The sequence below is a fragment of the Melopsittacus undulatus genome, chromosome Z, assembly GCF_012275295.1.
Source record: "Melopsittacus undulatus isolate bMelUnd1 chromosome Z, bMelUnd1.mat.Z, whole genome shotgun sequence".
Taxonomy (NCBI): Eukaryota; Metazoa; Chordata; class Aves; order Psittaciformes; family Psittaculidae; genus Melopsittacus; species Melopsittacus undulatus.
The window spans coordinates 62823669-62956389 of record NC_047557.1 but is presented as its reverse complement, the minus strand read 5'-3'; the positions used below and the strand labels follow the sequence as shown (position 1 = coordinate 62956389).

The following is a 132721-nucleotide window of genomic DNA, read 5'->3' as shown; positions in this document are numbered from 1 at the left end:
ATACCCATATATCCCCCTGCATCTTGTGTTCTTATGCTATATTTAGTGATTTTCTTGGCTTGGCATCTACAGTGCTATATAAAACAGACTTTCCCTCATTTTCTGTCTTCCCCATTCCTCCTGCAGCCTCACAACTAAAATCATCTACGCAGCACACCTGAAGAAACTTATCTGGTGCTTGCACAGAGGCAGCCGTTTAGGTGTGGAAACACACTCCATCACTTCATTTAACCTCTGCATAGTTAGCTTTCCTTGCAGAGACAATGTCAGGGATAAACAGACCCAGCATCCTTTAAAGAAAATCCTGTCATGACTTGTTACAATGCCAGAGGAGTTTTATAGACTGCCAGAATTCAGGCTTTGGTTGTAAAGATAATGCAGATGCCATGTCTTTGTCTGATGACTGCCCTAGGAAATGTACTGCAGTGCCATTATGTCTACACTACATCAAGGTTTCTACTAATATAATAATTTTAGGCATTGATCTTATCTACTTCATTACTGTCATGGGTTGAGCAGTAGCAGTCATTTTTTTCTCCTTCTTGTAGCTGGTGCAGTGCTGTGTTTTGACTTCTGGGCTGGGAACAGTTGCTTGATAGTGAGCATGTTTTGAGGGTGTTTTTGTTCAAGGCCTTTTCTGAGCACGTGCTCTGCCAGGGGGGAGGGGAGTCCGGGAGGAAGGAGAGACAGGACACCTGACCCAGGCTAGCCAATGAGGTATTCCATACCATAGCACGTGATGCCCAGGATGCAACTGGGAGAGGGAGCTGGAAGGGAGGGTAGTGGAGAAGGGAGCACGCGGTGTTTGGCCGGGCAGGGTGGAGTGAGTTATGGGTCGGTGGCTGGTGAGGTGTTGTATTCTCTTCACTTGTTGTTTGCTGTATCATTATAATTTGTAGTAGTAATGGCAGTAGTGATTTATGTTATACCTTAGCTATTAAACCATTCTTATCTCAACCCGTGGGGGCTACATTCTTTGGATTCTCCTTCCTAACTCTCCAGGAGTTGGGGGAGCAAGAGGGGGAGTGAATGAGCGAACTGTGTGGATTTTGGTTTAAACCATGACAATTACCTATCAAGTAGATGTTAGAGCTGCACTAACACAAAATTATCTGCACTACCACAACTATTTACTGCGCAAGGAACATATATATACGTGCAAGGATCTACATATTTAGATTATTTAGCTTTGTTCATCTTCCCTTGAAGTTAAAACTTTTTGGGAAAAGAGATGTAGTCCCATCTGTGGAAAAGAAGGCTATTGGGGTGGGGACAAAGTGTTCAAATAAGGCTATTAAAAAGGAAACTGACTGCTCATCTGAACAGAAAGACTTCTAAAATAAAGCAGTTTATGTTTACTCACTCTGATTTACTGACTACTAGAAGAAAAAGTATGTTTTGCCTGACAGTGCTTTTTACTATGTAAACAACTCTTTGTAGGGGAAACGAATCTATGAACTTCAACTAAACTTCCTTAAATGCCTGATATCGTTAATGACATTGTTGGGGTGATGAAGGATTAGTAAGTATATGATCAGAAGCAAAGCAAAAACAGAATCACAAGACCCAAGATGTTTCAGCAGAGGTAACTGCTGAAACATTATTACATCACGCATGACTGATAACATTTTGTCTAAAAATGATTTTATGTTCATATGCATCCAGTTAACAATTTGAGCTTAACCATAAGAATAAATACAAGCTAAATATGGCTGTGATAGATGTATTGTATCTCAAAAGGGAAGAGAGGACAAGAAACTGTACCTAAATAAGTACCAGCAGACATGTACACTGGTAGATAGAATGAGAGGACTGAGCTGCCCTGTGACAATGAGCAGGAAGCATCCAAGAAAGGTCCTGTATGGGACCAGCTGGCACCCTGAATCATCCCTCATAGCCAAAACTTGCTAGAACAGACAAGAAAATTATCTGCTATGTTGTATGCTTTGCTGTCTAAGTTATACCTTTGTTCAAAGTTCCTTCTGCTAGAAATAGTCTCTCTGTAAATAGACCTTTCTTTCCATGCCACATCCTATTTCATCCTATTTTACTATCCAGGATGAAAATCTGGTTTAATTATTGCCCCTCTCACACTTAGCTATGGTCTGTATTCAAACTACACTCTAGTCCTAAAGCAGAGTGTCAGATATCCACAAATATTATTTAATATTAGTTTAGGGTCTCGTCTGTGCTGCATGAATACCACTTTGTAAGAAAAGTTTTTCTGGCTTGCTTTATGCTTTCACATCTATCAATAATTTTCTTAAGCAGTCTAGAGATGAAACTGGGATTCTCCCATATCACAGACCTATAGTATTATTATTTTCTTCTTCTTTAAAGGAAATTTCGGTTGAAACTCCTGTGCTATTGCTTTAACATGAGGCTTTTACTCCATTTGATGTGGAGTTGTCTAGGAGACTGTTTACAGAGCCAGAAAAATTACAGAATCACAGAATCCCAAGGGTTGGAAGGGACCTCGAAAGATCATCTAGTCCAAACCCCCTGCAAGAGCAGGGTAACCTAGAGTACTTCACACAGGAACTTGTCCAGGAGGGCCTTGAATATCTCCAATGTAGGAGACTCCACAACCCCCCTGGGCAACCTGTTCCAGTGCTCTGACACTCTTACAGTAAAGAAGTTCTTCCTGATGTTCACGTGGAACCTCCTATGCTCCAGTTTACACCCATTGCCCCTTCTCCTATCACTGGATATCACTGAAAAAAGCCTAGCTCCATCATCCTGACATCCACCCTTTACATATTTGTAAACACTGATGAGGTCATCCCTCAGTCTCCTCTTCTCCAAGCTAAAGAGACCCAGCTCCCTCAGCCTCTCCTCATAAGGGAGGTGTTCCACTCCCTTCATCATCTTTGTGGCTCTGTGCTGGATTCTTTCAAGCAATTCCCTGTCCTTCTTGAACTGAGGGGCCCAGAACTGGATGCAATATTCCAGATGCGGCCTCACCAAGGCAGAGTAGAGGGGGAGGAGAACCTCTCTTGCCCTACTAACCACACCCTTTCTAATGCACCCATTTGCCTTCTTGGCCACAAGGGCACATTGCTGGCTCATGGTCATCCTCCTGTCCACCAGCACCCCCAGGTCCCTTTCCCCTTCACTCCTTTCCAGCAGGTCAACCCCCAACCTGTACTGGTACATGGGGTTGTTCTTCCCCAGATGCAAGACTCTACACTTGCCCAAATTGATCTTACAGAATGTATCATGCATTTGTTCTGTGAAACTGCCCCAACTAAGTGATAGCAAGATATTGCTAAGCATGTGGGCATTAGTAAAATTTGCCATGACACTTCCCCTCTGCATTGTCACATTTTCCAAATCACCAAATCCTCTTGGGTTAAAAGAGAGAGGTACTTCTCCTTTTTGGAGGTGCATTCTTGTAGCTAAGAATAAATCACACTGGTCATCTCTGTTAGTTGCATATACTATTCTGATAGAAGGACAAGTGAACAAGATGCATGTTATATTGCAAGACAGGTACAGATTACAATTCTTTCATTCCTAAAGCTTTTTGCTTGTTCGTTTGTTAAGACCAAAAGTAATGCAGCTACACTTATTGTGTGTGAGGCGAATTAAAGAATTGGGAGTAGTTTCCACATCTGTGGAACCTACCTCCTTTGACCAGCTAGGGTAGGGCATACCATTACTGACACTGGAACAGGAAACACTGAAGGAATAGTGTAATCATGATGTTTGACCAGATTGCAAAGACAGGTTCGTGAAACATACTCAGGGGATATTTTTGTTGCAACTTTGAACTGACCTGCTGAATGCAAAGCTTCTAAAGTGACTGGAAAAACTTTGACATCCCAGAGTGCCCTGTGAAAGTACAACTGAACAAAACACTGGTTTTCAGAGGCCTTTAATGAAAGCTCCCAGTTAAAGATTTCAGTCAGTATTCCTTAACCAGTGTAGTCACAAACTTCCTCTCCTATGACACACCACCTCTGCACCAGCAGTGAAAGCTGACGCAAGTCAATTCCCTGTACGTGCTTGTCAGCTTCCCAGAGATACGAAATGTACAGGAGTCTCCACTGGGTAGTCCTAAAACAGAAAGTGGTATAGTGTAGCTCTAAAACCACAAAGCCATGGAGGACACATTGACCTTACCTACAGTACTGTAGCACATACTGCTTCAAAGGCTTTCTGTCTGCTGTTTGGTTTAACCTCCCCATCACCGGATTTAACCCATTTTGTTTTGCACCTGCTTTTTCTATTTTTAACTGTGTTTTACAGACAGCAAATGACATACAAAGCATACAGAGATTATGTGACCAACTATACTTGTATCTATATAATGCAGAGATATTTATGTTTTTATGAATCTGATTTTAGGCAAGGATTTTCTTATTAGCAGGAGTTCTCAGTTACATATTACTGTAATGTGCTCCAGGCCGTCAGAGATGCAATCACAGGCTGTAATTACAGGTTCAGTGATTAGAGTTACCTCTGTTATTAGCCCAGTATCGTTAGGCCATGATGCAATCAGAAGTCTTGTTATCAGACTTTCAGATCACTGCTGAAATGACTGAGTTTGAAAATGTGTTTACATTTTACAAATATTCACTTTTTTTTTTTCATGAAGGAAGTGAATGGAAGTGAATGATCTGTCACATGATGCATTCAATTTACCACAGAGGTTCAGTGTAAACTGTTTGAAGAAGAGAGATGGCACTTGCATGTAAGTATTTTATGAAATTCCATGTGAATTTCTCACACAAAACACGAGATCTGCTTACAAGAGATAAAACTAAAAGTAACTGAGAAGGCCATTAATTTTTACAAATGTAATAAACAACCAGACTCAAGAGCCAACTTTAGCAACTGAAACAGTACTTTAATGCATTTTCCAGATTATGATCTCTTCCACATCTTTTGCAACTAACCACTAACAGCAAAATGAGGAATTGAGCACACAGAGATTTTCCAAATCACGGAAACACAGCACTGTGTGATCTGGCAAGCTGGCAGGGAGTGCAGCAGGGTGGCATATTGCTTCACAGCTCTAGTGCCTGGCTACCCACAGGGTAAACTAAGCTGATCTATCTGAGAATAAACAAGAGAAAAAAACTTGCAGGCTGGTTGTGTGGCACATGATGAGTTGCACTAGCGACAGTGGAGATGTGGAGGGTGGGAAGAAGAGCAAAATCATCACCTTCAGCAGCAGTAACAATTTGTGTACACCTTCATATTATTTATCACATTTAGAAATATGCTGCGACTTTCAGAGTTTGCTAAATATATGTATGCTTACACAACATTCTTATTTGACCTTGATGGAAACTGGCTGAAGGCAGCCTGCAGCCACATTGTCTAACACCTGCTACACTACCAGCCCTAACCAGTGTCTGAGCTAGAACAAAAAAAAAGTTATTTTATGAGAACTCTATAAGCTCCTATTTGTTGACAGTTCTCATTAGAAGGGATCACTAATCCACCATTAAAAGTGACTCTTTATGAGGCACAAATGTCTGCATATTGCCATTGCTATTGCATTGCAATATTGCATTGCAATGGCATACAATGCCATTGGCATCTTCTGCTCATCATATGCAGAATACTGAACTTCAAGTTCAGATAGACTGGGAACAGCTACGAAAGCACTCCAGTATTAATTAAATTCACTTGGTGTAACAAACTTACGGTCTAATTAGTAACATTTTATAGCAACAAATATCACCCAAATGATCGAATGCTGCCTCTCAGTATCAGCTGCCATAATTATATCTATGCCAGGGGCTTTGGATTCTGCTAATAGACCTGTTTGGTAAAATGTTTTTGCAAGTGATGAATGATGCCTGCAGAAGTATGTAGTTCATAAAATCATATACTTATAGAATAGCTAGGGTTGGAAAGGAACTTAAGATCATCTAGTTTCAGCATCCCCATCATGGGCAGGGACACCTCACACTAGACCCTATTACCCCACCTGGCCTTGGACACTGCCAGGGATGAATGCCCGCCTTCTTTGGGCAACCTGTTCAGTGCCTCACCACCTTCATAGTAAAGAACTTCTTCCTTATACCTAACCTGAACTTCCCCTGATTTAGGTTGAACACATTACTCCTTGTCCTATCACTACAGTCCTCAATGAAGAGTCCCTCTCCAGCATCCTTGTAGGCCCCTTTCAGGTCTCCACGCAGCCTTCTCTTCTCCAGGCTGAACAGCTCAAACTTTCTCAGCCTGTCTTCATATGGGAGGTGCTCCAGTCCCCTGATCATCCTCGTGGCCCTCCTCTGGACTTGTTCCAACAGTTCCATGTCCTTTTTATGTTGAGGACACCAGAACTGCACACAATACTCCAAGTGAGGTCTCACGAGAGCAGAGTAGAGGGGCAGAATCACCTGCTTTGACCTGCTGGTCACGCTCCTTTTGATGCAGCCCAGGATGCAGTTGGCTTTCTGGGCTGCAAGCGCACACTGAAGCCTGCTCATGTTCAGTTTCTCATCCACCAAAACCTGCTTCTCCTGAGGGCTGCTCTGAATCTCTTCTCTGCCCAGCCTGTAGCTGTGCCTGGGATTGCCCCTACCCAAGTGCAGGACCTTGCACATGGCATCAGCCCACCTCATAAGCATGTCAAGGTCCCTCTGGATGGCATTCCTTCCCTCCACTGTATCAACTGAACCACACAGCTTGGTGCCATCGGGAAACTTGCAGAGGGTGCATCAATCCCACTGTCCATGTGGCTGACAAAAAGGTTGAACAGGATCGGTCCCAACACTGATCTCTGAGGGACACCACTCATTACTGGTCTCCAATTGGACATTGAGCCATTGACCACAACTCTGCATGCAGCCATCCAGCCCATTCTTTATCCACCAAGTAGTCCATCCACCAAATCCATGTCTCTCCTGTTTATAGACAAGGATGTCATGCAGAACATGTCAAACACTTTGCAAAAGTCCATGCAGATGACATAAACTGCTTTGCCCCATCCATCAGTTCTGTAGCCCCATCACAGAAAGCCACCAAATTGGTCAGGCAGGATTTCCCCCTAGTGAAGCCATGCTGGCTGTCACCAAGCACCTTGTTATTTTTCATGTGCCTTAGTACAGTTTCCAGGAGAACCTGCTCCATGATCCTGCCAGGCACAGAGGTGAGACTGACTGGTCTGCAGTTTCCCAGGTCTTCCATTTTCTCATTCTTATTAATGGGGGTTGTATTTCCCTTTTTCCAGTTGTTGGGAACTTTACCTGACCACCATGATTTTTCAGATATGATGGACATTGGCTTAGCAACTTCATTTGCCAGCTCCTTCAGGACCTGCAGATGTATTTCATTGGGTCACATGGATTTGTACACTTTCAGGTCCTTAAGATTATCTCCAATTTGATCCTCTCCTACAGTGGGCCTAAGGTCTCTGTTCTCACAGTTCCTGCATCTGCCTTCCAAGACTTGGGTGGTGTGGTCAGAGCATTTGCCAGTGAAAACTGAGGCAACGAGTCATGGAGAACCTCAGCCTTCTCCAAATCCAGGGTAGTCAGTTCTCCTGATAGCTTCCAGAGAGGGCCCACGTTGTCCCTAGTCTGTGTTGGTGACATACCTTTGAAGAAGTCCTTCCTGTTGTCCTTGACATCCCCACTTGCAGATCATTCTTCAGCCTCCTAAGCGATTATCGGTTCAAAACTGGACTGAATTATCTAAACCACTTAGCCTAACATGGGTGATACTTTGAAAGTAAAGCTGCAGTCTGTATCCTGTGTTTGTCCTGCCTCAGTACTTTCCACCTTCTTGGAAGAAAAATACTACAATGTAAGCACCTTTATCTGACTCACTGGAAATTCATTCCAATGCAGATTCCCAGAAAGGTTTCAGTGTTGCAAGACTGAGCAAAGAAATACAATTTTACTTATGATATGCATTGTCTACACTATCACATTTGAAAATGACATGTAATTATCCTGAAGTGAAAGGGAGAAAGAAGTACACTTCCTGGTATGAAGAGCATGTGAAAACATGAACACTGGCAGTTTTGTGATGTAGTAGTTACCTTGAAAGTCAGATGCTCATTATTTCACAGTAACTCATCTGTGTAGTTTTAACCTAAAATAAAGGTGTATATATGGGAGCTAGCACTAGACAGCTGGGATGGGAACAGTTACTTTGAGCTATTTCCTGACATAGAAATAGTTCTCAACGGTGCTTCCTTAAAGGGTATCTGAAGGGTGTGGCAAAAAAAAGTTTTAAAGGATGAACATTATTAACCCCCAATAAAAATCCTGTGATTCTCAGAAGAAAATGATGTCTTGGAAAGTGTCTCTCTTTCAGTGAACACTGTAAACAAGAGGTACTAAAGAACAACAGTGCTGCTGAAGAATTTTCACCAGACAAGAATCACTTCAAACATTTTGGACAGGATTGCACAAATGTTAGCTCTTATGTCAACATATAAAATGCAGATGAAGATTAAGCAACATGTAGAATGTTTCTGTCACTCCTGCTGTTTCACCTGTAGTGAATAAAATGTCTGAAATTGTTTTTCAAGTAATCTGCTGTCAGTTCTTACAAAGCAGGAAATCTAATGGATAGGAACCTAGCTGAGAGTTGACTCCCTCTCATGACTGAAAGACGTAACAAAGCATGTTTTTGCAAAAGTGTATTTGGTAGGGTATATATGTTTATGTTCACTGTGACTGTCAGAAAGAGGCAGGAAAACATAGGTGTGCAGCTGTTCCATGACCTTCAGACTTGGCCACACTGTGGCCCCTGGCCAACACTCTCAGAGTGGACAACAAAGATCATGAGAAACTGCACATCCCCATGAGTAAGCAATTACAGAGCTGGCATAAAGATGGTTGTTTTTAAGGGTACAAAAGCAAGACCCTTTTGTAGCCAAACCTGAAGCCTCACCTGTGCCTGCATGCACCACAAAGTTTTCCCAATTACCTTAGACTCCTCCAAATCGTCACACTTGTGAAAGTGTGGGCCTGGATCATAATTCAGTTGTAATTGGTGATCTTCTTAATCTCTGTCTCTCTATGCAGTAATCATTTGATGAATTGCTAATTTTTTTCTGTACTTTACTTATATACATATATCTGATTTGCTTTATTGTATTTATTTACTACTAACAGAGAGATATATACCTGATTTGTGTTTGTTTGCTTGTTTAATAAACTGGGCATGTTATACAGCTAGTGATAGTAATGATAGCGCAAGGGGTAATGGATTCAAACTGAAACTGAAAATGGTAAGTTCAAGACAGAGATAAGGAAGAAGCTCTTGACTATCAGGGTGGTGAGTCACTGGAACATGTTGCTCAAAGAAATGGTAAATGCTCTGGCCCTGGCAGTGTTCAAGGCCAGGCTGGACAGAGCCTTGGGTGACATGGTTTAGTGTGAGGTGTTCCTGCCCATGGCAAGAGGGATAGAACTGGATGATCTTAAGGTCCTTTCCATCCTATTCTAGGATACTAGTGTGTGGTTGTTTTGTTGTGTACCCTGTTTGTCAGCAGAATAGTAAGTTACCATAAATGATGGACAAATTCAAAGATTTTAAATACAATGTCTCAAGTAGTGTCTGAAGCCAACAGGTTCAACAGGTCAGAAGACAACATTATGCACTGTGCATCACTGCTACAGTGTTAATACCACACAATCTATTTTTCAGTATTGGATGTCTAAAACCTTATTTTTGGGTTTTATTTTTGGGAGGTGTTTTTCATTTTGTTTGGTTTTGCTTTTTTGTTTGTTTAGTTGTTTTTGTTGGAGGTTTTTTTTTTGCTTGTTTTTTCGGGGGAGGAAGTTTAGTTTGGCTTGGGTTTTTTTTCATTTTTTTTCCTCTTGTCTATAATCCTTAGCAAGCTTTTGTGTTGTAAAACAATTAGAGCATGGCATCTTCTAGAACAGAGACAAAGACAGCTTTTTCCTTTACAACATCAATGTGCATGTGGAAAAATACAGCACCTCTACCAGGGTCTTGGCGGGAGGTTGGAGTTGTGTTTTTGGCCAGCTTCCCCAAACACAGCAGCTCCTGGTTTTGAGTTCAGACACACCCAAACTTGGCCTGCACAGAGCTCTATTTCCACCCATAGTGGTATTTACCAACATTGCCCATGAACCCCCTTATCTAATATACTGGCTACCATATGTGCACAGAGGTTTCTGCTGACACACATGGCCAGCTTAGGTGCTTTGTTAATACCATTATTCCGTACAAATAGCAAGTTGTCTGTCTTCTGTTTTGAAGAACTGAGGCAGAAATACAGGGAAACAAATCAACCCATCATCTCTTCTATTTTCACTGCAGTCTTCATACAAACATCTCCTAGCACACCTGCCAGCAACCCTGTTTCCCCTCAGCTCACAATCCTCAGTGCTAGTCAGCAATCCAAGCTCCCTTGGAGTGGGCTGAGACACCAGCTCAGCCTCTCATGACTTCCAAGCTTCCAGCTCTGACTCCACTTTCACAGCCTACACCTTATGATGATACCAGTGACTGTGCAGTGAGCATGTTCAGGCAGTTCATCCAGCTTAACCGCTGGCTTTTGAATCAACCCCCTGAGTGTATGGCCAAGTATGGAGGTAGACAGGAAAGAATCACAACTGCCCTGAATTCAACATTTGTGAGCTCCCATGAAAGCACACTCTGTATGAGGATATCACGTTTATAAAAACAAGACAGAACAAAAACATCACAAATCCAGCAGGATTTTTAATTACTTTGTTGGTATTTTAAATCATTAATCAAGCCAGAGTCTAGAAACATGGCATTTTGAATTAAACTGGCTAAAGCTGCTGGGGAACTACAGCTGCCATTTGAATATGCTTGTTTGAGAACTGCCATTCTGACAGCTTCCCTCTATCTCTTAAACATAAAATTTGAAGTGAACACACATGACTTTTCTGGATATACCACTTTTAACAGTAAGAAATGAAACTTGTTCTTAACATGGGCTCACCCTAGAATGAAGGGGAAATAGTTTATGTGAAGATACTGAAAAGACTTGACTTCCAGAGGCATGGTACTTCCCATAAAATTTAACGGACTTTCCATACTATAGTGAGTCTACAGCTAGTCACTAAACATGTGATCATCCATCATACCAAAAAAGGGAAGTCCAGTATGTCAAAAGATATTAAATGCAAGTAAGAAGCTCCCAGTCACACCATCATTTAGGTCTGTAAATTTACAAATTCAAAACACTGGTCCAAAGAGATGCTGCGAGTGCCTCAGGGACCTATTAGCCTGCAAAAGATTACCAAGATCTGCCACAAAACTATTTTATTTTTTTGCTTCAATCTTCAATATTCAGGCATTTCTTCTCTTAATCTTGTTCTGTTGTTTAAGACTTCTTGGTCTAGATATCAGGCTTCCAAATTTTTTTAAAGAATACTTAGTGTCAGATTTATACTTTACTGGCCTGTAGTAAAAGAAGTTGTTGGTCTGTTAAGCTCTGCATCAACATGCATACAGCAAATACTAGCTCTGTTCCAAGAAACTCTAGGGTTGAGCTGTCTTTTAATCCCTTTCTGCTTGTTAGCAATGTTCTGATAACAAGAACCCTTATTTTCAAGCCTGCATTTTAGTCATGGGCAGTTTATCCTAACCTGATGTCATATTAATGTTATCCTTCAGTTTAACTGACACGTTTAGAGAAGGGCTATAGCTATGCTCTCTCTCGGTAGCCTCTAGCTATTCCCTGCTACATTTGCCTATCCCCTAACAACCAAATTACTTCATGTCATTACTACATTTATTTTAGCCATCTATCTGCAGATCAGTCTTCTTCTGTGTAGCCAGGCCACAATGGTTTGCAAGTTTACTTTTAAACTTATGGCTGAAGCCAATTATTCTTACCAGGCGAGATAAAAAACTCACTCTTTGAAGACTTTCATGGGAAGCTGTGAAGGCACACATCTGTTCCTGTAAGTAGCGCTTCCTGGGGATTCCTTTCAGTAAGGTGGAAGCAGGAAGGTGACCCTGGATTAAGTCATCAATACTGCTCCTGTCCACTACAACTGTGTTACTTCTAATAATCAGCCTAAATGAGCTTTTTTTTTTTCATTTATACCAATTTATCTCATGAAGGGATTTTTGGCTTAATAGAAAAGTCTTGCCACTCACTGCACCCCCCATCCTAAGTTAGGTGACATACAATACCAGTAATAAATAACTTTGTAATTTAAAATTTGCATACCAGTATTTTCCTATTGGTTTTTTTTTTTTTTGCATTTACATTGTGTAATTTTACAGCCAGATTCAGAATAATTGGTCTAATATTTTTAATCTTGTGACTAAAATGCATTCTAGTGGCTATACAAGAGAACAAATTAATTTGTAGCTTGTGCTACAAATACTAAACTACAGTAGAAAAACACAAAACGTAAAAGCAAAACAATCTTAATACTGCGCATGTTGCTAGTGCTGTTAGGAATAAACATCAAATGGCTCAGAAGATTTTAAGTATGTGAACACAATACATTTGGGATACAGAACAAAAACCAAGAGACATCACAACTGGCCAATTCATCTGCAGTTGCTAATTTCGGAGAGCATCTCCTGTGCAGATTCCCTAGTTACTGTATTTCAGTATGTTTCTAACGTAAACTGAAGCCTGGTGCTGAATTTCATTTTGCTGTATAACAGACTCCAGTACATTGTTTATTACTGTATCTGGCCTAATGCAGCTAAATCCTAGTCTGTATCTACACTTCATTTCTTAAAAGCAGACACTATTGAGGTTGGAAAAGACGGTCAGCGACGATGTGATTTTACCGCCCCCCTGCCAGCATGGGCTTGCGCTGCAGCCTCTCTCCTCTAGTTGTCTGGACTCCATTTTAAACGATACCTACGGGCATGTAAGTTCCAAACGTCTACTGAAAACCAAATAAAACAGCAACTAAAATAGTTAGATATGTACGAAACGACCTGCAGTGGGTATTTTTGGGGGATCCTTTCTCTCCTGCACACACACACACAGCCATCCAGCGTCCCCAGTCCTCTGCTGGGTTTTCTCGCACGCCGTCGTTGACCAAGCGGCTGATACCCACAAACCCGAGCAAGGCTCCGGCTAGGCCCGCAGCCTCTATCTCGCTTCTGTGGGGCCAGGCCGAGCAGCCTGGGCTGCGTCGTGGCTCCCAAGCAGGCGAAGCCGAAGCCTACCGTGAGGCGTGTGAAGCCAGGCCCCACCGTTGTGACAGGCGAGGTGCTAGCGCAGCTCCAGCCGCTTACAGCAACCAGTACCTCTTCAGGTAAGGGCGGAGGAGTCCCCGACCTCCCGGAGACCGAGCCTGGACCCCGGACGGATCCCCAGCCAGGCAGATGGAAGGACCTGAGAACGGAAGCCCCAAACGCAAGGAGCGATACGCGCCAACAGCACCCCCTACTGAGCACACTGCTCCCCAACGGGCCGGATGTCCGGCTCCCCGTGCCCCGATTGGACGAACCCCCAGCAAAGGGGCAGGGCTGCCTCACCGTGGCCGGGGCGGTGGGCTTTGTTGCTTGCCGGCGCCCCCTGCTGGAGACGGGCTGCTCCTGCCCCCAGCATGGAGGGGGGCAGCGTGGCGGCCCCGGCCACAGCCCCAGTCCTGGGCGAGGAGGCAGAGGGCTGCGCGGGTCTGTGGGAGCTGCCGGTGGAGCGCTGCGAGCGGCGGCCGGAGTGCGGGCGCTGCAGGTAACGCGGGGAGATGGGCCGCAGGGCTGCCGGGCCCGACAGCTCTCGCTCCGCCCCGGTGTGCTGGAGGCTGCGCTGAGGGCCCGGGGCGGTGCGTCGTGACGGTGGCGGGGCGGGGGGCGAACGGGGCTTGTTACTTAGCAACTGGCCAGGCAGGGGCAGGCGGCTTGGCTGGGATGAAGTGGTCCTCGTAGGCTGAGGTAGAGGTTTGAGTTTAGCCTGCATCTTGCTTGCCTGTGTGTAAGGCAGGCTGTGCCAGTCTGTGCCGTACATATGTCGACGTATACACACACATCGGGATATGCTCCCGTACTTGGGCTGCGGAGTTGGTGGTTGGTCAGAGTTTCGGGCCCTCTTTCCTTCAGGAAGCCTCCGTCCCTGCTGCTGGGCGGGGAAACCGCTTCGGCCGGGCTCTGCCGCGAAGGTGTTGGGCGTCAGGAGAGTGGGGAAGGCTTGTGGGGGGCTTACAGAGGCTGGCAGTGAGCTGTGAAGTGTGTGAGATTTTTTATTTTGTTCTGGGTTTTGTGGTTTTGTTTTCTGAAGTCTGTGCTTGTCACCAGGCATGTGGATGTGACTCCAGGCCTCCCTTTTCCAAGCACAGCCTGCCTCTGTCACTCCTGCAGGTGGAAAATGTGACCTCGTGTCTGTGGGAGTGAGGTGGGGAGAGTGCGGTGATAGCGACTTTTGATCATACAGGAATATCTTATAACCTTATTCTATGCTCTATCCTGAATGATAAAACCTGATTGTATGCCTCATTCCTGCCAGTGTTCAAGGCCAGGCTGGGCTTTGAGCAACCTGGTCTAGTGAAAGGTGCCTTTATCAATGGCAGGGCGCTGAAACTAGGCGATCTTTAAGGCTCTTTCCAACCCAAACCATTCTGTGATTCTATGATATGCCTGCATATCTATGTCCTTTTAATGGAGTGAGTTGGTAGTAAGTCAGTTGTTCCTAAACTGAAAAGTTTGTACAAAACCAACCAAAGATAATATTCCAGTATCTATATTGAATTTATCAATTTCTGTTGATTGTTAAGTAAAAGGCATGTAATTTTACTAATAGTGTAGTTGTGGTCTCCATAAAGGGTCAGAGTTCAGGGGCTTATGTTTGGTGAGATCATCAAACTCCACATGTATTGTGGAAGTCATAATGTCTGTGAATGTTACCTGTTAAAAACAGATAGTTGCGGGCAGTAGTTAATACTCAAAGATGAAAACCAATGCAGATGCATGACACCTCCCTTCACTGCTCTCTTTTTCTCCAGTAAGTCTTTAGCTCAGGGGACTTCTTGAGCCAGGTGTCGTTTTATTTACTATTTACTTTTATTTACTATTTACTATTTTATTTACTATATTTATTTATTAGCAGATTTTTCTTTTTCCTACTGGCAATTTGGCCAGGCCCCCTTGAACCTATATAAAGTTTTCATATTTTGAACAAATGGCTGGCAAGATGGCACCTCAAGCTTGCAAACCCTGGGTAGGAAGCACTACCTTTTATTTTACTTTGGTGTCGTGGTTTAAGCTCAGCTGGTAGCTCAGCACCACACAGCTGCTTGCTCACTTCTCTCTTCCCCCTGCTGCCAGTGGACTGGGGAGGAGCATTGACAGAATAAACCCCACAGGTTGAGATAAAAACAGTTAATTCAAGTGCAATATAGTGATAATAGTAAGAATATCATCAGTAATGATAATAATAGGAAACAACAAAACAAGGAATGAAAGCTCAGAAAACCAATACCAAGCCCGACCTGAGCAGTGTTGAGTCCCTTCTGGGTTACTCCCCTCTGTTTATGTACTAGGCATAATGTCCTGGGGTATGGAATACCCCTTTGGCTAGTTTGGGTCAGGAGTCGTATCTGTGCTCCCTCCTGGCTTCTTCATGTCCCTGGCAGAGCATAAGAGACTGAAAAGCCTTTGATCAGGGTAAGTGCTTCTCAGCAACAACTAAAACATCAGTGTGTTATCAGCACTGTTCTTAGACTAAAGCCAAACACAGCCCTGTGCCAGCTACTAGGAAGAAAAATAGCTGTTACAGCTGAAACCAGGACATTTAATTATGGCTTCCACCTTCCTCTTTCGCATGTAGTATTCAAGTGAGCAAGCCTTGGCTAGTGTGTTTCTACTTATTCTCATAAGGACCCTTCCTAATGCCAAGGCTGTTTACTTTCTTAGTAATCTTTTGGTAAGGAATTTTCTTAAGTCTTTTTGGAAAACCCAAGTGGATTTCTGACAGCTAAAGCACCTTCACTTGCATGTTTGTTGAATCTTTCAGAGATCGTAAATAGTATTGAAAAAGCAGGGTTTCCTCTTGCAAAAGCCATGCCAATTCTTCTTGCGTAATTATATATTTTGTAAGTGTTCACTAACCATATTTTAATCGTAGTTTCTGTTTACATTAACAGTTTTGTTCCAGATTTTGATTTTTAAGACTTGTTTCACATTTGCCATTTGTAGTCCTGAACTACAAAGTTCCTGAAGAAAAGGAACTGCTGAATGAGAGATAATCCACAGTTGTTCCTTATTCGGCTATTTAACCTTGAGTTCTTTTAAAATGCCCATAGGTTATTGCTGATTACTGTTGCTTGTTTTGTCAGTGTGTTTTGTAACCTTTGCTCTAAAATCTTCAATTCTAGACAGATTCTCTGAGGAGTTACTTTCAAAAATTATTTCCAGATTAAGAAATCTGGAAATTTTTTCTTTCATATTAAAACACAGTGAAAAGTATTTACTCAGCTTCTCATCACCATGTAGTATTGAAACACCAGCTTCCTAAATGAGTTACATGTGCTGTGAAGAGCACAGGTTCAATGAGCTCAGACATGGGAATAAATGTAGGGACAGAGAAACGAAGGAGGATAAAGAAGCCACAGACCCTCTTGCTTTTTAATAAACAAGGAAAGTGGCTTTTTGGTTGTTTTGTTTTTAACATTTTGATGGAGATTTTGATCAGGGATGGACTATTCATTAGGGGCTGTACTGACAGGAGAAGGGGTAATGGGTTCAAACTTAAACAAGGGAAGTTTAGATTGGATATAAGGAAGAAACTCTTTACTGTTAGGGTGGTGAGGTGCTGGAATGGGTTGCCCAGGGAGGTTGTGAATGCTCCATCCCTGGCGGTGTTCAAGGCCAGGCTGGACAGAGCCTTGTGTGGCATGGCTTAGTGGGAGGTTTCTCTGCCCATGGCAGGGGGGTTGGAACTAGATGATCTTAAGGTCCTTTCCAACCCTAACTATTCTTTGATTCTATGATTCTATGATTATGATGCAAGACTGAATTGTGCACTTGGTCTGTTTCTGTGGGGTATCCTCTCTAACGTCTTCCTCAGGAATATAACTAAATTATGCTTGTCATTAAGCACAGCATTCTGTGGCATGACTTGAAATAAAAATGAGTAAGTCAGTGGGACTTAGGGGACCCCATGGGCAGGAATATTATGAAACTTGATTATTACTCTGAACATTATTGTAATGGTGATGGTTTGGGGCAGGTATCTTTAACTTAATCCTTTGGTTTTCTAAATTATGGAATAGGTTTTTGTAGTAAGGCACCTCAGTGCATGTGGAATCAATGTTTATAATGGTGATGGCCTGAATGCAGTACAAAAGCACAGAAAAATGCATACTTTTTAGCATCATATGACACCAAGCTATGTGGTTCTGTTGATACGCTTGAGGGAAGGAATGCCATTCAGAAGGACATTGACACACCTGTGAGGTGGGCTGATGCCAACCTCATGAAGTTTAACCATGACAAGTGCAAGGTACTACACCTGGGTGGGAGCAATCCCAGGCACAGCTACAGGTTGGGCAAAAAGGAAATTCAGTGCAGCCCTGTGGAGAAGGACTTGGCAGTGTTGGTTAATGAGAAAATGAACATGAGCCAGCTTCAGTGTGCACTCACAGCCCAGAAAGCCAACCTTATCCTGGGCTGCATCAAGAGGAGCGTGACCAGCAGGTCGAAGGAGGTGATCCTGCCCCTCTACTCTGCTCTCGTGAGACCTCACTTGGAGCATTGTGTGCAGTTCTGGTGTCCTCAACATAAAAAGGACATGGAACTGTTGGAACAAGTCCAGAGGAGGGCCACGAAGATGATCAGGGGACTGGAGCACCTACCATATGAAGACAGGCTGAGAAAGTTGGGGCTGTTCAGCCTGGAGAAGAGAAGGCTGCGTGGAGACCTCATAGCAGCCTTCCAGTATCTGAAGGGGGCCTACAGGGATGCTGGAGAGGGACTGTTCATTAGGGACTGTAGTGATAGGACAAGGGGTAATGGGTTGAAACTTAAACAGCAGAGGTTTAGACTGGATCTAAGGAAGAAATTCTTTACTGTTAGGGTGGTGAGGCACTGGAATGGGTTGCCCAGGGAGGTAGTGAATGCTCCATCCCTGGCAGTGTTCAAGACCAAGTTGGATGAAGCCTTGGGTGATATGGTTTAGTGTGGGGTGTCCCTGCCCATGACAGGGGGGTTGGAACTAGACGATCTTTCCAATCCTAACTATTTTATAATTCTGTTCTATGATTCTTTGGTTCTGTGATCATATATGGTGATTCCTCATAAGGACCAACTTCACGTTTTGGTGCTTTTTTTTTTTTTTTTTAAACAAGGCAGGGCAGCTGAATTACAGCATTCTGACAAGTACTTAATCAGTCAAGATGTAGAACGGAAATATAGCAGCAAGGTAGGTAAGTTTATGTTGGATAATGTGAATGACTTGAGTGTCCTGAAGGAACAGAATGTTTCTGAGTATTATCTAAGACTTTCTTTTGCCTATGGTGGTCATGGAGAAAATGCTACCATTTGCAATAGCTTATGGTGAAGTTTTTGAATGAAACAATGTAATTACAGTTTTACATTTTTAAGGTTTGTGTGTGTGCATGTGTGTGTTTGTATGGTTTAGTTTAAAGAGAAAGATTGTGGAAAACGATCCTTGTCATAGTTGGTGTTTGAGATGGCAAATGGCTGATGCGAATGAAGTATATGCAGTTGACTTTATGCTGTTTTATTCTTGAGACTACATTTTAACACATATTCTGCTTGTCTGCCAAAACCAAAAGTTCAGTGATTATAAGCTTTGAGTCACCAATGGTTGTTTGATCACTTATTAAGTCTTTCTCAGCTGACTTTGATTATGAACTTGCTTTCAGAAGTTAAAACACCACCCAAACATTTAAATTGGAGAGTAACATCAATACAGTTTCCAAGATGATGTTAGCATGGAAAATATAATAGGCAGGCCTCACAACTGAAACTATGTAAGACAACAATTTGATTTTGTAGTGTGGCACTCTGAAAGAAATGCAATATTTTTAAATTGTGTCCTTGTCTGAGAGTTCACTGTTTTCTGGATACTTGGTGTGTTGTTAGGGTAGAAGCTTTTTGGTACCACAGAAGCAATAAATGCACAGTGACTTGTAGGCACAGATCTTAACTGTGCATGTGCAGAGTTTTACTATAGTAGAAGAATTTCTGAGGAGTGTTTAAGAAGGAATAATTTTAATCCCTTAATACAATGCCTCCATTGCCTGTATTTAAAACATTACAGATATTAAATCTGAGTACTGTCTGAGTGCTCTTGATAACACTGATAGATTGATAGTGACATGGTGGCATAGTGCTGCTTCATATTTTGAGGAGAAACACAGTGTTTCTACACAAATAAGACCCATATTTGTTAATAATACTGTTAAGTCATATAAAGTCTGAGTCTGAAGAAGCAGTGTGGACTGTCTTCAATGCGGTAAGTATATGTAGTTGCTTTATAGCACATTGATATGGTATTTAATTATAAATGCAAATTTTAAAGGTTACTTCACTATCAAAGTGAAATAAACATTTATGGGGGGATGTTAGGAGGCAGAGACACTGTCAGAAGCCTTCCTAAAGTTGAGGTAAACAACATGCACTACTTTTCCCTCATCCACCAAGCTAGTGGCCTGTAGAAGGCCATCAAGCTGATCAAGCATGATTTCCCTTTTGTAGATCCATACAACTATTCCAGATCACCTTCTTATCCCTCATGTGTTTGGAAATAGTTTTCATGAGTATTTTATCAGCTACCTTACCAGGGATTGAGGTGAAGTTGCCTGACATTCAGTTCCTGGATCTTGCTCTTCAGACAGGAGTAACATTTGCTTTCTTTTAGTCTTCAGCAACCTCTCTCACTATGCAAAGATAATAAAAATTGGCCTCACAAAGGCATCACCCAGCAGATACCAGGATGGGTAAAGCTGTCCATGAGGACCAAGGCCAGTATAGGCTTAAAAGCCTTCCCCATTAGATTGTTCTGCAGGTACCTCCTTCTTCACATGCCTGTCCTCACTTCATCTCTGTTTTTTTGGTTACTATATCCTTTTTGTTTCCATCACGGTGAGGCTTGCCTACACAATTTCCTTGTTTGTTGAGGAATCACTACCTTCCCTATAATTTGTACTTTAAAATTCTCCTTAACAATACTTTAGCCAGCCTGTTTGCGAAGTTAGTTTTACCCCATTTGGGAAATGCATCCCATTTCTTTCAAGTAGCTTTTCAAGTCTCTGAGGGTCAACTCAGAGAGGATCCCTTGGTTGTAAAAACCAAAACCTGCAGCTGACACCAGCTGTGCAACCAGTTGTTAACCTACATCAGGTCCTTCTGAGACCCTTGCCCTCACCAGCAGGATTGAGAACATGACCTGTTTCCCAGACTGCCACCCCCAGAGCTCTGTAGTCATACTTGATACTTCTCAGGTAACCCCAACAGAATCCTTACTGCCTGCATGGAAGAGCAGCAGAGGGTAATAGTGAGAGGGCTAGATGTACCTTAGTAGCTTTTCCACAATAACACAAATATGAACCCCAACATGCAGCAAACTTCTCTAAAAGACATCATGGATATCTTCATCCCCTGCAGTGGGGAGTCTTTTACCACTATCACTTCCTGCTTCCTTCTATTGGTCCTGAATGGGTCATGCCAAGCCATCAGAGATACTCCATGTGACAAGTGGGACAGCACTTCGAACTTCTCTTCAGATATGAAGACAGTGAACATACTGTGTAACTGCAAGTCATTGGTTACTTGCAAGGGGCAGGATCCTGCCTCCTGCTTTGAGTGCTCACCACCTTCCAGCCTTCATTATAATAGGGGTTTTGACTGATCAACTTCATTGGCATAGGTTGTTTGTGCCCCTTTGCTGCAGCTTGAATGTTTGGGGTCTCAGAAGAGATCCAGCTTATCTCTTACGCTTTTTGATGCTGTACAGGGTGACCCCCTCCCACAGCTCTATCACAGTGTAGCAAAGGTAGTGGACCACTACACGGCTCCTGCAGGCCAGAAGACTAAATGCCCCAGTGATAGACCCTGAGCACTTCCTGCAGCCTGGGACTTGCATAGGTGGACTCCTTCTAAAGCTCCATGTGGGTCTTGGAGTCTAATAGCAAAGGGATGGTTACTTCAGTGGTGGCTAAGAACTGGACCCTGTGGCCACCATTAGTGAGAGCAATGTTCTAATTCACTGTAGATTAATTACCATAGAATATCTTAAGTTGGAAGGGACCCATGAGGATCACTTAGTCCAACTCCCTGCTCCTCTCAGGACTACCTAAAACTAAACTATATGGCCAAGAACATCTTCCAGACACTCCTTGAACTGTCACAGGCTTGGTGCCATGATCACTTCCCTAGGAAGCCTGTTTCAGTGACCAAGCCCCCTCTCAGTGAAGAAGCTTTTTCTGATATCCAATCTGAACTTCCCCTGATGCAGCTCATTCCATTTCCTATCACTGGTCACCAGAGAGAGGAGATCAGTACCCGCCCCCTCCCCCCCCATGCCACCTGTGAGAAAGTTGCAGACTGCCGTGAAGTTACCTCTCAGCCTTCTCTTCTCCAAGCTGAACAAATAAATTGGCTGTTCTGCTGCGTGAGTTTTCTGCTGGACAGGCTTTTAGCAGCTTTCTACCTGCTGTGGGTGTATCTTGGGAGATACAGAAAATAATAATGTAACCACTGATAATGAGTTTATACTAATACTGTCATTCCTGGCCATTTGACACAAAGTTGTCGGAAAGAAGTAGTGGACAGAAGGAGAGAGGAGTTGGTCTTGGTGAAGTAATAAGATGGTAATGAGACATTGGCAAATTGGAGATGAGCCAGAAGAGCACAAGTAGCTGGTCAAGAAATTTAATTCTGAGATGGTGTGAAAGCTTCAAAAAAGAACTGGAAAGTTCTTAGTTGCAGTCAAGGTTGCGTTAGAAGATGCCACATATTGTAGTTTACATGACAATATCTCAAGACTCTCTGCATCATCAGCATTTGCAATTTGCTGGTTGGTAGTATTCAGTATTTTGCAGATATGTCTAACAGAGCATGTATGAAGAGTGATTATGTTGAAGAAATCAAATCTTAGGTCTGCCACTGGATTTGTGTGGAAGGGCTTTGTCAGCTGCAAACCCACAAAGCCTCAAAGCCAGTTTGAGGCTGGGAAAGAAGGGAGTGCCTAGCAGGGAAACACTGGGGAGAGGACTTAATTTTTTTAGGAGAGTTGTGTTCAGCTGTTGCTGTTAATAGCAAAGTGGCTAAATTGTTCTGTGTTGTACTATAGCTGAAGGAATCAGAAATGGTATCTCAATGGATTTTTGCCTGTGGAACTGAATTTTATGTCTTATAACTTTTAAAATTTATTTATTTTCCAAAAACTTGGTTCATTTGCAATTCTGTCAGAACTCTTGTGTTGGCACAGTAATGGCATGCCTAGGTTTTTCAGATGCAGGTGCAGAATTCCCTGAACTGGTGAATTGATGAGATTTCTATAAGCTAGTTTCAACACACATGAACGTGATAAAATAGTTACAGGCCTTGTCACCTGTAAGTTTTATTTCTTTTAAAAAATAAATGGAAGTATTGACAAAGTTGTCTCATCTCCTTATTGTGAATGTAAAATAAGTGTTAATTCCTGATATTTAGTGCTTTTTATATAAATTATTTCAAATATCTATGTAATTTGTTACAGAAGGATAGAGATGTAAATGTATTTCAGTCCATAAACACAGGAATACAGACAACTGAGAAGGTAAGAGAGACCTTGGTGTTAATCAGATATCTGACCGTCCTGTGGGACATTGTCAACTGCTAAACTAAAATCTATGGTTTCTATTGCTTAGAATTATAAATATTAAGCTAAGCACTTGTCAGTGGGTTTCAGTTTATTTTTGCTCTGCGTTTAGTGGTTGCTATATCTGGAGTAGTTTCTCATGCTGTTGTTTCCTTGGCCTTTGTTGGCAGTAATGAGTGGTGCTGGAACTGTTGATGTATTAAAATTGTTAGTGACTTGAATGTTACTTTTTTCTGCTGGGCTAATTTTCAAAAGTATTTGTTCATTTTCTGTTATATTATGATCAGATTAATGAGTAGTGACCTTTTTAGGCCACTTATTTTGTGCTTGGTTGACCTGGTTAGCATTCGTTTTGATCTGCTGGCATTAAAATGAAAAAAAAAAAAAGGGTGTTTGTATGTGTATGTCAGGCTGGCTACTTAACTGTGGACAACTATGGGCTAATAGGAGCATGACCAGAGAGAAGTGAGATAATCTTTTTAATTAAAGCAGCTCTAGTATCTTTGATCTGCTTGTTTTCTCTAATCACATGAACTGGGACTTTGCATTGGGGGTAGTAGTGTATTGTAAGACAAGGCAAAAGATGTTTCTACATTGTTCAAGCCTTCCCAACTTAATCATAAGGAATACTAAAAATACCAATGTGATTCCTTTAGAAGAATTGCTGTGGATTTTTATAAACAAAACACAAAGCAAAACCCTAAAAAAAAGAGAAAAAGATAAAAAAAATTATATTTTGTGCTGTGCAAAAATAGGTGAGAACTGAAGACTGTTGTCCATATACCCAAAGAAGCACAGCCAATTCCATGATTTTTCTTACAATTTCTGAAGCTTGCATCTGAGGTTGGCATAAGCGAATTTCACCTGGAATGTGGTGCTATGGAACAGGATAGTATTTGCTTTTGAGGAAAGACAGCCCTGACATATCCCAGAGTTATTTTTGACAGAAGTACTATAGAGTTTGCCGGAGCATCCTGTGACTGATATGTTCTTATGTCACTCAGATTCTTCTTTAGTTACCTCATCTTCTCTCCTTCTTTTCTTTTGTTTTCCACACAGCCTAATTTTTATGAAACCAAGCTTTCCACTCTTGTCCACTTCCTATCAGATGCACCACTCAAACCTCTTTCCCGTACAAAATCTGTGTGCTTAGAATTTCTTTGTGGTTTCTGTTTGTTTGGTTTTTTAAAATAATTTTCCTAAAAAAGAATTATCAGAGTAAGCTGACTTCTTCCATCCCTAGTTTTCTGGCTGACTTTCATTTATGATTTTTTTTTTTGCTGTTTTTTCTTTTTTGTCTTCCCTTTAAGTTGTGGAAGCTGGTTGCTGAAGTCTTCTCTCCTCCTTTTAGTGACTGTATTTCATTCCACCATCTGATCTCCCATCCAGATTTATCCCTTGCAATGCACATGTGTGTCACTTTCTTATATAAGTCAAATCTGTCTTCTTAGTACTGGATTCAATTTTCTCTTGGCTATTTTATAGCTTTATGAAGATCATACTTTTGCTCTACAAAGTCTGCTGAAATGCTTTTTTGTCAGTCTGTAATGCTTTCTTCTGCTTGGAACAAATAACCCCACTTCAAGCTCCTGGATGTATCAGTCTAGTAGTTAGTTGCCTGGAAGCATAGCTGTCCTTTGGCTTCTAGGACATAGTCCTCAGCATTTTTTTTTTTTTTCTACACACCATTTCTGAGTTACATCAATGATGCCTATCATTTTTGGTAAGAGTTTTGTTTTAAATTCTTGTCTCAGTTCCTAAAGCTATTAAACATCTATGTCAAATATTAAGACCTACAAACTGTTGGTTAACAGGTGTTTCTTGTTTAATCTCAAGTTTATCTTCTTTTGAATCTCCAAGATGTATCAGCTTAGTTGTGTAAAGGAGAATATGGCCTTGGTATGCTTAATTTTTGTCTTGCTGGGCACTGTGTAAAGAAAACGTACAAAATGAGTCCTGGAGGCCTGGCACAACAGTAATAGATGATACATGGTTTATGTTGTAAAGTTAACTGGAATTTTTCTTACCTAATGAGTTTCTAAATAGATATTGTGGCTGATCTTTGTACATGTTCTTCTTAATTGTTTTTATATTAATGAGTTTTCTGAGTTGTTTTGTTTTGTTTGTTTTTCCCCTTTTTAAGTGTTCAATCAACTGTTACCCAAAAAAGCTAGAGATCATAAATAAAATTGAGAGTGCATGCTCATTAGGTTTTGGAAGGAACGTCTTAAAACACATGTGAGTGTTGTGTTTCTTTCTTGGGTTTTCATTTATTTATTTATTTATTTATTATTAATTGATAATATCTGCTTATACAGCCTCACAGTGTTTATTACAAATTATTTTAATTTTCTTATGGTGCCACAGAGTAGGCGTTTTCCCTATACTTTTGTTTAGTACCACCACTTCTATTTATTTCAAAAGTCTAGTTAAATGAAACTGAAAATAGATGAATCATGCACTAGGGAGTCAATAAATGGAGGAAATTGGAAGGAATGTAAAATGTTCAGGAATTATGTATTTTGATGCTCACATCAGATAGTGAAAAGAAAATGCTCCTTACTTTAAATAAATCACCTACAGTTTGTGGGTTTATTAAGGAAGCCAATTTGGAGAAATCCGTTGCCAGAAAAGCTAACCAGAGATAAGGTCAGACTGTTATGAGGAGATAGTGACTGTGTCTAGTTTTGTTAATTCTAGTTTATATTCTTAACTGCTAGAAAACAGTAAACCAAGAGAGTTGTATTTTGTAAAGAAATATGCTTGAAAAGGGTGATTTGAAGGTTCCTATGGTTTGCTACGTGTGTGAGACAACAATAGTGTTTCAATCCAGTTTTATAATATATGGAACTTGTTTTCCAGTAGCTCTGAATTCAATATTACACTTATGGGAATAATTCCTTTAATTTTTCCTCAGTACCTATTTAGATTTGATTTAGAAACTTGATAATTTCTCTCTCTTTGTTAGAGTTTTCATCAAATGGGAGTTGTGAGCCTGTAAAATCATTAGAGTTTAAATGTGTTTTGGTATTTTTAATAGAAGGGCTTGGTAATTGTACCCTCTAATAGGGATTTTCTTAAATTCCCTATCAAATTAATATATCAAAGAGATCAGCAATTAACTCCAGATGTACTGTTTCTCCTGGAGACCTACATTGAATTCTCCATGAACGTTGAAGTTTGTTAAAAATACCCTAATGTATGAAAAAGCAGGCAGCTAATGCAGTGCATTGTTGATTTTAAATGCCTTTTAGAATATATCATCTCTAAGTAGATTAGAAACATTAAAAAATTCCACAACAAGCGTGTATAGCCCTTTCATGACTTAGGAAACTGAAGCAGAAATTCTAATGGATATGTTTGTGTTTTAAACTCAGATATTTTGAAAGGGATCCAAACACCTGAATATCTTAGAGCTTCAGTCTCTAAAATTATTTCATAATGTCTTTGACATTTGTAACAGTACAGTGGATATAATCTGTCAAACCCTATTAAGTTAGTTATCCTGTAATATCATTTGGTTATGAGCCATTGCTTTCATTTTGTATTCTGTTAATGTTTGCAAATACAGATAATGTACCTGTTTGGAGAAGGGTCAGGGAAGAAATTTAATAAAAATGCTATCAGAGGACTAATGGAGTGATGTAAAAACAAGTGGGAGTAGGGGCAGAAAGAGCAGCATGGCCATCTTCTTTGCCAGACTGGTTAATGGATCTAATAGTGTCTAACCGTAGTGACAGGGTCTGTAATAGTAGTGAATGCGTTTGTCTGAGTGGATAAGAATACTAGGGAGGCATTTGATAATGTTGCACTGTATCCTGATAATCAAGTTGAGAAGATAAAGACTAAATGAGTGGGGCTACAAAATGAACAAAGAGCTGGCTGGATTGATGAGCTCAAATGATTGACTTGAGAGAGTCTCATGAGAGAGCATTTTAGGAGAAATTTCCATCCAGGTTTATGCTGTGTGCAAAGCTGATGAATGTGTTCCTAGTGACCAGTTGGTATGGTGACCAGGTTGGTATGGTGGAAGGCATGCATGGCAAGCTGGCAGATGGCACCAATGTGAAGGGAGCAGTTGCTGTACTGCAGGATAGAGCTGCCATTCAGAGACACAAGGACAGATTGTCATGAGGAATATCACAAAATTCAGCATATGCAAAGCCCTGCACCCAGGATGCAGAAGAAGCCCTGGCAATATTACAAGCCTGTGTACTGACTGGCAAGGGAACCACTCTACAGCAAAGAACTAGGGGGCAGGGGGCTGAGTGGGGACTGGAAGCAAGCTCTGGAGCAGAAGAGGTCCAGTCTATCCTGGCTGTTTCAAAGTCTATTCTAGCTGTTCAGTCCTAGCTGTGTTTCAACTTAAATGCAGACAGGTTATTTTCTGTGAGAGTGGTTAAATGCTACAGTTGGTTGCCTGGTGAGACTGTGGAGTCAGTCTTGGAAGGGCTCAGACCAGGTTGCTCAAAGGTTTCGAAATTATTCCTGTGAAGCTGGCCTAGGTGACCTCCAGAGGTCTTTCCCAATCTCAGTTATTTCCCGAGTATGTTTTTAGCTTTGTACTGTTGTGCTCTGAACGGTCTCTCTGTGCAACAGACTTCTAGCATCCCTTTTTAATATGGAAGTATTATTGTGAGATATTTTTCTTAAGAAATGCTGCCTGCAGAGCATCTGGAGTGGTTGTTAGATTACAAATCAGTATGATTCTGGGGTTTGATGTGGTGACTAAGATACTGAGCATTTAAAAGCACTCGTGCTTAATTGGTTGTATACTTTAAAGGCAGCATCTTACAGTATCCCCAAAAAACTTTAGAGTAACTTCATGAACTTGATGCCTGGTTAAATAAATAAAATATTCGTGTTCAGTAAAAATCAACACGCCTTAATTAAATAATAACTGTTTCATAACAGGTATACTGTTTAAAAATACCCTATTTCTTTGTATTAAACCATGAAACTGGTTGACCTCTTTTAATAAGATTGATACTAGATCAAAATGAAAGGGTGTTCGACAGAAGTGACTGCTATTCAGAAAAGGGACGCTAGAGTGTAGTGTTGCACTTACAGTACTCTTGCAGTTAAGCGGTATCCGGAAGTCTGATCAGAAGATAGCTTGCATACAGCCTTTTTTCATATGGTGTTATAATGTGAAGTTACACTGAAGTTCCCTGAATGCATAAACACAACTCCATTCTTCTGCCATCTAGAGCAGAAGAAGTGAGTAGTAAACTAAAATACTTTAAGAGTCTATTAAATATTCAGGCATTTTCCTAACATTGGTTATTCAGCATATGAAGCTCTGTTAACTGTATTTTTTGCTTACAGTTAGTTGAAGATAAATAGCATAGAATGGTAGATTCTTCTTTTAACAGGACTATGTACTTTTTTAAAAGAGGTTTTGCCTGGTAGAAAGCATCCATTTTCATGTTAATGCTAAATACAGATTAGAATGAGCTTTGTATTATGTATTTATCTGTTTTACCAAAATATAGCATATCTTAATTTCATTACATATTTCTTATTTTTGTTTTGTTTATTTTTTTATCTGTGAAAGGAAGAAAGTTTAAATTCTTAGCTCTAAGTAACAGGATATGTGGCATTGTTGCATGGATACAAAAACCTAGCTCTGCTTTTAACTTCTGAGAGATGTGTGGGTACTGAGCTTGCTTTCATTAAAAATCAGTGGCTGAATTTGGTTCTGACTTCATTTGATGCAGAACTGAGCCTTTAATTTAAGTCCCCTTTCTCATCTGCTTGCTTCAAAGTACCATTCAGACTTGTTTTGCTCTTAGCAAATAAAGTGTACATGCCAATAGACTCTGTCTTTAAAATACCGTATTAAATAAGGTAAAGTTTCATAGGTAGACCTAAATTTCAAATATTAAAAGAACTCTTTGCTTTTGTGTAGATAGAAAAGTCAGCTTTATTGATACTTGGTCTGGTTCTGGAACAAGAGAATGCTGTGGGTGTAATTTTAACCTCAAAGCAAAACTGAAAAATATCATAAATATTTCACACAGAAAGTTAATGTTAGAAGTCTTTATTCTTGCAAAGATTCTTGCAAGGTTACCCTTATTGACAGGTTGTAGTTACCCTTTTTAATCAAGAAATCAACAACAAAACAACCGTGGAGGAAGCTAGGTAATTTAACTTCAGATTTGTAGACTGCATTTACATGGGTTCAGTTGAACTAATGGGTGCAGCTGAAATCTACTGTTCCTAGCTCCAGCTATCAGTCTTTATCCCTAGGCTTCTCAAGCTGCTTTTCCACTGAGTCACTGCAAAATTCACTGTGGCCTTTTATTCGCATGGGGTGCAAAAGAGCCTCTGTCAAGCCAAGATACCAACCTGAGAAGGAGAGGGGGAGAAGGGCTAGTTAGCCCGCAATTTATGAGAGCCCTCTGCGGGGAGGCTCTTCGAGCAGGTATGCGGGGGCTAGCAAGGCTACAGGACCTTAGGCTAAAGAGAGGACCATTACAGGTCAGAAGAGGTCATCTGCTGTAATGAAGTCCAGGTTCCATGTGTTAACAGGTTTTTGGTCCTGTTCTGGATTATAATGAAAGCTTGGTGCCAGCAGAGAATCAGCACTGAGCTCTGTGTGTGGTGGCTTTTATTGCTCTGAAAGAACCCTGAAGTTCTGAAAACAGGCTTAGTAGGAGGCAGAAGCAAACTGCCCTTAGGCTGTGCTAATGCACTCTAAATTATCTGTTATGTATTTTCTTGTGCATGGGGATAGAGATGTTACTAGTGCACTGGACTGATTTGACTTGCAAATACATATAAAAATGTAATAAGATTTGTGAGTAATGTGTACAGACACAGTTAAGACTTACATAATTTGTCGATAAACTAAACAGATGATGGAATACTGCTAAAAATGGTAATTGCTGGTGAGCATATTAAAGCTTGCTAAAATGCCATTCCACAATATTAAATAAAACATAACATTGAATGGAATTTTTTATTTCTAAGCTAGCTGAAATCAGAGTGGCTGAGAAGCAGGTGCAGTGGTGGTGGGTGGCTGGGTGCTGCCTGATGAGGGTCCCCAGTGCCTGCAGGGAGCAGCCCTGCTCCTGTTTTGGCTTTAAGGCCCTTGCTAACTCTCCAGGTACCTTCTATCTTATGATCATTTTTGTTTCTCTAGGCTGTTACACTCTGCTGGTCTCTGCCCTATTCCAGTCCACGCCTTAAGATAATTTTCAGCTTTTTATTTTTCATTCTAGTCAAGAAAATAAGATAATTGAAATATTTGAGGCCAAGCTAGGACAGACCTTTCTAATACATTATATTGTTACAGGTACATAAACAACAGCTCTAATTCTGGTCAAGTAACTGCACACATCTTTTCTCCTACTTCATGTATAATCCTTTAGAAATGAGAATAGGTCAGATTGTATAACTGGGGTTCATATAACTTCCTACACAAAGTTCAGATTTTTTGTCTCTTCAGTTAAAATTGAAGGAGAGACATAAATCAAGGAAGGGTTAGAAATTAAAACTTTATGAGAGTATCTTTGACAAGATTTATTTTTATGATGGAATTATTTGGTGCAGCGTTTTCAGATGTAGGCACTTCTTAACCCTCTTTTAAACAAACTGCATGTCAACTTAAACCATAGCTGGATTGAACTCTGTCACATGGAGCCAATGGCACAGTTTCTCATCCTGTAATTATTATTTCAAAGGCTAAGATAGTAACAAGCATTTTGACAAACACAGCTTTTCAGTTTGAAGCAAACATTCAAACAAACATACTTCTGTAGCATTGAAAAAAAATTATCTTCTGCCAATAATGTCCACAGACCTCATTAAGTTAAAAAGTATTAATTTTAATATGCTGCTTAAAAATATACTTCTGGTTTTACTTTATGCTGTTAACTGGAGTGTTTTCTGCATATGTTCAAATGGATGAAAAATCAAAATGCTGAGTCTGTATTAGTGGATTTCTTTTTTTAATTTTATTTTTCTTTCCTGGATTGGGGGTGGGAGAGGAGGTGGGAGTCTTCTTCTGAAAAATTCTGAGCTTTTCCACAATACCTTTTTGTTAAAGACTTTTTCTGGTTAGTCTTTTCTTGTGACAGCCTCAAAACTTCTGAAACACTTGGGGAATTATAAAGCTGGCAATGTAAAACTTCATTCTAACTTCTTAATCTTAATGTCTTGATGGCCTGCTTTTTAAATGCCATTACCACTTCACCTATTTCAACAAATTTAAAGCTCTGCTAACTGTCTGGCATCAAGCTTGTCAGAGTGCCAGCTACTTAGCCAGACTGTAGAGCCAAGATGCATGAAAATGTCAACAATTTCAGGCTCATTAGTTTTTGGCTTTCCTGGCCTTTCTGTAATGACTGCAGTGCTGCATAAGCTAAATGATATGTATTTTTTTGTTTACTTCTATTAGTTACAGTGGAAACCACAGCCAACTTTAATGTAAACAGTTGAAAGAGTGTTCTCCTATTGATTTGTTAATTTAGGTTATTTTCAAGGAAAGTTGCTTGCCAAGGTCTGTTTCCATATCAAGAGCTAAGAAAGTATACAGTGTGGATATTTTATTATTCTTTGTATCTTTTCTATAGCATTGGAAGATATTTGTTGTTTTTAGTATGTCCAGGTTAGCCATGTAAAGCTGCCATGAATATTCCAGGCAAAAAAAATCTCCTTACCTGTTTGTCTTTTATTTGTTATGTAATTGGTAAGGCAAAAAGGTTATTTGCCTTGGAAAATGGTCACATGAGAACACTGCACAACTCAGAGCCTGTAATAAAGGCAGCATGGACCTTGTCTACATTTCTGAAATATATTAATTTTTGTCTGTATACCTTCAATGTGACAATATGGGGAAGAAAACTCCTTGAGGACGTATGCATTTAACATATAGCGTTCATACAGATTCTGTACTAATTATCTAATTTTGTTGGGCAACCTGTTACCATCTATTTAAAGTCAAAGTTTAAAGGAAATGTCAAAATTAAATTAAAATACTTCTAATGTAATAGCCTGTTACTGTAGCATTAGAAACTTCTCTGTTAAAAGCCACCTCATCCTTAAGTGGTACTTCTCTAAATACAACTATGTCTTCAATAAATAATAATATCTCTTGTACTATTTTAGTGTTCAACACCATTGTGAAAAACATGGCAATGAATAGAAAGAAAGTTTGGAATGACACATAAACTCCAAAATACTTGAAAGAAAAGGTTTTTTTCTTTACTAATTTTTGATATTTTTACAGATACATGTTTTCTGGAGGGGGAAAAAAAAGTAGGTTTACTTATTTGCCTGATTTTTCGAGAAACACATGGGCTGATGTAGTTTTCAGAATGACAAGAATGTTGTCGTCAATGGAATGAAATAAATGACTGAGCTTGTCATGAAATAAATGACTGCTTCCATCCCTTACCTGTGGAGAATTGCATTTTGTCCAGTTTTAGTCTTAAATCTAGGAAGAATGACATCTTGTAATCTCTGTAAGTAAGGCTTTTCAAATGTTTTGCTGCAGTTGTTGAAATCCAGACCAGCTGAGCTTAGACTGAAAATCGTTGCTAACTGTTAGGTCTTTGGTGCTGTAAAAAAAATTAGTTGGTGATGAAAATCCCGTTTCCAGTGGCTGGGTCTCAACAATAAAAAACTCCAGGCTTAAAATCGGGACTGGCATAACAGCTTCTTAAGACTTGTGCTGAGGATAGATTTGATGCTTTTTTGAGTTACATTTTGCTACTTTTTTCCAGTAAGAGCTCAAGACATAGTTCCTGAAATGTTTTGGGTTATTCTGAAAGTAAATGTTAAAATAGGGCCACATGTAGTCTGTGTTTGTTCCAAACACTTATTTTGCTGAAGTTTATTTTCTTGTGGTTTTTTTGAGATGTGTACCTCAACCTTTTTTTTTTTTTTATTGTTCAGTAACAGTAAACCATGCACTCATGCTTAATGTGCTGATGAAGACTGAAAGACCTGAGAGCTGCTTGTGCATGGCCTTACAGCTGTATTCTTTTAGGTAGTGATTTGTGCCAGTAAACTGTGCTCAGAACAAATGGGTCAGACACAAGGTTTATATTGTAGAGATTGAACAGTGGTGAACAATAGGTGCCTTGGGATCAGCATAAATACAGAGTAACTCTTGAGTGATATTTTGTATTTCTAGGATTTTCTGAACCAAAAAGCATACCTTTATTCTTTACTAGTTCTTGAAAATGGATACTTTTTTCCTGCTGTTTTTTTCCCCATAATAATAAGATGTACAATGTAGCTGTTCATGAAAAAGATGCAAATATGTGTTTCCTTTTGAACTTAACTCTGCTGATATTGCTTGATACCTTTATCAATTAACAGCCTTATTCTTTGTTTGGATTTTCTGAAGTCTGTTGCTCTGGACAGTGGTACAGTATTGTTTCACATTTGTAGGAGAGCAGTAATTTTCAAATTGATGGAGAATTCTTGATTACAGATGATGGAAAATGTGATTAGGATGTTGATCAGGAGGGTTGTAAGCCATATTGTTGAGAGTTGAGTGGAAAATGGAATGAAGTGCAAGGGATATATCTTCTCACCAAAGCACACAGAAGCAGGAGAACTGCTGAGTGTCATGTGAATCTGAATGCTAGGAAATAGTGCTGTTATTTCTTAGCTGCTCACTAGTAGTGCATGCCTTGTTGAGAGGCTGGAAGATGGATCTGTCTAGTTGTTCTCCTTTCTGAACCTCTTTCTGTACCTCTTTACACCTAAAGGCAGTTTGCAAAGTAGTTCATGCATGTTGATGAATAAGATAGAAATAAGATTTGCCTGTTGTGTGTGATCTTTTCTTTGGGCAGAATATCTTTTCTCTCTATGTTTTTACAGAGGAGGTTAGCAGAGTAATTGGTCTTGTGCTCTCTAAATGCTTCTAGGACTGATGAAGAGGTTGAGGGGCCTGGGATGAGAAGGAGTGTTTGTGTGATTTGTCCAGAAATGCAGGTTCACTAATCAGTAGCTATCATCATCAGTTTTGGAAGTTGGGTTTTAATTAATATACATATATAATTAATCACCCTTTAAGTTATATATTTCAAATTCAAAATGCACTAATATTTTTCATTATGATTTGTATTAGATACTTCTCTATTCAAATGTGTAGTTATACTCTGGGCATAAAGATATATTCCAGTAAGTCAATGGCTGCACCATTAAAAACAAAACAAACCAAAATCATAAAATCATACACCTGTTTTATTTATTTTTAACTTCTCGTGGGAAGTAAAACCTCAGCAATATGACTTTTTTCTTTCTTTCTTTTTTTTCATGGCAGGAAGCTGGTGCTATACAGGTTATTGAGTGGAAAAGGAAGTGCTTTGTTGATTTTTCTCAATACCTGTCCACCTGTGTTTCTGGTACTTGTTTTTAATTTATGTGGCTCTTTACTCTTAATGAAGTTTGTAAGAATTCTACTTTAAATTTTTATGCCTTGTGGACAATGAGTTCCAAAGTCTTTTGGAAGAGACTGGAGGAAAGAATGGAAGCTGGAACACAGTGCAGTCAGAATAATCTTCTATGCTTGATTTTTTCAAGGAAACACGATTGAACTAAGGCTTGGAAATTTTGTTTGAGTAAAGAATGTTCAAAATAAGCCTAAAAGAAACTAGTTCTGATGGCTTCTTGAGTTCCTCTGCATTTCATGAGAGTTGTAGCACTTTTCCTGAAATACAGCTTTCCAAAACTTTCTTTAAAGATAAATTTAAGAGTTTGTGGGCATGTAATTAGAGAACTTAGGCTAAAAATAAACTGCTGAGCTTCTATCACATTTTCTTCCTGGAAAGTTCTTATTTCTGGATTTTGTTAGTGGGAGTCAGTCTTCCGTAGGCTAGTTGATTTCAGTGGTTCTGAGGATAGTAGTATACATCTTAAAAGTACAGTAATGCAAGCATGAGAGTTAAAACAACAAAAGACTATGACCATAAATTTCATAATTAAATCTGAAGTATGGCAAAGATAATATTTTGGTTTTTTCTGTGTTCCCGGGTAACTAAGCATGAGACTAAAGGACTTCTAGCACTACAATGGTGACAAATTACTTACATACCCATCTTGTTGTGCCTTAAAATTGCCCAGCAATATGGCTAACAAACTGCCTGCTACTGAGAAAATAATTCCAGCTTATAATAATTGAAGCAGTGGTAAGGGTTGAATTGGCTCATCCTCTCCAATTTTAAAATGAGAGGGAGAACTCCAAGTAATTTCTTCAGTTATTATTTCAGTATTATAGCTCACAGTTTTCCTCCCAGTAGTTTAAAAGAATGTGTGAGTTTCAGTTAACAAAACAGATCAGCAGAGGTTGTATATGTGAGGCAGCAGTGATGGTGTTCTAGTTTAAATCTGACTCATTAGGAATGGCACATGGATAAGTTTTCAGAAATCTCAAGTCTTCTTAGTAGATTTATCTAGAGTGAACTTTAAGGCTGTCTTTAATGTACAGTTCTGCTGGTGACCATGGCAGTTTGGCTCTTCTTGCAGGATCTATGCTTATCATCAGCATTACAGTGAATACAAAATCCTCCTCATGGCTGCACTGTACCTGGGTTTGTAGTGGATGAGGTAATCCATTATTTCACTTCTGTTCAGTGCAAGAGAGAGTGATTTTCACTTAACAGGGCTGGCTTCTTATCGTCCTTGAAAGTTGTGGCAATGGCGTCAGGTCACATTATGTGTAGACGTAAAGTGAGGGAAAGCTGAAATGTAATAGTCTCAGCAAATTCTTTTTAAGATGACAGTAAGGCCTGTCAATGACAGAAGACTGCCCCAAAGGAGCTGTGATTTTGCCCAGGGAAATGCAAAAGTACATACAGACAAATTTCAGAGCTAAAATACAGAAAGTAAAAAAAATACAGCTAGGTAATCTCAAGGCACTGCAACTGGCATTATACACATTCATTTTAAATTGTGGAGCATGACTGAGAATAGAAAAATGGCCATACTAGAGCATATCAAAAGTTTCACAGAAAAGGGTAAGCATACACTGATATTTCTCTGCCTTTAGCTCAGGGGACTTCACGTGTTGGCTTTGGCTTTGTACCTTCAGTAGTGGTCATTCCCTGTATGATGGATTCTTATTTCACAAATTTTCCCATTTTCCCTTGAACCTATGTGAAGTTCTTTTATCCACAACACAGTCATCAAGGAGATCTGTGGGGCTTGACATGAGGAATTACTCCTTGTGGTTTATTTCTTGATCTGGGTTCTCCAACCTCTTTGCACTCAAAGTGCAAACCAAAGGTTTGTTTAGTGGCATAGTAGTGTTCCCTTTTTAATTCTTTTGTCCTTTCTCAGTGACACTTAATATCTGATCTGCATTTTTGAGAACTGCCAGGCATTAAACTGCCATTTTCACAGAACTGCTATCATAAGGTCTTACTCCTGAATGTTATGCCACATTAACCTCAGACTGTGGGATTTTCTTGAGTCAGGATTGTTCCTCCTAAGTGCATCACTTGATGTGTATCTGTGTTAATCCACTCATTCTTTTAAGGACCTTCTGCAGCTGTAGTGCCCAAGGTGGAGGCTGCAAAATTTAATCTTAAAGCCATTTTTAATTTTTGTTTGTCCTCTAACATAAAGCTAGCAAAAATAAGATTCGTTCTTAAATTTTATAAAATATATGGGCTTATGCCTCTGAACTTCCAACACAGCTTTGTAGAACTCCTGAATGTTTTAATGCATGTGTGCAATGGACTTGTGTTAGTATAAAACCTATATTCAACCATCAGTATAAACCAAACATATGCTAACTTTGTGGCTTTACTCCAGACTTCTTAGGTGGGTTTTGACCTTGAAACCCTGGGTGTTTTGACCTAAACAATAGAGGAACCTAATTTATTTGAAGCAGCCATTTCTCTTTGGGCAGGCATGTTTCTTTGAATATACAGTGTCTGGGGCCTGACCTTGGCAATATGTGTTGTAACATAAAAATGTTGCCACAAGTGGTAGTAGTTTAAAAACATCAACTTCCTTTTTATTTTAATATTCCAAGCATTGTTCTAGAACATCTGCTTAGCACAGTTAACATGTTTATACCCTTCCCTAGAAACCTCTACAACTGCTGAACATAAAATTGTGACATGCTTATTCTTTGCTTACTCTGGGTTTAAATCCTCAAATTACTTGCCTTTAGTTCTCTGAATATGGGTGAAAGACTACCCCTCATTTGCATTCCCCATATGGTTCCTGTTTTTGGAAACTGTTTGGACAGGTAACAAGGTAAAAGTCCTGAAACAAATGAGGTACTTATATTTTCAGGAAAATCATACAGAGGCTTAGAAAGAGTTTCAGAATTAGCTCACTACTTTCCAGGCTGCTGCATATTCACTTTTAGAGTATCTTTGCCCAGAAACTAGTAAAGACACTAAACTTTGACACCACAGTACAGCACAGTCCACTGTCTGGTTCTGCTAGGAGCATAGACTAAATGTTATTCTGAATCTGAGCATCATTAATTTAAATGTGAATAATGGAGAGAAAACTATGAGAAGTCTGTGCATGACTGTCTTTTGCATATGGAGCATTTTTTCATAACCTTTTAAACTAGAAGTGCTGTATTGAGAAACAGCTAAGAACCCACTGGATACCTTTGAGTCTTAGAGAAATAGCATACAGGTGAAAAGTACTGCAAAAATTATCCTACTTCAAACCCTAATCCCCACCCACAAACCTTTTCCTTGATATTCTGGACAATACTGTTCCTGCCTGGAGTGGATTGCTACTTTCATTCTAGAAACGGGAGAAAATGATGTTCATCATTAAATCAGTTTTCTGGTGCTGCCCCTACTCTTCCGTTACATCAGACGTGTATGTAGGGCAAGACTGTAGCAGAATCTTAAAACAAAAGAAAAAGACAAAAAATCCTTTTGGGCCTATGTAATCTTTCTCAGAGCAAAGGTGGCTTTTGTGGTGGTGAAACAGAACTTGTGTTGTTCTGCAGTGCTTCCTAAAACTGATGTTTGGTAATGTCAAATTCATGTAGGAATGTTTTTCTTGTTGTGGCACAGTAAGCCCAAGGTGGAAGTACAGAAATAAGTTTTGTGGCCCCCAGCATGGGGTTGTAAAAGTACACATTCAACATAATTAGGTACCTAATTGGGTGCTTAAAGTTAAGCAATATATGTGCACATGTAAGTAATTAAGTTATATTGGAAAGTATTTTATTTGCCATGGTTTGTGCTCTACTCCTTACAAATTGAATTATAGGTAGATTTTATTCTGTAACTATTTGAAAATGCTAGCCTTCTGGGTAATTTCCTTTTTTGGTTTGGGCTCTGTGTTTTTTTTGTTTTTTTTTTTTTTTTTTGTGAGTTTAACAAAGCTTAAAAAACTACCCATGAAAAATCCAAGCCGGTGTGGAAAAGACAAAAAGCATTTGCAAAAGGGAGACTTGAAAATAAGTAAGTTATGTCTAGCCAGCTTTGTTAAACACCCTGAAGTCAGAAATCACCAGAAACTATTTCCATCTGCTTATAAAAGCTAGTGAACAATGCAGCTCTTTGGATTTCAGTCACCAGCTAACTGTTTTGGAACAGCTTTGTGTAGTAGATTTTCATGCCTTAATCTCTTGTCAGTAGAAAATACAGTAATGGGGAAAACTTTATCAACTTCTCTTGTTAGTGAAACCAGCCATCTTATAACAGGGAGAACTTAAGGAATCACATTAAGGACAAAACTGTGTTTTGACTAAGTCTGATGATCAAAAAGAGGATGAGCTTCTACTTAACAGTTGGGGCCTGGGCAACAAACAGTCACCGGGGGGATTTGCTGCCTTCAGGTTGTTAACAAAACTGTTACCGGAAACTTCTGTTTAAATTGATTGCATGTGAGAAAATTTTGGAAAAAAGGCAGTGGTAGTGCACTGGAAAAGAACCCACCAGACCTGGAAGCGAGGTTGGTTTCAGTCTATTCACAGTGCAGGTCCCCAGAATAGCCCACCAGATAGCGAAATTAATGAATACTTAATTTTAGGCTAAAGCCTGGCCATTAGTAAAGCAGAATGTGCTAGATTTCTGCGGGATTAACAACAGGAAAATGCCAGCACTAGAAGGGCAAAGGAAAGACAGACGGCAGGCTACTGAAACAGGCTAGCAGAAGAGTTTAAGAGAAAAATTTCCATTTTATCATTAAGCTAATTTCTTGGCCATAAGCCTTTTATTCTAAATATTTTAAAATACTTTTTTTTCAGTCCTTATTTTTAATCAGTACCAATTCCTGCTCTTGCATCAATACTGCTTTGAATTTAGAATGTTGCTGAGTAGCCTTCAACTGTATATGCTACGGAGAAGGGAAATAGCCTCAGTGTCTCAGTAGCTGGGGCTAGAAGCAGGGGGTTCAAATGAACATAACCTGTCAGCTGTTAAAGAGGAACTTATCTATTATTGTCTTCTTATAATGCTGCCATTTACTGGTAAGTACTAATGTTTGATGAGGTAACAGTTGTGCTGGCCTGGATTACTGTAACATTATTTAATGCATTTGGATGAGCAAGCACAGTGTCAGTCAGGCTCATCATGGACTTGATCTGAGCCTGTGTTCAGAATTCACTTCTGTAAATCATAGTGATTGCTTACTGTCTGTTATATGTGACCAACCTATAAACTGTTGCCAATAAAGATTATAGGGAGAATGCAGGTGAAGTTGTGCTCTGAATCCCTAGCATTCTGCTGAAAATTCTAACTATTTTTTTTTTCAAGCTCAGAAAACTTTGTTTGCAGGAACGAAATGATTTTAGGTGGTAATAGATTCATGTTAACGAAATCCTTAGTTTTTCTGAGTTACTGAATAAAATACATGAGTAGCTGTAGTGACTGAAATATGCCAAGCAATATTTGAGTTAATTTCTCTAGATACAGTTCTTCTGCTAGTAATTTGAACAGCTACATGCACTACAGCAAAAAATTTTAAATATTTTTTTTTTCAGATTTAAGTTAGAAGTTTTTTATAATTTTTGGTTTTGTTTTTTTTTGTTTTCATGCTATATGTCTACTGCATACTTCAGAATAGATAGTATTATAAAAAGTGAACACAATCATAGACTCATAGAATATTTAAGGTTGGAAAGGACCTTAAGATCATCAAGTTCCAACCCCCTTGCCATGGGCAGGGAGACCTCACACTAAACCATATCATCCAAGGTTCTGTCCAGCCTGGCCTTGAACACTGACAGAGATGGAGCATTCACAACTTCCTTGGGCAGCCCATTCTAGTGCCCTACCACCCTTACAGTAAAGAACTTCCTTCTTATATCCAGTCTAAACTTCCCTTGCTAAAGTTTTAATCTGTTACCTGTTGTCCTATCACTATGGTCCGTAATGAAGAGTCTCTCCCCAGTATCCTTAGCCTTTCCTCACACGGGAGGTGCTGCAGCCCCCTGATCATCCTCATGGCACTCCTCTGGACTTGTTCCAACAGTTCCATGTAATTTTTATGTTGAGGACACCAGAACTGCACACAGTACTCCAAGTGAGGTCTCACAAGAGCAGAGTAGAGGGGCATAAATTAAATACATAAATAAAGCATGATGGGGTTTCATATGTGTATACTGCTAAAATTATTGTCATTAATCTCTTATAAATATATCAATTATAAATGTTATATATTCTATTTTTATCAAATAGTTGAAACACTAACTCGATATGAAAAGCACTAGCAGACTTCTCTGGGTGGGGTATGGATACTAGGAAGTTGCTCCTCTTGAAGGTGATGAAAGGATTTTTGGAGTGTTTCAATCCTAAGCAGATCACAGGAGGGATCTGGACACTTTTCTCAAAACTCCATTTCAATGAAAATCTTGCTTCTTTATTTTTAGAAATAGAGGAGTTTCAAACAGAAAATTACATTGGTTTTAATACACTGTGTCATAAGGGGAAGTTCTTAGTGTGTCTGCTGGGATGCAGTGTGTATTTGTGCAATGTATTTATCCCATCTTTCATAAATTGCTGATTGCTTTTATTGTTCTCTCATTCCCCTCTATCATCTAGCCGTCCTCAGAAGGTGTGTTTATGTCCATTCCTGCCAATGCATCCGCTGAAGATCTCCGCCTGCTTGTATATAATTCAGCATCCAGCAGAGGTGAGTAAGGCAGTGGTAATTGTTGAAGTTCAGCTAGAATCTCAGTGCAGCAAAAGGTAGGCAAGAGGAAGCAGCTGTGCTGTTAGCATCATGTGATGAATTTTCTTTTTCAACTTAATGACTGAAATGCCAGCTTACCTATTGTATCTTTTATTTAGTTCATCTGAATTATTCTACCTTCTGAAATCATAACTTATTTCTGCAACTTCATGCATGCAAGACATCTTTTCTTATCTGAATAGTCCTGCTAGCATCTGAAGTCTTCCTGCCTTGGTACAAGTTGTAAGAATTAATCTTGATATGGTGTCTTATTCAGGTGCTTAGAGTTGATCCATGGATGAATGTGTTTTGATTATAGCAGTGGTCTTTTATTGATATTACTGGTTTTCATAGTTTAAGCCCAGTCAGCCACGCAGCTGCTTGCTCGCTCCCCTCCCTTTCTTCCCCCTGCTTCTGGAGGGATGGGGAGGAGAATCGAAAGAATGTAACACCCACAGGTTGAGATACGAACAGTCCAGTAACTAAGGTATAACACATACCACTACTGCTACCACCAATAATAATAATGATAAGGGAAATAACAAGAGAAGAGAATACAACTGCTCACCACTCGCTGACTGATACCCAGCTCAACCCTAGCTGTGATCTAACCCTTCTGGGTAACTGCCCCCAGTTTATATACTGGGCATGACGTGCTGTGGTATGGAATGCCTCTTTGGCTAGTTTGGGTCAGGTGTCCTGTCTCTATTTCCTCTCGGCTTCCCCTCCTCATTGGCAGAGCATGAGACTCAGAAAGTCCTTGGTCAGAGTAAACATTACTGAACAACCACTAAAAACACTGGTGTTATCAGTGTTGTTCTCAGGCTTGAGAGTCAAAACCATAGCACTGCACCAGCTACTAAGAAAGAGAACAATGACTGCTACTACTGATCCCAGGACACTGGTTTGTTAAAAATATGAATTAAGCAGTGCATCTTAGTTATGGCCATACCTGTTTAGCCATTGAAAAATTATAGTTAAGCTTCAAAACTGTATGTTTTGGTTTCCCTAATACAAGAATTTATGTTGATGTTTTCTTGTTAATAATGGAGTATGGTGGTGGATGAAAAGGGTTTTAGAAGTTGGACTGCATTTACACAGTTCTGGATAGATGGCTGGTCTACAAATTAGACTGTGAAGTTCAGAAACCCCTGTTCTTCTGATCCAGCTGTTTACTTAGAGTAGCTCAGTCAGCATGCAGAAGGTCTTTGCCTGAAGGAACTTAGGTAAAATTTAAAAGAGCAAGTTAGAGAAAAATGTTCTTTTGCAGAGAAGCAGAACGGAAGCCATGATGTATGTGGCCTGTGAATGTGAAAGCTGTGATTTTTAGTTGGCTATTTTTAATAAGAAAACTGTTTTGTGTTACTTTATAATTCAAAAATACTTAAATATATGCCTAAATCACTTGCTAGAAAAGAGGTTTAAGAGTGTGCCAGGAAACTGGTATTTAAACTGTCATTTGAGTTGTGTTGAATTTCTTATTCATGGTGGAAGATACTAGAAAAAGTTTCCAGATTCTTTTTAGGTTTCATACACCATTCCTGTGTTCATCTGAAAGGATATCTACACTTTTTATTAATCAGCAATCAAAAAACCTGTCTGTTATAGCAGAATGCCACTTTTCCGCAGGTGTTTGTCTTAGGTGATTATAGGTGATGTTTTTGACTCCAGAGTTGTACATGGCAAAAGATGGGTTCCCTTTGCTGTAGCTGCTCATACTCAAAGTGCAATCAGTCTTGAAGGCAGATAAGCCTTCTAGACTGTATCTCATCCTTCAGTCTGCCATTTCATTACAGATAGACTCTAAGAGTCCATTTCAAAGGTGTATCATTAAACTAATCAGATAGAAAATGTCTTTCCCCTACTGCATATCAGTGTTGACTGCTGTTCTCCATGTGTTTTGTTATTTATTCTTGGAAGTCCACAGTGCAGTGAAGTAAGCCACCAACTGTGGTCAAATGGTGCTACTGAGACCTGTATTCAGCTGAGATAGTAATATAGGAAGTCAGGAGCAATATTCTCTGTGCTATGATCAATGTGACAGTCTCTCCACATTCTTACTATCCAGAGGCCTGTGCAGGTATCAGATACTGTGAAAGAGAGCAATCACTCATTGAAGAGCAGTGGATCCCACGTGAGGAATCCTGCCATCTAGCTTCCATTTTACATCTGTCCTGGTTTGAGCAGTAGCAGTCATTTTTCTCCTTCTTGGTAGCTGGTGCAGTGCTGTGTTTTGACTTTCAGGCTGAGAATGGTTGCTGATAGCAAGTATGTTTTGAGTTACTGCTCTGGTGTTTGGTTTGTCCAAGGCCTTTTCTGAGCTCATGCTCTGCGAGGGAGGAGGGGAGGCCGGGAGGAAGGAGAGACAGGACACCTGACCCAGGCTAGCCAAAGAGGTATTCCATACCATAGCACGTCATACCCAGGAGGTAACCGGGAGAGACCCGGAAGGGCTGGAGCTCTGGGGGGATGGAGGAAGTATCGGTCAGTGCTCGGTCGGGCAGGGTGGAGTGAGTTATGGGTCAGTGGCTGGTGAGGTGTTGTATTCTCTTCACTTGTTGTTTGCTTTATCATTATTATTTGTAGTAGTAGTATCAGTAGTGATTTATGTTATACCTTAGCTATTAAACTGTTCTTATCTCAATTCGTGGGGGCTACATTCTTTGGATTCTCCTTCCTAACTCTCTGGGAGTTGGGGGAGCAAGGTGGGGAGTAAGTGAACGAGCTGTGTGTGGACTTGGTTTAAACCACAACAACTTCCCAAACCCAATATCAGGAATAATGGAAGAGTGAAGAAGTTATTTGCTCAGCCTAATATCTGTTTCTTCTTTGCATATAGTTATACATGATACATATATATGTATAAATTTACAAGATTATTTTACTTTTCTCCTTCTTGTATGTACTGTTATGAACCTCATGTCAGGTCAGTGATATAACTAGGTGTACAAACCCTTTACACGTTTGTCTTACCTTTGCCTTTTATTGTCCTTGGAGTTATTGCCAGCAGAGTGTACATCATTATGTGCTTTTCAAAACCTGAGTGATAGCTATATCTGAGGACTGAACCCTTAAAGCATAGCAGAGTATCTTCTTAGGTTGTTCTGCTTCCCTGCCTTTTTTCTATAAATGTAAGATTTTTCTCTGTTAAGCATCTGAGAAGAAAACTTAGATTGTGTGTATTTAATGAATTTATATATTGATCTAACGCAAGTAATTAGCTTTGTGTTGCTCATTATAGAATTTGTTCTGTATAGTATTCCTTATTGAATAGTAAGATTCAAATATAAGGGGAAAAGTTTTGCTAATTGTCTTAACAATTCATAAATAAAAATGGAGGGAGTATATCTGCTGGATTTAATAAATATTGATATTAGTTAGAATTGTCTGGTTTGTTGCAGGTGGATAATGCTATGGTAACAAAAGTACCACTAATTTCTAGAAAAGAAAAAAATAAAAAAAGCAAAAGTTGTATTGTGTCTGGCTGGGATGGAGTTAACTTTCCCCACAGCCGACCTCATAGTGCTGTGCTTTGTATCTGTGTCTGGAACAATGTGAATAACACACCAGTATTGTGGCTATTGCTGAGTGGCGCTATCAGAGCTTTCCCTCCAAACCCTTCCTCCAAATCCGGTGAGTTGAGGATGGGAAGAGCTAGGAAGGGACATTGCCAAAACAGCCAACCCAAGCTGCCCAAAAGGATATTCTGTACCATATGATACAATAAAAGCTGTGGGGAAGAAGAAGGAAGGGAGGGCAGCATTAATTATTATGGCATAAGTTTTCTGGAGCAACTGCTGTGTGTGTTGAGTCCTTACTTCCAAGAAAGTGGCTGGACATTGCCTGCTGATGGAAAGTGGAGAATAAGTTCTTTTTGTTTTCCTTTGCTTCACATATGGCCTTTGCTTTTCTTTATTAAAATGCCTTTATCTTGACTCGTGAGTTCATTTGCGTGTTATTTCCCCATCCTTCACTATCATGCTTAAGAGGGGCAATGATAATGTGGCTTGGTGGGCACCTGGAGGCCAACCAAGGTCAGCCCACAACATAAATCCTCTAGTGATATTTTTATTTATGTACTTCAATGGCCAAATAATGAATAAACAAAGAATTGCCAATCACTATTAGAACACTCAGAATAACAAAGGAGAAAGTGCTCCAGTAAATGTAAATAGTTGATATGGTAACAAACAGGTTATATATAGTCTAGTTAAATGCAAATGATGTTAAATGAAGAAAATTATAAAGACATGAAACCCCTTTTTTAATGTTAGTTTGACTTAGCTGTTCTTCAGCTTCTGTTCTCAAGCAGTTCCTTTTAGCTTTGAATTTTATGTTTATCTTTCTGTAAACATGGCTTGTGTTTTAAGTTGGGAAATTCAGTTTTTCCTGTTGGAAGAGAGTGTATTTATTTGATACGAAAGGTAATTCTGAAGTAAAAATATGACATTGGAGGGAACAGTTGAATGACTTTCCTTGACTGATGATAGCTCTTTTGGTTTTGCTTATCAGAGACAATTGATTTTCTTCCAGTTCCCTTATTGCGACTTCATATGAAGAAGAGAGTCTTCTGACTAGTTAATTGAAGATTTATTTAAATAGAATAAAATAAAGACAAATAATACTGTACCACTGTTGATGGCTTATTCCGCTTTGCTGAGACAGAAGAAATCAATGGTAGTTTGAAGGATATTTTTCCCTCCTCTTGCTAGTGCTTGACTCCCCAGGTACTTTGTTCTTCTTCTGTACCTAGGAGACATCACGATGCTTCCGCTGTGCAAAGTGGTGGTGAATGTAGCAGGACAACTTATTCCTTCAACTCCATGATGTTTCATTTGTAGAGGAGCAGTACTTGTATCAGTATATTTGTGGATCAGAAAAAGCAATATTAATAAAGGTTTCAGGCAACAGTGATAAAAGTCTTTGCAGAACTAATTTAACAGCAGTTTGTTAGCAAGACAATGTGAGAACCCCAGGCAGCTACACATTGTACTTGTGGAAGTTGACAGCCACCCAGGGAGAACTGTGAGAGCTAATAAAGGCCTTACGTATTCACAAATACTGATTTGTTTATATCTATTTCTCATCAATCAAAAGATGGACCTCCTCTCCCCACCTCTCCCTGCCTTGCTTTTCATTAATTAGTCCTGTGGTTTAAGGACTGATCTTTGGATTTTCATTCTCTGAATCATGAGACATTCATGTTGAGAATATTGGAAGAACTCATTTCTGACTGAGTTTAGGGCTTTCATAATCCTCACCTGACCTCTAGTGTCTTTTCTTCTGCTAGATTCAGCTAATAATTTTCCTTTATTCCTCTTTTGATAAGTAAATAAATAAAAACTTTCATTCAGTTTTCTGTGTTGGCTTGATGTCTTCATCAAATGCAAGATAAAAGTATCATCCCACTTCACTGATGAAAAACCAGAAACTGACATCCTAAATATTCAAGCTCAGTTTGCAGTATTTCTTGTCTGGACAAAAATTTGTGTGTTCCCAGCTCTGTTAAATGAAGAACAGAAACAAATTTCTGTTTGATAAGTAGGGGGTTTTCTTCAGCTGGCAGTACTTCCCTTTTCCTCCACTTTCTGAAGCTCTGCTCCAATACAGCTCTCTTTAATACTCCTTGAGATCTCAAGAGCCCCTGCTCCTTACCCAGTCCTGGTAGTCATATTCCTTATCAGTGGCGTAAAGATATTGGCAGATGCCTGATGAATGGAGCCTATATAGCACAACGTGGAGTATGTTGCAGTGTTGGTGTTATTGTCCTGGTTACTGTGAAGTGACAGTGGAACAGATATGTTTATATTTCAAACTGCCTTTTCTGATGCACCCAGAGCTTTTATTTTATCACCTGTTTGTGGAAATTAAGCTCTCCACTCATTTTCCCATATAGAGACATTAGGTCCCCAACCTATTACATTAATAGGTTAAGGTAATAATTAATGTTAATGCTCATTTTTGCCCACTGTTTATTATTCTGTGAAATTTCATAGTACTTTTTGATACTGACAGCCCAGCTGAAATTTATGTTGGTCATAGGCTACTTAAAACCAAGTTTAATACTGTCAATCAAAATAATAGGATGTAAATGCATCAAAATTGGGTATTTTTGTTGTAGATTTCTTTTGTGTTATAAGTTTTTTTTTTTTCTGTGTCCACTTGAAAGTTTCCATTTGAAAGTAAATGGAAACATTAATAATTCATAGAAGCTCTCCTTGAATTTATTCAAAAGTAGCTTTTCTGTTTTACAGGAAAGTCGAGTGTTAAGGACGGTGCCTTTGCTAGCAGCTTGTCTCCCTCCAGACAAGTGTAAAATTGTGGTTGGTCGACGTTTTAGTGAAGACAGGTGAGTGAGATTGGTTATGCAGTATCATGTCTTCTGTAACTTATGGAGATATTTTTCTAAGTTTTTTTAGTAAGAACACAACAGTGTTGTTAATTTTTATGTTAAGTGTACACATTCACTCAATACAAACATTTGGTTTCCAGCAAAGATAAATTACATATAATAGTCAGAAACACTTCATATGTCTTCCTCTAAGTTATAGATTTTACTGTCTCAATTTTGTGCTCTTGAGAATTTTAGGTGGTTACTATGCCTCTCTAGCTTTTTGCAGTTCTGTTCTAACCTGGTATTAGGTTTGTGGTGTCCTCTTGGTTCCTTTTGTATTAGCCTTGTCTGACAAACCATTTGGTATTACTGAAATATAAGTAATAGTTTTCACTTGAGTGTGGGAGATTGTACTTGAGAAGGGAGTCCTTTGGTGAAAAACTCTTAGAGAATGTATAATTTTAAAATCTTTTCTTCTTAAAATTGATTATGAGAAAGCACAGCTTTCAGAATTTCTTTTATTATTTGGAGGCCTTTTATAAAAAATTCACAGGAAAAAAGAGGCTTATAAAAGGTGGAAGCAAGGACAGGTGGCCTGGGATGAATACAGGGATGTTGTCTGCGTAGTTAGGGACCAAGTTAGGAAAACTAAGGCCCAATTAGAGCTAAACTTGGCAAGGGATGTTAAAGATAATAGGAAGGGATTTTATAGGTATGTAGCGGCTAAAAAACAGACTAGGGAGAACATAGGCCCTCTCTGGAAGCTTTCGAGAGAGCTGGCTACACAGGATTTGGAGAAGGCTGAGGTTCTGAATGACTTCTTTGCCTCGGTCTTCACTGACAAAGGCTCTGACCGCACCACCAAGTCTTGAAAGGCAGACACAGGGACTGTGAAAACCTAGACCTTGGGCCCACTGTAGGAGAGGATCTGGTTCGTGACCATCTTAAGAACCTGAATGTACGCAAGTCCATGGGACCTGATGAAATCCATCCGCGGGTCCTGAAAGAGCTCGTGAATGAAGTTGCAAAGCCACTGGCCATTGTATTTGAAAAATCATGGCAGACAGGTGAAGTTCCTGATGACTGGAAAAAGGGAAATATACCCCCATTTTCAAGAAGGGGAAAATGGATGACCCAAGGAATTGCAGACCAGTCAGTCTCACCTCTGTGCCTGACAAAATCATGGAGCAGGTTCTCTTGGAAGGCATGCTAATGCACATGAAAAACAACAAGGTGCTCGGTGACAGCCAGCATGGCTTCACTAGGGGGTATCCTGCCTGACCAATTTGGTGGCCTTCTATGACAGGGCTACAAAAATGATGGACAGGGGTGGAGCAGTTGACGTCATCTACCTGGACTTGTGCAAAGCATTCGACACTGTCCCACATGATATCCTTGTCTCTAAATTGGAGTGTCATCAATTTGATAGGTGGACCACTCGGTGGATAAAGAACTGGCTGGATGGTCGCACTCAAAGAGTTGTGGTCAACGGTTCAATGTCCAGCTGGAGATCAGTAACGAGTGGTGTCCCTCAGGGATCGGTGTTGCGACCGGTCTTGTTTAATATTTTTGTTGCTAACATGGACAATAGGATTGAGTGTGCCCTCAGCAAGTTTGCCAATGACACCAAGCTGTGTGGTTCTGTTGATACACTAGAGGGAAGGAATGCCATCCAGAGGGACTTTGACATGCTTGTGAGGTGGGCTGATGCCAACCTCATGAAGTTCAACCAAGCCAAGTGTAAGGTCCTACACCTGGGTTGGTGCAATTCCAGGCACAGCTACAGGTTGGGCAAAAAGGTAATTCAGTGCATCCTTGCGGAGAAGGACTTGGGGATGTTGTTTGATGAGAAAATGAACATGAGCCATCTGCAGTGTGCACTTGCAGCCCAGAAAGCCAACCGTATCCTGGGCTGCATCAAAAGGAGCGTGACCAGCAGGCCAAAAGAGGTGATCCTGCCCCTCTACTCTGCTCTCGTGAGACCTCACTTGGAGTATTGTGTTCAGTTCTGGTGTCCTCAACATAAAAAGGACATGGTGCTGTTAGAACAAGTCCAGAGAAGGGCCACGAGGATGATCAGGGGACTGGAGCACCTCCCGTATGAAGACAGGCTGAGAAAGTTGTTTCTGTTCAGCCTGGAGAAGAGAAGGCTGCATGGAGACCTCATAGCAGCCTTCCAGTATCTGGAGGGGGCCTACAGGGATGCTGGAGAGGGACTATTCATCAGGGACTGTAGTGATAGGACAAGGGGTAACGGGTTGAAACTTAAACAGGGGAAATTTAGACTAGATATAAGAAAGAAATTCTTTCCTGTTAGGGCGGTGAGGTACTGGAATGGGTTCCCCAAGGAAGCTGTGAAAGCTCCATTGCTGGTGGTGTTCAAGGCCAGGTTGGATGAAGCCTTGGGTGATATGGTTTAGTGTGAGGTGTCCCTGCCCATGGCAGGGGGGGTTGGAACTTAATGATCTTGAGGTCCTTTCCAACCCTTACTATTCTATGATTCTATTCTATGATTCTATAATATTTTTCTCCCATATAATATCTTTAGTCCTCATTGGATGAAGCTAAATCTTAGAAAACAGTTCTTGGTAGAAATGCTAATGACATTACTACACAGACTTTCAACAAAAGCAAATAAAAATCATGAATACTGATGAAAGAAATTAATTCTAAAATTGAGTTTAATCTTTGGAGAAAACGTTTTGTAGAGCTCAGTGAACAAAAATGTCATAAAGTGATTCAGAATAGTGCTCCCACACCTTTGTGTTGCATGTAGTAGTAGCTAGAGCACGTTAGAAATATATTGGTTTTCTATTAGTATTCTATGCTAATAACTGTAGTAATTAAGAAGTTCCAAGGTAAAGGGAAATTGTACTATCTTCCCATTAAACCTGAAAATGAAGCAACTTTTCATACTGATGTGCACAGGATGGAACACTATCAATACAAGAAATAGTATACTATTCTGCTTCCAGTAAATGTCCTTAGTTTTTTTTTTTTTAGACGTGATGATTACAGTATTAAAGCTTTCTCAAGTTTGAATCCAGAGGCATTTCTCTAATGTAAAGGGAGTAATTTCTCTAACCTAAAGCATACTGTTTAGGTCAAAACCAGTTGTGGAATATCTCAGCCTCAAAATAGTTTAAATAAATTCATAATTACCTAATTGCTGTGAGGTTTGGTTTTTTTTTGCCATAAAATGTATTGGAGATGGTGAAAGAAATTGAAGTTTTCCTTAGGTTAATATGAATATTGGTGATCTGACTCATCCAGATGCAGGGCCAAAAGTAATTAGGTGGTAATCATACATTATGGGGTAACTGGAATGATTGCAAAGCCTAGCATTTAAACCTCTGATGTTTATGACAGAAAGATGGAAAATAAGGATAATTTTTTTTTCTAAACTTGTGCTTGGACGAAAGAGGGAACATAAAGCACACTTTTTTTTTTTTTTTGTTAGCATTTCCTCCACCCAGTTCTACCTTCTTGGGTCACCATTTCTTATGATTGAAATCTGATCGAGAAATTATGTAGATAACCTTACTCTTAATTGGCCTATATTGCAGAATGGCTAAAGAACCAACTTCTGTAAGTCTTTCCAGAAGCAGCCAGCTAATCAAAGCTTTTTGAAGTTGGTATCTTCAACATATAATTGGCACAGTAATGGTAAAGATGAGAAGTGATTAATCCAATTGTTTTGAAGTGCTAACTTGAGATTTTTCCCCAGTCATGTATATTCTTCCTATGATCTGTCATTTTAATTCTACTGAAAGTATGTAGTCTTTCCAAAGTGCCTTAGCTCAACAGATGGCATTTCTGAATTAAAAGACCAGGTCTGGACTTTGGTTTTTGTGCGTTTTTTTAATATTTTTTATTGATTAAATTATTGTCAGATATTAGGGTTACTCTTTGGTGTGCTAAAATGATTAAAAATTAACAACTTGGCATGAGTACTTACTGAATATCGGTATTGTAAAAACAGCACTTTTGTGAGTTGTTGATATTTTCTGTTCAGTTCTTTTTGTAGATTTACAATGAGCCTAGTATCACAGTAGTATGGCAGGCAGGGGTGTGGGAGGGGTGGGGTTAGCATCACTGCCAGATTAGAGATTGAATTTTTATGTGAAAGTGTAAAATACTTTGTGTGTCTGACATACCTTACTCATAGAGATGCTGAGCCTGTTAGATATAGGTACGTTTTATACTTTGGCTAAGAGAGCAGCATAAACAAGCAAAGGACTCAAATAATTTGTACTAAAATTTTAAAAACTTTTCTGTGAAACAAGTTTTCTGCACAAGCTCAGGCTGATTCCATGGTAACTGGAGTTTTCACTTCTGACTTCGTGTAATGACCACGTATCACAGAATCACAGAATCCCAAGGGTTGGAAGGGACCTCAAAAGATCATCTAGTCCAAAACCCCTGCAAGAGCAGGGTAACCTAGAGTACATCACACAGGAACTTGTCCAGGTGGGCCTTGAATATCTCCAATGTAGGAGACTCCACAACCCCCCCAGGCAACCTGTTCCAGCGCTCTGTCACTCTTACTTACAGAAAAGAAGTTCTTCCTGATGTTATCGTGGAACCTCCTATGCTCCAGTTTACAACCATTGCCCCTTTTCCTATAGCTGATTATCACTGAAAAAAGCCTAGCTCCATCATCCTGACACCCACCCTTTACATATTTGTAAACACTGATGAGGTCACCCCTCAGTCTCCTCTTCTCCAAGCTAAAGAGACCCAGCTCCCTCAGCCTCTCCTCATAAGGGAGGTGTTCCACTCCCTTCATCATCTTTGTGGCTCTGCGCTGGACTCTTTCAAGCAATTCCCTGTCCTTCTTGAACTGAGGGGCCCAGAACTGGATGCAATATTCCAGATGCGGCCTCACCAAGGCAGAGTAGAGGGGGAGGAGAACCTCTCTTGACCTACTAACCACACCCCTTGACCTCTTGACCTACTAACTCGCACACTGTGTGAGTCTTCCAGCAGATACTGGAGTAGTTAAAATCCCCCATGAGGACCAAGGCATGTAGTCGTGAGGCTGCTTTCAGTTGCTTGTAGAAAGCCCCATCAACTCCTTCGTCCTGATCAGGAGGTCTATAATAGACCCCCACAACTGTATCACCCGTACCAGCCTGTCCCTTAATTCGTACCCACTTGCTCCTCATCTGCCCCCGGACAGAACTCAATACATTCTAGTCACTCTCTCACATAAAGAGTGACTCCACCACCTCGCTTTGCTGACCTATCTTTCCTAAAAAGGACATAGCCATCCATGACCAATGAACACTGAAAAATTTATAGTGAGGATTAGACAGACCTATCTAAACAGTGATAGGATCTGGTTAATTTCTAAATTGACAGTAGTTTCAGTTATTTCTATTAATTTATTTATAAAACTATTGGTTTTGTGGTGTTGATGCCGCAAAACACAGGAATATATAGAGTGATTACAACCTTGACAAAATATGTTCTACCAATAAATTTGACCAGAGATTTTTCTAACAGCTTGTACTGTAGTTTTTTGAACCTTCTAGGATAGAAGATATGAAAGATGTAAAAGTTATTTTCTCTTGATATCTCAAAATATTTTTATCCTGTATTCATGAAATAGATGGATTTTGTAACTGGTTGTAATGATTGTAATGTGTGTAACTTAGTCACCTTCATTAGGAATGGTAGGAAAGTGTTTATATGCATTTTTTTAACAGTGTATTAATTTTATTTCTTTCTCTCTGACTTAGAAACATTACTTTCCTCATGGCTACAGTTGCTGTTTGCTTCATGTCTTCTTTTTTTTTAATTCTATTTTTTTTGTACTGACATCCCATGCTATTCGTTTTGGTCCTTTTCTGTCAGCATTCAGATGTGCATAATTTTCTTTCCCTTTTCCTCTGCCTTCCTTGGTACATTCACATGTTGGAAATTACAGATGTCTTCTGTCTTTTTTCCATTCTTTAAGTCTTCAGAAGCACAAATCCTGGTAGTATTTCCTAATTTTTTGCCCTTTATGCTATTACTTAATATGATTATTTTACAAATCCCTTACTGTTTTCATTGGCTACCACCTAACCAAGCCTTTTGTGTTTGACATAAGACTTCTAAGTCTTCCTTAGTTGATGGTATCTCAAATTCTTTAGGATTAGTTAGGATGACTTCTGCTTCATAGTTCTTGATCAAGACTTATTTTTATTAAATCAGTATCTTGGTTCAGTGCTTCTGCTTATCAAAAGCATATATAATTCTTCAAATGTAGTGTTCTTTCAGATTTCTAAATACTCTCACCCCCTTCTGGGTAATTTCCAGCACCTTTCTCCTTTCTGCTCTTACTCAGTTATCAGATGGCTTCCAGTTTGACAGTGTTCACTGCCAAGATTATCAGTCCCAAAAGCCACTTCCTGATCTCCACTGGTATATCAGAACTTACTTTCTGCACTCACCTTATTCTCTTCTTCTTCAGTTCTGCTATCTTTGTGCTAAAAAATACAAAATTTTCATTTAAGTCAACCCAGTATATTTTACAACCTACACTGCCACCCATCATGATTTAATTCCTTGAAATATGCATATCTTCCTCCAACTATTTTGCTGTCTTTCCTCAATATTGAAGATTTTTCTAGGATAATACTGACAGAACATAGTGATGTGGTTTTTGTTCTTGTTTTATTGTCTTTCCTTCATTCCACTCGGCTTCTATGTTACATATTTCTTTTCTCTGCATTTGATTTTTGCTGATTATGTACAGATATGGTCATATCTTGGACAAATGATGAAAAATTGAATGTTTATGCTCTTTTGGAGTAGGAGAGGTCCTAATTCTCTAACATGTTCTGGTAACTGTTAAGCTTGAGCTTACAATTCTTGTCATGACTCTCATCTGTTTCAAATACTATAGCATTCTTTTCTTTGGACTTGGTAAACATAAGAGTCTTTTCCGAGGAAGGTCCATCCAGAATCCTGCTGAACAATTGCTTTCTCAGCTTATTTGAACTGCTTTGACCTGGTTGTTTTACAAGTCAGTATGCTATCTCTTGTTGTCAGACTGAAACGAAATACGTTGGTTTTGGAGCTTTTCTTTGCCTGGTGCCCCATCATACCACTCACTCTTGAAATGTGTGCTTTTACCTCCTGTTACTCAAAGATGCCTGTTTGGTTTTGACTGTTGGTTGACTTTTTCCTGTGGATCTGTTGAGGCCTGGTTGGTTGTCCTGGAAACACTTGTAGAGGTAGTTAGTCTCTGCTTTACCTCACTTTGCAGTAGATTTTAATATGTGCATACAGAATCATAAGTCAGGCTCCTGCTATATTGACAATACTTGAGGCTTGTGCTCACCATTATTTTTATTATAGGTTTCTTAGTCTTTTACTTAATCTGTTTTAGATATAGTTAATTAATTACTTTGACAGAGGCTAGATATTTTTGGGTTTACAGCTCCTCTGTGAAGTGATGATGTCTGGTCTCAAAAAGTGAGGGCTTCAGTGCTTGAATAACACAAATTAGTTCATTAGGATTTCTACCTCCAATTTGTTTATGCAGTTGTAATATTACATATGCTAGTGTAGCAGGTACTGTTTTTAGTATATCACGTTTGTGGTTTTCTAAACACATTAGTGTGTCATTACATATGCTGAAACATACATAGCTTAAATCAAATTTGGTCATGAGCATACATGTTGATGTTGGAACACTGAATGTCTATTCTTTTCCTCCTCTTGCTCTTCCACCAGATAAATATGCTCTTTTTTGGAAAATGTTTCATAATGAATTGCATTCAAGGGATGATATTTAGAAAATACTTCACTGAACATTTTGTTAAATATCCTACAAGGGTGGGCTGACTTCTGTCAGCAGTAAATTTAAGTGTTTGCAACCCCTTTTAGCAGGGCCTATTTCCTGTGTGTTACACTTGCACTGGGAGTACTCCAGGAAAAGAAGTCTATTGAACTCCTAGTAGATTATGAAGCTCACACAGTAGCAATGATTAAGGTGATAAAGGGGAACCAAAATGCCCATTTGGCACTCTTGAAAGGAAGATCAGATCCAAAGGTCTGCCCAGTAAAATTTGTTCAACAATAATTTTGGTTTTTGTGATACAGATTTAAAGCCATTCATTGAAAATTGAATGTTATTGTTAGTACACGTGGCATAGTGAGCAAGAGCAATTAAAAAGTGTGGGGGAGAAAAATAGGGTAGCCAGGGCATCTATTGTCTTGATTTGTCTAGGTAATTATTCTTTCCTGAATGTAGAGTTATGGGTGGTTTATATAGCTGAACATACAGTGAGCTATATGTTTTTCTGAAACTGCAGTTACAGAAAGATTTACATTTGAAGGATGTTTATTGAGGTACTCTTTATAGAGAGATGATACTTCGAATATATTCTTTGAGCGGTAGATTTGATAGTCACTGTGAACATATTAGGGAAAAAAACCAACTATAGTCTTATATTCATTAATAAAATGTAACTTCTGGAATTTGTATTCTTTTTAGGCCACTAATAAACTTTTTGCAGGCAATTGTTTCTGAATAATAATACTGTTTACTCTGCTCAGAAGGTGTTTCTGGCATATATTGAACAGATATAACAACTGTATCTAAAGTCTAATGTCAAAAATTTGAATTATTTAAATTTGATATCATAGTTATATAAAAACAGCCTTATCACCATTGCTTTTACTTTAATTTCATAGTTTGTGACAGCTTGGGAGGGGTGATTTTGCCTTTTTTTTTTTTTCTGGGAAGGTAGTCTAGTTTTCAAACCTTCCCTCTGCAAATATTCACACTTCCGTAGTTTGCTAATTCTGGGCACTGTAATAAAATTCTACACTGTAATGAATTATCATAAACAGGAAAACAGATGCAAATGTCTCTGCATCCATCAGCCTGTCATTTAGGACAGTGAGGGGGCAATTGCAAGTTTATTTGCACTGCTGTCTGAAATAAAGCTATGCAAATCTCCAGTACTCTCTGTACGTTATATTTGCTAGCTCTGCTACAGTTAAGTAGTTTAGATCAGAAGTTAGTTGGGGTATTTGGGAAAATTTGTAACTCCAACCAGTTTTGAAATAATAAAATGCAAGTTATTTGTTTTAGTTTTATAAAGCTGTTTGTGGTAATTCATACTGTAAGTATGGTATTTTTCTACTGCTTGTTCATGAATAAAAATATTTTTACTGCATCAAATATCAACTAATTGAGTTTTACCACTTACCAAATAATTTAAAACTATTTGCAACATATGGTTTTGTATTCAGTCAACTTTCTTGTAGGGTTTTTTTTTTGTGTGTTTCAGCGTCATTGTGTTTATTAGACTAAATATGTAGCTTTTTACTCCTTGTCTCAATCAATGAGTAAATGCACCCAGAGATCAGTCTGTTACAGCAGCATGGGGTTGGAACTAGGTGATCTTAAAGATCCCTTCCAACCCAAATTTATAAGTCTGTGAACTAGTGCAAAATTTGTACCGTTTTTTTTGTTTGTCCCATTGAGTACAAAGTAGCAGTTATCTGGCATTAGTAATTTCTTCTCTGTTTAATTTTTCTAAGTGAATTTTGTTGTGGATACTTCATGTTAATAGTAAAATTAGTTGCAGTAGCCCAAATTATAGATGAGAAACAGATGTGTTACTTCTGGAGCAGAACTTTGACCTGTTTTAGAGAAACGGTAATGGATGTAATTTATTTTAAAAGGATGTGGCATTTCTAGGTATAGTTATTGCTGCTGCTATTTTAAATATGTACTTTATTTCCTGACCTTCAGTTTCTAATTTTCTTGGATATTTTTGCTGTAGAGGTTATGTTCTGAAGTTTTCTCTGTACAGTTCTCTACTTTGTTTTCTTGATATACCTGAGATACAATTAAGGTATGGTGTGATCTTTTCCTAGTATTCTGGGAGTGTGGCTTTAGAAATTCCTTCCTCTCCCCCTTGCTCCTGACTGGGGTTAGGTTGCATTTTGAAGTTTTTTTTCTCTACTAGACCGAGTTGAAGGTTACTTGTGTCTCTGGTGATGACACTTCAAAAATTCTTCATCAGGGGAGTAGGAATTAGAGGATCTTTAAGGTCCCTTGGAACTCTAACCATCTGTCATGGTTTTGACCCAGCCAGTAACTCAGCAGCACATAGCCACTCACCCCCCAGCTTTTGCTCTCCCCCTGGCAGGATGGGGAGGAGAATTTAAAGAATATAAACCCCATGGGTTGACATAAGAACAGTCCAATAACTAAAGTACAATATGGTACTACTGCTACTACTACTAATGATAAGGGGAATAACAAGGAGAGAGAATATAAAATGAAAGGGTAAAGGAAAAAAACAGTAAACACGAGTGATGCACAATACAGTTGTTCCCCACTGGCTGACCAATATCCAGCCTGACCCGAGCAGCTCAGTTTATATACTGGGCATGATGTGCTGTGGTATGGAATACCCCTTTGGCTAGTTTTGGGTCAGGTGTCCTGTCTCTACTTCCTCCTGGCTTCTTGTGAACCTCCTCACGGGCAGAGCATGAGTGACTGAAAAGCCTTTGTTGCTACTGGGCATGACGTTCTGTGGTATGCAATACGCCTTTGGCTGGTTCTGGGTCAGGTGTCCTGTCTCTACTTCCTCCTGGCTTCTTGTACACCTCCTCACTGGCAGAGCATGAGAAACTGAAAAACCCTTTGTTGCTACTGAGCAGCAACTAAAACATCAGTGTGTTATCAACATTGCTCTCAGACTAAAGCTGAAAACACAGCACTGCACCAGCTGCTAGGAAGAAAAGTAACCGTTTACAACTGAAACCAGGACACTATGCTATCATTCTATTCCTCTTTTATTCCCCTTCTTCAATGTGCTTGTTTTGGAGAGAAGTACTGGCTTTTAGAATGTATGTGTGTTAACATCCTAAATTTTATTAAACAAGTTGCAAATAATGCAATACAGGTATTTCAAAAAATGTTTAATTGATTTTTTTACAGATGTAGAAAGGAATTTGTTACTGAAATTAAGGTTTTAGGTTACGTAGAGATGTTAATGGATGGCTAGCTTGTGTTACATAAAAGGTAACTTAAGATTCAGTAAAAGATCTATAAAAGTCTGCTAGAATTACTGCAGTTTCTCCAGATACTTTTTTTTTTTTGTACAGGTCCTACATGCTGCTTGAGAAAGGATTAGAATTCTTAGTCTTGATGTATTTGTTATTTAGAGAAGTGATTTAGCCTATGATTATGGCTAGGTATTGTGAAATTATGCTGTCTAGGATTCTCTGCAGTTAATTACTTAAAGAAACTGTGTATAACTTCATCAAATGCTTGCTGCTGCTCTTTTGTAGAAAGAGTATTAATTTTCTTAATGGGAAAACTGTGTATTGGTTTGCCTTTTTTTTCCATGATGCTAGATAAACCTTAAAATGTTTTTGATAACTCATGTATGAGCAGCATGGAAAGAGGTTAATTGAATGCACTGTAAAGAAAAAATGTATCTACAGAAGAATGTGGCATCCTGTGTCTTAGTGAATAACAATCTGCTTTTTAATTTATTTTTATTTTTACTTTTTTTTTTCAGAGAGGTGGGGAGAGGTTTGCAATAACATCTTCATTGAGGAAATCATTAAATATTTGAGGGAATTGGTATTGAGGTTGGCTAAGAAAGCAAAAACTTGCCAAGATAATGGCTCATGCTTTTCATTTCGTGACAGGACTGTACCTTGGGCTGCCATTTAACTAATTTTCAAAACTGAGTTGCCCATGTTACCAAACATGGCTGTTGGCATATTAGAAGAACCAAGTTTTTAAATGTTGAGATTGGTTGAAAATTGTTTTTCTAGGAAAAATATTTTTCTAGGAAAAAAAAGTAAGTATTAGTACTCTAATAGTACAGACAGGAAGTAGTTATCCTTTTATTACTAGCTTATGTTCTATTTCTATTTTAATTTAAGCACAGTACATGAGAAAGGAGAAGTAAATCGAAATTGGTATAATAGAAGACACAATAAAACCAACCCTTTATTACCCATTATTCCTTTTTATTCTAGTTTATTAAGTGTTGCAGACTTGCTCCACTTGTGACAAGAATAAGAAACTTTTTATCACATATTAGGGTGCTGGTGAAGACAAACTTACATCTGTTTTATTTATGTATATATGCTTGTAGGAACTAATGGAGGCATTGGTAACAATGTTTTTCATTGGGGAACTTTTCACAGTTTTTGCTAATGTAGTGTTTTATATACAGGTTTTTATAGATCAAAAAGGGTGATTTAATAAGCTGTATTTATGACCTTTTCTCTAGTGGATGGTAAAATATTTACTTGTAAAATTACAGGTTTCCAAAATTTAAAAATATGTCTCGTGATTTGATCTTTTGACCAAAGATAATTTGTTTATAGAATTGGTGTGCTTAAAGGGGAAGAAAAGATTCAAATTGTGCTAGATACCAAATGTCATTTATCTACAAAAAAAAAAGGATAAGTAATATGAAAATGTTTTTTTCCCCTCTTTCTGGGTATCTGTTATGCTTCAGTTCTGATCCTAAGGGACTGTTTCCAAGTGTGGAGATGATAGACGGTTGTTGCTTTTATTTTTAATAATTTTATTACCTTATGGGAATTATTTGAATCAGTATTTCTACAATCTTCAAGAATTGGGAGTATTGAGAGAGGCAAAGGCACATGCTTATGACCAAGGTGAAATAGTAAAAATGATGAGGAAAGCTGAGAAATTCCCATTAACCTAATGTTTTCCACAGATAATAAATAAGCATCCATTGTATACTACTAGTACTGTTTGCTACTGAACAGCAGTGTTGGATTTTTAAAGTTTGAACACTTATATTCTGCACTGGCAAAGTTTAATAGATCCCTGTTGAATTAAAACCATTTAGAGAGAAGCTGAATATAGATGTGTAATAAAAACGTTTATGATACAAAAACTGGATGATAATGAGATAAGATAGTGTTTAAATTGCATATCTCAAGAGAGTGCATCCCAGAAACAATAAAATGCCACTTGCCTTAAGTACAATCATGAGAACATATAAATCTGCTGTGACAAAGTGCTTTGATACAATTCAGGCATTAATGAAAGATATGAATAGTTCTGCTTACCAGAGATTGTTTTCAGACTAAATGGATTATATAGGTTTGCAATGCCTGCTGCATACCAAAATGAAGGCCGAACAGTGGTTTTATATGAGAAGCAGGCATTGCAAGTATTTCTGTTATACAGTTCAAGGCCATAGTTGCACATTAAAACATATCTTTCAGATCACATCATCTTTTTGAGTTGTACATAGCTGTCAGTCATGGAAAGATGGGTAACAAATAAGAAATTTTGTAATGATGTATTTATGGAACTGGAAAATTATTACCTTGAGATTGATCTTAACTTTAATTGTTGCAATAAATTGCTACCTTGATTGAAATGCAATACTGCAACTGTAGATGATGCAAATTGGTCTTTCTTGGGAATTTCAGCATTGTCTATAGTCTACAAACTGCTACCGAAACACACACCTAGCAATATAGAAGAATGCAGCAAGTACAGTGTCAGGAATGAATTTCCATGGGAAAATCATGTGTTATTTCGTACCTCTTTAAGAACTGGAAGCATTGTGTGTGTATAGGTGATATTCCTTCAGTGTAGTTCCATTACTTGAAATCATTACATTAAGATCAACTAAAGACCAGCATTGACATTTGATATTCATAACAGACCTATATATCACAACATAGCTGGAGAAGTAGGGAGAGAAAGATCCTCAGGATGCCACTGTTACTCCCCTATGAAAGTGAGATCAGTTGCATGCAGCAATGGTACTAATACCATGTACACAAGAGGCTGCAGAATTCTCAGCGGGTCTGTTTAACATGTGAACTTAACTTATTACCCTTAGAAGGCTTGTGAGGTTTTCTCCCTGTTTAGTTTGAATCCCCATTGCTGCAGTTGTACTCATTATTTCTTTTCTTGTCCTCTGTGGACAGATAATAGGTTATTTCCTTCCTCTTGTGGCTTTGGAGACTATTAACTAGGTTTCCCTTTGGTTGTCTTCCCTACAACCTTAATATATTCATTTGCTCTGTGTCTTGCTGTACTTTTCAGTAGACATTCTCCATCTTGTTAACACCTATATATTTGTGGTTCTGCATTTTTTATTTTCATTTTGTAAGAAAGGAGTATTTTTGAGGTGACCTATATTCTGACATAAGAGCTGACTTGTTTGTTGATGCTGGTTGTATTGCCCACATGATTTTGTTGAACAGGTCAACTGCGAAATTCAGTTTTTTGAGGTTTTACTTATTCCTGATTTTATTTATAACTAATTTTTCCCATGGATTAAACATCACTTTAGTGGTTCATGTTGGGTGTTTTCCCACTCTGATATTAGTTAATGTGCTTATTTTTCACCTAGTTTTCATGGAACTCACTTAGACTTGTGCTATGCTTTTATAACCATCGTTAACATCTTAGTGAGTGTTGTATCAATATTCATATTTGCTTATAGTTCTTATATTTTGTAGAGTTTATGACATCAGTAAAGTGTCAGGACTTGGTAAAAGGTTTTGTTGCATTTCTTTTTCATCCTTTGCATTTTATTCCCATAATTTGCACTTCTTTTTTCTGTGGAAATAGTAACTTTTTCTGTCCTTTCATATTTGTTCTTAGAATTGCCCACCAATTCTGTGAACACCTGTGAGCAACTTTTGTTTTTAGAATTCTGTTGTCCTTTTTTCTATGATTCTATGTTTGGAAAACTTTTTGGAGAGTCTCTGTTAGTTTTTAGCAACCTAGAAATGGTTAGAAAAGAAAATCTGAAGCCATCTGATTCTTCATATATCTCCACTTTATTCTTTTCCTCTTAGTTATTAGCTAGAGATCCGTAGAGAAAAGAATAGATCTTGCTGTGCCTTGCAGGCTTCAGAGAAAGTAACACCTCTTTTTACCTGAGTGTATTTTTCAGGCAAGCTCTTCTTCTATTAATGTCCAATATATGTGAATTTAAAATCCCTTTAGTTCCCACCAAGTGTCACTTATATCACTTGGATCACATTTTTATAATTATATTGCTTAATACTCAATTTTACAGTAATTCACAGTTGTAAATCATGCCTTACAGGTGACAAAGCTATTTTCATTATCGGGCCTTTTCAGGTAACGTCAAATGAAAACTATTATAAACTGTTACTGTTGTAATGTTTCCAAAAGGAAAAATAAAGTTTTCCTGTTTTGTTCCACCCTGCTCTGACAGTAAAGATCTCAGTTAATGATTGCCTTGGCTAGAGGTGAACATTACTGATCTGCACATCTTTTTTTTCCATGTTACACATCTATGAGTGAATCGTGTATATTTGTGACTTCTTCAGATATTTACAGAAACATAGAATGGTTTGGGTTAGAATGAGCCTTAAAGATGATCTGGTTCCAACTCCCATGAGCAGGGACACCTTTCATGTGTAATGTATTCTTCTGAGATTTTTACTTACGTGTTGAGTTTCATGTCTTTGAAGTGTAATCATAACCAATTTACAGGAAGCTTTTGATAACTGCTGTTAATAATGTGCTAGTACATGTGACATTTAAGAAATTATTTGCTTAATTGATTGTCTTCATGGCTATTAAATTAGCATAGAATAACTTTGTATTTTAAATTCTTCACCTGGTCCACTTCTTTAATGAGAAAAGTTGTTTGTGAAGAAGTAGCATGCAAAGCAAATTAATTATAAACCCTACAAAGTCTGGTATTATACTAAAGTGCAGTACCTAAATTAAGAAGTAAGTTCTCGTCACTCAGGAGTTTATACCATTCTTTGCAGTGTCTTTAAGGAAGGCTAAAGAGGAAGAAACCGTTTAAGAGATCTTTTTCATGCGTAGGAATCTTTCTTTTTTTTTGCCCTGACTGACACAAAGTTGTGAATTCTTTAAAAGTCAACAGTCTTCTGATCTGTAAAAAAGTACTTGTTTAGAAATTCTGCTTCTCAGTCTTTTCTTGAAATTTGGTGGCTTCAAGGAGCCTGCCATCAGCATGTCCATTCTGACTGGAATGGAAGGTAAAATTCAAGTCTCCATTAACTCTCTATAGTTAGTCATGCTTCACACTAAGAAGGACTTCTACAAAAGTGCTGTATAAGGATCTAGAACTGTGGTGCGGACTAAGACGTAACTTAAGTAGTCTCCAGTACTGACCTGTAACCGTTCTACTCTTCACCCTCTTTCCCTACCAATTCAGCCTCTTGAGCTTACTGCTATACCCCTTTACCATGCCCAGCCTTGACATGTGTGCTGGTACTAGCTCACAGTCATGTTCAAGCATTTGCAGATAAGGTTGAGATTTCCAACATGGCAGGAAATGTCTATGTTCTGGATACTGGGGAGAAGAGATACAATTAAAGGAGGAACTTTTTTCACTTAATTGTTCTGAATCCAGGTTGTCGTAAACTAGCAGACAAACTCATTTGCAGAGATGTTTCATAAACAAAGCTTTGTTGTGAGGCATGTGCTCCAGCTATCTTGTCTACAGCAACTGGTGTCCCCAGCACAAACATCCCCCCTCATTCTGCATCTGCACTAACAAAGTTACATGTCTTGATGACAGGCATGTTGTATTTTTGCCATGTTTGAAGTCACAAATACTGTGAAACTGTGTATTGCTGTATGTTACAATTGCAAGAAGAGCAAGATGACAGTTTTTTGACTGTGGGCAGCTGCTGTGTGAAAATCTTCCACCATCGTAATCCACTGTTCCTTTGATAGCTTGGACTAGTTTACTCTGGTGTGACTGTTCAGGCTTATTCTCCCAGCATGTCTTTGTGCTTATCCTAATTCAGCCTTCGACTCCTAATTTACCTCTGTGTTTCTGTTGGGTCTGATTTCCCCACATACACAAGTACAGTTGGGAGTATAGAATTGTGTTCCTGAATTTAAATAAAACCAGCTTGAATTTAAAAGAAACAAACAAACTAAATTACCCCAGATGATAAAGAGCTCACAGAAGAGTGGCTGCAAGCCTGGTGAGACTTAGGCAATTCTCTCATAGCAATTTGGAGGACTTGGCATCAGAGGTGTGGCTTGCAATGAAGTTGCTTACCTGCCTACCAGGGCAGTGATCTAGTGTGTGTCCTGAAATTTCTGCCTAGGCATTCTAACAAGGCAGCCTGAACTGCCAGCTGACCTGGTACTGAGGTTTTGACCTCATGCTTGTTTTACAGGGGAAATTTAGGCAGGCTTGAAAAGCAAAAGTACATTTTCCCAGGCAGCACAGGACTGAGCAAGGAGCTTCTGCTGCTGCTTTGAGGAGAGTTTCAACACCCCCATGTATGTTTTAATATTTCATGAGTGCAAACATCAGCCTTAATGAAATTGTCTCCTGTATTTTTAATAAGACATACTATTTATCTGAAGTCACTCTTGTAATTAAACAATGGCATACATTTTTTGTATTAACAAAAATATAAATATTTACATTGTTTAAACGTGAATTTATGGTGGGATTATATGTGCTTACTTCTAGAAGTAAAACTCTGAAAATGAAATCTAATTTCTAGTCCTTTTACTTACGTACAGTAGTAAGCTTAAGCATACAAGTGAAAGCTTATATAGGGTGTGATCCACATAAGGTGTAGCTTAGGTTTTCAGAATAGCTCAGCAGGCAACTGCCCTATTTCAGCATTATGGTGAAGTGACTAACTTTTCACAATTGTTTCCCATAAGTTTCCTTTAAAAACATCTGATTCTTGTAGAGAAAATCCTACCCTACAGCAGTATTTCAGAAGTAGTGTGTGATTTAATATACTGTATTACAGTGTTTACCCAAAGCAAGAATGTAAGAAGCATATTCTTGCTAACTGGCTGTGAAAAGTGATATTGTTGATATGTAGTTCCCGTTTGAATGCCATAACAGTTAGTTCAGTTAACAGATTCATTCTTATTTACCAGATAAAAAGTCAGTCTTCTACAGAGACTTCTAATTTCTTTCACATATCTAATTAAATGTAGTTGAAGGTTGTACGTAAAACTTTTTTTTTGGAACAAATTCTCAAGAGTGGTAGTATGTGAATAGAAAAAGTGTAATTGCACTATATATCAGCAACAAACTAACAGGAAGCAAAGCCTTAAACCTTAGCAAATACAAAATCTTCAGTGGAATTAACAGGATGTGCCTGTATAGAAATACATACAGATTTTTTTTAAAATTTCTTATATAAAGGCTGTATCCCTTTTTAAGCAAATCATTAGGTATTTATATTTAGCTCTTTCATTCTTTGCTGTTATAATAAGGAAGTGCAAACGTGTTTTGTACATGTTTTAATAAAGCTACTAACACCGAATGTCAGTGTGAACCACAACCTAGAAGGGGTTATGCAGCATGTATTTCTGAGAACCCATTCAGAGGGTTAAATAGCTTTCTGCATGTGCTTGGTGTTACTCTAAGATGAAGTTGATGGATAGTAAACAGTTTGGAGATTTGAACTCCTACTAGTCTCTTAAGTGTTATGAGTTCTTATAGCAGTATACGTATAATCAGCCCTCAGATCCTAGGTTAAACTTGTGGGATAAATTTACAAAATTTGTTCAAATCAACCTCCTGTCTTTGCTACCCTGCTGTTGCAGACTGAAATGACTTGAATTCTTGGATGAAGATGCATTAAAAATAATTGTTTTCAGCTGGATAGCATTTTGAAGACAAAGACTTGAGTTGTAGTATTCATGATGTGAACTTGTAGTGCTTCATAATCATTATGGTTTTGGATTAGTTTTAAGAATTCATTATTTTTTTAAAATCATCTAAGAGATGTTAATAAATTGGAAACTCTGCTATCCCATTATTAGGATACTTTGCTCTTCAAGGAGTTGTGTTCTCAAGACAAACTGGAAAATAATGACCAATTTTCTAGATTTAAACCTTGGGTGCTAAGTAGCCTGTTGTGAGAGAGGTTAAACTAAAATGGTAGCAAATTACCATAATGTAAGTAAAGTTTAAAAAAATAGCGGACAGCAAATTTCCATGTTCTTCTGTTTGCCACAGATTCATCTTACAGATTTCTTGTCTCTATTTACACTTCTTTAACATTTCATGTCTCTGTTTTCACTGTTCATTTTGAAAGATCATTACGTTTTTCTTTTTTTTTAGTAAGTGATGTTGACAGTAGTCATAGAATCATAGAATGGTTAGGCTAGTTCCAAACCCCCTGCCATAGGCAGGGACACCTTCCACTAGGCCAGGTTGCTTCAAAGTCCCATCCAACTTGGCCTTGAACACTGCCATGTGTGGGGCATGAATGATGTAGTGATGAATGATTATCGGTCTGGACTGTTTGCCTGGGGGAGCAAGGATGGTCAAATACTGGAATATTAACTCTGGTATACTAATTGCTGTTCCCTTTTCATTTCACATGTTTCCTGTATGGTCCTATATGGGTCTTAAGATCAGGACCTGTATGTCTCAGGCGCTGCAATTCTGTCTCAACACTGCTAAAATTGTGTTTTCACATATATCCCCAGAGAGTGATAATTGAGTGCACAGATTTTAAGTACACCTAGTATATAAAAACTCAAACCCTATTATTAACCACTTCTTTCTTCTCTAACCCTCCTCCATCCATCCCTCCAGCCCCCCATAAGAAAGGGGTTCTTTCTTGATTTTCGGAGGAGTGGTGCAGATACCCAATTCCTGGGGCTTAAAAGTTGGGAGTTTCTCTGTGTGAACTTACATACTGACATCCTGCTTGTGTCTGTGCTCTTGCACCTATTGGTTCTTGATAGGTAGCATGGAGAACCTATGTTGTGTGCTGGCTCTTGTTAACTTCCTTCTGATACACCTTAATTTCTCTGATTAGCTGTACTGGCTTCCCTTTCCACTTCAGAGCACAAAAAGTCACATGTTCTTTCACCGACATATTGCTCTTCTCCTCCCACATAATTTACTTTTTATAACCATATTATAACCTCTGAGGTATTCTGCAGAATTAATTTCTTATTCATTGTCACATGCTTCAGACAGTTTTTGCTTTGTATTTCTTCTTGCTTTCTAATGGAGATGATTCTGAAGATTATATGATAATACTGCTGAAGTTCATTCAAGACAAGTAATTCTGTCTTTGTTACAAGACCAGCTTTTTCTGATTCCCCCTTACCACCCTTACTTGAATAGGTAGTTTTTGAGGCTTGCAATACTACTTAAATGACAATGCCTTTCATAGATTGTTATAAACTGACTTACAGTTGTGTCCTGCAAAAACGTCAGGAATTTCTATGCACATTCACTGCAGACTTTAAAGGCATTAGTTGTTCCTCTGGTACCATTGTCAAATGTAGAAGCCAACAGGAAGGAAGAAGAGTGTGTACAAGTTAGGGGACTGTAACTGTAAAAGTAGTAATTTTTTTTTTTTAATTGGGATAGTAAAATTTTCAAAAATAACCTGTATATGTGGACAGTGAACTGTTGGTGTTCTTTATATATACAAGGTTATAATTGGGATGGCTGTAGTATTTTTGTGCCAAGTGCTTGAAGAAAGTTTGCTAGAATATGTATGTTAAATTTTGTTAAACAATTCAAGACATCTTTGCTTCTGATAGACATCAGCCTTTTAGAAAGCTAACCTTATGCTGGGCTGCAGCTAAAGGACCGTGACCAACAGGTTGAAGGTCATGCTGCCCTTTTACTCTGCTCTTCTGGTGTCTTCAACATAAGAAGGACACAGAGCTGTTGGCAAATGATAAGGAGGCTGGAGCACCTCCCGTATGAAGACAGGCTGAGAAAGTTGCGGCTGTTCAGCTTGGAGAAGAGAAGGCTTCATGGAGATCTCATAGCAGCCTTCCAGTGTCTGAAGGGGGCCTACAAGGATGCAAAGGACAAGGGGTAGTGGGCTTAAACTTAAACAGAAGAGATTTGTATTAGAATTTAAGAAGAAATTTTTTGCTGTGAGGGTGGTGAGGAACTGACACAGGCTGCCCAAGGAAATGTGGCTGCACCATCCCTGGCAGTGTTCAAGGCCAGGCTGGATGGGGCTTGAGCAACTTGGTCTACTGGAAGGTGTCCCTGCCTGTGGCAGGGAGATTGGAACTGGGTGATCTTAAGGTCCTTTCTAACCCTAAGTGCTTTATGATTAGAGACTTAATGATTAAAGCATTGGAAAATATTTGTGATGTATCTCTTTCTCAGTTTTTCATTGATTACTTTAGTGGGTGTTTTTTCCTCCCCCTTTAGGAGCTGAAGGAGAACCAACAACTTTAGAGGTGTTGGAAAGAGAAAGTGGTAGCTGAACAATGGACCTTTTTTGAAATTTAAGTAAATTTTGGAGATGAGTGGGAATTAATAACTTGAAATATCTGGATATATGTATTAGTTGTGAAAAATGTTAATAATTATTGTAATTTAGTGTTTCTGTGCATTGAAGGTATCCTGAATTAGCAGCTGTGTGCAGAAATCCCAATACTCTAATTTTGTATCCTGGAGCTGAAGCAACCAATTTGGAAGAAATTGTTGTGGTGTCTTCTAGTCCATCTGTTATGATCATCATCGATGGAACATGGAGTCAGGCTAAAGATATATTTTACAAAAATTCTCTCTTCCGGCTTCCCAAGCAGGTGAGTTATAATGTATATAATAAAAATTTTGACTAACAGATGCTTACTTTCTGACAAGTCAGAAGGAAGTGGTTATGTGAGGATGAAAATAATGGAAATCTTTTTTACCTTATCAGCTGTAAGCAGCTGACAAGAAAAACTTGAAGAATTAAACAAAACAACCTATAGGACTGTGAGAAAAATTACTGCAAATATTGGGGGGGAAAGGGGATTCAGTTTGTAATTTAAAATTTGATTTTGTTTCTTTTGAGGTAGTGCATCTAACTTTACAGTGAATCATTGATTTTCAAAATTGAAAACTGCTTTCTGTAGAAAATTTTTGCCTGTTGCCTAAGACATTAGAACATATGTGATCACATAAGCATTTCCCGTTCCCCTCCCCCTCTGTATAAGTATTATGCATTGCAGTAGTAGGAGCACTGAAAGTAGAATTTTGTAACCTCTTATGAAGGTGCCACATTCTTTCCCACATGTTTGGTCTCCACCATACTAAAAACTGACTTTTGGCGAGTGTTCCTTAGAATTTAAGCAAAACAATACTAGCCATGTGTGGGTTGGGGGTTTTGTTGGATTGTTTTTGTTTGTACTCCCTGCCTTATGAATACCAACATCTGAAGTACTTAAGGTATGGCTGTACAATTATTACAGCTATTCTTACTGTAACAAAAATACCCTATATTGTAATAAAATGTTGAAAATATTAGTGGACTTAGGTTCCTGTTGCTGCATTGTCAGTGGTATGACTCTACTTTTCAAGGAATTTTTTAGTGGATAATTGTATGGCTTTGGGTCAGGAGTCTTGAATGTGAGTTTTGATGGTAAAACTTAATCTTCTGTGACTGTTACTGAGCAATTTAAAAAAATTTAATCTTCAGTTGCTGTTACTGAGCAAGATGTAATTAAATCAGACTCACTTATACCTATGTCCTATAAACCCACAAGACAGCATTTTGTTATGTACTGCAATGGTGTGTCTGAGTTAAATGCTCAAATTGCAGGTTTTCTAGGAAAAGCCGTTATTTTGCACAGTGCAGTTTTTGCAGACAATGATGTAGCTGCATTGTGCATCATTCATAACTTCTAAATCCAGAAGCTGTAAAATGTTACTGGTTGGGTTCTTTGAGTCTTTGAAAGGAAACATAACTTTTTGGTTTTGTAGTTTTGTCATATGCTTGTCAGTGGAGCATGGAAAAACTGGTTGAACCATTACATTTTTTTTGTGGCTGAAAATTGTGTGATATGCCATAAGCTTGAATTTGTTTGGAAGTCACATGTTGACTAAATTTTAGTGCTGCCATTGCTTTAGGTTTCCTTTTGTGTTGGTTCTTTCTTGCAATGAAATGCTTGATTTTGTTCCTGAACAGTTCTCTTATGGTCAGACTGGAGGGGAGCTGGGGTGTGGCATAAAACACAGCTCCTGGAGGGGTTAAGGGCCTCTGGGCATTTTGGAAAAAAATATGTGCACCTCTATGACAAATGCAGTGAAAATAGCTCTGGTGTAAGTTTCTGTCTTAACTCCAGTCTTTGTTCTAGTTTATGACTAGTTTGCAGTTCCTCATTTATTGTGCTTTTTAAACTTCTGGGGACTGCAGGCTCTTGTTGTGGATTCACAAATTTGTAAGTGTTCTGGAATATTTGTTTCTATCAGTTAACTTGATTTGACTGTCCAAAATTACAGATGGGAGCAGTTTTGCTACAGATCACAATGGGGCAGAAATTTGATGTGATCACTTCAGTTGCTGTAGATGACGTGATGCCTGTGAGGTATTTCTACCCCAATATCGTTATAATAGTTTGTCTTAGAGGAAAGTTTTCCAAAATGTGCGAAAAATACTGCCCATTGAGTGGTATAAACAAGGATTTAGTTTCTTATTTCTTAAGTATTTCTGTAAGACCAACTGTAGTTTCTTGACAAAGCTACCATTTTCATTAAGGGGAATTACTGAGTCTGTTGTAGAAGATATATTAATATCAACAGTTTTCCTAACAGAAAAAATTCTCTTCATCATTGGATCAACTTTTGGTCAGTGAAAAGATGGCTATAGCTCTTCATCAGGGGAGAAAAGGTGGCAATTTGAAAACGTAAAAACCAAAGCCTTATGACTATGATGTGAGAATAGTTTAAATGGAATACTGTTAGTCAACGTGTTGCTAATTCAGAAAAAGAGCTACTATAAGTCTTATAAGTAGTTTGCTTTAGGGGACACAATCTGCTTTATATCAAATCTGGGAGTTGTTTTTAGGCTTTTACTAGAGTATAGCAATTAGGTTATATTGATGTGAGTGAAACAGAAGAGTAGATTCTGTTTTAGTCAAATTACTTTGGCCTTCAGAGGAAGACAGTGAAACAGATGAAATTTACATCAAGGAATTTATGGGATTCATTTCAATGTATTTCAATTTAACTGCAACTTTATGAATAGATTTCATAGAATTTATTTCACTACAATCTATTTCAAATTCTGCAGAACATTTGTTACATGCTGAGGCACTGACCACATATACACAACTTGCCTTTGTGAGTGAGAAAATGTTTCCATTCATAATTTCTTTAGTGGAACCATATCAAATTTGCCAGCTGAAGTAAAAAACCACAAATTCTGTAAAATGGTTATTCTGAATTGCAATGTTAGAAAAAGCAGAAGAAAACACTTTTTTCTAATTTATCCATTTGGAGGGAAGGGTAGATAAAGAAAACAAATTAGTTAACATTCTTGTCTCTTCCTTTTAAAACTATTTATCTAAATATTCCTGTTCTTTTGCAGCTTCGGGTTTGGTGGTTTTGTTTTGTGTGTGTGTGTATGTGTGTGTTTTCGGTGTTTTTTTCTCCCCCTCCTTGGGAGAAACATATTTATATCTTCAAAGATATGATACAGTGGTTGCCAGCTAAACTCCAGCCCACTATCCACAACAGCCATTTTCAATTAATTTGTACTGTGTTTATAGTTCCTGTCTTGGCAATTAACCTGGGGAGTAGCTTAGGTGTTCTAGATGGCATTTTCCTGTCACTTTCCTTCTCTTGTGTGCTCATTGCCAACAGAACTTCCTCTCAATGTGTTTGTGTAAACTAATCTCTGCAAAACCCATGCACACAGAAGTGTATTGATCATTTTCTAAAAGGGTTTTTTTTTCCCCCCATTTTAAAACTGACTTAAGTTATTTAATTCTATTGTGTCTGATTCAACTTTGTTTGATGTTCATGCTACCTTCCTCTGTAAAGCTGAAACCTGATAATTGTTTTTAGTTGTTTGGGGGTTTTTTGTTTTTGGTTTTTTTTTTTTTTCTGAGGACAGTCTTCAGTGGTGGATTTTGATTTTTGGAAGGTCAATTATTTGAGTATATTCCAGGTGACTAGTGCTTTATGGCATTTAACTACTACCTGTGCCTGCCCACAGTCAATGATTTTGACAGCTCTGATCAGTAGGAGCATCGTGATATGAGAGAGGACTGTGTGTAGATATATAAACCATTTTGTTATCCTTTTCTTCTACTTAGCATCATCTTCAATTTCCGGGCTGTTACTCAGATTACTGTTATTTGCTAGTGCTGTGGTAGGACCTGTTTCTTATCCTGTATTATAAACTGTAAATTTTGATTTTTCTCCCATCAGTTCTAAACATGTAAACTAATATAGATTTTAATGACCAATTGAAATAAAAATAGGTGACCTTGAAAAAAATTAACACTATTTCTTTTCTCTCTCTTTTTAAATGGAGAAACCCTTTACTGTGGTACTGGATTTTTTTCATTGACAAGTAGAAGAATGAAAAGAGAGAGAGTTGATCCAGTTTTGTCCAATAGTTGAGAAAATCTTTCAGGAGAAAACTGCAGTGTTTCAAATAACAAAATGTTACATATTCATATGTAAATTCAGGGACATAAAAAGAATATTTTGCATAGAACTGTTGTAGCCTGTGAAGCATAACACTGAGTAAATAACATGCAGAAAATTAATAATACTTCAGGATAAGTTCCTCTCTTAACCTTCTGTATTACGAATAAATTAATTTGGTCACAGTGATGTAATTAGAACATCACCTGATGTGCTTGTCAGACAAGAAACATATCTATGAAAAAAATATACCCTGATGACCTACTAGTCAGCAAATTCTGCCTCACAGATTTCTGAATGCAGCATCTGAAAGGCAAGAATCTGGTCTATGTGTTATCATTATGAAAGAACTCAATGTTAAAAACAAGTTCCTTGAACTTCTTGTATTTTCAAAATCCAGATGGTTTCAGCGTTTGGGGTTCTTTTGTTTCTTTTCTCTTTTTTCCTTGTCATAGGTATGAAAAGTCATATTAGGCCTTTTGGGTTATGTAAGTGATTTGATCTTATGGCAAGAATCCATGGGTGAAATTTTAGGATTCATAGAAAATAATTCCTCAGAGCAGTGGTCCACAGAGGCTCTGAAATCCTCAGTCTCACCATACATTTTAAAAAATTACTGTGATGCTTTCAGACTTTTCCTTACATTTTATAATTGTTTTCTTTAGTTCTCCATGTGGGACTGCTTCTTCATGCTGTTTTGTTTTTCATTCACATGGGACTTGCTGCAAAAGTCTGCTGAAGCAGAATCATAGAATCATTGAATGGCCCAAATTGGAAGGGACCTCAAAAGATCATCTGGTAAAGTCATTTGTGGGAAAGGAAGCCTAGATGAGATTATCTGTCACTTTGCCCAGTCACATCTTGAAAACCTGAAGTGATGGGGAATCCACCACTTCACTGGGGAAGTTGTTCCAGCAATTGGTTGTCCTCACTGTGAAAAATCTTGTGTTGAGGTGAAACAATTCCCAACACAACTTGTACCTGTTGCTCCTTGTCCTCTCCATAGGATTCCTTGCAAAGAGAGAGCTTTCATCCTCTTTGTAGCTGCACTTTAAGTACTGTAATACTGTGATGAGGTCCCACTGAACATTCTCTTTTCCAGGGAGAAAAGTCATAAAACATTGCAGTGCTGGGTGAAATAATAGTCAAATATTAAAGATGATATTTCACCTTGATATTGCACCCTTCAAGTCTGAAGAGACTCCAGTGTTTAATTCCATTTTCGAGTGTTGACACTTTGAGTCTAAAATTGTATCTGCGTTACACTTGAGAGGGTTGTTTTCCTGATTATGTGTATGTCCTTGAGACAGTTTTGAAGCAATCAGTTTAAAATAGTCTGACTTACGTAAATAACAATAGTAATCTTACCACAGCAGTGTGTGGTTACAGCATGCGCTGTGTAAGTGTAGCTATGATCTGGTAAACAGTGGCATAAGCCAGTGCTGTTAAGTACTAACTGAATTGAACCTAGCTATATAAATTCTCCATATGAGCATTCAGGTCTGATCATTTACTGAAATTTAAAGGGATGTGGACTAACTACCTCTGAATTTTGACATTTTTACCTGCCTAAATTTTCTTGGGCCTTGTAGTGGAGTGTAGAATGCAATTAGTATCCCTGAGGCAGTTATAAAGTTTGCTGTATTAAAATAATGGGCAGAAAAAAATGAGGATAATTTAATATACAAATGATTCTTTTAACATTCAGAAATCCTGCCTAATGCAAAATAGAACTGGAAAAGACTTTGAAGTGGTAGAATGAGTAAAAATAATGTAGTGAAAGTAAAGTAAGATAATATGCCAAGAAACTCTTGGAAAGGAGAGCAGTAGTAGTGACAATGCTGCACAAAACATTCTTTGCTTTTTGAGATAGTACCACTAAATGGTGATAGAAATAAGCTTCAGTATGCAAAACTGAAATATTAAACATGTGCTGGATATTCTCATCATTCCCACTGTGCTTAATAGTATACTTGTCCGTACACATCGGTCTGTTTTTCTTAAACAATGATAGAGCATAATAGAATTTCTTCATTAAAAGACTAGGGGTTGCTTTTTAAGGGTGGGATGACACTAATGAGAAAATGGTAGGCAGAGGGAATGTTGAGTTTTACATGCTTATAATTGGTATTCTGAAAAAGTTTTGTTAGAATTAATGTTCTTAAGATTTCTTCTTTCATTTTTGATTTTGTGTGAAATGTTTTTTCCAAAGCATTTGTATTTTTGTAAGAAATATAGATATTTAATAAGTATTAAAAAAAAATCCAGTAAACCCCAGTTGATTACATTTACTTTGCTATTATTTTAGATTTCACTAGGATATTAAAATGTATTTGTGCACTACCGGAAATGGAAAAACATTTGCTCTTTACAAACAAATCTACTTTTACTGTAGGTGGTTATTAGAATCATAGAATCATAGAATGGTTTGGGTTGGATTACACCAGAAAGACTAGGCATAAATCACATAAACATGTGATTTTTGTAGAAGCTTAACAGTTTTTTTTTATTTTTAAGTGTTTTGTTTTGTACAAACTTTTATAGATGTAGGAGCAAAGGTAAGTATGGCGGTGTTAATCTGGAGCCCTCTGTACATGAACATGGATAAAAACATGTGGTTTGTCACTGAAGTGTTTCACAGACTTTCTTTCTGAGAAACTTACGAGACACTGATTTATGAGGCAGTAATGCAAAGCATTATACCCTATGCTCATGGGGAAAAAATATGAGCAAACAGCAGGAATATCTAAAACATTTCAAACTTTCTTCGTGCATACTTCAATTCTGTATTGCATGGATCACAGCCTTTAACAGCTGCAGCTACAGCCTGTCTGAATTAACATTCTGTGCTTTGTATATGATCCTTCTTTTAAAAAAGGAAAAGAATATTCTGCAGTCCTACCCTTCTTTTTATTGGAATTGCATTGCAACTCTTGTTTGGAAGGGTTTAAATTCTTAGTAAAAATGAAAAATACAGCAGTTCCTGAAATATTATTTTGGTGTGTTAGAATACTTTTAAAAAATATGATGCATAGTTGGTTCTTACTAAATATACCAGACCTAAAATTAATATTTGATTTGATTTTCATTTTATATGCTGGTGGTACTTGCTGTAATTCAGATCACATGTAGCTGTTTTAATTACATTGTTGGAGTTCTCCAGTGCAGAAATAGCTTCCTGCAGGACAAAAGAAAGTTTTCCCATGTTGCAGTGGGACATTCTGGCTTTAGTCTCTTAGATTAAGCCCAAAGGTTATGTTTAGTGAGTTGAGTGTTGTTTAAGCTTTGCTTGTGCTGTACTGTTGGTCCAGTGATACAACAGAATTTGTGATGTCACTACAGGCAGTCATCTACAAGATGGGTAGCGCTCAGTGAAGACAGCAGTTAAACATGGAGCAGTGAAAACATTGTGCTAAAGCACTGTGTACACAGCTGTGTATTAAACTAAGTTTGGTCATTTTGTGCTGAAATGAATTAGATACTTGTGCAGTCTACTGTAACTTCCAAACAGTTAAAATTAGCAGTCAGGTGGTAAAAGAGTATAATAAAATTTCATGTAAACAAACACCAGTACTCTTACAAATTGAATTTTGTTTACCCTTGTGACTGTATTCTGTTCCATCTTTCTCCCTGAGTTAGACACAAGGGCCAACACTGTAGAGTTTTCTGGCTTTTTCCTGTTGCTATATTATTTCCTATTTTCCTACATTACACTGCATATTTAAATACTCTGTCAGTGTTTTTTTACCTGAATAGAGTTTTTGTTTGACGTTTTGAAACTTCAGGTTGATAATTCAATTTTGCAAGATTAAAATGAGAAGAATGCATTATATTTGAAATTTAAGAAGGCAGATTTTTTGTCGCAGAAAGAGAATGAGGTAGGTATGACAATATCTGAAGAAAGGGGATATCAAAGGAAAGAGGATATGATTGCTGCAGGCAGTATCTCTAAATGAAAAATGAATTATTACAACTAAAATTCTTCCACAAATGGCAGTTGGAGCTTTTAATCTGTGCTCTGATGTCAGAAAAGAGCTATTTTCATAATTAAGAGATTAGCAATTCTTAATTGCAAGGTAGACTACAAAGACACTATAGATTGGAGGCAGTAGAAGATCACATTTAATTGTGTTGCTTCACAGCTTCACTGATTTTGGGTATTACAAATTGCTATATTGAATGATTTTAAAGATACTGTAGGATATTTTTAATAAACTTTGTTGTTTAAAATTAGTATTAAAATCTAAAGATCTTCAATCAAAAGTTCTTTTCATCAACAGTTCAGATAGCAGAGCTTTTTTCTTTGAAAAGAATCTTTGAAGAAATTTCAGTTGAGCTCTTCCAGAAAGTCCCAGACTAAATATATTTATGAATCTAACATATTTAACTTAATCAGAAAGATTTAAATTTATGTCTTGATCAAGAATCATTGTCTGGAATTTTTACAAAGCATGAGCTTTGGCAAACTTTATAGCATAAACATATGAGATGCGTGGCTTAAGGTGACTTTTATAGTTTTTAATACGATTACATTGATTATGTCTTGTACTCCATGAGCTGGCACCCTCATGTTGTGGTTTGCAAAGGTGATACAGAAAAATATTCTGTTAACTTGGAGAAGTGGATGCAATTAGTTCAGAGGGAAGAATGAGCTGGTTTACACAGCAGGCATGCTTGGCACAGTTAGGCTGGCGGTGTATTGCATGAAGCAATCCCACATCACTGTGGGTGAAGCTGCTTCTGTTTATGTGAAGATAAGTGTAGCACAGTGGGAACAGATGGCTAAAAAAAAAATTTGACCACCTACTTCAACACCAGAAAAAGGCTGAAAAAATATTAACCTAGTGACAAACATACACAATCCCAGGTACTTACTGTCTTACTGGAAGTAGGTAATACAGGAGTACGTTTTATTTATGTATAAGTGTTTCTGGGCTACTGTTGTAAATCCAAGCATCTGCTATTTAAATCCTGAATAGGTACTTCTTTCACCAGACCTTGTTTTCATTTTTGAATCAGCCAATGAAAATCTCCTTGGAGACATTAAGCTGTATAGTTGTAGAAAAAAAAATGAATTACCCATCTCCTAAAAGTGTTGAAAAGTGCTACCCACTGTATTTGGAGAATTGGGATGGGAGAGGAATTTATGTATTGATATTTACATATCAAAAATAATTTGATCTGAATATACAATGATATTTTTGGTATATATCTGTAAAAACTGTATTTCTCTGTGATTTTAAGCCAACATCAATCTAGCTAACAGTGAAGAGAAATAATTTCAGACAGGAAAGAGGTGTAAAGTGTAGTTCACTTTTAAGTACTTTACTTTTTCTTCCTGTGTTATGTGTAACATTTATACCCAATAATATATAAATCCTTGATAGTTTGTAGTCACAGAGTAAATGTCTCAGAAAAGCACAGTAAGTTTTTATAGAGTATTTCCGTTGTAATGTTACTGTTTACACAGTATATATAACCTTTTGCTTCTGGCTTAATTCACTGCAAGTATGAATGCTGTGCCTGCTTGTGCATGAGTGGGCATGGGGTGAGGCTGCGGCAGCTTCATATTCACTTTGACTCTGTAATTCTTTGTTGATACACTCCTCTGCTACTTAATGAGCATAACAATGTCAGTAGCATAATGCCAACAAATCATCTCATCTATTTATACATTAATCACAGCACTGCTGTTATTAAAATATTCAACTCAATTTCCTTTCTCATCATGCCTTCACAATTTCTGACAAAAATTTGTTTTCTTTATACTTCCCTTGTTATATGAAAATTGGTATAATCATATATAATCTGGTTTCTTACAGAAATTTTTTAAGCCTTAAGGTTTACCATTCAATTCAACTTGCACTGTATTCTTAAATCTGCTTGACTAGTGTGAGCATTTGCTTATTGTTTTAACAGTTAAAAATTATTTGTGTATTTCTTTGCCTGCAAGAGAAGTGAGAGGACCAAATGCTGACTTGAGAATATATGGCACCCAGAAATGACAAGCATGTATGTGTACAGACTTTGATTGTTATTCAGATGTTTTAGCAAGTGCTGGTCACAATATTTTTAGTGAATATTTAGAGATTTTGAAGGCTAGTGTTTTTGTGCAGTATTGAGAGCATCTGTTTGCAGTAACCCTAGGGGAAGAGCAACCTTTAATAGTTAGAAGTTATTTCAGCTGATGCAAAGCAGGTTCTCTCTATAAACATTTGTAATGAGTGCCATGTAATTTTAAATCATACTTACTATTTTGTTGATCTATGCAGACAAATAAAATATCCATGTCAGAAAAGGTGCTAATGTTGTATGTACTCAACCATGACGTGTATATAAGGATATGCAGCCCCTTCTAAGGAAGCAACCTATGCTTTAAACTTTCAGGACACTTGATGCAAAGGAATTTCTTGAAAGAAGCCCACAGAATTTATGTTCAGCTCTAGGATCATCCATTTTCTGAGCACAATCATGTCTCATTGCTGTCTCACCCAGTCAACAGCAAAGACGTGGAGAGTGTGGGCATGAGGAAGTCTGAACATCTCCACAGGCTAAGGTTATCATAGTCCCAACATGTTATTGTGCCATCCCTCCCCCAGAATAGAAAATAGAATAAAAGATGAAATTATGTGGACACTGATGAGATTGACACTGAGGCCCTGAAACTTGCTGGACCCTTAAATGGATGGTGTTAGTGTAAATGAGAAATAGCAACTGGTGGTGAGAACAATACACCTTTCAAGAGAGAGGATAAGAAGTAATTTTTCCAAGAGCCTCCAACTGCATCATTTTGCTATGCTAATACAACTACTGTCGGCTCCTTCAGTACTAAAACTTGTTAAAACTGACACTCTATTGTCTCTTTTTGTTTGTTTGTTTGTTTTCTAGAGTTATTTTCTGCACAGTAGGGCTGACCTCTCCTCTGCAAATTTGCTACCTACAACTTTCTGTCTTCCTTCTGTTTTGTCATTGTCTTTATGTGTGTTTCGTATAAACTAGTTTTAAGAAGACAGAAAACAGACAGTGTTTTGCTCTTTTTTGTTTCCTTTCTGTACACCTACTGCTGACTTAACCAGGCTTTCTTTTTGTTTAAATTTCTGAATGATCTTTTGTGTCACTTGGTCTCATGTCTTTTTTTTTTTTTTTTTTTTTTTAATTCTGACTACTGGGCTATTTGACTTAGAAAGTCACTTCTGTAATTTCACAGATTCTGTACTCAATCACACTCCTCATTTTACTTTAGATTTCCACCCCAGTGCAAACTATGCTTCTCAAGCTGTCCCTATATCTCTCTATATTTGGAATAACTGTTTCTTTTATTAAGGTCTTTTGTCTTCGTCTTACGAGAAAGCTGGAACAAACTTTTTTACCTCACCACCTGAAAATTAATTTTATAGAAAGAATTTTGTTGCAGATACTTTCATGAAAGTTCTGCTATTGATAAAGGCACTTTGCAGCCACTTTCTGGTGGAGTGGTGGTTCTGCGGGGTTCATTACAAAAAAGGGGATAACTATGTATGCTTTACTTTTAGAAGCAGCATTTTAAAGTTAACTCTCAGAATTTAAGAAGAAAAATTAGGACCAGAGTTTGCTTCTCTTACTCAAATGACAAATCAGTTGCATTTATTGAAAAGTTGAGTTTACTTAGTATTTTACTGTGCAGATAAAGGATGGCAGAACTGGTCCTTAGTTTAAAAATTTCATTCCATTGTTTTTCTCATATCACTAAGCAGATACTAAATATTCATGTAAGAAACTGCTCAATATGTAGGTAGTGGCTTTCTTGCAGTCCTTAAGCCTGTGAACTTGGATGTTTGATAGCAATTTTTCCATTTACTTAAAAAGATATTCTCAGTTAAGGGTAGAACCCAAGTATCTAACTAGATTATCTCTGTACCGTTTGGAATTTATGTACACACAAGACAGTATTTCAGATTCAAGAACAGATCTGAAAATGTTAAACTGGCATGTCCCTGACCACTATCATTGTGGATCACATACTGTCTGCTTTAAAATTGCTTCAACAATGACACGAGGAATTCTTCTTTACTACAAATAAAAAAATAAATTAAAAAAATACATATTTGGAGGTCCACTGCAGAAATCCTAATTTTTTACCCCTTTCGAAGTTAATTAGAAGTGGGATTTAAATTAGTTGACATTCTATTAGTAATAATGATCAAATGATGAACTTCATACAAGACTCTCAACATGCAGCCTTTGTAGACTTACTTCCATGACATGAAATATAACACCCTGTCCAGCATTTATTTGGATGTGAGTCCATTCCTGCTCAGCAGTAAATCCCACCTGTTTGTATTTTACTGCCTTGGCAACTAGTTTGAAGTCTTCTTCAGATGTGATTAACTCCTGAATCCCAAGACAAAATTCTTGTTATCTAAAACCAGGGGATCATAGAATCAAAGAATAGTTAGGATTGGAAAGGACCTCAAAATCATCTAGTTCCAACCCCCACTGCCATGGCCAGGGACACCTCACACTAAACCATATCACCCAAGGCTTCATCCAACCTGGTCTTGAACACTGCCAGGGATGGAGCATTCACTACCTCCCTGGGCAACCCATTCCAGTACCTAACCACCCTAACAGTAAAGAATTTCTTCCTTATATACAATCTGAACCTCTGCTGTTTAAGTTTCAACCCATTACCCCTTGTCCTTTCACTACAGTCCCTAATGAATAGTCCCTCCCCAGCATCCCTGTAGGCCCCCTTCAGATACTGGAAGGCTGTTAAGAAGTCTCCACGCAGCCTTCTCTTCTCCAGTCTGAACAGCCCCAACTTTCTCAGCCTGTCTTCATATGTTACGTGCTCCAGCCCCCTGATCATCTTCGTGGCCCTCCTCTGGACTTGTTCTAACAGCACCATGTCCTTTTTATGTTGAGGACACCAGAACTGCACACAATACTCCAAGTGAGGTCTCATGAGAGCAGAGTAGAGGGGCAGGATCACCTCCTTTGACCTGCTGGTCACGCTCCTCTTGATGCAGCCCAGGACACGGTTGGCTTTCTGGGCTGTGAGTGCACACTGCTGGCTCATGTTCATTTTCTCATTGACTAACACCCCCAAGTCCTTCTCTGCAGGACTACCATGAATTTCCTTTTTGCCCAACCTGTAGCTGTGCCTGGGATTGCTCCCACCCAGGTGTAGGACCTTGCACTTGTCATGGTTAAACTTCATGAGGTTGGCATCAGCCCACCTCACAAGTGTGTCAAGGTCCCTCTGGATGGCATTCCTTCCCTCTAGCGTATCAACAGAACCACACAGCTTGGTGTCATCGGCAAACTTGCTGAGGGCACACTCAATCCTATTGTCCATGTCAGCAACAAAAATATTAAGACTGGTCGCAACACCAATCCCTGAGGGACACCACTCGTTACTGATCTCCAGCTGGACATTGAACCATTGACCACAACTCTTTGCATGCGACCATCCAGCCAGTTCTTTATCCACCGAGTGGTCCACCTATCAAATTGATGACACTCCAATTTAGAGACAAGGATGTCATGTGGGACAGTGTCGAACACTTTGCACAAGTCCAGGTAGATGACGTCAACTGCTCCACCCCTGTCCATCACTTTTGTAGCCCCGTCGTAGAAGGCCACCAAATTGATCAGGCAGGATACCCCCTAGTGAAGCCATGCTGGCTGTCACCAAGCACCTTGTTGTTTTTCATGTGCCCTAGCATGCCTTCCAAGAGAATCTGCTCCCAGATTTTGCCAGGCACAGAGGTGAGACTGACTGGTCTGTAATTCCCTGGGTCATCCATTTTCCCCTTCTTGAAAATGGGCGTTATATTTCCCTTTTTCCAGTCATCAGGAACTTCACCTGTCTGCCATGATTTTTCAAATATGATGGCCAGTGGCTTTGCAACTTCATTTGCCAGCTCCTTCAGGACCCGTGGATGGATTTCATCAGGTCCCATGGACTTGTGTACATTCAGGTTCTTAAGATGGTCTCGAACCAGATCCTCTCGTACAGTGGGCCCAAGGTCTAGGTTTTCACAGTCCCTGTGTCCGCCTTCCAAGACTCAGTTCTTACTCTGCCTGTGAACTTCCAGAGATTGCTTTCTGTCCAAAGAGAGACAGTGTCACTTCATAGACCGGGAAAAAGAATTATGCAGAATGTAAAAAGCAAGGTGAGAAGTATCAGGGGAGTTGATAAAATGAGTTCAAGAACTTTGTAAATCTTACACTTAATCTGTCTGACAGTTCTTACATGTGTCAGTTTAGTTGTTTGCAATTAGTTAAGCATTTGTATTTTTATAGTAGCAATTATAATTAAATATAGACATAACTGTGCATGAAACAGCTAAATTTGGAGTTGAAATGCTGAAGTCTCTTGGACAAGAAGTGCTTATAGCTCTGAAAAAAGGAGTAGTATCTTCTTTCTTTAGTTAATATTGGGATGTTTGAGGAATTTTATTTTTATTGCAGCACATTTTTGTAAGTCCTGTTAGGTGCATATGGGAGCAAAAGCAAAACACTTATTCAATAGCTTGTGGTTGTCTAGAAGGTATTGTTGTCTTGGAAAAGTAATTTCAACTTTTCTTAATACAGACTTATTCATTAGAATGCAGAACCATCCTAATAAAAGGAATTTTTGATAACGTAATCTCAGGAAAATAAAATGGATTTTAAAAATTGTTTCACTGACCCTGATATGAACTGCAGGTGAATTGCTGTGGATTTATTTTTAGGTAACTGTTCTACATATACATGAAAGTTTTATTTTATTTTGTTTTTAATTATGCCACCTAAATAACTAACATAAGGCTGAAGAGGAATAAAATCTTCCCCATTGTAGATTCTAGTAAAACAGAGCCATGTGTGCTTTTGCAAAATTGTTAAGCTGAGAATTAGTTAGGAGACAGTGGTTCTTACAAGTATTGTGGGGAATACCGTGTAGTCATATTTTCTAATACAAAGCTGGACCTTCTGTGCCGTGCTTGACGGTCTACAGATGGCAGAATTGCTGTCATTCTTTTGGTGCTGTGTTCTTTGGCTAACTTAAGGAAAGTTAAGACAAATTTCCTTTAAAATAGCCATTAAGAGTGAGCTGGAGCCACACTGTTAGCTAATGCCATTAAACAAGTTTTGAGAAAACAGTTGCAAGAAGCTGAAGCCTGCTGTGTTGTTTCATTACTGCTGGGAATATATGGGCAGGCTTCTCTTATTTGTAGCATTATTTATTAGCTTTTCAGGTTTAAATACTATCCTGCTACACCAGAGGTATTCCTCTTTTACACATGTCTGAATTTCTTCTTCCTCTGTAGTTACAGAACCACAGACTGGTTTGGGTTGGAAGGGACCTTAAAGCTCATCTAGTTCCAGCCACGTGCCACAGGCAGGGACACCTTCCACTAGACCAGGTTGCTCAAAGCCCTGCCCAACCTGGCCTTGAATACTGTCAGGAATGAGGCATTCACAGCTTTTCTGGGCAGCCTTTTCTAGTGCCTCGCTGCCCTCATAGTGAAGGATAGATAACTTCTCTTTTCTGAGGGAAGTACTGTAAATGGAGTGGTTTGATCTGTTTCTGTTGTTTACTCAGCATCAGGGTCCTCTGTTTTCCTGTTCCAGTTATTGGGTGCCCATTTATGACAGTAGCTTTCCAGCTCTCTGGCAGTGTCCTCCCTTCCTCTGCAGCCTGAGCAGCAGCTTCAGACATGGGCAGCTTGGAACTGCTGGCTGCTGGTTCTCTTAGAGCTGAGCACTTGCTAGTACCCTCCTATTCCAACACAGTACTAGTTGGGCTCCCCAGCTCTGCTAAGTGGTCCTGGTCTTCCTGTAGTGATGGTCCAGGATGCAGACCTACCACGGCATGCCCTTGAAGCAGATCTATTGTATAGCTGTCTGAAATTGTGTGTGACAGGGCCGGGGCAGCACGGCATGTCCTCCCATCAGGATCTGCCCTGCTGCCGCCTGCTACCAAAACACTGGCAATTAAGGCTAAATGCACAAGTTCTAGGTCTTCATCTCTGTGCTGAGACCTCACCTTGTGAAGATTCCGAAACAAGCTCAGAAAGGCTCAGGGAGCAGCACAGTGGTGTCCCTCTGTCCAGTGGGTGAAGTGGGAAGGTGCTCCAGGCCACCGGCGTAGGAATGACTGAGGAGACATGTAATAAGTGGTGAGCTGTGGGGAATAAGGTTTTCCCTTTCAGACAGATTGTTCCAAATGGCTGGGCCTGACTACATGGAATAGTCTGCAGGGTGCTCTCAAATTATACCAGGTTTTTAGGCCCATGCACATTTTCTCTTCTCTGTACCAAGCAAGATAAGTTTAGGGACCCTCTGTTGCTGGGTGCTTTCAACTCATTTAAACAAAACAAAAAGCAAAACCCTGAAGTTTTTATGATGTCTTCCCATGAGCTGTTAGCTCAGGCATCCTAACCAGATTCTTCCAGGAGTAATTGCTATGTACTCTTAAATTAAATTTCCCCCACTTTTCCAATTGAATTAAGTGTTCTTTGTTACACGGGTTTATGGGCTTGAAATGAACTGTTAAATGAACTAGAAAAAAGTGTGAACTACTAGTAGGTGAGGTAAATGCTACCTATGCTTTTTTAAAAATAATTTTTTTACAGCAAGTTGCCCTTATTTACATAAGATCTTAGGAATTCTGCTGTAAAATGCACCATTAAAATAGGTTGTACTTTTTGAGGTAAACGTAATGGGTTTGAACCAAGACCTATTTGCTTATGAATTAATTTGTGACAGTAAGCTTCAGAGTTTCAAGGTACCACACAATTATTCAGCACTGTATTTATAATAAGCTCCTTTCTGCTAAGTGTATTTAGTCCTTTCTGACTGACCCTTGTGTAACATTCTCACTTCATGCATAAAATGAGCACGACTAAACATTCTCCAATTAGCAGACAATATACCAGGCTGTTAAGAACACTTATCAGTAATTTGTAATACCATAGTACTCAAAAATACTTTATTGTCTTCACTGGAAATGGAAGGTTTACAAAAGGTGTTGCCAATGTCAGGAAGCTATGGTCTTTGACCTCATGAACTGGTTAATTAAAAGTGCCCCTACCAGTTTATAGTTAATATGCTGTCTGGTAAAAAGGCTCTAGAAATCTGCAATGTCAAGGTTATATGCTTTCTTGAACTCCAATCAATGAAAGAGAATTTTACCAATGTCAGGGGCAACATTTTCTTACTCTTAGCTTTCAGCAGTTCAGCTTGCAGCAGTGCCAGGATTATTGATACAAGATTGTCAGCATGCATAGTTGAGCAGATGCTGAAATTAATTCTGTTACTTTTCCAGTTGATACACAAACTGTAATGGGTACAGATGTGTGAAAAGTTACATTGATGTGCTTTTTAACTAAAGTGGTTTTTGTTGTCTAGTCCTCTGGTATGTTTAGATAATAAAACTTTATCTGGAGATTTGCTGTTTTCAAGCCTAGAGGATTGAAGGTGTAGTAGTCTGTTTCTGAAAACATGTCCAAAAATTAGAAGATTTTTTTTTTTTTTGCTGGGGCAGACAGCTATTCTAAAATGCAATCTGCCATTTAGTTAAATGCCTTCTATATGAAGTAAAAAACTTTTTCTAGTATCGTTTGTTCTCACATACATGAGTGCAATACACACATATAATGCAACTGTCTAAACAACTTGGGGCAGGGTTACATTTAGTGTAAAAACATAAATAGAAAAACATCTGCATGCAGGAAACACCCAGAATAAAAGAACAAGCAAACTATCAAGAGTCACTGTTGTCATCTGGCTGTATCTTAGTTTATTCCTTTTCTGATGTTTACTCTGAAATATTTTTATAAAATCTCCTATTCAGTGAGCTGAGAAGGTTCAGAGAAAAATTATGTTCTTTCCTCCTCCACAGTTATGGGACTTAGGCAAATGAATATATGAGGATCAAATAATAAGTAGTGCCAGGTAGTAAAAACATTTTATTACAGTTTGAATTATACTCCCATTTGACTTTCTGTTTTCCTATGTGTGTTTTCATTTGTCACAATTCCAGTTTTCAGGAGCACAAGAGAACCTAAGTAAATGGACAATGTCCAGTTTAATTCTGCAAAGGAAAGAGGGAATGTGGTGTATAAAGGGTGCAGGGTAGGCAGGAGGCAAATCAGAACCCAGGGTGACAAATGCCAGCCATCAGAAATTGCAGTGAGGAAAGCTGTAGTCACTTAGGTCTTAGGAAGTGGTATGCGTTCAACCATGCGTTATACTAATGGAATTAAAAATACCTTTCTTTCACTGACTTGTTCTATAAATGATTTTTATCTGTATATGTGTGACAGTGGTGATTTTACTAATAATGCCACAGGAGAGCCTGGTTACCTGTAGGCTGTAGAAGTCTTGTTTGTGAGTTATGTTGGTGTTTTGAAATTGTGTAATTTTTGATATAGTAAGACAAGTTCATTAAGTAAGTAGTTCATATCTTCTGCTGTATGATGATCTGGCAGATAAAGATACTCATAAAAATCCATTAAATATGCTGAAATGTTTCATGTGTTCATGTTTTAGCTGCTGTCTTATGATAACTAAAACATTAAGAACAAAATAATATTATGAACCCTGAAAACCAAATTTTTTTAATGCTAGGACTGGTAGAAATCGCTGTTTGAGAAGACTGAGATCAGAGGGAGAAAACTGGGAATTACTTTGGGTCAAGACCGTGCATAGTTGAGATATGATGCTGAGCAATCAATAGGAGTCTTTCCTTCTGACATTTACATTAATTTGAATGACATTGGTCTGCTTTGACATTTTTCTGGCTATAAGTATGTATTTATTACTTCTCAATACAGTGACATTTTCATTGTGACTGAAAGGTCTCAGATAATTTGCCAGATGTCTGAAGTGTATGCACTTTTCACTTTTAGGTGGAAACTTTGCTTTTAAGTTATTTCTTTGCCATTTATTTCATAATTATTGTCAAACTCTTTGCCAAATCTCTGAATATCCTGCTGCTAGAACTATTAAGGAGCAATTGGCACAAAGGTTTTGTATCATTGTATCCATGCTGAAGTACTCATGGGATATGAACACTTTGTAAAAAGGCAACTAGATATATCTTTTGCTTTGATTGACCTTGCTTTAAAATAGCTAGATTAATTGAAAGCTTTTTTCCTTCTTTTAATCTTTCTTTACATGTTCCCTTGTGCCTCCTGCCAAAGCTTTTCTCTGGTACTTCTTCCACTTCTTTTTCCATTGCTTACTAGTATTCACATATAACAAAAAAAAAAAAATCTGAGAAAGCAGAAGTAATTAGTAGATTCCGAAGAACAATGTCATTCTGTTGATGCTACTTTTTGACAGTGAGGTATTTAATTTTCCTTTTCAGTTTTCTGATATTTGCAGGTAATTAAAGTTAAATGTCTGTGACAATACATGTAATTAAATTTTCTTCCTTCATTTCATGACCCCATTCTCTAGATCCGTATTCTGCTCACTGACTGAATTTACTTGCAGCACTTTCCTATTGTATTAATTATTAAAAGAATAGTTCTGCATAAAATATTGATCTGCTGCCTGACATTCCTTTTTTAAATGTAAGAAGAGTAAGAGAAATATTACCAGAAATAATTTCTGGATTTTTCTTTCTCTAAATACAATAGACTACAATGCATGAAAATTAGCTAAAAACGTATAGTCAGTTTATGAAGTGTCAGCCATGCCCTCTACAACTTGCACTTAAATACAATTATTTTCACATAACATAATGGCAGTATTAAGATATTTTATTCTTTAGTTATAGGCAAAATCCTGCAGTTTCAGAACCTGAGACCTTAACCTGATAGTATTTCAATTATTTGTGAAAAATATGTAGTCCAAATATGACTAGATCTGTTCTGTCTTCTGTTATATCTTAGTCGTCCCCCCCCTTACAATTTCACCGTTAACTCTTTTTTTTTGTGTCTTCTTTTTTTTTAGCTCAATATTTGTGTCATCTGGGTCAGTCTCAGGCTGCCTTCTTTTACAGGAATTTGAACTGTTATATATAGATTAGAACTACAGCTTGTTTGCACTTGGACTTTATTTCAGTTATTTATTGTAACTGAAGACCATGCTGGTTTTCTTTCTTTAAGGATATCAAGGGCCTCTGTTTTTTTTTTTTTTTTTGGTAGTTCTTCTTGTGCTTGTAAATATTCATACAAGAAACACAGGGGAAATAGTGAAGGGAAGGTTGATTCTCTCTTATCCCTATATGTATGAGAGATTGTCATAATTCTTGTTTGCTTTTTTCTACTTACCATATCCATAGCTTTTTTAGATACACATCACAAAAAAAATATCAGAAAGAAGATTCACTTCTTATCTCCAGTAACAGCACTTACCATTTCTGATACTGTCTCCAGCTTCTTCAGCGTCCCTTTCTCCACCTTTCAAAGTGCTTGACTGTACTGGGTAAATATCATACTGATAGAGACTTCCAAGCTCAAAGAAGGAAGGTAGGCAGCTTGCCTAAAGCTGCACTCTGATATAGTGAGCTCAGTTTATTTTCTGACATCAAGTCCAACATCTTGTCTTCCAAGGAAGCAGAAGACGTGCATAAAAACTTTCTTCAGTTTCCTTGCAGCACTGGAGGCTGATACTTATCTGTCACTGTCAGCAGGCTGGTATTGACATCTTAGGAAATGCCATTTTAAGTAACTTTTACAGATTAAGATTTTCATTAATGTAAAAGCTCGTGTTGCTTATCTAGTAAGTTACTTAGTTTCTGCAGAAAATAAGCAACAAAGCAATACTGAAGAGATTGGTTACTGAAGTGTAGGCCAGAATATTCTGTTTCCTGGTTTGGAAAAAAAAAAATAAAAAAAATTTCTCAGGTTTATTTTCTAAACTTCTTTTTGGGGCAGATACTTACTGCATATTATATATTTTCCATGCATGGTGTAAATGATGACAAACATTGGGGGAAATTATTTGAAATTTGGTGATTCCATAATTTTACTCCTTCCACATTATACGTAACATTAAGGACTTAGAGTATGCAGAGGGGCATAAGCATCTGAAATAACTTTCAAAAACACTGCTTACTTTGGTGATACTTCTAAACTATGAAAGTCTGCAGGTGTTGCTGATGCTGTATTTGACAGTCTAAAGAGCTGGCAATTTTATTTGGTTTTGCAAGATGTGACAAGTGCTAAACTCTTGAATTCTCTTAGCATCTTTCAGAAGATGCTAAAAATTTGACTTCTGACAAAAGTGTAATGACAGATTCCTGGTGAAAACACTTCAGAAATGATTGATAGGCAGAAGGGCCTTATGTAAATAGTTTTATAAAACAAATGAAGTGTTAAGGAGGCCACTGCAAAATATTCTATATTTTGTGTAGATCTTTGATTTCATAGTACATTAAAGAAATATATAGCCTAAGGAATTATTATGCAGTTGTTGGACTTTCTCAAAACAATCTTCATATGTGGTACTAAATATTTTGAGTTACCAGGTTCTCCTGCATGAGAAATTGTACTTTGGAAAGTGAATTTAACCTTAACTTCATATAGTATCATATTTAAAGATGATTAATATAAACATATAGATTAGATTACAGATTCATTAAGAAAAGTGAGGTATCTGTTTTGGTTGCTGTTTTTTAAACTTAGTAGATATTTAGCTTCCAATTCTTTCAACTAGTTAATAAGTGCAAGTGTCATGGTTATGTATCAAATTCTTCAGTCTTTGCACAAGCTAAATTACTATGTGAGAAAGTTGTCTTCTACAGATAAATGATAATATCAGTAATGTTTTTTTGTTTACAGTATTTATTTCTACTCTGGTTCATTTACCAGAATTTTTGCATGTGAAAAATATTTTGTTATCTTGAACAATCATAAGAGCTTTGTGTTTATTCTTACTTACTTTTTAAAGGCAGTATTTCCTTCTTATGTTCATTGCTTTCTTGCCCAGCTCTTGGGAAAGAATATCTGTTGAAGGAATTTGGCTGAATTTCTGTAGGAGTGCTCTAAAACTTAGTTTGGCAGGGGTGAGGTAGATAAGGTACCTGTACTTGTGGGGTTTTTGCCAAACTTCTTCCTTTTCTCCCTCCCCAAAAATGTGGAATGTGGTATAAGAAGTTCTGTCTGTGAAGGACATAGTCCTTTTGTGATTTAATTTCTTTTCCTGTCAATCAACTATGTCTAAAAATGCATGTAAGAAACACAGTAGAAAAATACTGTCTCCAATCTGAGTTATCCTCATTAAAAACATATTTTAAAAGAGAGGTCAGAATATGTGAAGCATTAAAAATATTTTTCCCAGAATATACTTGTGGCATTCTCAAATATTTATATATATATATCAAATTACAGAATATTTATTTTCTTCCAAACCTGTTTATATAGTAACAGGAAAGAGACTTCATGAAATACAGAGGTGATGTTTTTAAAAGAGGTGTCATTTGACATAGTCATGGAACAAAGAGTCATTGTGTAGGATTATCTGCAGATGATGAGCATTAAGTCATTCAGTGGGTAGTTCTACTGATTTCTTTTGTGATATTTATCCTTAGCATGTAATACCCCATAGCATTAGAATCTGTTTCTTATGTTGTTTTGGTTAATACAAAGAAAAGGCATTCTCAAAAGTGCATAAAAGTTTAATATATTTTCATACATTAATTGATGAAAGAAATTCTGAGACTGCTGTTACATGGGTGTATTTTATAGGGGTATAAGAAGGTTTCTGGGTTTGAACTGCAAAAGACCTAACTTGCATTGCAGTTCTAAATTCAGGTTCTTCTGCACAGGCTTAGAGGAGCCTAAATAGATAGAACATACACACAGCCACTGCTCAGCAAAAGCAATTATGCTTCTCTTGCCATGGCAGAATATTACATGTTTGCAGCAGCTCCCATTATAGCAGCAGTGAGATATCCTGAGGCTTGTCGTGATGACTCTGGAACGTCATCTGGTGCCATAATTTACTTGAGAGGAATGGTTTGTGAGATACCCAAGAAGAAAAGTTTTGGGAGTTCATTGGAAATAGTAGAAGAGAATGTGCAAAATATGCTGCATTTTGTAGAAATTGAACAAATTTCTTGAAGTGTACCTGAAAGTCACAGTATAATTTATGAGTTGTTTCACCATCTTGCAGGGGAGTTGGACTAGATGATCTTTCGAGGTCCCTTCCAACCCTTGGGATTCTGTGATTCTGTGATTTGCATGGAACATATACAGGAGCATCATATGCCTAAATAATCAGTCAACAGATATGCATGTTTCTGGACAGAGGTTTTTGTGACATCTATGTACTCTTTCAGGCTATCTGTTTGTCACAGTTGCATGGCAGTTTTTCCCTCCAGTATTTGGAAACAGAGTGCTCTTAAGATGTCACTTTACATTAAAGCCAAGATTTTGAACAAAATAACTTATTCATATTCTTGATTTAAATTTCAGTATCATGCTGAGATTAAATTTACTCATACAATCTTCTCTGTCACAAAGGTAATTATGTTTACTGCATGAAAATTCTATAACATTTGGAAAATAGTTTGATTTGGCTTACAGGTAAAAGGTCTTTGTGCTGTCTGGATACTTGAGTGAAAGATCTTTTCCATGCATGGCTCCATTTTGTCTCATGTTGCCTGTGCAGTAGCACACAGAATGCGCTTCTCCTTCGGTACCTTAAAAGCAAATTTTTATTAGTTTCTAGAATGATGGGCAAGATGGCAGGATGTAGTTGTACTCTTGCTGGGGGTTTTGTGCATTTTGAGTTCCTTCAAAAAATGGCTTATGGTATTTTATCTGGAAGATATTTGTCAAAATAGCAGTACATAAGAACAGTAACTTTTGCCTATATTAAGCAAGATGACAGATGGTACTTGCTTTCTTAGTTCTCTTAGGGCTGATCAAATTAATTCCCAGACAGAAATTTGTATTTTATAAGGATACTATCAATGTCAGTAAAAGAGGAGTGGGTCTTAAAATACATGCTTGTTTTTTTCATTGAAGCCACAGAAGGTTATGCTGTTCCTCTGCCTGTTTTGACATGCCTGTAGTCTAATTGTAGTAACCAGGACAAACAAAGAACTGTTGAGTGTGCACCTGTGAGACCAGTGTACTGACTTAATATCCTTTCTGTGCACCGTTTTCCAAATACAGTTTTACAAAATGCTAGATACTTTTTTAGAGAGTAAAGCTAGTAAGAGTAAAGATGAGGAAATCAGCACAGAGATGGTAAAAGGATAAAGATACTGGCATTAAGGAGAGGCCTGAGGATAGCACTTAGAGCATTCTGCAGGAGCTTTAGTCCGAATACTTAAAAAGCATAAATCAGTTGCCTGTCTTTACTGACTTAAATATTAAAAATTTCAAGCAGCTGGTCTTTGACCTCATCAAGGCAACACTTTTACTTCTGTCCGTTCTGAACAGCTAAACAGGATCAGCTGGGTTGCCCCTTACCTGGAGCATCTCTAGAGAGGGCCCTGAAAGAACTCTGAAGCCCTGAGAAATACTGAAGGTTCACTATTTCTACTGTGGTTCAAATCCTTTGTAAATGCTCAAAGGTTGTAGCATTTGCTAAGAGGGTGTCTGTTAGTAGAGGATCCAGTGTTTATTAAGCTAATGTACCAGTTATGGAGAATTGCTGACATTCAGGCTTTTGGAAACCGTGAGTTACATGTGAAAATGAAACTTGATAGTATGTGTTGCTTCATGCTTCTGATGGCTTGGAAACTAAGCCCCCAGACCCCCTTGCACTTACAAAGAGAATAGATACACTAATTTCAGTGTCTTGGCTAAATTTTAGTGAGTAATTTCATTCAGCTTATCTAAATTCTGCTCTCTAGTTTGAATTAGTTGTGATAGTTTCCATTTTCTGTCTTATACTATTGTTTATTTTGCTGAGTGGTGTTAAATAGGCTACTGTTTTTTCAAGTTGACATTGCTGAGTAACTGATTCCAAGGTGTGCATATCGTTTTCAAATAGCTCTGACAGTTAAAGAGAAAAAAAAGAAAATTATTACATTATGGTGTCCTTATATACTTATCATTTTATGGAGAAGTGGCTATAAAACATCATGATTGTTGTTTTGAAATGCACTTAAATAGAATATTTGTGTATACTTATTCTGAGTTTTTGAAGTGTAAAGTGTAAATGATCAGATTTTGTTTACATGTACTGAGGAGGAACAGTTCTGTAACTTGTAATTAAGCTTGTTCAGCAGGATTTAAGATAAGCAGGTAACAGACAATTTATTCATCTAGGTAGTGCAGCAGTTTTCATGAGGCTGATGCAATACCTGAAACTGTTGACGCCACAAAGACAAGGCAAGTTTTAGATCTGCTGGCTGAAAATTAGGGTCATCTTCCTACGCAGTGATGTTTGAGAACAGTAAATATTTATTATATATAGGCTTTTTTTTTTTCAAGGAGATATTCTTCCCATGTCTGAAATACATATTAGCTATATTAATTCATTTAGGTTTCTATATTGTTTTGGATTTATCTTACCATTCAGTATATGCTGTAAATTGTTGGTGCTCCTCATTTTGTGTTTTATTCTTTCAGTGAGTGTATTAGCTTCTGATAGACAATCAGTCATTTGATGAATCTGTACAATTTGTGATAGACAAAGGCTACCCTGACTGTGTTTCAGGTGACTAAAGATCACTGTTTACATACTATGGCACTCTGGAGTCAAGAATGGGGTAAATGCATGCTTCTTGAAAGAAGCCAAAGAGACAAACTGGCAGGGAGTTGACCTGGTCAGGTGTTCGTCCTCACATCACCACCACTGTGCTGTCTATGGTATTTTCACTTCCTGCCAGTGAATGTAATTTTTCGGAAAAATGGATAGGGACCACTTGTTTCCATACTCCCTCACTCTTCCCAGGAAATAAAAAATTCGGTTGCTGCTGCTGTTGCTGTTAGAAATAGAGTTGCCGTTTTGTACATTGTCAGCTGTTTTGAGAGCTGTATTTACTGACTTTTGACTCCACAGTGTAATGTGGTGCGCAGGCAGCTTCTCTTCCATGGAAGCTGTCTTTCCCTTTTTTTTGTAATGCTGATGATCTTAAAAGTTTGTAAAGAGAAGACCCAGTAAATGAAATATAGAAACTGACAGATAGAACTATTCCCAGCCACCTCCTTAAGACACTGTTGTCCATGTCTTGAAAGGGGGAAGCCAGTGTGCCTGCAGGTAGTCCATGAGGTGTTTTCAATTTCTGTAGAGACTCTTGTCACCTGTTGAAGAAAAGTGTGGATATGTGCCTTCTCTGGTGTTCAGGATACATGATGAAGAAACCATGAACAGATTTTACCCTGTGTTTTAATACCTCGACAGGAATTTCTAAGTAGAGACTAAAACCATAGGTCTCTGTATGCTTGAAATAGCTAGCCTTCCTACTCTCTCATGATGGAGATCCATATGTGATACCAGTAAAGGGAGCATAAAAACAAAGCAAACCTTGAGGAACAACAAATACAAATATTTATTTCATTTTAATTTTCTTTTACATTTCATTGCATACACGGATGTCCAAATTCTACATTTCCTTTCCTAAATAGATTTGTTCCCTTTTGATTTTTCAATACCAAATTGAAGAAGGTAGTTGATAAATGCTACTATGTATCCACTACCTTCATTCTTAAATCTGCCCTGGATCTGTTCCATAGAAGACGGGCTAAATTTGCTGTTGAATATCCAATAACTATTAATAACTTTCATACAATAAAGATTCTACAGTATTGTGTGATGGTCTTCCAGTAGAGTGTAATAGCAAGTATAATCTGCTAATGAGATGCTAGGTATATTTTTTTTAGACAGTCAGCAAACAGAGCTAGAAACTAAAGCTCCTGAGTTTGCAGACATTGAATAATCAACTATTTCAACTACCTTGGCTTTCAACATTTAATATCAGGTTTGATTTTATAGTAAGTAATAGGTATTCACTGAGTAAGTTGTCATACATTGTGCCAATTCATTTGCAGAAATACGCTGAGTAGATGCAGAAAATAAAAATGAGTTTAAAGTGGACATGACCATTGAATTTGCAGTACTATTAATACCTGTAATCATTACTTTCAGATACCTAAGAATAGTAAGTATGTTCAAGAAGTTTGAACGGCAGTTTGCACAGGCAGGGTGAGTGGGATGGTGAACCCTCACCTCATGACCACGGCTTGGTCCAGGATCTCTGCTCTGGATGCCCTGGCGGTGGCCAGCGTAGGCACCCAGACAGAACCGATGGGAGGGGAGGCTACAGTGCAGAGCTCAGAGTGTAGAGTGCCTGCGCTGGTCTCGTGAGGGCAGGGTGCACAATGGGCAGGGCTGCACTCGGTGCTCCCTGGTGGAGGTCCTCCTGCAGCAGGGGCTGAGCTGCAGGATGCTGTCAGTAAGCTGAAAGATGTCAGGGAAGCTGAGAGGAAGCAGGAATGCTTGCTCCAGGACCAAACTGTGCAGGGGTCTCAAGCTTCCCCGCTAGCTCATGGAGGAAAGAAGGAGGCCGTTAACCCAGGAAGCTGGGAAACAACAACAAAAAAAGCCAACAAAAAAAGGAGGAAAAGGACAATTAAAAACAAGGGGCCTCCTCCTAAATCTGATGTCCCCACCCAAAACCCCTCTACAGTTCTGCAGGGGGCTAATGAGGAAACACGCTCGCAACATGAACGACTGGCTGATGCACTGGTAAAGGTGATCACTAATGGTGCTACTAGGAAAAAGTGGTGGGTCATAGTAGTAGGGGACTCTACTTTGAAAGTCACAGAGGCACCCACCTGTCAGCCTGACTGAGTCTCAAGGGAAGTGTTTTGCCTACCAGGAGCTCAGATCAGGGATGTTGCAGAGAGGCTGCCTGCTCTAGTAAGTCCCACCATTACCCACTTCCAGTCATCCATGTGGGTGATAATGATATAAACAGCAGTAGCCCGGAGAACATTAGGAAGGGCTACATTGCCCTGGAAGAGGTAGTTACATGCTCTGGAGCTCAGATTGTCTTTTCATCAATTCTCTAGGATAAAGGGGAGGACCTTAAAAAGGGTAGGTGGATTTGGCAGATAAATAAATGGTTAGAACAGTGGTACCATAGTCAGGGGTTTGGGTATCTAGAACATGGGACTCAATCTGAAAGGCCAGGTCTACTGAGGGCTAGTGGAGCTGGTCTGACAATGAAGGGGAAGAGTGGTTTTGGTAGGAGGCTTGCCAGGCTGGTCAAGAAAGCTTTAAACTAGATGCGTTGGGTAGGGGGGCATCATTCCATCCCAACACCCCCAGTCAGTTGCCAGCACCTATAATAAATGCTCGGAGCAATGTAGAGATATTTCAGCCGCTGCAGCCAATGAGCTGGCTTTATTTGGAGCTCAGCTCAGATGCCTCTATACAAACACCCATAATATGGGGAATAAACAAGAGGAATTAGAAATGTGTGCACGTCTAGGGGGATATGATATAATAGGCATCACAGAAACATGGTGGGATGGCTTCTATGACTGGAGTGTTGGAATGGAAGGTAACAGGCTCTTTAGAAAACACAGGTGCAGCAGACAGGGAAGGGGAGCTGCTATTTATGTTAGGGATAGGCTGGAGAGTATGGAACTCTCTCTGGGAACAGGTAGTCAACAGAGAGTTTGTGGGTCAGGGTTAAAGGGAGAACAGTGATGTGGGATATTATTGTAGGGATGTGTTACAGACAGCTTGATCAAAAGGACTCTGTGGATTAAGTGCTCTACAGGCAGATAGGAACAGCCTTATGCTCGCAGGTCCTTGTCCTCATGGGGGACTTCAAACATCCTGATATCTGTTGGAGGGATGGTACATCCTGGCACAAGCAGTCCAGGAGGTTTCTCGACTGTGTGGAAGACAACTTCCTTCTGCAAGTAATAGAGGAGCCGACAAGGAGAGGTGCCCTGCTTGACCTCATGCTCACCTACAGGGAAGGGCTGGTTGGAAATGTGACACTCCAGGGCAGCCTTGGTTGTAGCAATCATGAGATGGCCAAGTTCTAGATCCTCAGGACAGTGAGAAGAGCGTGCAGTAAGCTCACTGCTCTGGACTTGAAGAGAGCAGACTTTGGCCTCTTCAGGAACCTGCTTAGTAAGGTTCCATGGGATATAGCCCTGGAGGGCATCGGGGCCCAAGGCTGTTGGTTGATATTCAAGGATCACCTACTACAAGCTCAGGAATGTTGCATCCTGACTAGAAGGAAGTGCAGCAGGAGGGCCAGGAGACCTCTTGGATGGATAAGGAGCTGCTGAGGAAACTTAGAAGGGAAAAAAGAGGCTTATAAAAGGTGGAAACAAGGACAGGCACCCTGGGAAGAACACAGTAATGTTGTCTGGGAAGCTAGGGACCAGGTTAGGAAAGCTAAGGCCCAGTTAGAATTAAGCTTGTGTAGGGATGTGAAAGTTAACAGGAACAGCTTCTGTACGTACATTGCAAATAAAAGAGAGACTAGGGACAACATGGGCCATCTCCGGAAGCCATCGGAGAACTGTCTACCCTGCATTTGGAGAAGGCTGAGGTTCTGAATGACTTATTTGCCTCGGTCTTCACTGGCAAAGGCTCTGACTGCACCAACCATGTCTTGGAAGGCAGACACAGGGACTGTGAGAATGAAGACCTTAGGCTCCCTGTACGAGAGGATCTAGTTTGATACCATCTTAAGAACCTGAACATGCAGAAGTTCATGGGACCTGGTGAAATCCATCTGTGGGTCCTGAAGGAGCTGGCGAATTAAGTTGCTGCTCATATCTGAAAAATCATGGCAGTCAGATGAAGTTCCCAACGACTGGAAAAAGGCTAATATACCCCCATTTTCAAGAAGGGGAAAATGGATGACCCGGGGAACTACAGACCAGTCAGTCTCACCTCTGTGCCTGGCAAAATCTGGGAGCAGATTCTTCTGGAATGCATGCACATGAAAAACAACAAGGTGCTTGGTGACAGCCAGCATGGCTTCACTAAGGGGAAATCCTGCCCGACCAATTTGGTGGCCTTCTTTGACGGGGCTACAGAACTGATGGACAAGGGTAGGGCAGCTGATGTCATCTACATGGACTTGTGCAAAGCATTAGACAAAACATCCTTGTCTCTAAATTGGAGTGTCATCAATTTGATAGGTGGACCACTCGGTGGATAAAGAACTGGCTGGATGGCTGCATGCAAAGAGTTGTGGTCAATGGCTCAATGTCCAGCTGGAGACCAGTAATGAGTGGTGTCCCTCAGGGATCGGTGTTGGTACTGCTCTTGTTCAATATCTTTGTAGGTGACATGGACAATGGATTGAGTGTGCCCTCAGCAAATTTGCCTATGACAACCAAGCTGTGTGGTTTGGTTAATACACTGGAGGGAAGGAATGCCATCCAGAGGGACCTTGACACGCTTGTGAGGTGGGCTGATGGCAACCTTACGAAGTTCAACCAAGCCAAGTGTAAGGTCCTACACCTGGGTTGGGGCAATTCCAGGCACAGCTACGGGTTGGGTGTAGAAGAGATTCAGAGCAGCCCTGAGGAGAAGGACTTGGGGGTGCTATTTAATGGGAGACTTCACATGAGCCAGCTTCAGTGTGTGCTCACAGCCCAGAAAGCCAACTGTATCCTGGGCTGCATCAAAAGAAGCGTGACCAGCAGGTTGAAGGAGGTGATCCTGCCCCTGTACTCTGCTCTTGTGAGACCTCACTTGGAGTATTGTGTGCAGTTCTGGTATCCTCAACATAAAAAGGACATAGAACTGTTGGAACAAGTCCAGAGGAGGGCCATGAGGATGATCAGGGGACTGGAGCACCTCCATATGAAGACAGGCTGAGAAAGTTGGGCTGTTCAGCCTGGAGAAGAGAAGGCTGCATGGAGACCTCATAGCAGCCTTCCAGTACATGAAGGGGGAGCTATAAGGATGCTGGGGAGGAGCTCATCATTAGGGACTATAGTGATAGGAGAAGGGGTAATGGGTTAAAGCTTAAACAGGGGAAGTTTGGATTGCATATAAGGAAGAAATTATTTTCTGGGCGGGTGGTGAGGCACTGGAATGTGTTGCCTAAGGAAATTGTGTATGCTCTTTTGTAATAATCCCTTGGGTTTATTGTGATGTACTATAATTATTTGGAAAAGAAACTCATAATTTTTGGTTAAGAATGGTGACAGTATTGCTAAGACATTAACTTGTTTGGCAGATTATATTGAAACATATGTGGAGATGCAAATTTTAGGAATAAATGAATAATACCTAAATTTTCACACAAAGTTTAATAATGTAAATTCTTTGATGTTTCAACTGCTGTTTATAAACTCAGTAAGAGCTTTTGGAGCTGATAAAATAGGCAGTGTAGTGGGTGTACTCAATTTCTTTTCCCTAAAAGCCTTTAATTTGTGAGAGTACAGAGTGGTTATCATTTGAGGCAGAGCCTATACATACTATTCAAACATGATTTAGGTAAGCAAATAATTCTAAGCAGTGACCTAGTATATTGTGTGAATAAATGTAGTTTCTAAAAGTCTTTCATTCAGAACTTGACCAATATTTAACCAAGATTAAATAGTGTGACTAGACAGTCATTGTCTGTTGTACTTGGATCATATGTATGTTTAGAGTGCAATAAAACAAGCATAGGTGAATAATTTTATTTTTGTTACGTATCTGTGGCAACTGAATTGGTTGCTAAAAATCCACTCAGTCTTTCTCTAACAAACAATTGTATTTTATTTACATGTTTGTACAGTAACAAATGCACAGCTCTTCTCTCTTAGGGCAAGTCATGGGTATTACAGTATTAAAGTAGCATAAGGTCATTGGCTACGGAGACAAAACAGCAAACAGGAGAGAAGGCAACTGAACACAGAGTAGAAGGGGCTGTGTTTTGCTTAGTGTAGGGAAGAAGTGTCTTGTTTGGTATACTGACCTGTTTATTTTATTAGAGTTTGCTATTTTTCAGGTGCAGATAAAAACCAACATCTCAAGTCAATATGTAATTCGTACACAGCCAACAAACACCTGTCTGTCTACACTTGAATGTGCAGCTGTTGCTCTTGCAATCATGGAAAAAAATAAGAATATACAAGAGGTATGTAACTGTAAGCACCTGTGTTTTTCTCTATTGGATAGCAGATGGGCAGTGAAGGTACTTAGCTATTAGTGTCATATTTGACAATTAAAATCCTAACAGCATGGTAATGTTTTTATTGCATAGCAACTCAAAGAAGAATGTCCCAATAGAAACTGTTTTTCTTACATTATTTTTAACTATAGTATGTTCAAATTAATGTGTAATTTTTCTTATTGTATTCCAAAAGTCTCTATAGTTTTCCTCTTCTTTATTCAATATTGCGGTCAGACTGAAGGGCAGATGAAGTGGCTAAGCCAGTAATCATCGTATCTGAGAATCTGCGGCAGTCCGGTGAATTTTCTGCTGTCTGGAGAATGGGAAACATAATGTATATTTTATGACAGGGAAAAAGGGAACTACAGGCCTATCAGTCTCACCTTGGTGTCTGGCAGATAACTTAGCAGATCCTCCTGGAAACTGTGCTAAGGCACATGAATAATATGGGCATGATTGGTGACAGCCAGTATGGCTTCACTAGGGGCAAATCATGCCTGAGAAATTTGGTGGCCTTCTATAATGAGGTCACTTCACTGGTGGATAAAAACAACTGATATCATCTGCCTGGACTTATGGAAAACATTTGACACTGTCCAGCATGATATGCTTGTCTGTAAATTGTGGAGACATGGATTTGATGGATGGACCACTTAGTGGATAAGGAATTGGCTGGATGGTCACACTCAAAGAGCTGTGGTCAGCGGCTTGATGTACAAATAACTTTGAGCCATTGACCACATCAGCGGCTTGATGTTACTTGACATCAGTGACAAGTGATGTTCCTCAGGGGCTGGTTTTGGTACTGGTTCTCTTCAACATTTTTCTTGTCAAGATGGACAGTGGGATTGATGCACCCTCAGCAAGTTTTTCAGCAACACCAAGATGCGTGGTGCAATCGACACGCTGGAGGGAAGGGATGTCCTCCAGAGGAACCTCAACAGGCTTAAGAAGTGGGCCAGTGCAAACCTCATGAAGTTCAAGGCCAAGTGCAAGCTCCTGCACCTGGGTTGGGGAAATCCCAAGCACAACTGCAGGCTAGGCAGAGAACAGATGAAGAGCTCTGAGGAGAAGCACTTGGGAATGTTGGTTGGTGAGAAGCAAAACATGAGCTGTCAGTGGGTGCTTGCAGCCCAGAAAGATAGTGATATGCTGGGCTGCATCAAAAGGAGGGAAAGCTGATTCTCCCCCTCTACTCCACTCTCATGAGACACCACCTGGAGTACCACTTCCAGCTCTGGGGTCCCCAACATAAAAAGGACATAGACCTGTTGAAGCAAGTCCAGAGGAGTGCCACAAAGATGCTCAGAAGGCTGGAACACCTCTCGTATGAAGACAGGCTGAAAGAGCTGGGGTTGTCCAGCCTGGAGAAGAGGTGGTTCTGGGAGACAGTATAGCAGCCTTCCAGTCTCTAAAGGGGCCCTACAAAAAACCTGGACAGGAATATTTTATACAAGTGCATGTAGTGATAGGACAAGAGGGAATGGATTTAATATAAAAAAGGATAGCTTTAGATTAGATATAAGGAAGACATTCTTTACTATGTGAGTGGTGAGACACTGGAACAGGTTGCCTAGAGAATCTGTGGATGCCCCATCCCTGGAAGTATTCAAGGCCAGGTTGGACGTGGCTTTGAGCAACATGGTTTAGTGGAAGGTGTTCTTGCCTGTGGCAGGGTCTTGGAACTAGGTGATATTTAATGTCCTTTCCAACTCAAACGATTCTGTGGTTCTATGATAATTTGTAACATGTCGGTGTTGGAATATTTACTTATTTTTCAGTGATTCTCTGAAATCAAAGCACAGCAAGGTCATCTTTGACTCTGAAAAACCCAAAGTCTGATAGACTTTGAGACAGAGAATTGAGTTTATTAATGCATGGAAAGTGGTAAGTTGTTTTCTGCAAAAACTAGACAGCAGAGATGATCTGAATACCCCCTCACAGCCAGCTCAAAGATAAAATGCTTTTGTAAACCTGCCCTGCTGACCTCCTGCACTCCTGTTACTGTCAAATGCAACCTGGTGGGTTATGTCTTCCTTCCAGCCAGCTTACAACTCTTACATGTCACTGAAGGAATTTGTGACTGAACAGTTCTGGAGTTTATCCCAGGTCAAAGAATACTAATTGGACATTAGCCTTTTCCATGCAAGTTGTGATCCTGCTAGTCTGTGATGGAAGAGGTTATTAAGATAGTGTCCTTCTTAATCTTTTGTTGATGACATAAGTAATTTCAATTTAATAAGCCTTTTGAAAAAGACCTACTTGTAATTTCACACCATAGACCCAGGTCTGCAATCTGATTATGTGCCCAGTATGTAATACAGAAGGGTCTGTGAAAAGAGATTTAAAGCTCATCCATGGATTCACTACATTCTAGTGTCCACCCTGGGATGCTCCTATCCCTGTCCATCAGATAACAAATATTTTGATACTTGACCTCCATCTCTTAAAAAGTGTTCCCAGATCAAAAATCACTTCTCCAATTGGCATAGTGGAGAGTATGTCACCCCGGCATACTCTGTGGCACCAGAGAGTCACCTTAATATTAAATCAGTTGCATTTAGAACCAGACTGGGACAAAGTGTGTGACCACACAAGAAACTGGGGCTCAGAAATTGGAACTCTGCATAAAGCAACTTCTCTAGAAGCTTGTGTATCTTTTATGACAGTGCAGCTACCATATACTTTTATGCTAAAAGAAGGTAATTATTTATTGTAGTAGTTAGATTTATGAAAATTTTGAAATAATGAAATTTAAATGGGTTTTTTATATTTATTTTTTCGTTTGGTGTGCTAGGATGATGTTGGCACATTTTTCCTTCATGGGGACATCTGTCTTACTCGGATACAGGGTCAATATCTCATTAGTGTCTGCAATTCCCAGTCCTGTATTCTGTTTTATCCCTGTCCCGTGGAATTAGCTCAGCCTCTTTTTCAAAGACAAAATTATCAGTTGCTGAAGGGTGCTTCTATAAATGTTGCAATAGCTAAGGGCTTCATAAACATTTATGCACTTTTTAATATCCTCTCTGAATTGAGTGCTATTCCCAGCATATAAGGTGGTGAATTGAAGTTGAGTGCCTTAGAAGTTAAAAATGGAAACATAGTTTGATGCCAAATATAAGTCAATTGATTTTCCTTTATGCTTGGGAGAATCACATTTTACTTGGTAGAAACTCAGCTCCTGCTGACTGCAGGATTGCTTTACAGATCTGCACACAAGGCCTTGTGATACTGAGTCAGGCAACCAGAAGATGAAGAAATTACAATTAGGAACCACTTGAGATAAATTTGGGTTGTGTGGCTTCATTAATCCTATGTAAGATCACTGTGCAAGAAGCAGGGATACAGCCCAGTCTCCAGGACATCAGGGCCTTTATCATGAGCCTCTCTCTTTTTTTAAAACCTTGCCTTAAGGTATTCTCATGCAAGCACAAACAACTTAGTTGTTGTTACTTATTTTATTATAGCTTGTTAGCTGAGCCACAGTAATTGATTCTAGTCCCTTGCTAAGGTCAAGTTAAAGCCATGACTTAAGGTAATGCAGCTGGGGCTGAAGTCAGGATTGAGTGGGTCCAAGGAAAGGAGTAAGGAATAACAACAGGTAGTTGAATGTACATCTGATACATGGCTTCCTTTTAGTACATTTCTTATTCAGCTGTGCCCTTTTTGTCTCCAAAGGTTATACTTTACAGGTATCTTTAATCCAAATTATATTTTATCAGCATTTTTAAGTAGTCCTTGAAGACAAAACCTGGAATAATTGATGTATCTAAAAGAGCTTACTAAAAAGTTGGGTTTTTTTGTCTCCCCCAACCCCTTCATCTTTCTGCAGACTATACTACGTCCACTTCAAGCTTTATGCTCTTTCCAGCTTCAGCATGGTGCCCAGATCCATCACAGCAAGGAGCATCTTCTCAAAAATGGCCTATATGACAAGCCAATGCCAAAGAATAAGCGCAAACTCAGAAGAATGGAGCTTTTGGTGAATAATGTTAAAATATAAGAAAACCGTACTGACAGTACAGTGGGATTCATTTGCAGCTAGAAAATGAATATGAATCTGGATTTGATCCAAACAGTTGACGGTACTATAATAAAAAAACCCCAACTTTTAGGCCCTTCATAGGCAAGAGTTTGCCTACCAATGTGACAAACAGTAATGGACAAGTTTTTTCATGTTCACAGTAGGCCAGGTGCCTTTGTTCAGGTAATAGAAGATCATTTTTATTTCCTGTAGAAAAGAGGAAAACTCTGAGCGTAATTTAGAGTTATGTTATCTCTTGGGTGTCAAGTATGATCCTCAATATGACTGGATAAATTTACTTTGAAGAAGCTTTTATCAGGGCAAAAAAGACAAGAAATATGAATGTTATGGAATAGTAAGGCTTCAGTATTTAGAAATATATTGAATTTCTGAACTTAAGGTTCTAATTACAGTAGGTTTTCAAACTGTAATTCCTTATATTACTTAGTTCAGATAAACATAAGGCATGGTATTTGGAGAGTTCTTTTTAACTTTGAGATTTTCATTTCTTACATTATTAGAATTGCTTTTTTGTAAATTTATATACATTTTACAATGTAGCCGGGTTTAGTTTGTCTCTCAGACTGAACTTTTAAATTAAGCCTGCATATGTTTTTACCAGAACCTGAACATTTCCAGCTTAGAAAAAAAAACCAAGAAAATGAATGTAGAGAAATGATTTCTGAAATTATAACTCAGGTACTTCACTTTTACTTGAGCAAAAACTACTCTTCCACAAAACAAGACATTTTATGGATGTAGATACCTCATACCCATACCCTAAAGGAATTTAGCCAGCCCAGTGTAAGGAGCTATGTAAGCGCTATATGCAATAAGAAATTATTATGGCTGGATAAAACCTACTAATATAATGTCCTGGGTTCAGCAGTAGCAGTCATTTTCCCCCTCCTTGGTAGCTGGTGCAGGGCTGTGTTTTTACTTTCGGACTGAGAACGGTTGCTGATAGCAAGTATGTTTGGAGTTACTGCTCAAATGTTTGGTTTTGTCCAAGGCCTCTTCTGAGCTCATACTCCTCCAGAGAGGAGGGGAGGCCAGGAGGAAGGAGAGACAGGACACCTGACCCAGGCTAGCCAAAGAGGTATTCCATACCATAGCACGTCATACCCAGGAGGTAACCGAGAGAGACCCAGTGTGGGGCGCCAAAAAGAACTGTCGTGGTTTAAAACCAAACCCCGCACAGCTCGTTCACTCACTCCCCCCCCTTGCTCCCCCGACTCCTGGAGAGTTAGGAAGGAGAATCCAAAGAATGTAGCCCCCACGGGTTGAGATAAGCGCAGTTTAATGGCTAAGGTATAACATAAATCACTCCTGCCACTACTACTACAAATAATAATGATGAAGCCAATAACAAGTGAAGAGAATACAACACCTCACCAACCACCGACCCATAACTCACCCCACCCTGCCCGACCGAGCACCAACCGATACCTCCTCCATCCCCCCAGCGCTCCAGCCCTTCCGGGTCTCTCCTGGTTACATCCTGGGCATGACGTGCTATGGTATGGAATACCTCATTGGCCAGCCTGGGTCAGGTGTCCTGTCTCTCCTTCCTCCCGGCCTCCCTCCTCCCTGGCAGAGCATGAGCTCAGAAAAAGGCCTTGAACAAACCAAACACCCGAGCAGTAACTCCAAACATACTTGCTATCAGCAACTGTTCTCCGCCCGAAAGTCAAAACACAGCACTGCACCAGCTACCAAGAAGGAGAAAACTGACTGCTACTGCTGAACCCAGGACATATGATTACAGATCCTTTTGATTTCATGTGTTCTTTAATTATTTCTGTTTTAACAGTGGTATAACTGTACCTCTTTTTAATGGGAATCACTAGAAGCATAAGAATAGGGTATTTTTACAACCTTTGTAAAGTAATATTTTATGATCTGGAGGAAAAAATAAAGTGAAATAAAGGTTTTGGTGTTCCTTTGTTCATGTTCATAAAAACATCCTTCAGGAAACAGATTAAAACCGCTTAATGTTTGTCTTTACTGTTGGTTCCACTTTAGGTGGAACAACATAGAGCTAATTGAGCACTAATCAGTCTTAGGAAAAGATTGTTTTTAATTTGAGTTGCAAGGCAGGAAACTACAGAAGTGGGGGATGTAAGCACAGCTTATTGATATATTAACTGAAAGCATTTCTGCAATTAACAAAAGAGGTCAAAATTAGGTTGGAGATTAGCTAAGAAGTTTTAGTTAACCCTGAGCTAATAATGACCTTTTGCTTAGGCATGGATTAACAATTTAATTTGGTTATGTTACCAAAGTTTATATAACCTTTTTCTCCCAGTCTAGATAAATCCTGTATCTGTTGCTAAATTCAGCAAACGTGAATTAGTTTTGACAAATCTGTAGCGAAACAGTCTCATATGATTAATGACAGTGTAGATACACTTTTGTTCACATTGGAACAGAGAAAGCGCATGTTTATTCCTGTAGCAAAGCACAGAACAGCAGTCTCTGTAATAGCTAAGAGTCTGAAGTTGCAGTGTTGTGCCACTTGTGTGCACGGCCTTGTGTGTGGCACTGCCTCCAGTTCTGGGCTTGGCATGGCTCATGCTGGACTGGGAGTGTTTCCCCTCTACTCTGGGACATGGTCCAAGCATTCCTTAATGAAACAAGGGTATCAGTTAGGCTTTATTGTTAATGCAATATTTACATATATGGGCTATATTCACATTCAATGCTGTATATGTTAATTTAATTTACCTTACTTTAGATTCATCTGGAACAGTAGTGTATGTTGTAATCTACATTGTGAAGATTACTTTTCTGGACAGAACACTAAATGTATCTTTTCATAAAATGTGAGTTTATATTAAGAAGAAAAGAAAGAAATTTGTATTACAGCCTGCGATTCACAGACATCTGCAAAATGCCTTAGAATTACAGGATCAGAGAAATAGTTGTCTTAATTGAGCTATAATCCTGCATTAAATACTCTTGTGCATGCAGTGCACAGTTTTTATATTTTTCACCAAAGAACAAATTCAACATGGTTTACATTAAGCACTTTTTAGTTTTGTTGATTCCTCTTGTTCTTCTAATTTTGCTCCTGTGGTTAACAGGATCTGTAGGATGTAATGCTGGATGCATGGAACACTTTAACTGCTAATTTCCTGTGTTGTACAATACTAGATCAGTCACTATGCAGGAGCTGCTGAAGAAATGAAAAACAATTCATTGCAAACCTCCAGGCATTTTATTGTTTTAAGTTTTTTGTCTCGTCTGAGCTATAACATAGTGATTGTGTAGCTGCAACACAGTCACATGAAGTTCAATTTCAGATTTGTTCAAAGCTATTAAACACAGAATTTATTTTATTTATTTTTTTTTTTTACATTTTTGGTGGAACTTGCATGGCTTTAAAAATACACACAGTGTGGGAGGAATTGTTTAGAAAGTTTGTTTTCAGGTCTTTTTTATTCAGAATTTACCTCTAAATATACTACCTCAAATATATGTGTCCTTCAAAGTCCAAACTCTTGATGGAAGTTGTGTGTGAAGAAGTAGCAGTTTTTGTAAGCAACAGCATTAGAATGAGTTTAATTTGCAATTTTATTTTTTGCTGTAATGGTCAGTCTGTTTCATTTTCTACTTACTAAAAGATTAATGTGTGGAATTCACCAGTCTTAACAATATATTGATTAAAAAGAAAGGAATTTGTTTGCTTCTAGTGTTTGGTCCTTTGTCCTTATCAACTTTGTTCTTCCAAATATTGCTACCAAAATGAAATCTCCCTTCCACATGCTGCTGTGTCATTCTTTGGGGAACTGGTGATGCAGATAAATCATAGAATCATAGGTTAGAGTTGGAAATCAGTCTTTTGAATGCACGAACACATGTAAAAAGTTCGTAAAGGCTGGGCATTGTTAAGTCTTCCTGTATTCATAATCTGCAAGGCAAAGTTTAAGAAAAAGACAAAGCTAGAAATCTTTAAAAATAAGAACAAAACCCCACTACACCTTTTGTTTAGAAAGCTATCAAAAGTGAAGAGATGCTCAGGGCAAGCATAAATTTATTTCTCTTCAAGATTTTACTTTCATTGCCTTATAACGCTATTGGAATTCCAGATGGAAGATGGTGTTACCATAGTACCAAGAAATTACTGTTATATTAGATTCTCTTGAAATAAAAAGAAAACTTTTACACTGATTTTAAAAGGGGCAAAAATTAGTTTAAGACCAAGGGTTTTCTTCTCAACTGTTACATTAGATAAAAAAATTGCTTATGCTGCATTATTTTCTGCAACATCCCTGCTCTTTTTTTTTTTAATTTAATTAAAACCAAAACTTTTAAAAAGGAGTAGTAGTTTATGCTTTTCTCCTGAGGTTTGTGTTTATTATGCCTACATATATAAATCCACATAAATTATGTATTTGTTTCTGCTTTGAAGCAATAAAAGATCTAATTTACTGTGAACCTGTGCCACTGTGTCTCTACAGAAGTGAATTTATTTGCATGTACTGGTATCAGAAAGAGGTAAGCCTTTTCTGTGCCTTTATAGTGCTATTCAGTCAGTTAGTAACAAGGTGTTGCTTTTCTTATGCCATTTGAGGAAAAAGATTCCTATGTAATCCAGTGCAACCTGCAAGAAGATGAAAGTATTGTGGCAGTTTCTTGGACATTTCTGTCTCTTCTGCAGAAGTGGCTCACTCGTGTTTGCTACCCACAAACATGCACGCCTTCCCATATCTAGCATCCCCCAACTACTGCCTCTCCAGCTCAGTACCCAACTAGGACTAATGATTTGAACATCCTATATCTTACGCACATTTTTTCCTTCCCCACATTGCTGTACTCATCCTAAAGAGAAAGCTGTCTCTGTTCTTATCCAGCCATTCCTCAGCCCCCTGCCATAAAACCTGTGCTTTAGGACTTCCATAACACTCTTAGTTACCAGGTTTGTTCATTGGGTTCCTTTTCACAACCCCTACAAAGCCCCAGTGCTTCATGTTCTGAGAGCTGCTGCTTTTGTGGTGGGAGACTGATGACTGGGAAAACTAGAGGAGAAAAAGGTTTGTGTTTCAAGAAGCTGAGTAAGAGTCCTAGATAAAAGTTGCTTCTGTTGCTAGGGTACAGTTGCTGTAAAGCATGATGCTTATCACTATGTTTCGGTATTCACTAAATGCCAGGATTGTCCTAACCTTTTGACTTTCCTGTGGAGTATATCATAGGGCAGCTGCTTTGTTTTGCTGGTTTAAGATTCACTAAATACTTATTTGGTTCCCTCTATATTTCCTAAAAGATGCTAACTAGTTTTCTGTGTGAAAAGGTACTTTTATCACTATGCAGCACAAAAAATTTGCAATAGCTATGTGGCAGCAAGGCTTGCAGCACAGCTATGGCTTAAGTTGATGTGTATACACCACTTGATTGGTTGGAACATGCATTTTCCACATTTTCTGTCAGGGATGTAAGAGGCAGCAGATGATCAGCTGGAAGTAGCTTTGAACTGTTTGCACTTCTAAGTAATAATTAAAAACCTCAGTAGCTGTAACAGACCATATGCTGTGCTGTGGCCTACTGTGTCTGTAAGGATAGGTAACATATTTTAGCTTTTACAGCTGAACCGAAACTGGGACTTTAATTGTGATATGAAAGATTATTTTGGGCTTGAATATTGGGATTTATTCTCAATAAGGAAGTGTATCAAAGAGTACATACAAAAGATTTAAAGTACCTTAAGGCATATCTACTCCTCTGTGTTAGTGGAGCAGCAACATAGAATATCTGGCAAATTAATAATATATCAGCCATTTGCATTTGAACATTCATGTAATTGCAGGTAATCTGTTTGCAAAATACATAATTATTTAAAGTTGTCACCATTTTTTAATATGTTTTAATGGTAGAATAAAATTTCTAGTTTTCTAGTTCCTTGTTTTCATTTTCCTGATGAAAGAGTGGGGTATACATATAGTGGATGTGTAGAAAAAAGTAGATTTTAATTTTTTTTAATAAATATATGCTTTTTTAATTAATGTGTTGAGAAACGAGTCACATACTGACTGTGATTAAGCATTTGAACAATTGAGGTAATTTACGTTACATTAGAATCTTTTCCATAATTACTAGCAGAAGGTAATGAGGAAAATGTGATACTGTAGTATGTTAATTTATCAACTTCTGATACTTTGCTCTACTTGAAATAGTACTCTACTTGAAATAGTACTTGTAAGAGATTATAACTGTACAAAATCAAGTTCCCTATTCTTTTCAGGTATTAGATAGGGTGTCTTGAATCAGTGCTTAGACATACTGTTGTATGCCAAATGTAGAATCAGAATTGTAAGGACTACTAAATTTAGATGAAAAGAGCATTTATATAATTTTCCCTAGAAAGATTGTGTGATTTTTTTTATCTTTTTTTTTTTTTTTTTTTCCCCCCCACTCAGAATGTCTGTGGAGTAGTTTCTATGTTTTTTTCTGTTTGTGTGCAATAGAAAGTTATGCAGAACTGGAATTTTACTGATCAGTCTGTTTCATTCTGGACTGTATCAATAATTCTGATACTCAGGTATTAGCCAATAAAGACTGAACACTGGCAGTTTGTGACCCTTTTTCTTTGAGCAGGTATTTGTAATAGACAAAGTATTTACTTCACTTGACCTTGAAACGGTTCTGCGGGTTCTGCGATTCGTGTTCTGCTTGGCTTTGGTCACCTGTCTGCCCCACTGAGACAGCAGTTCTCCCCTCTGGGGTTCCTGCTTCTCGTCTCTCTGTGATCAGTGAGATCTTCGCATTCTTTAGCTGTGCAGCCTGAACTTAACATGCCTACCTGCAAAATTAGATCACCCCTACCTCTCTCTTCAGACAACAGTCATGTGTCATTTTTGACCTCATTGTTACTGTGGAGTCACAGGTGATACTTTGCTGAGCTGTTTCGGCATTGTTGGGGCATTATGTGCTTTTGATATGAGGAATGAGAAAACGGTGTGAACATCAATTTCTGTTACAGTTACTCTTTAATAGGAATTTATCTGAAACAGAAAAACAAACTCAAGACAGTATTTTCGCATGATAAAGGACAAAAGTGAAAGTGTACTTTTAAGGACCAGTTTTTAAACACTGACTAGGAGCAGGTAACAGGAGGTCTTCACTTATGTGCCCTTCACAAGATGCAAGGAAAATTGCAGCCCTTCTGCTCAAGGGAAGAACAGTTCCTTCTTTCTATCTCTAGAGGCATGTGTCACTTCAAAGACAGAGGGAAAGGGTCATGACTATTGTGTAACTCAAAATTGTTGTTAACACTCCATTACTGCTGTAAAGGTGAATCTGTGGATAGATTCAGCATCTCCTTTAGGATATGTTCTTGTTTAAGGACTTTACCTCAAAAGGATGTTAAAAATCAAGTAAGAAGCATTTATTTACTTGGCGTCATTTTTGACCTCAGACATAAACTGATCTGAATTTGTTGTTGGTTTCACTGTGTTTATGATAAAATGATACCTAAATCAATGTGATAAATATTTGCCAACAGGGAATTGGGTGTTTCTGATTTTGATTGATTTTTTAAGGTAGCTCTAAAATTCAGGAGCATGGAAGAAATTGTTGGAGGAATTGGATTGGATTTGGAGAGTTGTATGAGTTTAGACCCTGTAATGTGCATCTGCTCTGAGTTCTTATCACTTTCAATTCAGAAAATTTCTATATGAATGCTATAATCTTTAAGAGAGCTATCTCAGTCTTTGCATTCTGTTGAAATAATAAAAGAGGTCCTATGCTGCCCTTTGCAGAGGTGTGAACTTTGTAAAGCTTTAGATTGAATTTTGGAATGAATTTGCTGCAAGTTTTATAGTGAGATTTTTTTGCCTGTAAATTACTAGGTATATTCAGTCTCCAAAACTGCTGAAGCAACCGTAGAAGACGGAAGCCTAGTTGCACCTTGTGTATGCTTTCAGCTTTCTTGATGAAACATCATCCTCCTGAATTATATGAATTGTGTCTATTCAGTGGCAACAGCTGATTTTCATCCCTTTCGCAAGTTCATCTAAAGTTACAATTGTACTAGTTCTTTTATTTTGAGAAAAATACTATTTCTTAGGGGTTTGGCAAATAGTTACTTATATCAAATTGTATTTATGTCAGAATGTTACTTCTATCTACCTATTTGCATCTATTCAGTAATTTTTAGGAACTTTGTCATCTGCACAACAGATTTCCCACCTCATAGTCCAAGTGATTTTTTTGATGTCTGGCAGGTTAATAAACATTCATGAATAAATGCTTCAAACACTATTTCTTTCTTGGGAAAAGAAAATTGGAGTGCTTTTGATTAAGACTGGAACTTAATAAAGGGGAAACAATATAATATGACAGGAATGTTCTGTTGAGTGATTCTTCCAGTTAAGTTGATTCGTACAGGGGAATGGCTCATGAATAATTCAGGTAAGATGGAAGCAAGTCCCTTACTGGCCAGTGACTCAATGAAGAAATCATGTTGGAACCAAAGCATCCTATGTAAAATACATGATAGTCTTAATGCTGATGTTTAAGTATTAATAACTTTTGTCCTGTAGGATAATGTGCAGTAGGGTTGAACCCCAAACAGAATTTGTGTGTATCACTTATGAAAGCTGTCACAAATGCTCTGTTTTAAAACAGAATCAAGTAGATGGTCACTGGGGCCTAAAGTAGAACCAGGTTCCAGTTCTCAGGTAAGTGGAACTGACTTTTAAAAGAGAGCATGGTGACAGAATGTTACAGATAGGTGTGGAAGGGAAGAAGCATGTAGTCCACTCAATGTTGCTCTGCTTCCTGAAGAGTTAAATTTCTTTGCGTAATTAATCTAAACAGGAACACAAGCAAGCTTTAATAGAAGTATCTTTTAAAAATTAACTCTGGTAGCTCATGTAAGAAATGCATAGTAAATACCAACTGTTGTGTTTTAATTTCCATATTTATTAAATGAATGTATTTGTTGTGCAAATAATGCCTCAGTCGTGAATGGAGCTTGAATTATGCAGAGGATAAATGACTTATCTGAGAATCTTTGAAAAGCTTCAGAAGGTTGCTTAATTTGTGCATTTTCATTGTGGTGTCAATGTATACATAGGCCATTGATTCTCAAGGCTGCAGGGAATGCTATGATGTGATCCCACTGAAATTTAATGACAGTTTTTGGAAAGAGTGTCAGTAATTCAGGCTCCCTATAGCTTTTGATTTTCTTCCAGTAAATTGAAAATATTAATGCCATATTGCAGGCCAGATTCAACTTCAGCAAACAAAAGCTAGGAAATGTGGGCGAAAAATGAACAAGCAAAAGTACATTTTTGTCCTTAAATATCAAAGAGTGCATGGTTAATCATGATTGTTAGTTAATTATATGATCAAACGGATTTCAGGGGATGTTGTAGATTTACAGTATTTCTTGATGGGTGAGATGCGGTAAGTGGTCATGTGTGTCATTGATACAAACTGCAATGTAGAGTAATTAACGTCAAACAGTTACAATGATAGCATCATGTGATCCTGTTTTTCAAGTTGATGGGCTATCCAGTGAGCTGCAAATGCTCAGTAGAGCAGTGTAGGTCAGACTTGTCTTTAGACTTGTCCCTGCAAAAGTACTCAGGGAATTAAAAAACCCCACAAGCTAATTTCAGCATTAAAGAATGTAATATTTACTGGTGCTTTTTCCTGTTATCTTGGTAGACTTTTTCTCTCTGTGAAACAGAAATCAGGTGTGTAGTCTTACTGAAGGTTTCTCAAGCCACAATTTACCCACAGCAAAATTCTCATAAAGTAATTCTAAGAAATTGCAAATATTGTTTACGCTTTACAGAAGCATGAGGTACTGCAGATGCCCTTTCAGAACTGCTTGGATTTCCTGAGCATTTCAAATTCCTCTGTTGTCTTCCTTGATTTTCAACATATCCTTTATGCTAGGAATTGGATTCTAACCAACTTGATGTCTCTTTTGACATGCCCTCTTCCCAAAGAAGAGAATATGCTGACACACCTCTCTGAAAGGCTCAATTTAAATATGTTTCCTTTGGTTTTGTCAGACAAGTTGCTAAAAAAACCCAGCATACCAGTTTTCCCAACTAATGAATTATCAGATTTTTTTCTCTATTTTTTACAAGCCTAGCTATTGATTGGACAGACTTGAGAATTCCTTCTTCAAGTGCCTGGATTTTAATTGCATGCAAATTTGTTTGTTTGTTTTTTTTTTTTTTTTCATTTGCCTTGCTGTTCTAACCACTTTCTATCAACATTACTTTCAAAGATCAATTTTCTTTGCTCGGAAGACCTCATATCTCAGTATGAATTTATGATATTTTATGGTTCATAAGGCTGTATCTTAAACTAAAACTGCAACATACAATTGTGTGCTGCCATGGCATCTGTTCTCTATATGCTGATATTTTTTAAATTTGCTGTTTGGGAAGATGTCACTAATTATCCCTTTTGGGACCTCTTTGGCCTTCATGTATGCTGACATTTTATCAGATCATGACTTGTACAGAGCACTAACTGCTATAAAATATAAAAGCCAGCTCAAGATTTGTTAACTTGTGTTATAGTACATGTATGTGGGTGAGTTGTTAAGGTGATGTTGGTGCTCTTTTGTCTTCTCACGTAAACCCTGTCCCGTGGTAACTGGTATATTGGTATACATCAGGCATTGGCTTTTGTTTATAGCTAATTCCCTTTGTGAGGAAGCTCTAGTGCTGAACACAAACTATGGAAACAAACCTTCCCTTTTCCAGATGGACACAACTGGTGCACTCTAGAGGGGCCCAAGTATACTGTGGTGGAGATGCAACTGGCATGCACAGTGCTCAGTGAATTTAGGCATAGAGGTGTAGATATTTACCAGAGTCTTCCAGACTTTCTGGAACTGAATGGACCTGTACAATGTACTAAATCTGTTCAACAGATGTGAAGTTGACTTATTTTCCCTTTTTCTGCTTCTGAAATATTTCTATTTGCAACTGTTCATGCATGTAACAGGCTCATGTCAGTGACTAAAGGTTTCCCATTTTTCCTTGCCTTTTATTGTAGATCTAGATAGCCCTATGTGGCAACATGAAGTATTGTTTTAATACTTTCTGGAAGCATTGGATACTCACTTCTGAATGTATGTGAGCACTGAAGCTGTTGTTTTAAAAACTTGAGTTTCATGGTGTGCATTTTAAGTGTAATGTTTTAAAGAATGTTGAAAACAAATTTTCATTTTTCAGCTAAGTAGCCCATTGGTATAAGAAATGAGAAATAGCAAATGAATTGATTTGCTGTGGAGGGGATGACACTTTCTCTTGATAGAATGCATTGTTTTGTCTAGAAATAGCAGTATGACACTGGGGAGCACAGAGATGGTTAAGAAGCAATATCACTTCAAGGGAAATGTGTTAGTGAGGGATTGGAAACTGTGCAACTGCGAGAGAAGGAAAATAACAAGGAAATTTCCAGCCAAAAAAGAGGGACTGTTGAAAACTGTGTTAGAGGTTTAGTGGGGCAGAGAAAGTACTAATCTAACAGTGAGAAATAGAATTGATTTGGAAATTGATTTTCCAAGTTGTATATTTTGTTTATGTATGTAAAAATGTGTAAACATACACATTAAATATTGTGTGTGATTAGAGAAAATATGTATACTTTGTCACAAAACCATGCATAAAATAAAGGCCGTAATTTTGCCTTTGGTTTTCTAGAATGTGCTTTTCAACCCCTCGGAATGCATTTTCTGGTGTCAGAAGAATCCCTTTGTGGGGGCTGTGCTTTGTGGTGCACGGTTATAAGAACTTTTTAATGTATTTTCAAACAGAATTTACTAGCCATAACCCTAGGCTGTTGTTTTGTCCGAAGCAGAACTACATGATACTGTTATGAATGCATAGGGAATTGTACACAGAATGCACATTTTTGGAGTTTGTATAAATTTTTATTATATATATATTTTTTTAAATTATATCTGTTTTCTCATACAGCAAATGATATAGTAATGGAGTTTTTACAGCTACTTTCCAATTTCTCACCTCAATGAGTATAGCTTGAGGGGAAGAACATCATAAAGCCTTGAGTAAAAGAAACCTCATGGGCCTTCCATGTCCAGCTACTTTTTTATTCTGAGACTGGCAAAAAACTAGTAAGATACGTTCTACATTGGGTTGAGATTTTGTTAGGCACCAACCCTTGCAGTGAGATCTTGGCATCCTTGGGTTCATTTGAAAACCAAGTGTCAAAAAATTCTTGAGACCTGGGTCCAACTTTATTTCAGTTAAAGCTTAGCAATGGTGTCTAAGATCAAACACACACATAAATTTTTTGGGTAAAGGAGGAGTCATGAAGCAGCAACAACAGCTAAATAAAAATATTGCTTATCCCCAGAGAGCAAGCTTTGAGACATCCATAGGAAGGCTGTTTCAAGTTAAGCTCAAAATACATAGGGAATATGTGGAAAAAATCACTTTGACAATCTTGAAGCTGTGTATAGCTTTCTAAAAGGCTCAAATAATTATGTAGGTGACCCTCAGAACTAAGGGGGAGAAAACAGATATGTAAAGCTATTTAGTATTGGAAACCACTTAGTCTGGAGAATAAATAGCTATTTCAAGAAAACTAACTTCATGATTTTCTTAATCTCTCTGCCAGAAAGAACACATATTAACTGGAGAAAGTGTTGGGCTTTGGTTTTATTTTCACTTATGTTTTTGATTCGATCCTTGTTCTTCACACAAGAACTGTTTTGCTATAACAACTTTACCAGCACGTGGTAGAGTTCATATATAGCTTGTAAGCAATTTTTTTATTTTTGTAAAGGTGTATTTTATTTTTGTGAATGTGTAAACACCTTCAAAACAAAGATTTTTTTTCATGGTTGGATGGAACTGCTCATTGCAGAAGCAGCTGTTAGACCTGCAGACGGATGAATTAGATGTCTGCCTTTTGCTACATGATGTTAAGACTTAAATTCTAGCACACCTAAATTTCCTGTAATTCCATCAGTCAATTGGACAACAGAAAAACAGGTCAATTTTACTAGACTCCATGACTCAGGCAGTTGATTATACTGAGAAAATACAGGACTTGGTGCTTTAGCAGAGGGTTTGCTTTTGTAATTGACTAACTGCTGCCTCCTGCTCTATTGACCTTCGCTAATTTGTAGTATTGTCTGTCATTCCCTATCAGCAGTGGAGTGGGGAGGTTCATATGTAAACATCAACATTGCTAAGGTCAGGGAGGACTGCATCTGTCTCTGTAGCTTGTTCATTTTAATTGTGTGTAAAGCCAGGCTGAGGGGCTTAATGCCACTTTGTTCTGCAGATCTATCTAGAAATCTGCAATCTTTGTCACACTGTCAGTGTTTTAATAATAATGAAATGAATAATGTAAATAGTTATGGATCATTTAAAAATCTGGTGCTTTCTTCTGGTCCCGGTGCTGCCACAGGGGTGGAGTGGGTCAGTATCACCTGGAAAGTAGCTCTGTTTCCATGTATAGGGTATGCTGGTTTACCCTGTGTGGTATGGTGGAGTATCACAAAGGGCATCTATACTGTTGTATTTTGCTGTGGGACTCTCTACTGTTAGCATATCATTGAGGAAACTGAAACAGAGAAAACTGCCTGAAACTTGTACTGTGAAATGTTGCATAAATACCTTTGAATTGTATTTTTCAATGTTTTTGATGTCTACATGAAGTAGAAAAGCATGTCAATGATTGCAAGAGTTTGCCAAGATTCCAACTTTTTAATAAAATAGCTGTGTAGTATTATTACCAATGCAGCATTTAAACGTTTGCAGTTTTTTAAAACTTTGGCAGTCCTACAGTTACAAACATTGTGACAGAAGTGCTATAGGATCATTGGATCACTGTTGTTTGGTAATTTCTATATCCTCTTATTTCTTCTGCAGAATGATTGTATGTAAAAACATTGCTTTTTATTTCCTCTAAATACTTAGGAAGTTTCAGTTCTCTTTGTGAAATTTCCCATAGCCTCATGTATTTTAGCACAAACTGGTTTTGGTAACAGCCATATTAAATGTCCTTATTTTAATTTAATCTCTGTTCAACATAGCAAGCTTTCTATTTCAGCAAATGATCCTTCTTGCTTTGCTGTTTCTTCCTTTTGGATATTCACATCCACTTACTTTATTTTGCCCTTATTTTACCTTGGCTAAGTTGGCATACATGACAGTCTTTTAAGACCTTATCCAAAATTTGTGCTCAAGCTTCTTTTGCTGATATTGCTTAGTCTGAAGCTTTTCAGTAAGTTGCCTTGATAAATAGACAGAAGTCTTGGTGCTGTCACTTTATTAGAAAATGACTGTGCCATCACTCTGAGATGGAGGACCCAAATGTAATTTTTTGCTTCCTTGCTCTATATCCTAGTGAGTGGTCCAGATTAATAATCAGTGTAATTTGTGTATCAGTATTCTGAATTATTTTGCATGCAGAGGTTCCGATTTGATTCTTTTCAGGTTGATTTGCAACAACTTTTTTTTTCTTTTTGCATTGCTAAGCTTCTTTTATTTTCAAACAATACATGTTTGCATTCATACATCCTATTGACAAGGTATCAATCAGGAATAAAAGGGACATTTTTTTTCCTACTAAAGTTTGAGAAAGAGAATACTAACTGTGTTGTCTCTTACTATAAGTTGAGTAAGAAGTACAAAAACAAGGGGAACAGATTCCTCAAGTTCTGGTTGTGAGGCAGTATTCAATGTGTGGAAAACTGGTGAGTACAGTGATGGACAATCAGCAGTCTCACTTTGGCAAAAGTTGGTGAAAATGTTTTTAATAACAGTGACCTATCTGATCCTCGCTCCAGCCTTGCTACTTGAAAATGATCTTCAGAAACCAGTGCTGACCTGTACAGAATGCTGAGAAGGGCTAAAACCCGTTCTGCACGTTGTGATGACTAATTGAAAGAAACAGCTTGATGAATTTTCTAGGTTAGTAGTCTGGCTTTTGCAGAGAAATCACATCGCTGAAACACAGCAAGCTGAGACAAAAAAGTTATTGCCTCTAGCACTGGATCTTTGATCTGGCTCTGACTGATGTTGCATAGCTGTGAATTCCTCAAGGTGACGCAAACTCAGTTCTATAGGACTTGCAATTCTGGATGGTGAAGCAGAAAAATAATATGTGTACATATTTAATCCTGCAGCTGTGTTACACTGCATTTCCTTAAGCTCATGCTCATGTTTATTCCTTGCACTGCGCTCTTCAGAAGAACAGTGCTGTTTGGGTATTTGAGAGCCCTAGTGATAGCTCTTCTTCAGTGTGACCAAGTATCAGTCAAGAAAGTGCAGATGAAAGAATGGAAACTAATTAATGCCCTTGGGAAACTGCAATAAAATACTGTCATCCTGTGTTAAATTTGCCCGTTATAAGAGTGCTAAGAGAATACAAATTTCCCACAGCTCTCTAAGAGCTGAAGAAATGGGGCTAAGATCAGCCATGAAGGATATTGCAAATTCCTCGCACAGCTAATGGGAAGAAGGAAAATCCTCAAGAATTTTGTGTCCTAACAGGTGCATATAAATTGCACATACTTTCTTGGATGTTGTTCCTTACAACCACCAGATAATACCTGGCTCCCTGCCTTAGCAACATCGCTGTTGTGATGTGCAGATAAAGCATGAAAATAACTGAAGGCAAGGTCAACCCCAAAATGAAAAAGCATTCTGTTTCAAGAAGCCCTTTATTGCCAGATAAAAGGGAAAGTTTTTTTCCTGCTTCATCTTAGTCACAAGTGGCTGTAACAGAGAGTAAAGGAGAGGGAGAGAGAGGGGTAATTGGATTAATTCCATTTGGCCTGTATTTCCAAGATTTTTTCAAAGACTGGCTAAATAGTTTGAGGGGAGATAATTTGTTATTTTGTTTTGCTTTAAAAAATATTAATTAGATCTTGTAAGAAAATTGTCACAACCCCCAAATCTTATGAAATATTGTGTGAGGTCTGGGTTCAACACTGATACAGATTGTAAATAAATAATACTTTTTTTTTATGCAATGCATTTAATCAAGAATACCTATAAAGTGCTTTGCAAATGATTGTGGCTTATACACAAATCTATATGGTTTTGGCAGAGGCCAAAAGAATGTAATTCCCATCTTAGAAAATTACTTGCAAATTGCTAATAAGCAAAATGGTCTGCATTACATTGTGGGGTAAAGGTGGCAGTGGCCAGAGGAAGAGCTCAGCTGAAGCAGGAAGTCAGGGAGTTCTTGAGAGGTTGACAACAGGACTGGGAGGAAGGAGTCTATGAATGCAGACTAGTGGAGAAGAAATACCAGACAGGAGTGAATGGCTGATACTTGGAAAACTCAGAGGATATGATGCTAATGTGAGTGACTGTGCTTTTCTCAAGTGAATAGGGCTGTTTAGTAGTAGGAGAAAATTTGCTGTTCTGCATTATGGGATAAAAATTGAGAAATTTTACTTTCAGGTTCGTAGAGAATCACTCTGAGATTTAGAGGTAGAAAGGGTAAAAACTAGCTTATTCAGAGAACCTGATAATCAGGCTGCTGCATCCCATTATAGAGGAATCAAAACAGATGAACCTCCTAAGCCTGTTTTCCAGATTCTCATTATGTTGATTTGTTGAGTATGCTGATTTTCTTATTGTCTAAGTTATTAGAAATTTCAGGAGAGAATGTTAGTATTTTAATATTCCTTATGCTTCTATGCCAGAGATCTCCAGCCTTTTTCACAGAGAGAAAAACACTGATACAGAGCACTGGATAAGTCAATACCATACTTGGAAAAAGAAAAAAACCCAGCAACTGGAAAAGTGCAGTAAAATGCAAACTTCAAATGTACAAGCAATTTTTGTTGTGGTGTACAGTTTTATGTAAATGTTGTCTTGCTTGGCTGGAAGCAAATGTGATATGTTATGGTACAATGAAATAGTGCTGCTTCTTTATAAACCCAGGGATTAAGTCTACTACCTTGTTTCTCTGGTCTTCTCTTCCATGAGCAGAGGTTTTGAACAGAGGATGCAGCCATGGGTTTGCCTAAAAAACTCACATTTCCTGAGAATGTGATATACTTGTTTCACAGTGTCAGAATCCCCTGAACTTCTGGAGGCTTGTACAAATGAGATAAAGCCAACTGGAAGCAAGTTAGTCTGTGATGAGAGAAACTGATGGCTGTGTTTATAGGGGTTTTGTACCTGTGACTTTCCACTCTCTATGGGCCTGCTTTTAACTAATTGTGATGCTTTGTTTAGGTCAAATGTTCAACTATGACCTTGGCTTGTCTAACAGAGAGTCAAATAGGGTCGATGAGTAGGGAGGTATGTTGTCATGGTCTCAATAAATTTCTGTTGACTTGTAGTACAAGGGTGCCCTGAGGCATAATCTCTAGAACATCCAGGATGTTTGTTTTTGGGGTTTTTTTCTTTTTTTTTTTTTTGTTTGGTTTTTGTTCTGTTTTTTGGGGTTTTTTTTCCTCTTTTTTTCAGTTTTCTAAGTAGAATCCTACAATTATTACTTTTAGCCTGAGTCACCAGCATTAAATCCCTGCCTTTATCATACACATTTTCTCTGTAGTTCTGTTTGGGCACTACACCAGATAGACAAGGAGATATGGTGACGTTAAACATTCCTGTTCAAAGAGGTCCCAGGTCACCCAGAGACATTCACTTAATTCTCACCACTGCTCAGATATCACCCATGACCAAGCTACGCTGGCTTATGTAGCAGGTGATGTCATGATAGTAATCAAATGAAGAAATATGTGCGTATTTATCATCTTTCTCTTCCTCACCACAAACCTGTATTTGACCTGTGTTATTTAATGAGCAGTTGTACCCAATCATGTTATTAAAACCTCTGAAGTGTTATTACTGATCATCAAGGATTTCTCTTTTTAGCTTCGTGATCTTCCCCATGAAGCTAGACTTGACAGGACTTGGCTGATCTGGGCAGAAGAGAAAATGCCTAGTTCAGTACTGCCATCGTATTGGGTAGGTGGGTAATGTAGTACCTGCCCCATTCTCCATTTGACCCAGCACTTACTTTCTGCATTGCATCAAAGTTCCTAGTCCTTTGTGGTTTCCTGAATGCAGACTTGGGATCAAGGCTGAAAATACAGTGTTGCTTGTCCCCCTTTACTACTAGTGAAAAGTACGGTTGGGAAAGCATCTGTCTGGATTCTGGTAAGAATACATTTTGTCTGTATTTACAGGATTTAGGAAGGGAAATTAGAAACAAGCCTGGTGCAGTGCAGTAGGAGTGCTTATCCAGGAGGTGGCAGCTGAGGTATTTCGTTGCCGTTAAGAGTAAAAAAAACATCCTGTGACTAACTAACTTGGCTTCTGAGTCTTTACAAGGGAAAAGGCAGTAATTCGTTAACAGTGTGATAAAAACAAAAGTCGTAATGGATGTGTGCTTTTATCCTACCACCTCAAGCATTCATCCCAGCCTTTGAATTAATTTTGGATACTGTTGTGCAAGGGTATTCGGAATTAATTCAAAGCTTGGGAAAAAAGTGCTAGTTTGCCATTTTATGCCATGTTTTTTATTTTCTGAGTGACTTGAAAATTTTCAGATAAATTCTGGGCTTTTGGCAGGGTGGGGCCATGTTTTTGATTTTTTTGTTATGTTTTGTTTGTGTTCGTCTCAAAAACCGGTGTTCGAACCTGTTGCACTTGGGTGCCATAGGCTGTCAGAATATGATTTTCATCATGGCAGTGATTTTAGTCTTGCCAGTTGGGGTTAAGTGGTGTCCAATTAGCTTCCACCTGACTGACAATATAGTCTATATATAAATCAATAGATCCAAAACTCCTATTAAGTCTACAGCCTGAGTAAGAAGAAATCACAGCAAAAATCCCTGGGTAGCTCCTGACTATATTATCTTTTATTGAGCAGAAGCTTTAAAACAAAGTGCATTGCTGACTAGCCTATTAATGATATGGAGAAGATGACTCAGTCACTTGGATTAAGTGGTTAGAAAACAACTAGCTACAGCTGGCCTCACTTCTTTTTATGAAAAAAAATTACACAGACAGCTGGAATCAGATGTGTTTGAAACATTTCCACCCTTAATAAGCTGGAACAGCTAGCTGGGGATTTCTAGCTTTTGATTAAATGTTTGTAGCAGCCAGCCCTTCTACTGTACAGATTAAAAAATGGCAGGTGTTGATTTTTCTTCCCCAGGCAGCAAATGAAAATACAGTTATATTCCCTATTAAATTCAAACTGTCAAAAAAAAAAAGAACAACCCAAAACACCCCAAGCCCCAAACAAGGCCCCAAAATACCCCAAAACCCAAGCAAATCCCAAACCAATGCAAATGATGCTGCCTGAAGAACCTGTACTTTCAGTCAGAAAGATATCACACAGATTCTAGAGAAGAGGACTTCAGTCCTGTAAGGTCCCTAGCACTTGAAGCTTCAAGGCCTGCCCTTGAACACATGCCTAAGGATGTGTTTAAATATCTTCTAGAGTGGGGTAAGTTCTCTTCCTGGTCTACTTGCAAACGTGTGCTGCCTTGTTGGTCATGATGATCTTAATTCCACCTCAGTAGATGCAGCAACAGCAGTGCAGACTTGGAAAGCTGTGTTTCTCAATCAGGTATCTCTTAATAGGAAAGTCATAGTGGATGAATAGCGAATATGTTATTCAGTCCATGCCAAGTTTCTCAGTCAGTTATGAGCAGCATATGCCTGTCTTGACCTCATTTATTTGCAAGTGTACTTAGAGAAACCTGTATGAATTAACATGGAATGATCTGTGGTCCAGAACTGATGGTTTGACACACAAAGTTTTACTGAAGTTTCAGAGTCCTTTATAAGTAATTTTAAAAGAATATTATCTATGTTTGGGAGAATTGAAGTTATTAAATCATCTTGGTTTCCATTTGTCTGCAGTGAAAGGTACATGCTGCTTACACCTGGGCCTTCAGCAATGTAAAAATGCTGAAGTAAGTGAGACTCCTGAGACCAGTTCAGGAGAGACAGCATGGTTGCAAGGCCTACACACTCACCTGCCTATGCTTTAGGTATGTAGTTAAGTCAGATTTTGGAGACCACTGGCAGATAGATAACAGAAATGGGTGGCATACACTCCCAGATGCTATGTGAATTCAAAGGCTGTGCTTCAAGGGTAGATTTGTAAGGATGCTGAGGGATTGTATCTTCTGCACTCCGGTCTTGTTAACAATGCCTGAGACTGGGCTTGTTTGACTGTAAGTGATGGAGCTAGAAACATAATGTGTACCTCCAGCCTGAGACTGAAACTTTTTTTGGGCCAAAAAAGGAGGTCTAGCTCTCCTCCAGGAAATACAAGAGATCATAATAAAGGCTGAGAAATACCTGTTCAGTCACTAAATATTTCTTCAAGCCTGGTTTATCTTGCTCACCTGCAAATTCCCATTTGTTTCCCAGCACTGTTGTTTTTTTTAGCATTTTTCTACTTGGCAAATATTGGTAGATGAATATATGTTTTTACGTGAAACAGTTGTCGAAGAAGTACAGAACAGCACCTCTGTAATAGCACATCTTTGCATAGAAGCTTATTTCTTTCCTGTCAGGGCCATTCGACTGGGTAAGAGACAGACCAAGGCTGATCCTCACAGCTCTTTTTTGCTGCAGAAGTGGAATTTATATGTGTGTTGCAGACTTTCCAGGGCATGAGCTGTAGCTCCAGACTGGAAATACAGGCCCTAAACAGCTTGATACGTATCCCTTTCATTGCTGTTACAGCATTAGTGCACAGGAAAAACTGACAGAAACAAAGCATGTCACCTGGGGCACTATTGTAGCCAGACACTCAGATTTCGTGTTTGCATTTGAAAGTTTCTAGTAGCAGAATATATTTCTGGTGAAATTCCCTGCCTCCTAAAGCTGCTCTTTATCAGGAGATTTCTTTTAGCTCAACTACTGGTTATCATTTTAATAATTTAAAATGATCTGTGTCACTGAGTGGAAAAACAACAGCGAAAAAGATTGATAAAAAAACTTTGTTTCTTGGGTTGCTTCCTGTTGAAGTTCAGTTTACTTTTTTGACGAACCAAGCCTTATTTTATCTTTAAAAATTTCCTACAAAACAGTAAGCATTTCTCTGTGAGTTCTGCCAAAACTAATATTCCCACCATTTTATCTTGTGAGGTAAGCTAATGTTCCATATACTTTGTTTCTAAATACACTCTCTATCATAAAAAGACAGTCTGTATTCAAGATGAGTTTCAAGTATCCATGCATTGCTGCGAGAGAACAAATGCTTTGAGTGTTTATTGCACTCATTTCTGGAGTTAACCCTTACACCATACAGGTGTTTGGTTTTATTTTGTAGTGGGTGGTTTTATTTTGTGGTAGAATACCAGCTTCAGTTTCTTTTGTGGCATTACATATGCTGTGGTAGGTCACAGTGAAGTAGTAAATAGATGAATTAAAGTTGATTAATTAAATTGACAAAACAAAAGCCATGTGCAGATTCTCATCCTTTTTTATTCTGTAGCTGTGAAAGCCCCAACATAACTTAACAATATAAATGTACCAAACAGTAAGTCTCAGTAGAAGACTTTGAACAGGAATGTACTGAAAATGTTGGCTATACAGGGGCATCCTCTTGCTCTGGCAAGCAATTTTTCCTTTCTGCAAGGAAGGACAATGAGAGTGTCAAGTATAGTGAGTAATTTTTTTCTGCATGACTTATTACTTGTGGCCTTTTGTAGTATCCCTTTAGCAACTGCTACATGACATGACCTTTTCAGTGTATTTATCAGTCTCAGCCATATGGATGATGCAGCTATAAATGTGGTTGCTGGGGGGAATAACCAATTCTAGGAGACTGTTCCAAAACCAGGGTACTTTGAAACAGTTGTGTCCTGGTGTGTGTTTGCCTGACTTCTGCTCTGAAGCCCTGACATACAAGTGTGAGGTACAACTGTAATTCCATACCAAGAGCTGTGAAAAGGAACTTTCAGGCTGCATCTGATGAAGCATGAATGCTAGTTTCAAAAAAAGATGCAGAATTACAGCATCCTACTATCTGTTTTAGTAATATATATAGATATGCATTTATGAGTCTTGTTCCTGGAGCAAAATTAGTGCAAAATTAGTAAAGAAAATTATCTAGAAAATTTTTGAGTAGCGACATGAATTTACTGTTTCAGAGGCTAAAGTAGACATTTATGATGTAATACATTGTCCTCCAGCAAAATGGCTTTTAATTTTGTTGAAAGGTCTTTCTTTTTGCCCTTTGTTTCTCCACAGACATCATTCTGTGGTTCCTGTTTTAGGGGGTCTTATCTTTGAAAGGCAGAGGATCTTACATTTGAGCAGTATATTAGACTTGAGGGATATGCAGTCTTATTAAATTCGTTTCCTGATACTCCACTGTGGCATTTCATGCACACATTTATCAGGCTTTAGATATTACTGGAGTATACCTTTGTACTATTGAAGACAGCAACAAAACTTTTGTTAATTTCAAGGGTGTGGGGCCAAGACCTGAGTGAACTACTGTACTGATTCAGTGGTTCTGCCTTTTACTGTTGAAAGGGCATGCACTGTGCTCCATTTACACAAAAAGAATAATTCTGTCTTCCCACATTAATCCATTTACAGGAAAAAAACTAATAATATGTCTACATGAGTTCATGTGTTACATTCCTGGCCTTGTTTGGCAGATTTTATACTTCCAGACCCTTCAGATCTTTCACTGGCAAATACGAATAAGCAAAGAGAGACTGTAACCTAAAGGCAGATGGGAATGAAACAGAAGAATGCTGCAATCTGCTGTTTGGGATATGGGAAGAAGGAAAAATACGATGCTTAATCAATCACCTCCTTTTAATCTGTAATTTGTAATGGAACACAATTTGTGTATAATGGCAATGACTTAAGCCTTGCTATTTGAATCAGTTTTAAGCAGTTATTTCTGATAAAGTTGATAAATTTCTTAGCACATTTTGCATTTCTTAGTATATTTTTATTTTATTTTTTTCTCATCTCTCTTATGACGATCCTGCAGGACTTGGGATTTCCACAGTGACTTAATTACTGGCATTAGCACCTGTTTTAGAGACTGGAGACTTTTCAGGGTAGGAACTTATTTTGTAGCTGCATCACAGGGCTGTGAAATCTAGGATGTGAAAGTGAAGAAATTCCCATTGTGTGCTTTTCTGAAGCTTTAATAGTACTCTTTGCCCATTGTCTTCTGAGCTTGTTTCAGAAGTCTGTTACAGCTCCTGCTAACCATGAAGATGGTACCAGTGCTGAGGCTTGTACCTGTTTGCTGCTGGCACTTACTGTTTGGAAAATATTAAATGGGTGCATTTGAAATGCACAGGTTAGGGAATTCAGGGACTTTCAATTCTATCCTAGTGCTAGCATCTGCTCATGTTGATCATTGCTGGTTCAGATGTCATCTGTAGAAACTCCTTGCTTACAGAAAGGAATTCCCAATTATTGTTAGTCCCTTCTACACTGGGACACACAAATTAATTTTAAAATGAGCAAACACTTTTTCTATGTTTTATTTTTTGGTTTATGTACTTTGCCAGCTAAGTGAAAAGCAGACCTCCAATGAAGGTCTGCAGTCCAAAATACCTGACACTTCACAGTTCCAGTTTACAAGAGAACAAGTGGGAAAAAAAGCATTAAAAACTGTCAAATTTCTGGCTTCATGAGGTGAGGCCCTTAGGGAGGCAGTTGTGCATTAGTGAAAATGTATGAAATGATCAAGTATAGCATAGGATATTTTAAAGAATGACCTCTTGTAAGCTTTGTAGACAATACCTCTGCTTGTCCAGAACTGCTCCCTGAGGTATCATTTGAAAGACTTGCCAGAAGTAACAGATTTGAACAGCAGACATCTGATTAAAACCATTTTGCAGCTCATAAACAGAGCTACCTCCATAAGAAGCACATAATTTCCACAGAGGCCTGACAGAGCTTGTGGCATTATTTGAATCGCAGAAATGCTGAGGTGCTTCATAGCCTGTGGTTGCCTTCCTTTTAAGCCACGCGTATAAAGCAATTCATTCTACAGAAATCATGAATACTTTCAACATCGCATGAAGAGGCAGTGGCAGACATGTAGCAGATGCCTAGGAGGCTCCATACAGTTGGGATCCCTGAATTACAAACTTTCTGAGAACCTGCATTCTAGTTTATCTATCTTATGGCATGATTGTTTCCTGACCCTTTTTCCCATGTTCAGTTAGGCTGAAATGAGTTCTCACAGTTCTGGCATACATGCTGATCTGTATTGGAGACAGAGACACTGATAGAGTACTGCAAAGAGAGGTGGTAATGCTGGGGAAGGACTAAAGGAAAAGTGGGAGGAGGTCTTGTGCTGCAGTACAGACATGAATTTAAGGAGAAAGACTGCATACTGAGGTTCAAGCCAAAAAAAAAAAAAAAAACAAACAGGTAAAACAAGTTGATCTTTCAACTTCCAACATGGTGGCAAGACCAAATTCAAATGGTCCTATTTAAAAAAAAACCCCAAAACTCTGCTATTTTTAATTTTTTCCATAGTTTGTTCTTCTTTTTTGTACAGTTGTATTCAGAATTATGAGGAAGTATCCTCAAGATTTGGATTTCAGTATTTTAATGCTGCAAATCTATGTATCAGCAAATCATTAAGTACACATGTTGGGCACAATAACTAATGTTTAAGGAAGTCCACAAAAGTATGCAACACTGTGAAAAAATATCTCCAGAAAGAAAAGATTGCAGTAAGATAAAATGTTCTACTCTCTACGTCATGTTATATGGGAAAAAATGAACTGCTTAGATAAAATTCAGAACTTGTATTGAATTCATATATTTTCAAACAGTGATAGTAGTTTGTTATGAGTTTGTTTTGATTTTTTTCTATGTTTTACAGCTTAAATTCATTTATAACAGAGTGGCATTGCTTAAAGGAATGTGAAAAGCAACATTACATTTGTTCACTAACCAGGAAAAATTGTATTCCATATTAGATGGGAAAACCTTTTTGAGAGCACCTGTCAGAGTGGTCAGCTGTAGATTTTCAACTACCTTTTTTTTCCCCTCTCATACAACTGAGAAAGGGGAAGGGAAAAGCATAGAAACTGTAATGTGTTCAGCTGAAAACAAATGGGCCAGCTGTGGAAAGAGCTCCTGTCAAAAAGTCCTCATGCTTTCTCCATACTCTAAACCTTATAAAGAAACTCCATACACCTGGGATCTCTGATGATGTGGATGAAGCTGAAAATGTGATAAGTGGAAACAATCATATTAGTCTGTCATAACCTAATAAATCTAGTATCTGTACGACCATTGGAAGTAATACTTCTTTTTAAAATGTTTCTGTCTTTTCCTAATTTGAGTCCATCTAATGTTTAAAATACATTTTATGATCTATGTTTTTAAAGACAGGACAAATGATAGAAAAGAGGAGAAATACAGAGTCTGAGATAGTTGATATGGCTGCTGGATGCTTCTGATGGACAGAGAAGATTATGTACCCTTCTTTTCTTTAAAAAGATGGTGAAGACACAGCTTTAATGCAAGTATTTTGAGGAGTGTAAGAAACTGAATAGCTTAAAGGGCTTACTTTTGAAAAAGGGGTTTTCCAGCATCAGTCCCTATGATCTATGGCATAGGGACTGCAATCCAAATAGCCTTCAAATACCTGAGAATTACATTTTATGTAACAGGAGTACTGATAGCTGTACTTCTAGGTACTTCTGGCTGCTTGCTGGTAACATTTTTATCTAAATTACAAGAACTCTGGGAATCTCAGTGTACTTCACAGATGCTGAACGAAGATCTGCATTCCCCAGTCACAGATACTGTCAGAATGAGTTCCCTGTACACTGGGAGGAAGAAGCCATCCTTTTCCCACAGGGGAAATAAAATGAGACAGATACAAAGGATTCTGGACAAAGTCTTTGGTGATGTATCTGTGGCACAAAATTCTAAATTCTGTGTCTCCCTGTTGCTACTCAGAATTTGCACTGTGGTAGTGTAGGGGACGTCACTTTTTGGGTTCTGAAAGACTGATGTTAGTGTTACCTATGTCTGTAGTCAGTGTGTGCTGCAGAATGACTGCAGACTTCTGCAAGAAGTAAATGAGCACAGACAGCAGAGCTTAGCTCAAACCAGTGAATACTGCTTTCTCATGCAGAGACTTGGGAGAGTCTGGACATAGAAGTAATTGACAGAATGATTTGCTGATCCTGATGCAAGCTCTCTCCTGTGTGTAACCTTGCACTTATAGTAGTGGTATCTGAAACTGGTATAAGATTTTTCACAGGGCCTTGCTTTTAGAGTGGTAATATTTAAAATGGAGCATCAGAGGAGTGTATAAGAGCAAAATACTGTTTGTTGCATTTCCTGACATCTACCTGAGGGAATTACTATGAATGCAACTGATTGTACTAATTTATCCTGCCAGTCTGCTGAAGTTTCTCAGTATGTTGTGTTGAATTTGCATGGTGAATTCCTCTTTTACCCACATCTCTTTTCAGGTTTCCCCCTAACACCGCATCTTTTCTTTATTGTCTTGTTAGTATTGCTAACCTTTTTCATTCTCACAGCAGCCTGGATAGAAAGGATGATTTACGTTTCTGAATCTCCTAGAAAACAATTTCTGATCTTTTCAGCTTGAATGTGAGGAAGTAGAACAGCAGCATATGAAACCCTTTATGGGATAGATGTTGACAGGTAGTATTGTCTTTCAGAAAGAAATGAGTGTGCTCACTGCCAGCATGTGCTGCTGCCTCTGCCCCAAATTCTATTTTTATTTCTGTCCTCCTTAGACGAACAGAACAATAATAAAACATTCATTTTACTCTCTCTCTCTATTTTGGTTTTTTTTTTTTATTATTATTTTCTAGGCTAACTCCAAAGAACAGTCTGCAAGCAGAGATGAGGTCTTCCTAGAATGGCACCCACAGATCCTCCATGAGGCAGTCTTATGTGATCTAAGCCTGCTAGACCTCTTGGCAGTGCTGCATTGTTCCTGCCAGGTGAGAAGTGGGCTGTTTGCCATCACACTTGACATGTTGTCTGGGCTAAGTTTTCATTTTGTAGTCTTCAGTTTTCGTGGTCAAACTTGAGTCACAGTTTAATTTTATTGAAATTGAACCAGATTTTAATATACAGACTAAAGCTTTGAAGGGGTTGCACCTGGTCAGGCTGTGGCTACAGAGGGGAGGAACAGAAATGCGAGCAGAATGCCTGTGAACACTTTTGCTGCTCCCAGATGGGGAGTGGAAAACAGCAGTAGATGCCACTCCACATGCACTGAGTACTCATTGTGTTGGTGCCCTGCAGCCAGTCTATGGCAGCTGGCCACTTCACTTGTGCAGGCTTTATCTTGGATATGCCAAATAGCAATTACTGTTAAGTCTGTGCTCTGTTCACAGGTATGAAAATACTTGGAGTTACAAAAAGATGTCTTTCTGTAGGAGTGCCCATGCACACAGCTACACCTGCACTCTTGAACTGTTTGATAAGGTTCTGAGCACTGGTATGCCAAATTCCATGAAGCTCCTGCTCAGTTAAACAAAGTCTTCATCTTCACACAAATAGTTTAAACTTCTTGGCCTGCCTATGTTACAGAAACCATAATAATATGGAAAACTATTATGCAAGAGGAAAAACTTGAGGACAATAGTTGAGACAAAAAAAAGATGTTTCTGTGCAAAAGCAGATATGTAGTGACAATTTCGAGGTGAAGGTTGTTCCACTTTTGATGGATAGGATAAATTTAATCTAAAACTTTTTTCTCATAAGGACAGTAATTGAATTTTACCATCAGATAACACCATATTATATACACTAAAGAAAACTTTTATTCCAGTACTAAAGTAATAACTTCATTAGAATTTCATTCTAATTGAGAATGCAGTAGTTAATTATCTGTAGTACTTTGCTGTTTGTAGTATCCTGAGTGCACTGTCGCTCTAGAGTTTCTTCGCAGATTCAGGGAAGCTTTTCAGAAAGCTTTGTGCTGAAGATTCTCTCCTGTACTACTTTAATCTGTCCCTAGCTGTGTCATCTAGCTGGCAGTCTTTACTGATGATGCAAAGGCGTTTCTTACACTCAGATGTCTGAAGTCCAGTATTCCTAATGTAAAAAAGGAAGAGAAAGTAATTTTTCTGTAGCTGGCAAATAATAAATAGTTGCTCTAGGAGTGG

General features: G+C 38.4%; 1 protein-coding gene across 2 annotated transcripts; it reads left to right on the top strand.

Annotated features, from left to right (window-relative positions):
* The first annotated feature begins 13408 nt into the window (after positions 1–13408).
* Positions 13409–105576, top strand: DTWD2 (DTW domain containing 2). Of its 2 annotated transcripts, none has more exons than XM_031043597.2 (6): positions 13409–13630; positions 40708–40798; positions 47092–47186; positions 68541–68730; positions 100434–100556; positions 104428–105576. In XM_031043597.2, the coding sequence occupies exons 1-6, from the start codon at positions 13503–13505 to the stop codon at positions 104596–104598; spliced, it is 798 nt and encodes a 265-aa protein (XP_030899457.1). In that variant the 5' UTR covers positions 13409–13502; the 3' UTR covers positions 104599–105576. The 2 variants fall into 2 exon arrangements, with proteins under 2 accessions (XP_030899457.1, XP_030899456.1); XM_031043596.2 differs by having other exon boundaries at positions 100428–100556.
* The last annotated feature ends 27145 nt before the right edge of the window (positions 105577–132721 follow it).

What these genes read in the sequence shown, in the direction of transcription:
- DTWD2 (XM_031043596.2), top strand. Translation starts at nt 13,503, where the DNA reads ATGGAGGGGGGCAGCGTGGCGGCCCCGGCCACAGCCCCAGTCCTGGGC. An exon ending in TAATTCAGCATCCAGCAGAG is followed by an intron (nt 40,799 to 47,091) that starts GTGAGTAAGGCA and finishes TCTGTTTTACAG; the next exon opens with GAAAGTCGAGTGTTAAGGAC. An exon ending in AAAATAAGAATATACAAGAG is followed by an intron (nt 100,557 to 104,427) that starts GTATGTAACTGT and finishes ATCTTTCTGCAG; the next exon opens with ACTATACTACGTCCACTTCA.